This window comes from Pollicipes pollicipes, unplaced genomic scaffold (genome assembly GCF_011947565.3).
Source record: "Pollicipes pollicipes isolate AB1234 unplaced genomic scaffold, Ppol_2.1 Scaffold_4295;HRSCAF=5057_pilon_pilon_pilon, whole genome shotgun sequence".
Lineage (NCBI taxonomy): Eukaryota > Metazoa > Arthropoda > Thecostraca > Pollicipedomorpha > Pollicipedidae > Pollicipes > Pollicipes pollicipes.
This window is the reverse complement of record NW_023596461.1, coordinates 24,369,828-24,489,529: the sequence shown is the minus strand read 5'-3', so window position 1 is coordinate 24,489,529 and position 119,702 is coordinate 24,369,828. Positions and strand designations below refer to the sequence as shown.

The 119,702-nt window shown below is 52.6% G+C and overlaps 6 protein-coding genes and 1 pseudogene across 6 annotated transcripts; 4 read left to right on the top strand and 3 right to left on the bottom strand.

Moving 5' to 3' along the window:
* The first annotated feature begins 1,889 nt into the window (after positions 1-1,889).
* LOC119097331 (endochitinase-like) lies at positions 1,890-19,384 on the top strand (annotated as a pseudogene).
* Positions 19,385-29,639: 10,255 nt separating this feature from the next.
* On the top strand, positions 29,640-33,489 carry LOC119097330 (integrin alpha-V). Its single transcript, XM_037220379.1, has 4 exons — positions 29,640-30,389; positions 30,498-31,676; positions 31,776-32,303; positions 32,589-33,489. The coding sequence occupies exons 1-4, from the start codon at positions 29,640-29,642 to the stop codon at positions 32,958-32,960; spliced, it is 2,829 nt and encodes a 942-aa protein (XP_037076274.1). The 3' UTR covers positions 32,961-33,489.
* A 19,745-nt stretch (positions 33,490-53,234) lies between these two features.
* On the top strand, positions 53,235-64,971 carry LOC119097329 (DNA (cytosine-5)-methyltransferase 3B). The gene is made up of 17 exons (XM_037220378.1): positions 53,235-53,412; positions 53,751-53,858; positions 54,282-54,370; positions 55,714-55,818; positions 56,405-56,504; positions 57,327-57,365; positions 57,814-57,986; positions 58,340-58,404; positions 58,749-58,953; positions 59,357-59,468; positions 59,737-59,879; positions 60,396-60,486; positions 61,254-61,395; positions 62,224-62,309; positions 62,730-62,824; positions 63,252-63,362; positions 63,932-64,971. The coding sequence occupies exons 1-17, from the start codon at positions 53,235-53,237 to the stop codon at positions 64,094-64,096; spliced, it is 2,007 nt and encodes a 668-aa protein (XP_037076273.1). The 3' UTR covers positions 64,097-64,971.
* Positions 64,972-75,967: 10,996 nt separating this feature from the next.
* LOC119097328 (zinc finger protein ZIC 4-like) lies at positions 75,968-92,566 on the bottom strand. Its single transcript, XM_037220377.1, has 4 exons — positions 92,360-92,566; positions 91,999-92,158; positions 76,231-76,416; positions 75,968-76,095 (listed from the first exon to the last, which is right to left on the bottom strand). The coding sequence occupies exons 1-4, from the start codon at positions 92,564-92,566 to the stop codon at positions 75,968-75,970; spliced, it is 681 nt and encodes a 226-aa protein (XP_037076272.1).
* An 8,248-nt stretch (positions 92,567-100,814) lies between these two features.
* LOC119097327 (zinc finger protein 135) lies at positions 100,815-106,298 on the top strand. The gene is made up of 8 exons (XM_037220376.1): positions 100,815-100,944; positions 101,314-101,421; positions 101,696-101,815; positions 102,393-102,512; positions 102,917-103,036; positions 103,471-103,788; positions 103,927-104,479; positions 106,272-106,298. Exons 1-8 carry the CDS (start codon positions 100,859-100,861, stop codon positions 106,296-106,298), a joined length of 1,452 nt encoding a protein of 483 aa, XP_037076271.1. The 5' UTR covers positions 100,815-100,858.
* A 2,159-nt stretch (positions 106,299-108,457) lies between these two features.
* Positions 108,458-110,250, bottom strand: LOC119096909 (zinc finger protein 569). The gene is made up of 2 exons (XM_037219913.1): positions 110,065-110,250; positions 108,458-109,698 (listed from the first exon to the last, which is right to left on the bottom strand). Exon 2 carries the CDS (start codon positions 109,671-109,673, stop codon positions 108,609-108,611), a length of 1,065 nt encoding a protein of 354 aa, XP_037075808.1. The 5' UTR covers positions 109,674-109,698; positions 110,065-110,250; the 3' UTR covers positions 108,458-108,608.
* Positions 109,684-113,814, bottom strand: LOC119097326 (actin cytoskeleton-regulatory complex protein pan1). The gene is made up of 6 exons (XM_037220375.1): positions 113,649-113,814; positions 112,340-112,550; positions 111,789-111,973; positions 111,241-111,327; positions 110,259-110,439; positions 109,684-109,698 (listed from the first exon to the last, which is right to left on the bottom strand). The coding sequence occupies exons 2-6, from the start codon at positions 112,520-112,522 to the stop codon at positions 109,684-109,686; spliced, it is 651 nt and encodes a 216-aa protein (XP_037076270.1). The 5' UTR covers positions 112,523-112,550; positions 113,649-113,814.
* Positions 113,815-119,702: the final 5,888 nt, after the last annotated feature.

The following is a 119,702-nucleotide window of genomic DNA, read 5'->3' as shown; positions in this document are numbered from 1 at the left end:
GCGTCGCTACCACTGTCGCACGGCTCTCCTCTCTCTCCTCTCTCTCTCTCTCTCCTCTCTCTCTCTCTCTCTCTCTCTCGCTCTCCTCTCTCACTCCTCCTCTCTCTCTCTCTCTCTCGCTCTCTCTCTCTCTCTCCCTCTCTCTCTCTCTCTCTCTCCTCGCTCTCCCCTCTCCTCTCTCTCCTCTCTCACTCTCTCTCCCTCTCTCTCCCTCTCTCCTCTCCCTCTCTCCTCTCTCTCCTCTCCTCTCTCTCCTCTCTCCTCCTCTCTCTCTCTCTCTCTCCTCTCTCTCCTCTCTCCTCTCTCTCCCTCTCTCCTCTCCTCTCTCCGTCTCTCTCTCCTCTCTCTCTCTCTCTCTCTCCTCCTTCCTCTCTCTCTCTCTCTCTCATCTCCTCTCTCTCTCTCCTCTCTCTCTCCTCTCTCTCTCTCTCTCTTCTATCTCTCCTCTCCCTCTCCCTCTCCCTCTCCCTCTCCCTCCCCTCTCCCTCTCCCTCTCCCTCCCCTCTCCCTCTCCCTCTCCCTCTCCCTCTCCCTCTCCCTCTCTTCTGGTTTTAGCACTCGCGGGTCTGTATATTGCCCCTACGCGCTAGCGACTGGGGTTCTGGGACATGTCGATATTCAAAGGCCATGCCCGATCCTCGCTGCCAGTCAGGGCGTCACCCGGCCGACTATCTGCTACAAGCTGGGTGGGATGCAGTGGTGCGGCCTCCGCCGAACCTCGCTGCCGGTCAGGACGCCTCCTGGCCGACCATCTGTTACATGCTGGTGGGTTGCAGTGATGCTGCCTCCGCCTGACCCCGGTGCCGGTCAGGCGTTTCCTGGCCGACCATCTGTTACATGCTGGGCGAGGTTCAATACGGCGGCCGCGTCAACCGACGACTTTGACAAGCGGCTGCTGGTCACTTCACGCACTGTGGTTCTCGGAGCGGCTGGTGCGGCCCAACTTCGCCTTCTACCAGGACTACCGGGTGCCGAGCGGGCGGGCCTGCACCAGTACCAGGAGTACATCGCCGGCCTGCCAGACTCCGACACGCCGCAGCTGTTTGGTCTGCCGCCAACGCCGACATCACGTCAGTGCCCGGCGCCGGACGGACGCCCCCCCCCCCCCCCCCTCTTCCCTCCCCCTGCGTTTCCAACGCCCAGTCCCCTCGCCCAAGGCCCAGGCTGGGCCGCGAGGGAGGGGAGTGACACTTATCACCACTTGTGGTCACTAGCAATGACCACGGTGTTCTAAAGGATGAGGCTCCCAGCGTCAGCACTGCACCAAAGCATCGGCAGAGTACCTAGCCGCGATCTACGCCACCAAGGCATGAAGCTGGAGCCTGCACCGCACCAAAGCGACCGAAGAATGGCGCAGAGTACTGCATTGAATTGAGAAGTTTCAAGTTATGTGCACTGCAACGCCTGATCAAGTTTCCGACGCCTTCCAGCATGCCGTCACCGAGCACTGCACCGAGCACTGCACTGAGCTTGCCCGACGCGGGCAATGGTCAATGAGGAATGTGGGTCACGCAAGACGAGCGAGGTTCCTCAATTGGTACGGCATGCTTCCTCTCGTTTGATTATATCAACCCCTCTCTCCGCACTCCATTCAAAAGGGGTACAGCGCTAGCATTACCATTGTCAGTTCAAGGAATTCCCCTTGTAAATGGTGTGAAGTTTCAATGTTTGTCTACAATGTGAGCGAATCCACTAAATAGAAACGTTTGCATTGGAACAAGTTAGGACGCATTTAGAAAGAAACGACATGTGATCGGTGTGCTCTATTGTCACATTACCAGATCAACACAGCTAAGAGTATTCTGGACCGATTCTGAGCATCCAGCGAAGGAGGGCGGTAGCATGGGCGGTGAGACCAGGAGGCCGTGGTCAACCGGCTCTGCCAGGACATGCTGGCCAAGCTGCCAGCCGACTACGTCAGCTTCGAGGTCAGTGTTGTCTCAGACTGTCGGCGTGGGCTCAAGCCTTCCGGGGTTCAGATAGACTGGGATTGGGCGATCAAATCTCGCAGGGTCAGACAGATGGGGGTAGGGGCCAAACCTCGGAGGTCAGACAGGCTGGAGGTGGGCGGCCAAACCTCGGAGGTTAGACAGACTGGAGGTGGGCGGCCAAACCTCGGAGGTCAGACAGACTGGGGGTGGGCGATCAAACCTCGCAGGGTCAGATAGACTGGAAGTGGGCGGCCAAACGTCGGAGGTCAGACAGGCTGGGGGTGGGCGGCCAAACTTCGGAGGTCAGACAGGCTGGGGTGGGCAATCAAACCTCGCAGGGTCAGACAGACTGGAGGTGGGCGGCCAAACCTCGGAGGTCAGACAGGCTGGGGGTGGGCGGCCAAACCTTGGAGGTCAACGGACTGGAGGTGGGTGGCAAAACCTCGGGAGGGGTCAGATAGCTGGGGAGGGCGCCAAACAAAATAAATGTGGTTACTCGAGTTGAAGGCATCCATAAGGGTAACACATCACGGACGCTTGTAACGGGTGAGTGTCTATGTTTTTAGACAAGTTTGACCTACCAAGGCAAAGTTGTAAACTGTATGCACTGTGAGATGAGGATTTTTGCCATATGTGACTGCGAATAAATTTTAGACAAGTTGTGTGAGAGCAAGACTCTGTCATCTCTTTGCCCTCTTGCTATGAAGAACAGTACGCCTGCCCGCTGCTTGCGTATGCCAGCACAAGCATTTTCACGTATTGCGGTGATTTGTCAAGAAAATACTAGTAAAGAGGGATTCAAGTACAGAAAGCGAGCAAAGACAACACCAGTTTCTGTAGATCAAAGAAGTTGTCAGAAGACCCGTATCCGTAACTTGTTCCGACGGTCGATGTCCAAGTAGACAAACCAAAGACATCGTGATGGACGGCGAGCTTTACTTCACCTCTCCTGGCTCTCAAATGTGTGGGCAGGGATTTTGCACACTCTGGAAGAGATATCCTCCTTGGTGTAGGACCCAATGGAGGAAGCACGTACCCACGCAAGCCGCCATTGAGGCGCGCCATCAGCCCACGTGGATGATAGCGATGATGGTGATCACGTGGACGAGCACCCAGCCGGTGATCACCCAGCAGAAGTAATGTGGATGGGCCAATGTACTGTCAAAAGGATATGGGTGGTTTTTGTACCTTTTGTTACCCATTACGGTGATGGGCGATGTATCTTCCGGTCATATCTCGCCAGTACATTACATGCGTGGGAACGCTGCACCTGTTGAGGAGACCAGCGCGCAGTTTGTACCCCAAGAGATGATCCCACCCTGCACTCCCTAGTTCCGACCAACAGAGGACATACGGGTCTGATCAAACAGATACTTCATGTAAATGGCTGGTAAGAAGGATCGGACATGCAGTTAAAGGTCCAGACCCGAAAAGTCATCCATGAACTTAACCCGGAGGTGCTGTGCAGGATTATGGAGAAGATAGCCGCACACGTGCGCCTTACAGGCAAATTCGGAGTCCTAGCTATGCAAAACTTGTCTCGCCGCACTACCCATACAATGCAGTTTATTTTGGATCATTCTCATTTCTGTCAGAAATAAATTCTGCGTTCCATAAGTACTTGAACATTACCAAAGACATAGTGCTCACCGGTTATGTCGTGTGTTACCAGCGAGGTTGCAGATCGAGCTGGCTGTACTTCTCCTAACGGACCAGAATGGCTCGCGGTGCCGATGTTCGCTGGGCGGGCGGCGCCACCGCCCGGTCTGGCCTGAACGGCTTCACAGTCTAGCCTCGCTGCAGGTCCGAGAGAGACTGCAGGCGCTGGGAGCGCTCCTGCCCATGACCATTCTTCCTGCGCCAGGAAATCGATCGAATACAGCAGGTGAGTCGGGCGCAGCAGCGTGATAATGGGGGAGCTTGCTGATCACGTGGAGGGGAGGGCTCGCGCCGCGTGCACTTGCACTGATGGTCTGCGCTCTGTGGACTGTAAGCATGTCATCTAACTCATCTGAAATTAACATCCTTGCATAAACAGCACATGCGACATGACCAGACCAGTGTTATATCAAGGCAGTTCGGTTCGAATGTACTACTTTGGGCAGAGTATATCGGCATCTAGATACGTGATATCAGAGTCCACTCTGCAACGAGAGTCATCTGTGGCGCATTTACCGGGGCGCCCGTCCGCTTCGAAGTGGCTGTTTGGTCACGCCAGTCATGTGGTACGTGTTTGCAGTGGTAAAGTCCGAGGCCGGCTTGTGTAGCCGAGACCGTCGGCGCTTCTTAACCGCCCACCAGTTCCGGGACGTACGCCACTGAGCTCCGGACGCGAGGACACAGTCCCGGGACGCGCGACACGGAGCTCCGGGACGGCGGCACAGTTTCAGGACGCGCGACACGGAGCTCCGGGACGCGCGGCACAGTTTCAGGACGCGCGACACAGTCCCGGGACGCGCGACACGGAGCTCCGGGACGCCCGACACCGAGCTCTGAGACGCGCGACGCTGAGCTCCGGGACGCGCGACAATGAGCTGTGGGACGCACGACGCTGAACTCCGGGATGCGTGACACTGAGTCCCGGGGCGTTCACACTGAGTTCCGGGGCGTTCGACACTGAGTTCCGGGACGTTCGACACTGAGCTCCGGAACGCCGCGACACTGAGTTCCGGGACGCGCGACAGTCAGCTCCGGGACGCGCGACAGTCAGCTCCGGGGGCGTGTGAGACTGAATTCCGGGACGCGCCACACTGAGCCCCGGGATGCGCGACACTGAGCTCCGGGACATGCGCGACACCGAGCTTCCGCGACAGCGCTGCGGCATGTCACACAATATGTACCCAGTATTGTCGTGTGATGGCGCGTCAATAGTAAGGTACCTGGCGCGTCGTGCATGAGTGAGGTGATTCTCGGCGCGGGAGGTGTCCCTTGTCGCCATGTGAAGGATGTCAAAACATGGGCTGACGTACCCAGACACTGGCCAGACCCGCTGGTCACTGACACCAGATGGTTTGATCAATCAGTCAACAGGCTTAAGTTCACAGATCCACGCATTGATTCATCAGTGTTATTGCTTGAAGAATGGTGGGCTAAGAGTCAGATTAGGTCCGATAAACTTTAATCGGCGAAACCGACGAATTACAAAATGACGAACAATGATTTACGAATTACAAAATTGAGAACAGGAACTATTTTTAAAAACAAATTTTGGACTTGAAACCAAAGTATTACGACAATATGCAAGTAGTCTCAGTGCACATCTGTCACTTTAGACAGCATTGCGTGCTCTCGTAAAAGGTGGAAAATTTTCCGGATTTTACTGTTCGTAGCTTTAAAGCGACTGGTCACGTTAGCGAAGGCATGGATTCGAAAGGGTCACCACACAAAGCAGAGTTGTGTTATGTGCCGGTTACACTTGGCCACCATTCAAGGAACTCTTTGTGGCACCTACTCCAGGACGGGATGGCGCTACGGATTTTAAGGTAGGGGCAAGATTTTTCAGGGGGCCTCCGGGGCAAAATGGGGTCTCCCAAAGGGAGTGCAATTTCCAATGTACGCAACATGATACAGACCCGACCCGACCCATGAATTAGGGTTTTCGATGAGCTGACAGAGCGCGGCCTTTGTCACCTTCGAGAAGGGTCGCCTGCAGCTAGGAGCGGCGCAGCAGGGGGGGGGGGGGGGGGGCAGCGGGGGCACTTACCTCCTTGGCGGCAAGCTGGGGGCTAAGAGTATGTTTTTGCCCTCGAATTTTGTTAGACTCTTTTTCTCCCAAAACTACAGGCATTGTGGATATTCATAGATTATCAAAGTCTAGGTCAGAAGGCCCCATAAGTGAACTAGAGAGCAATAAATTGGACTCAGAAAACCCTTTTCTACATTAAGAGGTCCGTTTTCGGTATCCAGAGGCCACCTTTACGAATGAGATAGCCCATGCTCTAGATAAGTAGACCTTGTTTTCAAGAAAAAGGGCCCTTCGCTGGCTCGAGAGGCCGCCCGTCACAAGCTGGGAGGCTCCTGCTTTGGGTTAGGAGGCACCTGCTCTATTCAGAGGCCCCATTATGGACGAGAAGGCCACTTTCATCGAGCCTCGCTGGTGATTGTTCACAACTCATTGGGACTAAGCTCTTGTGACTACGTTCCACTGACCCTGCACCATTCGCCAGGTGATATCGGCAGTGCGCCGGACCGTCCTGGACCTGCGCCTGGCCATCGAGGGCACCATCATCATGTCCCAGTCGCTGAGGGAGGCTCTGGACGCCATGTATGATGCCAGGGTGCCCTCCAAGTGGCATAAGGTGACGTCCGCCAGCCGCCGGTGGTCCAGGTCACGAGCGATGGCTCCTGAGGGCTGAGTTGGGGCTTTCATTTGATGTTTTCGTGATGTTCGTGTGGTTATAATCCCTGTCAGTAGGCCCCCTTTTGTTGTGTTTAGTTGCGTACCGTCAGAGATGATGCATTGTTATTTTGACATCTGACGCGGTCGCCTGACATGCTGACACGTATTCGCACAGCTTTCCGTCTTTCACCCCCAACGAATTCCGTTTCAGATCTCGTGGGACTCCAGCACCCTGGGCTTCTGGTTCACCGAGCTGCTGGAGAGAGACAGCCAGTTCAAGGTCTGGCTGTTCGGTGACAGGCCCAAGGCGTTCTGGATGACGGGCTTCTTCAACCCGCAGGGTTTCCTGACGGCTATGAGACAGGTTGGTGGCAGCCATGTGACAGGTCGGTGGCGGCCATGAGACAGGTCGGTGACGACCCTGGGACAGGTCGGTGACAGCCATGTGACAGGTCGGTGACGTCCATGTGACAGGTCGGTGACAGCCATGTGACAGGTCGGTGACTGCCATGGGGCAGGTCGGTGAGGGCCATGTGACAGGTCGGTGACAGCCATGTGACAGGTCGGTTGCGGCTGTATGACAGGTCGGTGACGGCGATGAGACAGCTAGGTGACGGCCATGAGACAGGTCGGTGACGGCCATATGACAGGTCGGTGACGGCCATATGACAGGTCGGTGACGGCCATGTGACATGTCGGTGACGGCCATGTGACAGGTCGGTGACGGTCATATGACAGGTCGGTGACGGCCTTGTGACAGGTCGGTGACGGCCATGAGACAGGTCGGTGACGGCCATGTGACAGGTCGGTGACGGCCATGTGACAGGTCGGTGACGGCCATGAGACAGGTCGGTGACGGCCATGTGACAGGTCGGTGACACCCAGCGTGGCGTGCCGTGGCAGCCACACTGGGGACCAGCGTGGATACCATTCAGCTGTGGGCCAAATCTCTGGAGAGGATTTTGGCCTTTTTGCGTGACGTCACCCCCCGTGACGTTGTTCTGACGTCTTATGTGGGGTGCAACGTGCTCCCTGTGCCGCGTCCCTCCTCGGCACACCTGACTCATGCCTGCCCGGTAGCTCAGTGGGGGTAGCGCGGGACTCGTTATTTCTACCGTGTGGCAAGCGTGCGGCTCGCATCCCACAAACAACACGGACGCGATTCACGTCTGATGTCAGTTGGCATTTGGCCGCGAGAGTCAGGCTGACACACGGGAGAAGCTGTGTTGTGACAATGCGCTGTCCCATAAAATGTCCCATGAAATTGTCCGCCGACATGGGATTGCTGTATTGCAGCAGCTGGGTCAATGTCCACGCCACGAGTTATACTCGGCGTGACTCTGCTTCCAACACTCCTCCAAGCAAAATCCCAGCTCAGAGTTGTCCCTCAAAGGTAAATGTAAATCTAACAACTACGAAATGTCTCCGCATCCCGATCAACGAGCCTGGGAAGATCACCCTGTTTAAGCTCCAGATCTTTGATCATCACCACCCGTGACCTGTTGGCCGCAGGAGATCACCAGGGCGCACCGCGGCTGGGCGCTGGACTCGGTGGTCATGCAGAACACGGTGACGAGCTTCACGTACGAGGAGATTGACGAGCCGCCGCCGGAGGGCGTCTACGTGTACGGCCTCTTCCTGGAGGGGGCCGCGTTCGACCGCAAGACGGCAAACTGGTTGAGTCAAGCCCAAGGTGGGTCCGTTGCCGGGTTTGCAGTGGTAATCTGTAATGCGGGCTACGTGTGCTGGGTGTGTGCTGACGCAGCGGCCAGGAGCGATTTTTTTTTCACGAGTTCACGGAGTTTCAAACAATTCACGGAGCAAAGTGTGTCGTGACTCGCCCTTCCAATTAAAGATGTGCCGCTGCCGCAAACGCGTCGTTCTCCGGCTGCCGCCTGCTTGCTGTTCGCTCTCATCGTGACTGGGGAATTTTCCCGTGTCGTGGGTCACGGATCACGTGGGACCTGGGTCACGCGGGTCATGGGTCACGCGGGTCATGAGTTACGGGCCACCCTGGTCCTGGGTCACGGGTCACGCGGGTCCTGGGTCATGGGCCGCGCGGGCCCTTGGCCAGTGGTCACGGGTCACGTGGCCCTGTGTCGCGGTTCAAGCAGGCTCTGGGTCATGGACCACGCAGGTCCTAGGTCACGGTGTCGCATTAGACTAGCGCAGCGGCGCTGGTTTTCTTGAGTTCGATCCCCTTTTGAACTGGTAACTTCGGTAAGGATCTAAGCTACCATTGCGGGATGAATAGAATAAGATATCTATCCTCACAGCCGCCCTGGGTTCCGTGCGTAGATAGAGTACCTTTTCATGATATCCTGAAACTAAAATGACAGTATTTATCATGGGTATGGTGCAGAATTGCATGCACTCTGATGGCTGGTCCCCAGAAACGATCCTGAAAATTGAGCTCCGTCAATTCATGCGTTTCCACGTGAAGCTTCTGGTGACGCAATGCTTCTTGAGTATGTTGTTTGTCCGTGTCTGGATAGCTTGATCTGCCAGCTAGGCTGCTCATTGTACTTTTTGCGATAGCTGGCGACTCCGACCTAAGTACGAGATGAGATCAGACTGACCGTCGCCACCACATCCTCTTGATCCCAACCCTATCGGGTATCAAGCACCCAGCGCAGGTGCAAGTGCCGCCATAAGGGCACGCTGGTATGCTGCCAAGAGAGCGATAGCGAGGAGCATCTCTGGTTCAGTGTGGAAATCCATCCTCTCAGACCGAGTGGGCACTGACGCCGCTCAGACGCCGCGGCAGTACAGCCAGTTGGATTACAGTCATTCGTCCCTCCACTTATGATAGGAAATTTGCGGTTGATGCTCTCGAAGCTGATATGGGGGCAATGGTTTTTCATGACCGTGTTTGAGTGCATTCTCCGATGTCTTCCTTACAAGTGCTGGAACTCATCTACGACGTCATCATAGGTAATCGCTGATTTCGGCCTGGAAGGCCTTTCTGGGGCTGTGTTTCCCAAAATGGATTACACTTGCCTTTACGACCGACACGTGACGCCTCATGCTGTGCGATCTTGAATAAACAGGCCATCAAGCAAAGAACATTAATATACGATACAGATAGGCCATGCTCAGCGGCTTCCTAGATAACTGTCTGTGTCACTACTACACATCGCCCCGTAGCTGGACGCGTAGTGTTCGGCTATGTTGAACCTTCTGGACATTCCGACTCACCTCACCATACCCACAGCTTGATGTTTACACGTAATCCTTCGGACTCGGCTGCGCGATTCCTTTGGCACGGGCTCACAGTGCGGCTCTGGTCACGTGTGCTCGTCGAGAGCTCACAAACACTTCACATTGTCTGGGATCACAAGGCCTGCTTGATATGCGGGCACGTATCGGAGTGCTCTATCGACTTATGTATGTGCATGTTATTTGTACAGCTTTCTCTGCGTGCGGCTTATTTGTGCGAAACAATCTGTTGGCAAGCACCTCAGGTGGTCACCAGGGCCGCAGAAAATGACTGAGTATCGGGACCACTTCTGCCTTTAAAACGATGAAGCTGTCCTGTCAATCCGTCCTGATCTGCCAAACTTAGTCCGCCACTAAAAACCTAGCTGTATCTGGTTGGTATTTGCATATATCTCTCACTTACCCCTGCTGCAGCCGCTAAGCTTTGCCGGGTCCCGGTCCGTGCTGAGAGCCGGCTGCCGGGCTTCGGTGACGGGCTCAGCTGCGGTCAGGCCTCAGCTCCGCCGCCCCGTCCGCCGGCAGGTGCTGTACGAGCCCATGCCGACCGTCTACATCTACGCCATCTCGTCGACGGGCGGCAAGGACCCGCGCCTCTACGAGTGCCCCGGTGTACCGCAAGCCGTGCCGCACCCGACCGCACCTACATCGGTAGCATCGACTTCGAGACGGACCTGAACGCCACCCACTGGACCGCTGCGCGGCGTGGCGCTGCTCTGCGACATCAAGTAGACGCCGGACTGGGCGGCACGCGCTGAGCTATGTTGCGCTGTGTGAAAGCATGGGCTATCGTTGGGACTAGAGAGAAATCGTGCAATAATCAGGCGGAGCTGATGATGTGTGACCGAAACCCATTGCTTAGACAGCGAAACTATGCGCCCATGGTAGCGATTAACTGTTTATATTTTCAGCCAACTACTGCATTGCCTGGCTGCTATTTGCGTATAGAGAAGCCACGTTGAGTACGTTGATAGCCACGGCTAGGCAGCCAGCGTATGCTTCGTTATGTGTATTCCTGTCGGTTCACTAGCGAGCTGGCAATAGTTAAGCTTTGTCCGTTCTGAACGGCTTGAAGCTTTCTCGTATCAAAGCATAGACGTGCGGTGATCTACTTGTGTGGTTGTTGGCCACACTGTGGTGGTTTGTTGAAAAGCCGTACTAGTGGTCAAGATGCAATGCCTTCCATGTAGGTGCTTGCAATTTTCTAGTTTAAACATAGCTACCTACTTGAAGAAAGGGGAAGTCGTCAGAAAGCCAGTATTGTGGAAGTAGCTTGCAGTCATGTAGTCGCATTTCTCGTCTTCGAATAAATAGTCTGTGCTTAACACGCACATCATGTCTTCGGCATGATAGCACAAGCAGCTGGTCGAGGCAGCCGTAATGGCCGTATCTGCCCGTCGTCATGCGTTGTTTGCTCGCAACCCCGATGAGCTGGTGAGCAGGGAAATACAGGTTCAAGGTATGTGCGTTTTTGGAGGGAGAGGGTGGTGACTAAGAGACAGGTCTGAGGACGCGGTGTCCTGGATCGGTCCTGCTCGGTCACAAAGTGAAGATGCGTTTATCGCAGCGGTCTAATCCCCGTGCAGATAGCCGCTGGCACTCGGGTGATAAGGCGACCCGGCTCAGGCCATTATCGGATGTCTTTTTAAAGCCTCGCACCCGATGAAGCTCATACAGTGCCAGGACCGCAGGTAAGACAATGTGGACGCGTCCTCAGATCAGCAAGGCCGGTCAGCGCTGCCATGGGGCCGCACGTGTAGCTGAGTGGCCCGTCTGTGCGTACCCGCAAGTAATCATGTAAGTATATTGGTAACGCTGCCGCTGATGAGATGGGGTGATAAATTTCATTCGTACTTCACAATTCAGTCGCACTCATTGTAGTGAGCGATCATTGCGTGCTGTCATCCACGGCAAACGTAGTCTTGTACTCTCAGCAGGATCACAGGAATAATTGAAAGGGCTCGATGAGGATAGTGTGTGACGAGTGGGTCGTTCTGTACTGCAGAACATGCTTGACACAACTAATCCGCTCTTCCCGCCAAATCTTGCGTCGCACATTGCGCTTTTCCTGCCATGAATTTCGAGGCCAAAGTGCCAAGTGTTTCCAGTGCTGAGCTTGAGGACGTTCACGGACTGTCGGTGGCCAGCTGCTGTGCCTCGGGTCCGTGCCGCTCCGCCCCCGTCCCCGTTCCGGTAGTGCTGCGGGCCGTGTCGGCCTCCCCCCTCCCCCCTCCTCGGGACCGCTCGTAAGTGGTGTGCCGACCGGCCGAACAGGCACGACTCCGGCCAGCCAGTCTCTGTGGCGCTGCTGCTGCTGTTGCTGCTGGGAAGTGTGGCGCCGCCCTGGCTGCCCAGCCCAGGGTGCAGAACACCGGGGGGAGGTAAGCGATCGGCCTCGCTGGGTGGGCACGGGGATCCGTCTGAGAAAGCCACCCTGACCCTCCCTGAAGAAGCGTTACTGCAGGAAGTGAGATTGAGCTGTCTGAGTGTCATCGATGCCAGCCCCGGACACTACCCCCCCGCATGAATTGCGCTCAGTGGAAGCGGCGGGAGGGCTGTGGATGACCGCCGGAAAGACCAGGGCGTTCGGCTCATGCCAGACAGTTCGGGCTCAGTTTCCACCGTGGGAGACTTCACTGGGCCTGGTTTTGTTTGGATGTGGAGACGCTTACGACTATCATGGCACCGGGGCATGTGTGACCACATCTGGCATGATGTGCTGGAGACCTATCCTCATGCCTCTTTCCAACACCCAGGAACGCACCAAACTCTGACAGGTCCGATCCATCTTCCTCCGTGTGTGACTATGTAACAGTTGAACGAAATGTTCCACATCTGAGGATGTTGAAGCAGATGTCACCTATGACGAAACAAGCCCGTTTATAATCATCGGTATACTCTTACTTGGAAAAGACTGCGTGTGGCCCGGCTCACTGACCCTGCACGCCAGTGTGGCCGATAAAGACCGCGTGTGACCCGGCTCCCTGACCATGCACGCCAGTGTGGCCAATAAAGGCCGCGTGTGACCCGGCTCCTGACCCACAGTGATAAAGACCGCGTGTGAGGCTCACTGACCCTGCACGCCAGTGTGGCCAATAAAGACCGCGTGTGACCCGGCTCCCTGACCCTGCACGCCAGTGTGGCCAATAAAGACCGCGTGTGACCCGGCTCCCTGACCCTGCACGCCAGTGTGGCCAATAAAGACCGCGTGTGACCCGGTTCCCTGACCTGCACGCCAGTGGCCAATAAAGACCGCGTGTGACCCGGCTCCCTGACCCTGCACGCCAGTGTGGCCAATAAAGACCGCGTGTGACCCGGCTCCCTGACCCTGCACGCCAGTGTGGCCGATCCGGACCGCGGACCGCCAGGGACGGCGCACCTGCTACTTCGCCAGCTGGGCGTACTCGCGGGTGGGCGCCGGCAGCTATGACGTGGAGGACATCCCGGCCGACCTCTGCACCCACCTCATCTACGCCTTCGTCGGCGTCAGTAACGTCACGTGGGAGGTGCTCATCCTGGATCCGGACGTGAGTGCACCACGACGTCGGCTGGCTTCGCGGGTCCGGCCACGCCCAGTCATGAAGGCAGTTCCGCCAATCAGTTCCGCCCATCACGCGCCGGGCTGCGTGCTGCAGCTGTAGTATGCTCCGACTGTCCAGGGTGGCGAATGGGTACATCTTAAGGGAACTGACGATGGAGGTGTCATGAAAGACAACCGGTCCAGTTTGAATCAAAGTCCCAGTCTGGTCCGGGTGGCTCCATCTCTAAGGTAGTCGGGTAGCTGTTCTAGTGCCCGAGAGTTGCTGTGGCAGTGTTCAAACGATATGACCGCTGCCAATGGTTGCTGAGACGACCTCACTGTTCACCTCGAGCCCGGCTAGCGGTCAGTGTGCCTCTCCTGCTGCCCTTCTGGCGGTGGCAGTCCCCTGGCCCTCCCTGGGCTCGGACCAGTCCAGCCCCGACCGAGCCGCGTCTCTGGCGGTGGCAGTCCCCTAGCCTGCCCTGGGCTCGGACCAGTCCAGCCCCGACCGAGCCGCGTCTCTGGCGGTGGCAGTCCCCTGGCCTGCCCTGGTCTGGGTTCAGCTCAGCCCTGACCGAGCCGCGTCTTCTGGCCGGCAGCAGCGACACGGGCGAGGACGGCGCGTTCCGGCGGTTCACCGACCTGAAGAAGCGCTACCGGGCCTGGTCACCACGGTGGCCATGGGCGGCTGGGGCGAGGGCGGCAAGAAGTACTCGGAGCTCGTGGTCTGGACCCCGGCCGCCGCCAGTCCTACATCAAGAGCATGGTCGGTACGTATGAATGGCCTGTGTCGCGCTAGCGACTGGGCTGGTCCAGGGAGAAGGCCCAAGCCACTCAGGTCAGTCGTAAAAATTGGACGCGGTTGAGCGACGGAAGAACTGCGACACACTTGTGCACGTCAGAAAAAGGCTTATGCCAGCAAAATCCAGTTCAGTTAAACACGTCAAAGTTTTTAAACACGTTAAATTTTTTAAAACACGTTAAGTTTTTAGATAAACACTTTGTTCAGTAATTTTCCTAATGATGTGATCGTTGTGTCGCAGCGTTCATCAAGAAGTACAACTTTGACGGCCTGGACGTGGACTGGGGAGTACCCGGGGAGCGGCCGATCGAGCGGCGCATACGCGGACAAGGTCAACTTTCGTCAAATTTGGTAAGTTGCCGCGCGCGGAGAAGGAATCCTCTCCCCCATCTTGATGCATTGTATGCTCCACAGACCATCGGGGAATTCAGTAATCTCTGCAACACAAAACAAATCCTAACGTACAAAAAGTTTTGCGCTCGTGTTTTTGTGGCGCGTATCACTGGTAAACCTTAACTGCTCCATTATTTTCGGGCGCAGTGATCGCTTCACTGCTCGGTACGGCACTTCAGTGTACGGCGTATTCTTCAGCGTACTTCAGCGCAAGCATAGTGTGCACAGCTGTACGTTTTTCTACACCGGACCCCTAAGCGCCTACGTTCGGCGCGTCGCGTTCCCTAAAACAAACGGGGATGTCACCTTGTGCAGCGCTGTAGCCGACGCCGCGCTCCGACAGATGCAAGAATGCGGGCGGCGTTCGACGCCGAGAACCCCGCCTGGGAGCTGACCATGGCCGTGGGCGTGGTGGAGTTCCGCATCGGCGACGGCTACGACGTGCCGGCGCTGGTGCTCGGTCATCACGGCCGTGCACGGCATGGACGTACGACCTGCGCGGCAACTGGGTGGGCTACGCCGACGTGCACAACGCCGCTGCACAAGCGGCCCGGGCTCGACCAGTGGAGCTACGAGAAACTCACGTGGTGAGTCGGCGGCGGGCCGGCCGCGAGCCGCTGAGGTCTGGGGGGGGGGGGGGGGGGGGAGGGAGGCGTGTGGGCTCCTGTGCTCCAACAGTGCCGCACGTGTATCTGGTGTGTAGTCCGGGGCGTGGGCGTTGGTGCCCTGACATCGAACAGCTGGGGATGAAAGGGGCAGCCACCTCACCGCAAACACCTGGCTGCTTTCTGGCCGTGGCCTGTGACCTTGCTGTGGTCTGGCCGTGACCTGTGACCTGGTTGTTATCTGATCATGACCTGTGACCTGACTGCGGCCCCGTCATTTCAGTGCGCCGTAACCGGGGCCTGACGTGGTTCTCCGGATGTTCGCAGGAGGACGGCATGAAGGTGTGGGTGCGCCACGGCTGCCCGCAAGACAAGCTCCTGGTCGGCCTGGCCGTCTACCGGCCGCACCTACACACTCACCGACCCCAAGAGCCACGACGAGGGCGCCTACATCAAGAAATGGATCGGCGGCGGAGCGCCAGGACCCTACACTAACGCCACCGGCACGCTCGCCTACTACGAGGTAACCAGGAGCGGCTTCTGTGTCGACGGTTGCAGCATCGGAACCAATGCCCTTTTGCGCGCTGTTCCCAGTTGGCGATGTTCGCTAGCGTTCAGAAAGTTGTTTACGAGGCTGCTGCGAACCTGTGCCAAGCCTGCTGAACCATGCTGTATTTGCTGGACGCACTGGAGTCTTCGTAACCCTTTTTCTGATGCGGGGACTAACCGAATGACGGTTGCGTATTCACCAGATCTGCTCCATCGTGGACAGCTGGGGACAGGAGTTCGATGACATCGGCAAGTGTCCGTACGCCTACAAGGTAAGAAGACTTGGTCTTTTTTTACTTGGGGCGTTGAAGTGATTCGTATGGCCACAGAAATGTCCATGTCTTCGGTGGCGATGGCATAATGCGTGATAGAGGGGTAATGCGATTTACGACATCCACATTACACACAATGTTTTCACATTTGCTTTACATTGGCCTAAACAGTGATGTCTACTCGTTATCTGCACTTGCTCCGAGTAAAGCTGCCAAGAAGTCAATCTCGTGGCAGCAATCTTTTGCTTAAACAAACAGCTTGAGTGATATGGTCAACTTCAGCTCCACCCTCAAGAGGATTCAAGCCCCACGACCGAACAAACATCGCGCTCGTACTGTATTCGAACTTAAGTTTTATGACTGATGAGCTTCCTTATCGCCGCTGTTCAATATCTATGCTGGCTATGGCTTGGCACAGATGTCAGCTTATATTACTTCTTATGCTGAGTGTCCCATAACATTTTCAGTTTTTGTACCGATGTGATGATGTTGCAATGTTCATGGCATCTTGTTGGGCTAGCTTGGGAAGCATCTTGTTTGGATAATTTGGGAAGCGCCTTGGTGGGCTCCCGGGCTCGAGTCGAAACTCGACCTTGATTCATTTCAAGGCTGAATCGGACTACATTTCCACGAATGAACACGTGTTAGCCTGGTCTGGAACTCACGCTTAAGCATTAATGAATGTGAAGCAGACTTGGACCAAACTCCGTCACTCGGACTCTAATCGAAAGTTCCTATCCAAACAAAATGGATATCATAAACACAACGCGCAGTATTTCCTATGGGAAGATTCACCACCGAAGACATTGCTTGACAACTCTCGTGAGGAATAAAAAACGCGACCTTGACCTAGCGAAAAAAACGTGGTCAGCCGTAAAACGGTGCATGGAATGCATAACGATTGCATGACAAAGGGTCGCTGAGATCGGATGGATGACGATCGTATCAACGGTGAGCTGTGTCCTGTCCCGGATGATTTGCTGTCCTGTCCGATCGCATACACAGTTGTTGGACTCGGGGACCCTGACTTATCTCTTGCGGAACTGACGGACAGGTATCCTGAGCCAAAAGGCCATGGCTTGAACCTGAACCCGTGCGCTATAGAGCTTACGGACTTTAGCTAATACAGCGTGGCAGGCGTGGACTCGGACTTGTACTGAAGGCTCCAGACCTCAGACGACTACGGCGAGGAGATAGATGATTTAAGCCAATATACGTTTGCAGGTGCTTTGTGTAGATACAGCGTAAGTCTCTCACTCGATATGCGCCCTTTATTCGCATACCTGCACGACCGATTGAGCCCAAATCGCAGACGAACACCACCATACCGAAATTACTGATCTAGTTGCACCGTGAATATTGGCCTTGACCTTGACTAGAAAAGTCGTAATTTTCAAACAAGTCAGAACTTTTTCGCCACCAAAAATGTGGCGAAAGTGTGACGCACCGCAATGCTCGACACGGTCCGCCCAGCCCTCGGACGTCACCTGACCTTCAGCGCGGCCGTTGCTCCCGATCGCAAGCTATCCCAGTCAAGAGCAAATAGCGAACGCGATAGCGAGCGCAAAAAGAAGCGACTCGAACCACACCTGGCAACGAACGGCAGGATCAGAGGGCAGGCACTTCAACCACCCGAGTGATCGGGACGGCAGCTGGCGGGTAGGACGGCTGTCGGGCATACTGTATACAGCTTCAGTAATTATTTCACCGTATGCTGCATTCGACAATCTTACAACCGGCATGAGCTGTTCTATTGTCACAACAGCCCACTCGTCACTTACAAGCCACGCATGCGTATGGCCGGATCACCCCACAACTATCCTCGAAGGAGGAGCCATGGTCAACCCTGACTTCCACCCGATGGTCAAACTCTGACCTCCAGCCGATGTCAACCCTGACTTCCACCCGATGGTTAAGCCTGACCTCCAGCCGATGGCCAACCCTGACTTTCCACCCGATGGTTAAGCCTGACCTCCAGCCGATGGTCAACCCTGGCTTCCACCCGATGGTTAAGCCTGACCTCCAGCCGATGGCCAACCCTGACTTCCAACCCGATGGTCAACCCTGACCTCCAGCCGATGCTCGCGTGCTGGGTCGGTCGATCCTCAATCGTTGAGTGCATTGCTCCGTGCCGTAGATGACCAGTGGGGGGCTACGAGGACCCGCACAGCATCAAGTTCAAGACCGACTTCATCAAGGCCAACGGGTATGGCGGCGGCATGGTCTGGTCGACCGACATGGACGACTTCGGGAACATGTGCGGTCACGGTGCCAACCCTGTGATGCGCGTCATCCACGACGAGCTCAAGGACTACATTGTACCACCGACGCCGACCACGCCTCCCACCACCAAGGTAGGCCCCCAGTGCGAGCACTGATCGGTGCCTCAAACAGGCATAGGGATATTGTTCCTCGTGCAGGTAACACTGGTAGGCATGTACCGTGAAACGTTGCTTATTTTTTCGTCGCCATGCTAAATGGCCCTCTGTATGCTGTACCTTTAAACAGGCATTTTGAGCCCCCTGGTCATACCCTCTGTTCCATAATGTCACACCCTTCGTCCAGGTGACCTCGTACTACTGTACCTCCGACAGCACAAGTGTTACCCCTACCGACACCCCGTCCCAGTGACCTCGAACTCCGTACCTCCGACAGCACAAGTGATACCACTGGCGACACCCCGTCCCAGTGATCTCGTTGCTCCGTACCTCCGACAGCACACACGTGGTACACCTGGCGACCACCCCGTCCCAGTGATATCGTACTACCGTACCTCCGACAGCACACGTGGTACACCTGGCGACACCCCGTCCCAGTGATATCGTACTCCGTACCTCCGACAGCACACGTGGTACACCTGGCGACACCCCGTCCCAATGATCTTGTACTCCGTACCTCCGACAGCACACGTGGTACCTCTGGCGACAGCCCGTCCCAGTGACCTCGTACTCCGTACCTCCGACAGCACACTTGGTTACCCTCCCCACACCACCCGTCCGACGCCGACGCTGCCACCCGCCGCCGCCGGGCGCCAACTGTTCGATGGGCTACGACTACCTGCCGGCGGCGCGCTGTGACCAGTACTACTGGTGCGTGGCGGGGCGTGCCGGAGCTGAAGACGTGCCCCGAAGGGCCTGATCTGGGACCAGAAGCGCATCGAGTGTAACTGGCCGGCAGAGGTGCACCCGGCCAACTGCACCATGCCCTCTAATCAGGTCAGAATCCGCGGCCCCATGGCAGAGGCCGTTGTGGGTTGCGGGTTGGGGCGGTGTGGGAGAATCGCCGCACCCAACCCGATGCCCTCTGTCACTGCGGCATTGGAAGGCGAGGCCGAGGAGCTAGTTATTATGTTTCTTGCTCCAGGATACATATGTTTAAAAAGCACAAATCGCTGGAGCAGATTTCTCTGAGTCGCATTTCCAGCCAGGTAGTGTTTGTCCGTTCAAAAATGTGTCACTCATGGCTCAGTTCACATAAAATTTATTCCCTGTCACGGTAGAAAATGCTCCCTTCCGGCAACTTCCATTTGAATTATCACCAACAAATAATGTCACCGTTGTTCATGTGACCAGCGCGTCCACACGTGATCCAGTTCTCCGAGTGTACCCGTTCTCCCCGTCACATCTCTCGCGCCCCTTTGCAGGCGTGGACGGCGTCGCCGAAGGTGGTGTCACCTGCAGCGACCCCCGAGGCCAAAACGGCGGCCCCCGAGGCGAAGCGGCGGCCTCAGCGCAGCCTACTGAGCAGCCCAAGGTGAAGCCCGAGGAGGTGAGGCGCCTGCAGCAGATCCTCAGCCAACACCCTGAAGCAGGCCAAGGACAAGAAGAAGCAGTGAGAACAGTGTCCGTGCCACCCAAGGCCAGTGAGAGTCGGACAGGGGTCGTCTGTGCTTTTGTGCAAGTGAGATATGCTCCCATCAAAATGGCTGTGTAAATACTTTGATCTCGATATGTTGTGTACATTAGTGGTGAAAAACTGATCAAATTTTCCAGAGATGGAAGACTCGGTGCTGCTGTGGAAAACCTGATGATGTCCGATGCTTAAGTATTCACTAATTTTCTTAGTCCAATTACAGCTCTCGTCAGAGTTAAAAGGATCAGACCGTTATTCAAAACCCACAATGCAATGCCGTTCGGTGAAAAGTACGACTCCAATACATAAAAGGCAATGGCCCATATTTATTCAGCGATTTAATCTCCGTCGGAGCTGATGAGTTCGACGAGGTTTCAACAGCGACAGCAGTTTCTTTCCGACCACTCTCAAGAACAGGACCATTTTAGTGCACCTTAGGCAGACTAACACGAGCATGTATGCAGGTTGCACTTGCCTGGCTTCTCATCGCTGACGCCGATGTGACGTCACAGGAGGGTAGCAAGGCACCGTGAGACCCAACGTCGCTTTGGGTTTCCAGGAAAGGAGGGACAGCAGCCACAGTCTTTTTTCCTTTTTTTTGTTGCACAAACTGCATTCCTTATCGTGCTGGGATGATCTGCGACTGCGTTGCTTCCACTTTTTAACGTCTGGATTTGACCACAAGTATTCACCGTTTCCCATAATGAGGAAGGACTGGGCCGATGCGACCCACTGCCATTTCCAAGCTGATAAAAACGGATTTTACGGTTGATAATTATGGTTTATGCGCTGCTAGGTGAATAATTGATCCCACTGGGTCAGGTCTAAGGCGCTTTTCTCAAAAATGGCATTTTTAAGGGAGTGTTTCACTTTTGAAGATATTAAGCAAGTATCAGATTTGATTAACTTAGCTGACTTATAACTATTGACATACCTTTAACTGGAAATGGCGGCTCTAGACAATGCGCTTTTTCTGTTCAGTAAATATGCTCTTCAATATGTTATTATTTGATTGCGTCATCATCCCTTGCACAACATTGATCGAGAGCCATTTGACGGCCGTGGTATCTGGAAATCGAGCTCACGAACACCAGATAGGAACAACTCGGCAATTATATCTTTCTTGGCATTGGTCGCCGCATGGCCAATGGAATGGCAGAATATGAATAACGCTACTGCAGCGTCATAGATGCCTTGGAAACCTTGACATAGTGTTCCCAAAATACTCAACACACATTCGCCAGAAGATGTGTTGAGTGTGTAGCTCAGAAGCTAGAGGGACTGAGGTCTTAAGAGGAACAGAGCTGTGACGAGCACCGAATGAGCTCAGAAGCTAGAGGGACGGAGTTCTTAAGAAGAACAGAGCTAGACCAGCACCGAATGAGCTCAGAAAGTAGAGGGACTGAGTTCTTAAGAAGAACAGAGCTGTGACCAGCACCGAATGAGCTCAGCAGCTAGAGGGACTGAGGTCTTAAGAAGAGCAGAGCTGTGACCAGCACCAAATGAGCTCAGCAGCTAGAGGGGCTGTTGTCTTAAGAGGAACAGAGCTGTGACCAGCACCGAAGGATTTTCAAGATGGCTACATAGCTCAAATCCTCACATAGAGGTGGAGCGCTTTCCTTAGGCCTGCTGTTTACGACGCCATGCGATGCATCAGAAGGAGTTTTCTTCATCTGGGTTCCCTGTTTGAAATAAGGAATATTGGTATGCATTTTTGTGTTTTGAGTAAATATTTATGATGTAAGGGCTCAATAAACGTAGCGTTGTCCTGCCCGCCGCACGTGGTCAGCTGGTCCGTCGGCTGCCGACCACCGCTTAGCTGCGGGGCCGCGTGCGATCCTGGATGGCCAGGCCACAAACAGGAAATAATTCGCCTGATTTATGTGTGATGTCATCATGGCAGTCTCCTCAATTCTGAAACATTACACCATTTCCCTTTCGTTTTCGCTTCCAACTGACGTTGTCACATGTGATGTGTAATAAGTGCAGTGGGATGCTCTTTGAGACTGAACAGTGTTGAAAAGGGTGATCAAATCCCAAAATTGAAATCACATACAAATGCGAATTTCACTTAACAAAGCTACTATCTATTGGACATAAGACGAGGAAAGCTACTTTCAATCGGTTCGTCTGTTCCTACAACGTTATATTGAAATGTGGCATGCGACTCCGCCCTACCACCCTCACCACCAGAGGATTTACCATGCATTGTTCCAGGAAGTGCGGTACTACCGGAAAGCAGAACAGCTAGAGACATTTTGTATTGTCAAACCACCCAGTGGATGTCCCGGAGGCTGCTGAAAGTTTCGGTGCGTTTCCGCGACATGCCAGGAATGCATTACTCCAAAGCTTTATAGGCAGGGTTAATGCGTGCACTGATTGCGTTGGTTAATGCGTGCACTGAAACTGGTGACTTCTAACATTCTGGCCTCCCTCCCCCCCAATCATTTTGAGAAATAGACACCAATGGAGAAAAGAGTAAGTAAAGAGCAAGTAATGGGTGAGGAGAAATCGAGACAAGGTTAAGAGTCCTCGCCATTTGGCTTTCAAATGAACTAGAGCTTCGAATGAAGAGCCAGTAATGCCATTAGCCGGATATGCACAGAATGTAACAAAACCTGATTTGACGCACTAGGACCCACCTGTTCAGCCTTAAGTCTTGGAATGCAGCATTTAACCCTTGTCCGGCGACAGTTTTATGTACGGCTCAAAGCCCCAGCAAGATATCGAAAACTAGAAAAGTCAGAGGTATGGTGGACACGAGGATGGAAAGACCTCGTCACAGTGCCTCGTACAGATGTGATAAAAGGATGGTAAATGTGACCATTGACAGGTCGAGGCAGGTCATAGTAATCAAAATAGCACTTAACTGACTGCCCTGTAGCACATACACTGACACAATATTAGCGCTATACAACGCATTGCTGGTTAAAGCCTTTCCATCATTTCAAAAGCTAAGCGTGCTGTGACATGCGGACGGCAGTATCAAACAACTCTTGGAGGGCTTTAAGATGGGCATTAATGGACATCGACACACCTGACCTGCGATACGACATGTCAGGTCAACTGAGGGAAGGCTATTACTGCATTGACAGGCCGAACTATGTCAAGAACTACACAAGCCGTATCAATGGTGAAAACAGCCCTGTAAGGCCGCTCAAAAGCTGTAAGGTATATGCCATTTAAGTTTTAACCTATGATCTTCAAGGGGTTAAATTTAATCACAGAGCAGAAATTTTTACCTTTTTGACCTTGATGACCTGTCATTGCGAAAGCTGCCATAGTATGCACTTCAGAATGATTTATAGATATTTATTTACATATATGACACTCTTGGAAACCTCTTTAGGGTGTATTTCCGGCGATTGATAAACATCATGCCACTTTTGAGCAAAATGTTGCCAAACTTTCGAAATCTGTCATAGATCACGAATCTTCAAGGCCAAAAATGTCAAGCTCTTACACGTATAAAAATAATAAAAACTCAGTAATGAAAAAGTGCCTTACCATACCCAAACCCGTTCAGAAGCTATTCTGGAAAAACGCGAGCCGATTTGTGACAATCTCTGAGACCCCCTTGTGGGGCATGGGTTCAGGTGTTAAGTCTTGTTATGGCACAAAGCCGTCAAAGCTGTCGGGACGATATGAACGCGCAAGTAAAGTCGGCGTCGTGCCTGCGCCGGCCAGCAACAGCGCTGCCGCGACGCTGCGTGCCGCCGCGTGCGCCGGCCGCAGCCGGCCGACGCCCGACGCTCCACACACGTGCCGGCCGTGCGCGCAGGTGGTCATTACACGGCGCGTTGAACCGCACCTCGTGAGCGGGGGCGGCGCGGGCTTCCAGTAGCGGCTTTCTAATCACGTGACGCCGCGCCCGAAGCTCGGCACGCGGATCAAGAGCACGCCATTCATCGGTGCGAGGAGGAAGGCTGTCTGTGGCTTGTGGCCCGCAACGGCTGATTCATCTGATCGCCTTTGTCCCATGCACGTGCGCTGTGTGTGCGCTGCATTTCGCGGATCGGTCATTACACAAAAGAACATCAGTGGACGATTTCATGTCGCTGTGGCATCGCTTCGTTCACTGCCTGCTTGCTTCAGTGCGCGCGCGCCTAGATATACACGCTTGTGTCGTTTTTGTGCGCGGGCACGAGCACTTTGCACCCACATATGTGTATGTGTGGTATGCCGCTCACCTTCACAGCTTGGTATGTAGCATGCGTCACACCTGCCAGAATAGCGCATGCCATTGGTGACAATCTTCAAAGGGGATCTTTGGCGTGGTGATGCATCACACGCGTGGGTGTCGGCCACGAGTGTCTGAATGCTGCGGAAAACATTCATAGCATTGCACATACTACCACAACCGCAGCGTGTGTCGTGAGTTACTGGTTCCTTTTGGGCACTTCAACGCTGCATTAAGCTGACAGCCGTGACAAAAACTTTAACGCTATGGGAGACTTACCGTTGGATTTGGGTTGAACTACACTGAATCACTCACAATTTTGTTATTTTTGTATGTCGATATTACAGCTGTAATCATATATATATATATATATATATATATATATATATATATATATATATATAGGCCGCTAATGCTATTCCTGATCCGAGGGCCGTAATCGCACCACGCTGCCAGGCGGCGGCTGACTTGAAACAGGGGGCGGGCCAGCTGCGGTCGCGGAAAGCCTGCCAGCACGCCGACCGTTCAGGAGTGGTATGCACTTTTAATCACGCGATCAATCATAGCCTGATTTGCGTGGTGAACTGAATGACATTGCTAGAATGAGGGGCGCGGACTTATATCCGTGCTGGATACATAAATTGGTTGCAACTCTGCAGCGCTGGCGACGAACGCGTTGACGTCTCACAAGTGTTAACAAAATTTGGGGCTTAGCCATCGTCTGACACCGGCGCTAAGCAGTCAAAAAGCGTTCTAAGAGGTGAGTGTGCAAGCCCCTGTTTCGTTGCCACATATTTTCATGCGTTATCGCAGGATTAATGTAAACATTGTCGAAAAGCTGGTGAACCATGGCCCATCCGGCTCTTCTTTCTATACGCATGATCACCTCAGTCACGCCGGCTGGAAACAAAGGTACATCACACTGAGTGCAAGGATTGGGACTCCCCACGCATGGTGCTACAGCAACACCACGTGTGGCGACACAACCCCTGCCCCCGCTCATTTCATGCCCACTAAGCACTCTTCGCGTCCATGTGTAAATGCAGGAAGTCTGTAGATACTGCACGGCGTGAGGCCCGGAAATTTCCGCTAGCTGACGCTGTATCGTCCAGAGTAGGCCAGCGCTGTTGGTCCAGCATATCACAGCTTTCAAACGTGTGCGCTGTGCAAGGCACGAAACCCATTCATGCGTCAGCTACAGGGAGTCTGTCCTTGTGTCGTCGATAAGGCTGAGCGTCGGGTCCGACATATTCGAACTTTTGACCAAATCTGCTGACAAATCACGAATGAGCTCTTGCATTGACAATTATCGACCTTAAGTATACCAACAGGTACTCGTTTGAGAACATTACCAATTGTTGGCATACCAACATAAGTTATGTTGTCAAGGCTCAGCACTTCAAGCTTTGCTTATGGCCATGGTTGAGCACAGCACAGCACACACAGATCGGTTGAAGCGTCGAGTATAGTGACAACATGACCAATATTAACTTAATAGTGTCTTTAAACCTGTGCCTCCTTGCCTATTGTAGTTCGATACCTGTCAGCATAAATACTCGGAAATTATATGATCGAAAAACCAGCAGCTCAAGGTCTTTTGCGCTCACAAGCCTCATAAAATGCCAACTTTTACATCTCTGTGCGTGAGAGGACAAAATGCAGCGGTAGAACAGGATTTCGCTGAGGGAGGGGATTTTAAGGTGACGGGCCCCCTCAGTTGGCTGATAGTGCCTACTGGATCCTGGGGGCCATATGCCCAGCATGTGTTATATTGTCGAAATTCGAGTCGCAAGTCATGAAAATGTTCAAGAGAAAAATGTTAGGTCGCATGTTAGAAAACCAAGCTGTTTGGTCCTTTGCACGCATCTAGAAAGGTTCTAGATCTCGTGGACCCAGGACCTTGCTGGGGCACAATCCACTTTGCGCGTCCCGTAATTGTCCCTTCTTGTGGGATTCTCATGTGGATCGTAACGGATTGCGTCCTCACGCCCTTTCCCTTGGATCTCCCGATAAGGTAGAGCGGTTATGGCCATTGCCACCGGTTGATCTGGGGAGAGCGAACTGTATCGCAATGTCGACAAGCCACTGGTGTACCCGCTTAGTGACTGCTGTAAGGTTCATGTGGAGCGCAAGATTCACTGAGAATATGAGTCACGTCTGTTGTCAACGCTGGTGCTGCTAAGGATTGGTAGCCCCATGCCGGTCGAGAGAAGACTTCTTAGAATATGATGATTAGGATGGACCGAACTGGTCCGAGCCTGTCCACCAGTGCGGTATATATAGCCGAACTGGTCTGAGCCTGTCCACTGGTGCGGTATCTATAGCCGAACTGGTTCGAACCTTCCCACCGGTGCGGTATATATAGCCGAACTGGTTCGAACCTTCCCACCGGTGCGGTAATATAGCCGCACTGGTTCGAGCCTGTTCCAACGGTGCGGTATCTTTGGCCGAACTGGTTTGAGCCTGTTCACCGGTGCGGTATATATAGCCGAACTGGTTTCGAACCTTCCCACCGGTGCGGTAATATAGCCGCACTGGTTCGAGCCTGTCCAACGGTGCGGTATCTTTGGCCGAACTGGTTTGAGCTGTTCACCGGTGCGGTATATATAGCCGAACTGGTTTCGAGCCTGTCCACCGAGGCGGTATATATAGCCAAACTGGTTCGAGCCTGCCCATCGGTGCGGTATACATAGCCGAACTGGTTCGAGCCTGTCCACCGGGGCGGTTATACGTAGCCCAAACTGGTTCGAGCCGGCCCATCGGTGCGGTATATTATAGCCAAACTGGTTCGAGCCTGCCCACCGAGTGCGGTATACATAGCCAAACTGGTTCGAACCTGCCCATCGGTGCGGTTATACATAGCTAAACTGGTTTGAGCCTGTCCACCGAGGCGGTATATATAGCCAAAACTGGTTCGAGCCTGTCCACCGAGGCGGTATATATAGCCAAAACTGGTTCGAGCCTGTCCACCGAGGCGGTATATATAGCCAAACTGGTTCGAACCTGCCCACGGTGCGGTATATATAGCCAAACTGGTTCGAGCCTGTCCACCGGGGCGGTATATATAGCCAAACTGGTTCGAGCATGTCCACCGAGGCGGTATATATAGCCAAACTGGTTCGAGCCTGTCCACCGAGGCGGTATATATAGCCAAACTGGTTCGAACCTGCCCAACGGTGCGGTATATATATAGCCAAACTGGTTCGAGGCCTGCCCATCGGTGCGGTATACATAGCCAAACTGGTTCGAGCCTGTCCACCGGGGCGGTATATATAGCCAAACTGGTTCGAGCCTGTCCACCGAGGCGGTATATATAGCCAAACTGGTTCGAGCCTGCCCAACGGTGCGGTATATATAGCCAAACTGGTTCGAGCCTGTCCACCGGGGCGGTATATATAGCCAAACTGGTTCGAGCCTGTCCACCGGGGCGGTATATATAGCCGAACTAGTCGGAACCCTCCACCATTGCGATGCATATGACCGAACCACAGCCGGCCACGACCTGACTGCGACTGCTGAATCGGTACAAGCCGCACGTTAGCACATGCGCGCCCATAATCTGACGGCTGTAAGCGGGCGGTAGGCATTGAGCAGCAAGCACAGATCACACTCAACGCCAGATAGTATCCCAGGCAGGGTGGTGGCCAATGGCTGAGCCTTGCAACGGTCAAGTCCGGGTCGGACGGACAAACAACCATCGAAATAACTGTTCCCTCCTCAACACAGTTCATTGGATACGAATTTCAGTCGCACAGGATGGGAACATCTGCATGCGCGCACAACCCGTGTGAAGGGTATTCGCACGAGGCAAAATGTGATACGAAGATTCGCGCATGCCTTCAAAAGAATGCGAGACGTACGTAATCCTCCGTATGGTAATTTTATCCTCCGTACTTTCTGTATCCTCCGTACGCAATTATTCGTTTCACGTATCTCTAAATGCACGTGGAGACACGCGAGATGAATAGTTGCGTACGACAAAAGACAACTCGCTGCGTGCGTAGATTCACGAGTGCAGCGTTGTATGCTTCAGTGCTTCCACGAACATGCTTTCACTCATTCTGATAGCCAGTGCGAAGGTTTTGAGAGACCAGACAACAAAGCGTAGCGACACGTCATCGTAACACAGACGTGGCTTTCGGAAGGACGCTCCCTGTTCGGAACAACTTCCAGAGCTTTGGCGCAAGCGGATAGACGTAACGTTGCGTCACCAAAAACTAGTTCGAAATTTTCTCTCCTTGAATCCCTCCCCTGAGCCACTCCCTGAATTGCTCCCTGTTCCAATGCTCGTCCAGGCCATACCAGCCCACCTTATCCGAGAGTCGACAACGCTGGACACCGTCAAAGGCTTCGGACGTGTCAGCTGCCGGTGCGACAGCTGTTCGACAGCGGCGGTGTGGGTCCGACCGTCGCGAAAGGACGGCTTAACCGATGGCCCACTCCTTGGTGCCCTCACTTGCTACCATATCTACCTTCCAGGCAGACCAAAAACCGCCGAACGTCCTTTCGTGTTGTTATCGCGAATGGGTGAATAACCCTTCAGATTCCGTGACATCGATCGCCAAGGGAACGGGACGCCGGGCCGAGAGCGGGACACTGATACTGGGTTGATGTTTCGCACGTGAGTGAGGAATTTATGGCAGAGGAGCACTAAAAGTGGAGAAAACTATTGCTTCGAGTCAGAACTCACCACAGGTATGTTCCGGACTGTGTACGTCTTACAGTTTACCTTCATTTTTGCCAGTTGAATCACCTACGTACTTACGTCCGTTCCTGTGGCCCTTTCTCTAAAAATCCGTTTTCAGCGCACTTAAAAATATGTGGTGATGATTATCGTCACTATGATGAGTGCAAAAAGATGCGGTACAAAGTAATGTGCTAATAATTTCGAACGTCACTCAATGCACGCTCGAAGTTCTGTGCAAATGACCATGACCAATGAACAAACGAGTTTTGCGAATACCGTGCACTGGGAACATGAGCATTTGCTTCCTAAGGAATTTTGATTTGCCATGTAAATATTTGCGAACACATCAATGTGATACCGATATTTGCAATAAGAGAAACGCAACCTATGAGTATTTTTGACATATGCCGAGCACATGAAGACACGCCACATGCAGTCGCGTCCGGTGTCCGCAACCCACCATTCCAGGTGCCGTCCCACCATGGGAGTCCTGCACTAACGACCTCAAAAATGAGCTTGCACAGCTGACCTCAGCATTCTTGGCGTCTTTGTCCTAGTCAGCTGTTGCAGCTTTTTCTTGCTTGCAAAGCTTCGCCGTGCAATCCGAAGAAGTCTATCACTGTCACTGACAGCGCTGTGTTGCCCTACTTGTGTATGAACGGGCTCAGCAGGTGCGGACACTGCGGACATCCAGACTCTGGATGTCAACAGGAGTATCTGTGTATTGAGCGGGTCCTTACTGTCCCAACAACACCAAAAAAAAAAAAACGTCTGCGAGGCCTTTCACCGATCTGGGCCGCAGACTCGCTTGGAACACACGGCACGGGACGGCGCCGTACCTGCCCCACCTCCGGCCAGGTCAGACAAGGTGACGTCACGGGGCAGAGAGAGGTAACCGGTCCAGCCCGCGGTGATCGGAGAAATGCGTGACTCACCCGGGCACGTTGGTGACGTCACACCTCGAACTGACAGCCGGCGTGACGTCACGACACGCACTGGCTGAGAACGAACGGCGCTAGCTAGATGGCCGTCACGCTAAAGGGCTGACGTGGCGCGGCTTACCTACCAGCCATGCCGAAACCAAACACTGTGGGCGACAGCGGAACGCTGGGCGCGGCTGGTTCCGAGCACACACCGCCGCCGCCGGCCCGAGCTGTGACGTCAGCGGCCGGCCTTCCGGCCGCTCAGGTGTGCCGAGACGGCGGCGTTTCCAGCGATCGGCGGGCGGGCCGTGCGCCGCGCGCCGCCCGCCGCCGCCGCCAGTCGTCACGGCGCGGGCGGCGGCGGCACACCATGCACGCGCTCCTCCAGGCGGCCGCGCTCGCGGCGGCGCTCGGTCTCGTGTTCCCCTTCAACGTGGACACGCGCCACCCGGTGATCTTCGGCGGCCCGGCGGCCGACGCCGACGCCTACTTCGGCTATACGGTGGCGTTGGTGGCCGGCACCCAGCCCTGGGTGCTGGTGGGGGCGCCGCGCGCAAACTCGACGCTCGGCGTGCACCCCGAGGTGCGCGAGCCGGGTGCGCTGTTCCGGTGTCCGGCGCTGGCGGCCGGCCCCTGTCAGGAGGTCCTGGTGGATGCGGACGGCAACGAGCCGGCACCGGACCGCTCCTACACCAGCCTGCGCGACGCCGGCTGGCTGGGCGGCTCGCTGGACGTGCAGAACGGTGCCGGCGGCCGGCTGGTGGTGTGCGCGCCGCGCTGGCGCAACCAGCGCTATGGCGGCCACCGGCTCGGCAACGGCGCCTGCTACGTGGGCAGCAACGATGCGGTCGACGACAGCTTCGAGCGGCTGGTGCCGCTGGCCGCCAAGGACAAGCAGTACACGCACCTGGTGGGCATCAACGCCTACCTGTATTCGTACGGTCAGGCGGGCGTGTCGGCGCACCTGGCGCAAGACAGCGGTGCTCTGCTGCTCGGCGCGCCGGGTGTCTTCGACTGGACAGGAACGGTGGCGCGCTACAGCCCGGCCGGCGACCTGCTCGTGCCCGACCCGTCCGCCTTCCCGGACAGGATGCGCCGCTACGACTACTTCGGCTACGCAGTGAGTTCGGGCCGTTTCCTGGCCGACGGCGCAGCGGAGCTGGTGGGCGCGCCGCGCGCCGCCGCCGGCCGCGGCAGCGTCTACCTGCTGCGCCTGCCCGCTACTGAGGACCGGTCCTACGACGTCCTCTCCGAGCGCGTCGGCGACCAGCTGGGCGAGTACTTCGGCGCCGCCGTGCTGGCGGTCGACGTGAACGCGGACGGTCTCAGCGACGCGCTGGTCGGCGCGCCGCTGGCCAGTCCCGCCGGCGGGGGCGGCGACGAGGGCCGCGTGTACGTCTACATCAACGACGGCGGCGGTCGGCTGGGCGAGCCGACCCGCCTGGAGGGCGGCGCCGTCGGCGGCCGGCTCGGCACCGCGCTGGCGCCGCTCGGCGACCTTGACCGCGACGGCTACGAGGACGTGGCCGTCGCGGCGCCGTACGAGGACGAGGGGCGCGGCGCTGTGTACGTGTTCCGGGGCGGCCCCGGCCGCTTCGCTGCCACGGCCTCCCAGCGGATCGCCGCCCGCGACCTGGGTGACGCGCTGCGGGGCTTCGGCGTCAGCGTCTCCCGCGGGGTCGACATCGACGGCAACTCTCACCCGGACCTGGCGGTGGGCGCCTACGGCAGCGGCCACGTGGTGCTGCTGCGCGCCAGCCCCGTCATCGAGTTCGTGAGCTCGCTGACCTCCAGTCCCGAGCGGCTGGACATGACGCGTGACCGGTTCCAGGTGCGCGCCTGCCTGGCCTTCGGCGGCGAGGCTGTGGACTCGGTCACAGTCGACGTCGCGCTCCGTATCGAGTCTTTCCACGCACAGGGCGTCTTCAGCGTCGACGGCAGCCAGCAGCGGGAGGCAAACTTCACGCTGGAGATCAGCCGCGACGAGCCCTCCTGCCGCGTGCTGGACGTGGCGCTGCTCGCGTCCAAGCGGATCGACTACACCAAGCCGATGCAGATCAACATGCGGTACGCGGTGGCCGGCTCGGGCGCCGAGGAGGTGCGCCGCACGTTCGTTGACACGGACACGGAGAAGAAACGTCTGGTTGATTACGAGTTCAGCACCCGGCGACGGCGGCAGATCGAGTTCCCGCAGGCGCCGCCACGCGCTGACTCCTTCTGCCCGCTCTGCCCCGTGCCGAACGTGAACCTGCCGAACCAGCGGGTGACCACGCTGAGCGTGCCGTTCTCGGTGGGCTGCGGCGCGGACGCCACCTGCCAGACGGACCTGCGCCTCTCGCACCGCTTCCTCGGCCTGTCCGGCGGCGCGTACGTGGTCGGCAGCACGGGCACGCTGGAGCTGGAGCTGGCGCTGACGAACAGCGCCGAGCCGGCCTCGCTGCCCGTGCTGACCATCGCCCTGCCGGCGGTGGTCAGCCTGCGGCGCCTGCCGTCCGACTGTCGCGAGCGCGCCGCCGGCCCGGAGGGCGTCACGCTCATCTGTAACGTACTGCCGCACCCCTTCTTCGACAACTCCGAGTACCGGCTGCCGCTGGTGTTCGACATGAAGGCGGTGACTGGCCGCACTGGTCGCCTCACCTTCAACGCATCGGTGGAGTCGGCAGGCGAGGAGCTGACGCCCGCCGACAACGTGGCCAACATCTCACTGCCTCTGGTCAGCCAGGCCGACCTGGAGATCCGCGGCCGCGCACGCGAACCTTCGCTCGTCTTTGAGAACGCGCCCGTGGAGGACGAGGAGGACGGAGGCGCGAAGTTTGAGTTCGTCCAGCATACGTACCAGGTGCTGAAGTACCTGCCGACACCGGTGCCGGCGGTCAACATCTCGTTCCTGGTGCCGGTGGACGTGCTGGCAGCGGACGGCACGGTGGTGAACATCGCCCGAGTCTACCCGCCGGCGGCGTTCGTCGATAGCCAGCCGCTGACCTGCGTTGTCGAGGACGACGCGTACCTGTTGTCGGGCCGACAGCCGACTGCCGCCGGCGGCGGGAGCCGGCCAGCGGACAGCTCAGAGCCGGTGTACAGCCTGGACTCGGACCTGCAGGCTCAGGAGTCGGTGCGGTCCGGCCAGGTTGCCGCACGGAGCAGGCGTGAGGCGCCCGAGCCGCTGCCGGCGCCGGCCGCCGCCGCAGACAACTCCTCCGCGCTGCTGGTCGGCTGCGAGCCCGGCTCGAGCGCGCGGTGCGCGCGCGTCACTTGCCAGACGGTCGCCCTGCTGGAGACGAGCACGCGCGTCACCGTGGCGCTGGAGCTGCGGCTGGACGTGGCGGCGCTCTCCTCGCTCGGCGTCGGCCGCCTGCTGCTCACCTCCAGCGGAAGGGTGCGCATGCTGGGCGACTCGCTGATCCCAGCCGAGCTGAACCAGCGGCCGGACGAGGCGCGCGTCACCACCGAGCTGCTCGCCGCCACACTCACCCCCGAAGAGGTGCCCACCTGGATCGTGGTGGTGGCCGTGCTGGGGGCGCTGCTGCTACTGGCGCTCATCACGCAGGGCCTGCACCTGGCAGGCTTCTTCCGGCGCACGCGGCGCGAGCAGCTGGAGCAACAGCAGGAGCAGCAACAGGAGCAAGAGGTGAAGGAGAACTTTGGCCACATGTTCATCGTGCCGGGGCCGCCGGCCGCGGCGGTCAAGTGAGCGTCGCCGGCGACATCGAGGGCGGTGCGGCCATCACCAGGGCTGTGATCAGGGACATCAGCGGAGGTGTACTCTGGCGTGCGGTGCTGTGGGACGGGAAGAGACGGGTTTGATGTCAGCGTGGGCATGCGTCTCACAAACACTTCGTTTATCATGCTTTACATTTTGTACTCGCCTTGTGCATAGCGCGAGCGGAGCGGCCCTGGACCGCGAGCGGATTCTATTGTGGCGCGTGTGTGATTCAAACGTGGTACGCGTCGCTGCGGTGAATGCCTGAGAACAGGGCGTGGTGGTCAAATCACAAGTTCTCACGTTGATTTACCATGTTATCTCCCGGTGACCGGCCGAGGCTCGCAGTCAGTCGCGCCCGAAGCCTCAGTGCGGGCCTCTGCTTGTGTTAATTGTTAAGAGCGTTTGTGTGTCCTTGAAGTGCTTCCGCATGTCGTCGCGTGATATTGCTCAATCGCATGTGCCTGCATCGTCAGCCTATGAACACGCTAGTCTATGATACCGTGTAAAATGCATTACCTGTTCAACGCGTGCGTTTGCAAGTAAGACAGTGAAGGACGAGTTCCGATAATCCCGCCAGACCGAAGGCATTTAGTTTTGATTCATTCCCGCAGCTATTCACGTTTGGTGGCAAATGAATCAGCTGTGGGAACCGACAAATAACGCTTTCCGGTCATTGTCCGCAGGCATGCTTGCTTACAGACAATGACGTTATAGGACATGGAGGCCTGCTAAAAGTGCGTTAGGTCCTGGATTCTGCATCCCAGGGTTGTGCTGGGGCCCGGCGCCTTTCACTGAAAAACAGGCACACATCAATACGCTTTCGACGAGAGTGCAGACGGGAGCATGTTGCGCGCTCCACTATGGTATACAGCACGTATAGAAGTAAACAGCTGGCACAGGTGCGACACGTGGGTGTATTCCACATCCGCTCGCCACTGCGCCGCGCATGGTGCCGGTTCCTGTTTGCGACCCGTCCAGCTGTGTCGCGTGACCGTCGTCATGGCGCCCCGTCACCGATCAAACTCCAGGTCCTGGAACTGGGCCTCGCAGCGGGCCGCGGCTAACGCGCCGGAATGGCGCTGATTCAGCGCTGCGGTCGGGCGGTCTCGTGGGCTGCCGGGGCGCCGCTGCGGTCGGAGCGGGCTCGCGGTCTCGTGGGCTGCCGCACCTCGTGCCGTGTCAGACCGCGGTCGTTCAGCGGCGGATCTGCCGCCTCGCTCACCGCGCCGCATCAGCCAGCCGCTGTCGTATGTAGAGCGCGTCGCAACATTAGACGCTGGAGTCGGGTGAAGCCAGCGCCGACCAGTCTCATTGACACTGGCCGGCTAGTCAGGCGTAGGGTCGCTCCGCATGGCAGGCCGGCGGTCGTCACGACCTGACAGGCGTCACCAGTCCCGGTGACCTAGCCGGGCAGCGCGGCACTGCACCACAGGAGCGGAGTCTGATGACATCACCAGTCCCAGTGACCCAGCCAGGCAGCGCATCACAGGAGCGGAGTTTGATGATGTCACCAGTCCCGGTGACCTAGCCAGACAGCGCAGCTCTGCACCATAGCAGCGGAGTCTGATGACGTCACCAGTCCCGGTGATCTAGCCAGGCAGCGCAGCTCTGCACCACAGCAGCGGAGTCTGATGACGTCACATCCCGTCAGGCCTTTTGTTTGCCTGTTTTTAGGGTTTGATTTATACACCAGACGGCGGAATTTACGTCGGAGGAAATGGCCGGTTCCGCGACGAATGTTTAAGACGGCTTGGCGGCTTACCTTGGTAACACGGTGAGATCGACGAAGATCAAGGACAAGAAGTGGCGCAGCCAAGGGGAAATGCCTCAAGAGCCATACCCCCCCCCCCCCCCCACCCCCCACCCCCAACACAAACACAGGTGGTGGGGCTCTCCAGGGCTGAAGGACACAGTGCGTTCTGGCAGTTCAAGACGCCCGTGGGGCTTCCAAACATTCAGAATCAGTCCCTGCTGCATCAATGAGATGTTAAGACTAACACGTCTCCTGATTTTAAAAAAACTCGGCGATTATGACGACAATGAGCAGCCCCTTGACTGAAAGCTCCCTGTTGCCCGATTTGCCCAGCTTCTGATCGAAATTCTGGCCACGCCACTGATGATGAGCACGCAGTGAGTGTGCAAGAGCCACTCGCTGGTGCCCACTTTTTCCCGGCCTGTTCTCTCTGGAGCCGAATGACTCAGACCATTACCTGCCGTGAGACGGCAAGGCCCGCTCTAGGCGGCCTTTGCTCCTAGTGATTGTCATGACCGCCGAAGTAGCCAATGCTTCTCTTAAAGCTGGTAGTCGTGCAAGGCGTGCGGAAACAGCATGTTATGGGGGCGAGCCAGTGTACGTTCGGAATAAACTGGGCTAATGTACACAGAGTAAATTGTGGCCTGACCCGTGGATTTGCGGTACCGCGGAAGTTGGCGCCTTCCGCACAGACAGGTGGTCCGTCTACTTCTCGGCCGGCTGAAGTACCGGTCAGCGGGCCAAAACGCCAAACTGTCTGCAGTCTCGAGCGAACTCTGCTGTGCGTTTCATGCGATACATGACGTCGGTGAAAGCCCCGTGGTGCTATTTGACACGGTACCTCACCGGGCTACTTGCCCCGCGTGAGCAGCCAGGCCGCGCCGGCGAGTGGAGGCAAAACCACGAAACTGATGCAAAAATATGGGAACCGGATCTGGCGAAGCGTTTTTAAAGAATGGGAACTGCGACTGAGAACTATTCACATTCAATGCAGCTCAGTCAGATCACGCTGAAATAAATCTCAGCGACACTTGCTCTCGTCAGGGCGGCAGATTCCTCTCATTTCTTACTTCTTTTTCTTAAAGTGTGTTTTCCAGCTCCAAACCATTTAGGAAATCATCATGACATCCGGACAACTAATTTTGTAACATTTTGCACCCAGCCAATGAACTTCAACTTTCGATGGCAGTCTACCAGCGAGCTTTGATGTGTTTCTCAGGAGCGTCGCGGAGGAAATACAAAAAATCCCGTTCGTCTTGGTATCATGCACGCTGTTTCTTCTTGTGGTGTGGTTCTGAATCTGCATGTGTTCACATTTGCAGAACGATGGTGGGAAGTGAATATTTGCGGTTCAGGTGCTGTCGAAGTTACTGCACGATCACGACAAGTGCAGCAAGTTTGAAAACACCGTTACCACGGTTACTCGATCCAAGGCCCTGTTTTCCAGGAACGGTAATCCGGTGACTCGACCGCGAAGTCCCGTGGTCCCGTGACGTCATCGTTTGCCTGTAGGGTTGGCTTGGGAGGTGCGGCGCGAGGTGTGCAGGAGCCGTCTGATTCGACAGGAATTGATGACGTCTTTGTATTAGTGTGACCCCATGGCCACTGAATGGATGACAGGGCGTCACCGTCACATCAATCCTCGTGACCCCATGAACTAAATGGACAATCAATGTGACATATCAGACATGAACAAGTAAAAGCTAAAAGGCTTGTTTTGCTGTTTTCTTATCAATGATAAAAAGCAGGACAGAGACAGTTGTTTATTGTTTGTTTAGTTAGGCAGTAAGCAATCCACAGGTATAAGCCCATTGCGGGCGCAGTGCAGTTTTAAAAACAATAAATGCACGATGCACACACAAACAAAACACCTAATCACACGCATCCACATTACACACATTCACACATACACCTTGCACACTCGGACACAACGGTCATCAAAAGAACGCGCCATCAGTGCCGTCAAACGAACAAATCAGACCAGAATGATTTTGTTGGGTGGAAAAAGTCGGCTGAGGGGAACACGGTAGAAAACGTTTGCGGGCAATGGATAGACGTGTGCCAAATCTGTTTTAAACAATGTTGGCCCTTGCAAATGGCTCGTGGAAAGGCCCGGTTTGCCGAGACTGCCGGACGGGTGTAGCCAGACCAAACAATGATGGCACGTGAGCGCATTCAGGCCTGAGGTGATACTCATTGTATGAAAATGTTGTGTCGGCCAGAGTAATGCGTGCCTTGATAGATACTGTTATGCTAGATATTTTACTGAAACACTTGATAGATGCTGTTGCACTGTTGATATACTGTTATACTTGATATATACTGAAATAAGCGGGAAGCTGCTCTTAATACAGTGGAGGACACCGGTACTAGGTACTCGAATCTAACCACTTGAGAAACCTGAGATGCCTTTCAAACCGGGGAGGTGTGAAACGGCAGCGCAGTTCCAAATAACGCCGCCGTACTCATCAACGATCTTACATGAGCGTTGAAGGCACACAGCAAAGTCTTATGACTGATCGCGCTTGACGAGGGCACGACGGCATTTGCACACTCCGCACGAGAAGACCCAGCGTCATGTTTGTCTTTGAGACAGTCGCATCTATGGAATTGGCAAAGGTGAGTTTGGTATCCAGGAGGACGCCAAGATCACGAATCTGCTACTGGCAGGTATCCAAGCAGTGACCATCTAGCGCATATGAGTAGTGTGAACAGGTGACGCACGGAGGGTGAATGAGATGGTTTTGCACTTAGCTTGGTCCATTTTCAGTCCCTAGTTTTTGGACCATTCACAGAGGCGATCCAAATCCGCCTGAAGTGTGAGACAATCTGCTGCGTTGTCCATTCGGTGATGCAATTTCACATCATCAGCATACACAAGGCACTCGATTTAAATCTGGTCAGGAACATCAGCCAGCAAGCAGACGGACAACATCGGTCGCAGAATGCTGCCTTCCAGGACACCAGATCGCGCTGGAATCCAGTCAGACTGGTTGCCGTTCAGCATTACGTGCTTGAACGATTGCTCAAGTACGACTCCAGTCAGTTGTACGCGCGGCCAGCGATGCAAAGAAAATGGCGAAACATTCTTTAGCGTCTAACGGACGTCATGGAACGTGCACCATAAGCAATTTCGTGGGTGTGGTGAGCTGCTTCACTTAAGACAACGTTGGAGACACAGAAAGCTTCCAATTTTTAGAGAACGCAAGAGGTGAAGCGTGCTGAACTGAAAGTTTTGAATGCGGTGCGAACGGTAAAGACATAAGTGAAATCACTCCACGCCAATTACCAAACAAGAAGACCCCAAATTACATCAAACCAGACAGCTTGGTTGTCGAAATCCGATGTCTCCGCTGAGAGCGTCCTGGTTGTTAACCATGAAGCTGTTTAAGCGTACAGAAGGGCCAGAGGGCAGGCAAATGCTGTGGAGTGATATGAAGCCGCAGGCGGACGAAAATGGGACAGAGTGCTTTCATTCTGATGAGAGACTAAAACTAGAGACGACACTGAGACGAGCACAATGAATATATAAAATGTTCCTAGCGGAACCTTTTGCTCGAGCCCAGCGATCCATTCCTTTAAGCTGTGAGCCGCCAGAAATTATCTGTAGACCTGGTCTAGTTTCTGTGTGGCCCGCTGGACGCATGGTTCATCAGCACCATGCTGAAATGGGAGGTGTGCCAGCCGGCATTTCAAGCCGTAAAACCAACCACTCGGTGCGAAACACCACTGTGAAACGAGCGCTGGCTGTCACCTGCCGTCGTGAGTACGTGGACCAGGTCAATGGCCACAAGAGCGTCAGGAGCCTCGAACGCTGTGCAAGAGCAGATATTGCCATCTTGCGGGCCATATCCTCTAGTGCTGTGCCTGGGATTACGCCCACGTCTTCTATTAATGGGCGGTGCTTCTCCGTTCACCAGCATCAAACAACCAGCAGCAGCGCCTCCTTTCATCTTATCTTTACGGGTTGCAGCTTTGTCACAGTCATGAGCAACAAGTTTATGAGGTTACGATATATGTTTCACACTTCACCGTTCTCAGCTTAGCTACATTGATTGGCAAATATAGTGTACCTGAGGTGGCTTTTGTTTGGCTATGATATTTTTTATTTAGAAATGAACGGAAATTTGCGTATAAAAGTTAAAACAAAAGTGATGAAATATAAGATATGCACATCAGCGCTGTTTAAATGCATATATATATATATATATGTATGTATGTATATATAAATATAATTCACAACATTTCTCACTTTATGGCTGTGACCGTGAACTCATGACTAATCGAGACACCATGCGGTATTCCGTTAGTTAGTTTACTCTAGGCGATTAACGCATTCCACTTGGGAAGGTATTTCCTTACTTCGGAATATTGTGAACAATGGTTACGTAGCAAACGTCATGTGATACTGTGCTTGACTTTCCAAATGGCATCTGTGTCAAAGCTGCTGATTAAAGCATCACTGACATCAAATCAGCCCACTCGGCTGAAAATGAGCCCAAAGACTGGCATCTGCTGCCGCTGACGCTCGGGTCATTTCGGATCAGACCACGTCAGGCTGTGACGTAGCAAACGTCCCAAAGCACAACATGGGTAGACCTGGCATGGTGCACCTGTACCCCATCATACAATAAACCAATCATGGAGCATAAGGATCCAAGCAAACTGCATGTTTGGTGGCAATTAAATTCAATGTCATAATAAACGAAGAAAGGGTCTATGATAACATCACTCTATGGCCTGGAAGTAGCTGCTGGAATGCTGTGATGGATGCCGGCTGAGTATGACTCCAGAGATGTACCAACAGCTTCTGCTTGGAAGCAGCCAAACAGTTGACTTGAGCATGCCGCATCGCGGCGCCCGTACCGTCGGAAGGCTGTGTTTATCAGATGTTGTAGGACATTATCATGACAGCACGCCTACGACACACGGCGCACGGTTGTCCTGGTCATCATGACAGCACGCCTACGACAACGGTGCACGGTTGTCCTGGTCATCATGACAGCACGCCTACGACACACGGTGCACGGTTGTCCTGGTCATCATGACAGCACGCCTACGACACACGGCGCACGGTTGTCCCGATCATCTTGCGCTGGCGGAAACGGCGAAAAATACAAACCCACTACAATTAAGACGAAGAGACATTCGAAGTCATCATCTCGCCCCCCATTTCGAATACCCACTTTCACTTCGAAATTCGAAAAGGCAAGGCGGCACTTGCACGCTGCGGTCTCAACTCCCAACTCTTGGTAAATCTGCGGAGGCTTAGTTGCGGTTCTGTGATGTTTGCTAAGCCACAAGTCTTGCACGTGCATAAGCCACCAGAATTCGTTTCAATGTTTCGCCAACGCGGTTGCACACAGCCGTGTCCAGCCTGCAAAGCCATCTTGCCCCAATAGTACACACGGTCTTTGTTACGTGCTCGGTAGGTCACGAATGACATGCAGGCCTGTCAAGTACGGATTCGTTTGCATGGGCATTTTGCGGATTTACCAGATAGCGCAGCGAAAGAGCAGCGACCGCAGAGCTGGTAGGATTTCAGCGCAGCAAGACAAAACGGACCAGCACTCAATCCCAGCATGAAGGTTCAGCCCTGCGCTGTGCCTGCCGTGACGTGTCCGAGGTCGCGCGGCCATGCCTCTGACCGGGTGCACGTGAAGCGTGGTAGATGACAGTGATGCGACCTGTCACCACCATCACGTAAGCAAGGCAGAGAAGCCACTGGTGTCAGCTTGCAGTCGTCCAAGGTGTCCGCTGCTTATTGTGGTCCAGATGTACCTGGTTCACTGCTGTTTAAGGCGTTTGCGCGGTTTGCTCTGAGCTACAAGCCTGCGAAAATGGGGAAGAGTATGTTGGGGAGAGTATTCCGAAGACATTTGGGCGTTCATGGCGCCATAATAACGTCATTCAAATTCTGACATTCCAAAAGCCAAGCGGCAATCAATGCCAAGAAAAATACAGTTATCAAGCTGTTCATATCTGGTGCTCGTGAGCACGATTTCTAGATGTAACCGCCGGCGACTGACTCTCAATGTTGTGCAAGGCAAGATGACGCAATTAAACCATGACGCATTGAGGGCCATATCTACTAAATAGAGAGTTGCATTGTCTTGGACAGTCTTTTCCACTTCAAAAGTATACCGATAGGCATAGATGAGCTTGTTTCATCATACATGATGCTCGCTTCAACATCTTCAAATGTGAAACATTCCCCTGCATGCAGGGACCTGGCGCCGCTCGCTCCGAGCAGAGTAGGCTACACCGTCGGACGGCAATGCTGCGGTACCCTTTGACAAGCGTTGCAGCCGCGCAGAAAAACGTGCTGGTCGGACGTGCAGAGTGCCCAGGCCCGCTCAAGGCCGTTAGCGCAACACACCAAGGGCTGCTACTTTGTCCTGTTGTCGCTCGAAGCCAACGGACCGAGGACTGTATGCGTGGGAGACCTCTGGCAGCCGCGTGCTTGTACAATACTGCATCAGATACAGTTACTTCCATGCACACTGAATTTCTGACAAGCCGCCTTTCCAGCACGCACCTGCCGCACTTGAGGGCATTGGTTGTCTTTTAGACAAGCGTACTGACCTCGAGATGAGCCCGTTTGTCTTCGGCTCCTCGCTGTTCACTGTGTGCTCTGTCCATCCAGATGCGGATCGATGTGTCTGTGTGCCCTGTTCATCCGGGTACGGATAAGTGTGTCTTTGTGCCCCGTCCATCTGGGGATGGATCGGTGTGTCTGTGTGCCCCGTCCATCTTGGGATGGATCGATGTGTCTGTGTGCCCTGTCCATCTGGGGATGGATCGGTGAGTCTGTGTGCCCCGTCCATCTGGGGATGGATCGGTGTGTCTGTGTGCCCCGTCCATCTGGGGATGGATCGGTGAGTCTGTGTGCCCCGTCCATCTGGGGATGGATCGGTGAGTCTGTGTGCCCTGTCCATCTGGGGATGGATCGATGTGTCTGTGTGCCCCGTCCATCTGGGGATGGATCGGTGTGTCTGTGTGCCCCGTCCATCTGGGGATGGATCGGTGTGTCTGTGTGCCCCGTCCATCTGGGGATGGATCGGTGTGTCTGTGTGCCCCGTCCATCTGGGGATGGATCGGTGTGTCTGTGTGCCCCGTCCATCTGGGGATGGATCGGTGAGTCTGTGTGCCCCGTCCATCTGGGGATGGATCGGTGAGTCTGTGTGCCCCGTCCATCTGGGGATGATCGGTGTGTCTGTGTGCCCGTCCATCTGGGGATGGATCGGTGAGTCTGTGTGCCCCGTCCATCTGGGGATGGATCGGTGTGTCTGTGTGCCCCGTCCATCTGGGGATGGATCGGTGAGTCTGTGTGCCCCGTCCATCTGGGGATGGATCGGTGAGTCTGTGTGCCCCGTCCATCTGGGGATGGATCGGTGTGTCTGTGTGCCTTGTCCATCCGGGATGGATCGGTGTGTCTGTGTGCCCCGTCCATCTGGGGATGGATCGGTGTGTCTGTGTGCCCCGTCCATCTGGGGATGGATCGGTGTGTCTGTGTGCCTTGCTCCCCCGGGGACGGATCGGTGTGACGTAACAGACCGGGCCGTCTGTGTGCTCGGCTCGGTCAGCCTCAGCGAAAGTAAATACCGCGTCCCGGGCTCGGCGTCCGGTGATGGCTGCACGCAGCGAAAGTGAAATCCTAGCGCCGCCGTTTTTACCCGTGGGTCCGGTCCATTTGTTTGATCGGCGCCCCAGGACACGACCGTGGCCATGGCGGGTCCGGCCCCACACCCCAGTTCGGCGAGGGCCAACAGGATGCTGGGGCCGGCGCCGGGACACGCGCCCATTAACTCGCCGCAGCCGAGACGGCAGCGCCTTGACCCGCCTCCTCGTCAACGAACGGCGGAAAAACAATCGGGGCATAAACTGTTGCGCAGTGTGTGGGGAGGAGCGCCTGCCAAACGCTCAGCCAGACCCGGATGTTCCCCGAGCGGTGGTGAGTGCCGCGGCAGCGATCACAGCTTCATGCGCTCGGTGTAGTGCAAATCATGCACTATCGTAAATTCCTCCGAAGTGTTTGAGCGCAGTTTAAGTTGCTCGCGCTATGCGAGGTCATTGACCCGCCCAGTGGGGTGTTGATTGTTAGCGGCACAGTCGGCTGAGTCAGTGGTTTTCACAAAGCGACAGGCCTGCTTAAATCAGGCCTTTACCTAGCTGCGTCAAGGCTTAATCACTGGAATGACGTGGGCAGTATCACACTGTGGCACTGCCGTTCACGTTCTTTCAACGTTTTTCTCGCTGTGTGACATGCACTGTGCTTGCATGCTACCCATAATGCAACAAATTTGCAGCAACCTTGTGACACATTCAGGAACTTAAATCGTTTCAGAATTTCTAACCCATGTTTTTCGAATAAGGACGCGAAAATCGGCACCAAGTTGGTAGGATACCGATCAAAGAATAGACACTGGATGGGACCAGATTTCTTAACCGAAATGGTGCTCGTATCCGGTGTAATGTACCTAGCATTTTATTGGTTACAGGACAAGTACAAAAATGGACACACAAAGACCATGAATGATGACTGCTCGTTGTTCTGTGCTGCTGACAGCTGATTGTTCGCTGTTCTGCGCTGCTGAGAGGTGACTACTCGCTGTTTTGCGCTGCTGAGGGATGACTGCTCGCTGTTTTGTGCTGCTGAGAAATGACTGCTCGCTGTTCTGCGCTTCTGAGAGATGACTCTTCGCTGTTCTGTGCTGCTGAGATATGACTGTTCGCTGTTCTGCGCTGCTGAGAGATGACTGCTCGCTGTTCTGCGCTGCTGAGATATGACCGTTTGCTGTTCTGCGCTGCTGACGGGTGACTCCTCGCTGTTCTGCACTGCCGTCTGTGGCAAAATACAGACTGCGTACGCTCCAGAGCGAGGCGCCAAATGCACAATCCCCACCACCACGTGATCGGCAATGCTCGGTTCGCACGTGTCCAGTCAACACTTCATACGTGAGCCCACACCTTGCACGTCCCACCTCTGCACATGTCATGCCATCATATGGGCTGTAACGCCATAATATGGGCTGCACGTCGCCTGACGCGTCACTTCCCGCCTGGAGTTACCACGTGTTTACACATACCAAAGCACATTTCACATTTGCCCTTGCGCCGTCGCCACAGCGTACGTACAAACCGCGACACACTTCACACGTACCCCCCAGCCGCGGTCTGTACACACAGGCCATAGCAGCGGCCTCGGGCCGCAGTTCACGCGTGAGTGTACCCGCAGCTCGCGGGGGCCACACAGCGCGCCCCGAGCGTGACGCCGCAGCCCGTTCTCCTGTCCATTGATGCCGGCGTGGCCAGTGTGGGTGCATGTCGATGACGGCCGGCTCAGGTCGGGCGGGGTTTTCACACGGCATTGTGGCTGGAGCAGGGGCTGCGCGAGTGGGCCGGTCCGCACCAGGGGCGCAACCAGATCCTTCGTAGGGGGGACAGAGTTGACAGAGGGCATTTAGACGGTGAAAGGCCCCCCCCTCCCCCGAAAATTTTCCGGATTTGGTTCTCTTGATTTAAAATGGGGAAGATTTTGTCCCCTTCCTTGGTTTTACTTCTTCAACTGGAACAGAAGCCAGGGAAGCTACTGGAAGCTACAATTCTGTCTGCATTTTGAAATAAGTAAACTGACAGAAGCGGGTCTAAATGACTGCATCGAATAAGCGGCCGACGTAATTCTCTTAACATTGGCTAAGTGGTCTTTTTCTAAACTAATAGAACTCAGAGGCTTTGCCAGAATTTTGGTGGTACCTACAGTGATGTGGAGGACCACGCGAGCATTGGCTGTGGATCAAGATGAGATATCAATAAAATTGTATAAATATGGCCTAACCATGTTTGCATTCGGTCAGAATCGATCAGCGACAAAATGATGCGAAAGGTCTGAACATGCGCGCTCGCTTGTCTTAGAAACAATACCATGATACCCGATGTTATCAGCAGCGGCCAACCCCGTTCGGTTTTACGAAACTGCAACAGCAGCGATAGCTGGGGCTGCAGTTCAAGATTGTTAGCGTACTAGCTCAAAGCTTATGACGCACTTTGTTTCACAAGTCTATTCTGCAGAGGGATGGACGTTCTCAGGTAACCGTCAGCTGGCCTTTTCTTAATTGCTGGCCTCAACTTGACTCAATCTTTTGGACAGTGATGAGACTCATCTTTTTTTCGAAGCAAGGGGCCCCATGGGTAAAGCACTAGGGGTCACATTATTGCTGCCTGCGACGGGCTGAGTGGCCATTCCGCCCCATCGCGGGGTACCCACCGTTTTTCATTCTGGCGACACGTGAACGTGGCCCAATGGTCCTTAAAAAATCGTCATAACTTAGTCCCTTTCCTGACGCGGGAGACCCTCTGACCCGTAGAGTTGGCACCAGATTGGTGCAGAAGCCCCCATTGTTGCACATGGTCTCTTGTCGTCGCAGGGGGTCGAGAAGTTGGCACTGAGACCTCAATATGGCTAAACGGGCCCCTGGCTGAAATGGGATGGAGGGCCATCCATTCCACACTGGAGGCCGCAACTGACACAAGGCTCTAAGATCGTCTCACTGTGTGGTCTCGACATAGGCTCTGATATTTCCTTTCTTTCAACGTCAGAGGGCTCCGACCAACGCAAGGGCCCTCTGGCATTCTCGGTCCAGTCCCTGTTCAGCAAATGTTCTCCTGGTCGATTCAGGACCTCCTTCCAGCACAGGACCCCCTCCTCCCTGTTAAGCACCGTAGGTTTCTGGCTGACACAGGGCCCCTTATTGTTGTAGGGGCCCGACCAATGCAACTCACGGGCTTCAGCCTCGTCTCTGCTTGGGAAATGTGCTTCCCAGAGCTCGGGAGATGTGCTCCCCAGAGTCCAGACTGCCATAGAGCCAACTGCTCTGTGTTGGTGGTCTCTGGTCGAAACAGAGGCCTACATTGTTCCCGTAGTCTCCTTTCGGTGTAAAAGAACCCCTGCCCGACGTCTGAGATCACTGCCCAGCGGGCGGGAGTTTTTAATGTAACCCATAGCCAGCCGTTTGGGTCCTTAACCTTTGGTCCCGAGGGGCCCTTCGGATCCCTCTTTGCCCCTCCCCGTCGGGCCCCCTCGAATACGGGGCCCAGGCGAATCAGACCCACTTGCCGACCTGCAGCCAGCTCCCGAGTACTTAAGCCTTCCATCGGGCCCTTAATTGTCGGTCCCGCGGGGCACATCGGGCTTCTCTTTTGGCCCCTTCGAATGCTGCCCCTAATCGATCCGGGCTATATACCAACACAGGACCATCTGTTAGGCATTGTGGGCCCCTAACCGACACAGGTGCCCTTCATTGACTCAGGGGCCCCGACCAACGGAAAGCGCGGGCTCCAGCCTTGTCCCACCTTGGGAAATGGGCCCTCGGGGCTAGACCGATACGGATCTGACTGTGCGGTACTGGTGGTGTCTGACCGACGTAGAGACTTTCATCGTCTCATGGCAATCGGCACGAATGGCTCCCTGATTGGCATCTGAGTGCGCCGCCCGCGGGGTCTGGACTCCTAACACGGTCTCAGGCCAGCCCTTCGGACACTTCGGACCCTCAAATGTAGCCCTTCATTGTCGGGAGCACGTGCCCCTGCGCCACACTCCCCCCCCCCCTGCCTGCGCCACTGGTCTGCACGCCGCAATATTCCCGACGCTGAGTCGAATTAAAGCGCGGTGAAGTCACGGCTCGCGTGTGCGGTGTCAGGTTTGCTCGGTATTTCCTATCGAGCCTGTGCACCAAGGGTGTGACACCCCACAGTATGACGTCATCCGAGCTGTCCACCGACGTCGTGACCGGACTTTGCGGCAGGTATCAGATAAAGGTATATTTCACATGAACCCTCACATGTCGGTCAGAAGGTCTCCTTCACCGATTGGGGACACCCTGGGGCAACGCGGGACTCTTTTTTCGGCCAGAGACCAGTAATATACCGAACAGTTAATTCCGTGTCGACCTGAGCCATCCTGGCCCACTTCCCAGGCAAGGACAGGGCCGACAGCCGAGCTTTGCATTGGTCGGTTCCCTGAAACAATAAGGGTCTCTATGACTGTCAAATGCCAGCAGTGCCAGAAAGGCCAACAGAGGATTCTGTGTCGGCAAGGGGCTCCGAGTCGGCCAGGGGAACATACGCTAAACAGGGACAGGGACGAGACCCCGAATGCCGGAGGGCCTCTTGCGTTGATCAGGACCCTGATAATGAAAGTGGATATGAGAGTTACGATGACAGACTACAATGAGACCCTGCCACATGAAGTGTGCACAATTCGAGAGCCCTGCGCTGTGGCTGGTGTCTATATTACATAACGCGCCGAGGCACGCCATGCTCAGGGACCTTCTACATTTAGGCCCCGCAAACGAAATCGTAGGGCTCCTTCCCTATGAGTTCATTCGAGGATTGCATTCTTTTCGGCGCCCGTTATGTTGACCTGCTTGGGCACTCTTGGTCGCACAAGGGTCCGCTTCAATGGTCTTGGGTACTTGCTATTTGGTTGGAGGACCTTACGCTGTTATCTGGGGCCCTATACGTTCATCTGCCAAGGTGCTCGCGACAGCTCAAGGGCATTTATTTATGTACACTGGCCTTAGGTCCCTTCAGTTTTCTCGAAGGGCCCTGCGCTCTGGTCAGGGCCCTATATGTCGGTTCCGGGGCACTCCCGATCGTTCGGAGGCCCGCAACATTTGTCTTCGTTTCTTCTCGCCTGCTCTCAGGACTCACCGTCGTCGGAGCCCTCTCTGTTGGTCTGCCGCAGCACCCTCGACCGCTCAGGTGCTGCTGCAATTGGCCTTGGGTTTTCTCATTTTATCGGAGGCTCGACGCCGTTTGTGGGGGCCTAAATGTTGATCGACCGGGGCACTCTTCATTGCTCCAAGGTTCCCCACATTGGTCGTGAGGTCTTCCGATGAAGTCAAGAGAATCTTGCTCTGTTGCTCGAGGCCCCACATGTGCTAGCGAGCGCCAGGACGTTTCGCTCGCTCGTGTGCATGGGCCTGGCTAAATTATAAGTTCGTAGAAGTAAACTTTATGCACACATGTCCCGAGATCTAAGCGACGACGATTTCCCTTGGCGCCTTAACCTTAAATCAGTCGCCCGATATGCTCTGGTGAATTTTACTGCGCAATTGCCGAACGTATTTTTGCGCGCCGCCGACGTTGTATGTCATTTCCGTTGGTTATTGAATTTAGACACTTGTTATATATCAGCATCACGTCCTTAGCAATTTTGAATGCTAGGTTTTTTTAGAAGCAAGCAGCCAACAGTTAAAAAAACTCTGCATTAGTAATCAGCCATTAGCTGCTGATCACATCAACTAGCCGGCTAACCGCCGGAAGCTAGCTAGCCGCAAATAATCTTGGAATCAAGTGTGGTGCTTGATTGTGATGGTATTCAGCAGCCAACTTTAGCCCATTTTGTCATATATTCTTCAAAATGCTTAGTCCCAAAATGGCAGGATCCATCGTGATATGGAGAAAACGAACGCGCTCTATTTACGTACATACGTACCATCTTTAGTTTTCTAGGGCTGCGCGCAGCGGGATGGGTTCCCACATAAAAGGCCTACATAAGAGTCTCAAATGGCCGGAGTACGAGGGTTTCTCATATTGCAGAGGCTCCGATTTCCAGAGGAGGCTCCACAATGTTGCGTTCCCCCCTTGAACAAGTTCTGAATCCGCCACTGGGTGTGGTAGATAATGGGCCAAGCATCACATGAGCCACCTCATAATCACTTGCAATTCGCGGTCAACGCAGACTCTTGGCGTCCTACATTTCGGTCGCGAGCTTTTAGCTGTCAGGATTATGAAAGAGAATGGCATGGGTCAGACGTGCAGCTGCCACTGGTTGAGATTCGGAACACTCTCAGCCATGAAGACATGGATCGTACGGTACGTTTATGTGTCTGATTTCCACCGTCATCATAAACAACTAAGTAAATGTGATCACAACACGCATGTATAAACAGTATCATACACTTAGTGCGAAAATATTCTGCCCAAAGGAAAATAGATCTGGCGGTATTGGTTACAGTTGACCTCATCCGCGGGAATGCGGTGACGTCGCTGAAAACGTTCGATAATGCGAGTCACCTTTTGCATCATGCCTAAGAAGAATATAGTGTCTGAAATCTGGGGAGAAAGATGGGAAGTGGGTCGACAAGTCATTTTTTGCATCCCCTCCCCCTCTCGTAATTTTGAAATCGTTTCCGGGGCCCCCGGCTGCCTAGCAAGGAGGCACAGATGAATTCCTTGTGCCTCCTAGGTGATTCGTGTGCCAGGAGGCACACGAATCAGGGCCATCACAGTTCAAGGAGTAGGTTATGGAAAAGTATGAGCACGGTTAATAGGGATGGCGCCATTATTGACTCATGCATGAACGCACTATGTGCAAAGACTTCGTGCACGCATGAGCCAATAATGACGTCATGACGTCAGGTGAAATCAGGTGAAAAACATATCTATTATATGCGCCCTTGTCTGTAAATGGAATGTGGCGTGCAGGCGTATACATCCATGTAAGTGTAAAAGCGCCACACGTGACAAAATGTGCTACGAAGCTGCCGAATTAAAAAAGCTTCATAACTGTACTTCCCGGTAATTGCTGCTTTGAACACAAGATTGGCATGCACAATAAATGCGCTTTGTATACGGAAGAGGCAAGCGGGAAGAAGTAGGCGCTGTCGACACATCAGCAAAACGGAGCAGGACCAGAACGAGTCAGGGCGTCACAGAGCGGATTATCACTTGCGCGGTTTTCCCAAGTAAACGGTCATTTTGATATGCACCGTGTACGCACGCAATACATAATGATCTCAGGTTTGAGTCGAGTCGCATCAAAGCCATCGAGGCGTCAGGTGGTGTCAAAAATGTTATGACGTCTCGTGGCGCGTACTAGGCACACTCAAACGCAAACGCAAATGTCCCACACATGAGGTTTATTGTGCGCTGAACAACGGGGATTTCATGGGCTCCGATGGATTCACAAAAAGCGCCAGGTCGTTGACCTACAGCAGTCGCGAGGCAGGAGGTGCAGCGTGCACCCGGCGATCGCAATGTCATAACGCCCTCCCCCCCAACGTTGAAAGGGGAGCGGGTGAAATCCGTGGAGAAATCTATTTGTTGACGCAAGTAGGGGGGGGGGGATTTTTCACTGTTCATCCCTCCTCCCCCAACTTATTTTGTGAAGCCATTCAACCCTAGACTGTGCGGGCTTTTATTTGATGGGTCATTTAAGAGGCAATGTATGCTATTTTGTCTCTACTGTCCCCACTATACCTCACTATTACGACCATGATAGGCCAGAAAGAATGCCTTAATGTCAAACACCAAACACTTCGTTTGAGAAGGTCCGGTGGTGGTAACTTGACCACAGCCACACACTAATACGCGCCCGGGTGGCCGGTTGAATACTCTTCGCTCGGGTGGCGGTCAATTTCACCCCCTGAGATCTCAGAAACTAAGAGGGCTAGAGAGACCAAATTTATGGGGTGTGTTGGCCTATACGTGAACTCACTTGTGATAAAGTTCAAGGTTCCTATGTCATGACCTCAAGGTCAAACAACGTCAAAATCCAGATCGGTATCCAAAGTGGCCCAGACTCTCTCATGCAGCCACCGTAAACCTATATATCTATTAAACCTAAGCAAAAAGGCACTGGTGCTCATTTAAGTTCAGTGACCTTTTTTGACATAGAGAAGGTCGTGGTGATCAAAATCATATAGCACTGCTTTGATTTTTGCGTTCAACTAGCGTCAAAGAATCACGCTAAGTGGTATGCTCCTAATAACAAAATGTGGACCTGGATTATCTTAGGTCAGTGACCAAATCTCAACTCTCAAAATTCATATAAAATGTATCTTGCGGTTTCCATTATCAGTAAGTCCAGAATGAGTATCAGACACTATCGCGTAGGAACTAGAGGCTCTAGAGACAAATCACCTTGGTTTTCACCTTGTTCTGACCTCCAGGCGCGACACTAGGTCAATGAAATTTGTTGATTCAGCTGTTGTGTTGCCTGAGGAATTATCACAGAAGTGAATGGTTTCATCTGACATCGTTGACACACATTGTTGCACCGGATTGAACAACTTAAAATTGTCTTCTCTGAGTCCATGGCCTGACATTGACCTGTCGTAGGTCAGTGACCGTACAAGGTACATCTAAAAGATCCACTTCTCAATCGACATTGAGCAATGCGCTTAGCTCCGCTTCGCTTGAATCCGTCCGGTCCCGTCCGGTTCTTTCCGGCTCCATCCGGCCCCGTCCGGTTCGGCCAGGTCCCTCCGTCCGTTGCCGTCTGGTCTAGTTATGTTCCGCCCGTTTTCATCCGGTCACGTGCGATGCCATCCGATTCCATTTGGCCCTGTCCGGCTCCATCCGGATCCGTCGAATCCCATCTGGTTCCCTAATGTCTCACCCGATTTAATCCGATCCCGTCCGATCTGGTCTCGCCCAGTCCTGTCTGATTTGGTTTAGTGCTGTCCGCTTTGGTCTCGTCCCGTCTGGTTCCATCGCTTGGTTCCGAGGTCCCGCCCGTTTCCGTCCGGTTCCCGGTGGTCCCGTTTTGTCATAACTGGTCGCTTTAAGTCCACTTTCGCGCTATTCAATCCTGTCATGTTCTGCTGTGTCTCTTATGGTTTTGTCCGGTACCGCTGGTCCATTCTGCTACGTTCGGTTCCGTCCAGTCACGTCCGGTGTCTTCTGATTCCGTCTGATCCCGTCTGGTCCTGTCCGCTTCCGTCCGGTCCCATTTCCATCAGATCTTGTCCGGCTCTGTCCGGTCCCGTCTGGTCTGGTCCCGCCCGGTCTGGTTTGGAGTGGTGCCATCCGGTCCCGTCTTGCTTCATGACGTTCTGCCTAGTTCCGGCCGGTCCGGTTCTGTGCCGAACGGTTCTTTTCGGTCCTCGCCTGCGTGCTGGTGCGCACTCCCATGACCAGAAAGCGCCCAGATGCCATTATGGAATTTCCGGGCTTGTGTCAGCATGGGACTGTCGCAGGTTGGCAACGACCTGTGGTCATATGTAACAAAGTCATAATATTGTGGTTGTTGTGGTTATAATATTCTTAGCCATAATACGATGACATCATGCTGGCGTTATCACACAATCAGCTGGGAGACTGTCGGCAAGACTTCCAGCTTCGGTTGATACTGAATGGGCGGGTTGTAGGGTGGGGAGAACGCAATTTAGTGCGACTTGTACGACGTTGAACTAGCTGGGCGTGCTGGCGGTATGCAGAAGGTTTATCTCGTCGACTGATGCCATCGTTAAATGATTTGCCTAACATATTTAAGTTGATTCAGTTCATTTAGGAAGTACGAGGTGCCCACACCGTCGATGTAGTCCGTCTGGCTGTAGTTATGACTTTGGTTTGCATAGATCACAAGTTAATTTACATAGATGAAAAATAAACATTCAGCCCAAAGGCAAAATTTCTGATCGGATCGTGAAAACACTGATGTTATGCTTAGGGAGGTGTCCTAGTATGGAATACCTGGTATTAAGTCATTGTTTTTAGCATTTGTTATTTGTGCATTTTCCATCACATCAGCTGTTGATGTGTTTTCAATGAGGGAACAATGTGTAATAAACTTCATCATAGTGTAAATTGAGAAAATGGATTGTATGTCTTTGTATGAGGCTACTCCTATAACTATCTGATAGTCCTTTGAGCAGGATGTAATGTATGGTTATGTGTTGATATCAAGGAGTGGGACAAGCAATGTTGATATTGAGCCAAGACTGACTAATTATTCCTGTTTTTACATAAACTGGTAAGATGAAAAATGTAGTGCTGCAAAAGCTTCTTGTATAGTTGGGATAAAACTTGGTTTTTTAATGTGTTCTGCTAGAGTTGCACAATTACTGGAAATTAATTCAGAGAAATGTGATATTCATAACTTATACCAGCTGGAATGGTCTGAGTTGATGTGAATACATTCACGTATCATATGATCCTGCCATTGATAGTTGGTTTGCAATTTTGCATGTTAACCAAAATTAGGTAAATCCTGCATGAGATATTGTTTTCATGACAGATCATGACTCATCTACTCTAGTAAGTGCAGCTGTCATTTGTGCTGATTTCATCCTCTGATTCTCTGATCTTTTGTACTGATTTCATTCCCTCACCCTGAAGATGCCCTTGTGACAGACAACTGACTTCAGAGATGGAATGCATGGAGAGTGGTATAAATACTTCAAACATGGAAGATGGAGATGAATATATGTCATTCAACACACCCTGTGACTTTGCTGACAATGAAGATAAGTATGAAGAACTGGAAGTGCACCTGACAGAGGTGGCACTTAGACTACAGCTTATGAAAGGTTTGGTTTTGCAAATTTTCATGGCTGTCTCATTGTGGTGTGCTTGGTGCATGGTTTGCGTGTGAGTTGCTCATTTATAATTTTGTTGGCATACAAATGGAATAAGGATAAAATGCTGCCTGTGCTTCTGTTGCATGCTTGCGTAGCACAGCAGCAGGTGTCCCAAACTTCCTTCGGGCAGACCGCGTGGAGATGGAGGAGCGAACAGTGCAGCTTCGGCAGGAGCTGGCACTGACCCACCTCGCGACGACGTCGCTGCCGCCGCTCCGGCACGATCTCTTCCTCATCCGGATGGGCGGCGGGCGCGAGCGCAGCCCGGAGCCGGCGGCGGACGCTCCAATGCAGCGGGCCCCGAGCTCCCGCTGTGCCGGTCCGGTACAGCGGACCCGGAGCTCCCGCTGCGCCGGTCCGGTGCAGCGGGCCCCGAGCTCCGCGGCGTCGGCCCGGTACAGCGGGCCCCGGGCTCCCGCGGCGCCGGTACGGCTCGGGGACGGCCGGCCCGCGCTCGCCGCGGGCTGCGGACCGCCCGTCGGCCCGCGCGGCGGCGCGGGCGGCGACCCGAGGCGGGACCGGCGCTCGTCCCGCGGCTGAGGAGCCGACACAGCCGGCGGCCCCGACCGCGGTCACCGGCGACGCCCGTGCCGCGGCCGCGTCGGCCGGAGCACGCCGACAGGGACGCCACACCGCCACCGCCGAACGCAAGCACAGGCCTCGAGGATCAGGCCTGCGAGGCCGGCCTCGACCCCAGCGTCTGGGGGGCGCTCACAGAGGGCTCCCTGGTCTGGGCCAAGCTGGGCGCGTCCAAGTGGTGGCCAGGTATGTAACAGCGCAACGCAGTGCTGCAAAGTCTTCCTGAAAACTTTTGAGAAGTGCCGTTATCAATGTGCTACGTGCATCGTTTGTCTAGATGTTTGGAGTGTAAAACATCCCACGAACCATAGAGGCGATCCTTAAGTTTGCCCCAATGAAATCTGATTGTAGACACAATCGCTCATCGCTAAAAAATCAGATACGGCCTCGGGACGTCGTTATTGTAACAACATGGTGCCACGGTTTCTACTAAAATGTGTTCTACTCTTCTATCAACTGCATATTCAGGTTAATTATCTAGCCAAAACATGGTCTGTCGGGGAAAGTTCCTCCACCGACTGCTGCTGCGAGCAAAAGGCTTCGGCGTCACAGAATGTTTCCTTCCCTGTGCTGAAAACACGACCAGTGTGGTTCTGTGCTGGCCGCCAGGGATGCTCGTCAAAGGCGAGCGGGGTGGTATGCTGGCCTCCAGGGACCGGCCCTGGGTCTACTGGTTTGGCGATCACCGAATCTCAGAGGTGGGAAGTCACGGCACCTCCACGGCGAGGCAGTTAATATATTGTCTGTACGGAATTAGAGTGCTAAGATGAGATCGTTCCGTTCAAGGTTGAAAACTACCTGAGCTACCCATGCTTTGGTGTAGTGTTAAGATCGAGACATATCAGTCATGCGGCTCATGGCGTAATGTCCTGCGGGATATTTTGATTCCAATTTCAGGTCTATCCCATGCAACTCTTCCCAGAATGTCCGTCGGTATTGCTACGGGCAATTATAGTTTTTACTGTAGTAGCAGTGTGAGACCCCTAAACTCACTGGATAGAAAAAATTGCTCTCGGTGCAGAAATATACCGGTCGCGCTTGTTGGCTGCTGAGCTGCTATATTTCGTCCTTGCAGACTTTCGACGATGAGGCCAGAGCTCGATAGCCTGCCGTGGTTATGCTTCGGACCGATCATTCATGCTTAGAAAGATTGTCCGCCCTAACAAAAAGCTCCGAAAAAATCAGCTGGGTTCTTGTCAAGCCGGCAAGAAGGTTAACCTGTTGCCCGGTCAGGTCGGGCCCGCCGCACCAACTTCGCACGGCATTGTGGGAGTAGAGAGAGAGGGGGGGGGGGGGGGCTGAGTGAGCCTTCGTGTCTTCCAGTTTGTCCGTTTGACTTCACCTCTATGAAAATTGGCACGTTGGTTAGTGTGCAAGGTGTGGAAACGGCCGTAGTTGGGATTATTATATATTCGGGCTTGGCAGGAAGCTCGGGCAGGATACTGCCCATGTCCTCATGCAGTGCAGTTCTCCCTAGGTGGTGTAATGGTTTGCCCGTCCCTAGAAGCATCGGTTGGTCGACGGTCCGGCCGTCTTTGTTCACGGCTCTGTTTGAACGGTTAGGAGGTGTCGTTGCTTATAGCCCGACCTGGTCTAGCTCGAAGTCCGGCACCCCGGACCGCTCGGCTGGTAACATCCGGGCCGTTCTATGTCTTCTCGCCGGCAAAGGAGGAATATGATGTGGTTAAATCAATCATTCTTGTCAGACTGTCAGCAAATATCGGAATGTCTGGTAGGAAACGTTGCTGCGCCCTTAACCGCCTGCGTAGGTTGATTTAGACATCCACATTTGCGACGGGAGTCACGCGTGCGTCATATCCCTCCTGTATCATAAATTGTGACAGAATATGAGCATCAATTCGGTCGTGAGGTTTGCGCGGTTGGGCGTAGAATGCTTAACAAAAATCTGGTTGAACTGATTGGCACAGGCCGAGCACTGAGCTGTCCGCGCCGTGAGCTATGGGACAAACCACCTAGGACAAACTAGTGCGCACCTGTCCTCGTACTGTCACCGACGGAGTGCTGCCCGCGATGGCGACAGGTGGCGCGGGACCGCGTGGTCGAGTTCGCCGCCGGCTTCCGCTCGCTGGTGCAGCCCGCCTACCGGCTGCAGGCGTACCAGCTGGGCCTGGTCGAGGCACTCCGGGTGAGGGACTGGCGTCAGCGGCGCCGGGTTATGCTGGCCCGCTGGCTGATGGCGGAGCGGTGTGCGTGGTGTTCGATCCTGTGCACCCCGGCCCCATGAGGCGGTCTTGCGGGGATTGGCTTCTGCCGGCAGAGTTACTCATCGCGTGTCATGCATGGTGTCCTTGGCTTGTATTCGCCCGTGAGTAGAGGATTTAAAAGGAACGGATGTTAGTGCTGTGAGTTTCTGACATTCATGACCATGTGCTAATGCCGTGATGGTAGGCGTGGGCTTTGTTTGCCAGCCAATTTAAAAAATAACATCGAAATGGTGTCCGGTTTGAAGTCGAGACCGGCCAAATGACTGAATGTCAACGACGCAACAGCGATTCGGAACTCCACCATTCATTATTAGATCAGTTCCATTGTCACAGCGCGTCTGCTGGTGTCTTAATGTTACATGAGCTGAGTGTTGTCCGTCGGTTTATTTCTCTCCCGGGCCTGAGAATGCTCCCTTGTGGTAGATTAGACCGGTCCTGTGGCTGTACTCGAAATCGTGAGAGGACCGCTGATCGCACACACGATCGACATGGAGCGCCGTGTTTCAGGAGTGCCGCCGGCGCCTGGGGCTGGATCCGGTGGCCGGCTCCACTCACCAGGTCATCAGCTGGGGCCAGTCGGCCATCGACGACGGGCTCACGTTCGAAGGTCGGTCCAGGTGGTCGGCGCACCGGCTGCTGGTGGTCGGCGCGGCTGCTGCAGGCAGACGCTGTATAGTCGGGACTGAATTTACTTCTTGCAAACAGGCCTTGGGATGGAATGGGCTACCGTTTATGTCACGCTGCTGCAGTCGCTCATTTGGAGAATGCATGACTTCGTGTCGTTACTCGAGTTAGTTGTCGATTTGTGCAGCATTCCGTAATTAATCTGTCTCGGAGTATTCACCTCATTGGACACATTAAACGAGAACAGTTTCCTGTGTGAATAGGAGCACTTGCATTTAGCGGGTTACTTGTGAATCTAGTATGGGGGGTCGTCTGTACCTTACGTTACGCGTGGACGGAGACGGAGGTTAATGAAACGTTGCCGGGACGGAACAGGGGAACAACAAAATATTATGCTCAGATGTGGTCTCAAATCATGCCTGTCTTTTTAAAATGTCTTAAACACCAATGTCGGATATTGTTGGCTTCCTCTCATGGCAAGCAGCACTCGTGTTTGTTTGTCTCAAGGGCCATTGCTCAACTAGGGGCCAAAAGAATGCTGTCTTTAATCGGTGCGTGTCCAGTGGGAAACCTGGGGAGGGGGGCCTGAAGGTGATAAACAATGCGGGATGGAGCTTATGGACGGGCCATGTTATGCATGTGATTAAAATTTAGGCACAAATTGCTGTGACTTCTAATTTAATGTACATAAGTGGTGTCCGATCATGCCCATGAAGTCGCATTGGCATGTGAAAAGAGCCAATGAACGGATGGCTCCGGATGCTGCAGATGGCGTTGGGGAGGCTGACGCCCTCGCCGCCGCCAGATGTCAGCATACCGGCCCGCGTGCTGTCCCCCCTGGCGGGTATCGCGGCGAGCCAGCGGCGGGCCCGGGACGAGCCGGGCCCGGGGGAGCGGCCGGCGCCGGCCAGGAGTCACTCGCCGCCCCCCGACCGCAGAGGTCAGTATCAGGCGGGCCTCTGACGACGGAGACCACAGGACGGAAGCGGGACGGGGTGGTACAGTCAGCCGCCGTGAATGCTGGCACCAGTAACTATGCCAGATGATGTCTACGAGACGGGGTTTCGTGTGGTTCACTGGGTACAAATACACATCAGATGATTCAAACGGCATCTGGCCTTTGCAATGTATCGACAGCTGGAAGGAGCCGTCATCCCATGACCAAACGTCGCTTGGGGGCCGTCATTCCGTGACCAAACGTCGCCTGACGGTCGTTATCCTGTGACCAAACGTCACCTGACGGCCGTCATCCTGTGGCCTAAGGTCGCCTGACGCTCACGCCCTCCCCTCAGCCGAGTGGCTGCGTCGCACGGCCGACCCGTCCGCCGGCCTGGAGGCGGTGTGTGTGGCTTGCGGCTCACCGGAGGTCGCCGATGGCCACCCGCTGGTGGTGGGCGGCCTCTGCGCGCCCTGCCAGGACGCAATCCGCGACACCATGTTCGCCATCGCCGAGGACGGCATCAGCGTGAGTGTCGTTGGTCGCAGCACTGTGAGCACGCTGACCTTAACAGCGTGAGTGTTGCTGGTCGCAGCACTGTTAGCACGCTGACCTAGACAGCGTGAAGGTCGTTGGTCGCAACACTGTGAGTACGCCGACCTTAACAGCGTGAGTGGCGCTGGTCGCAGCACTGTGAGTGTGTCTGGACTGGGTACTGGGAAGCCGTCACCGCCGTCCGTCTTTTCCGGTAGATCTTTCCTACATCCTGCACTGTCATATGCACTTCGGGCTGTGTTTTGATATTGGGCTGTTGTACGACAATGACAATGTGACAAAAAGGCGGCGGGCTTTATCCTCAACCATTCTGGTTATTTTTGCAGCCCTACTGCGTGGTGTGTTCTCGTCTGGGCCAGCTGTTGATTTGCGACGAGATGTCCTGCAATAGGTCAGTGACCCATTTGGACTCCGCTCGCCTCCGATGACGTCACGGAAGTTGGCCCCACCACATGCAAACGTGCTGATCGGACGGTAGTTATTTTCACGAGTTTTTTCACCACTTGGTGCATTAGGAAGGATGTCAACGAGTAAAATCACTGGGCTGACTGTTCGTAGCCCACGCCAAGTTTGTGTTCTTTAAGGTTGCAAATATGTGTTTTTTACACAAAGCTTCTCATGAAGTACGTGACTACGCAATATGGAACGCATTGCGCGCTGATGAGTTAGGCCGCCCTACTTCTGATGTATCACTTGTGCTCACGCGACTGAGGAATGAACCTGGACAGCCGCCAGCGGCCTGAGAGCCTGTCGCTGTGACGGAGGACTGGTGTACGCTCTGCTCCGGTGCCACAGGGGCTTCTGCTCGGTGTGTCTGAGCGTGCTGATTGATGCGGGCGCGCCGGAGCGGCTGGCCGCGCTCCCCACCTGGCGCTGCCCCTTGTGTCACGTGTCCGGTGACGCCAGCCCGCTGCGGGGTCGCGCCGACTGGAAACACCGGGTACGTCCGAAGCGGGTCCGCCGGGAGACGCGACGCGCCTGCTGCCAGCCCGCCCGGGCCGCGCAGCACAACTGGGCTTGACACGCCGCCATTGAGATAAGGCTGAAATACCGGATCGCCTCGCCACGCTGGGAGTTTAAGCAGATTGCGTGTAGTGTCGAAAACCTACGGGTAAACTGTAGCAAACTATGTATCATATCTCACAATATTCCTCTCTTGCTGTCACTGCCTCCCCCCCCCCCCCACACACACGCACACGCGCACACACACTCGGTGCGCTCCACCGTGGTCGTGCTCCCTGGCGCGCCCGTCCTTGTGTCAGGGCTGCCAGGTGACGTTTTTTTTTAGTGCGGACGCTGCTCCCCTGTCGGTGATGCCGCCACTGCCGCACTCTGCTCACCAGGTGGCGCGTCTCTTCACCCCGCGCTCCTGCCCGACCCTGCGGCTGCCGGTGGAGCAGTTCAAGAATAGGCGGCCCATCCGTGTACTGTCGCTCTTCGACGGAATCGCCACAGGTTAGCCGCTCACCGTCGGCTCCGGACTCTCCGATCTTCCGCCTGTCGCTTGATCCGAGTGTGTACCCCTGCGTTTCAACGCGGGGGGTACACAATGGAGGTCTCTGATATTTTGCTTAAGTATACTGATTTTGCAGTTTACTACGACTGATCCGACGCAGTAGTATAGATTTGGCTTCATCTTTCAATGCACGTTGATGAAAGCCAATTGTGGCGGGCTGGGAAAGTGTCGCCGAGCTTGAGTCCCCAGGACCGTTGTTTGCGGCAGGGATGCAGGTGCTGAGCCAGCTGGGGGTCGCCGTGGAGGTGTACCTGGCCGCCGAGACGGACCCGGACGCCATCCACGTGACCGCCATGAACCATCCCCGCGTCACCCAGCTGGGTGCGGTGGAGACGCTCACCGATGTCAAGGTCAGGTCCCGTCCGTGCGGCCGCGGCCGTGCGGGCTGGAGGGGTTCAACCCTTCTTGGTTAGCTCTTCATAAGACGATGACAGTGTAGTAAGTGTTGTCAAGTGTCGGGCTAAATGATGAATTCGTAGAGGCTCAGAGCTTTAGCTACGTTGCATGATGCGTGGTCTCTGGTTCATGTTGACGTATATGTGAACTGTGTTGTTTTTTTTAACTTGAATATCCTTGTCCATTGTGAGTGCAGTCCTGAGCGGACGGGCGCGATCAGACCGCACTGCCAGCGAGTGTGTCCGCTCAGACCGCACCGCCAGCTGGGTGTGTCCGCTCAGACCGCACCGTCAGCGGGATGTGTCCGCTCAGACCGCACTGCCAGCGAGTGTGTCCGCTCAGACCGCACCGCCAGCTGGGTGTGTCCGCTCAGACCGCACCGTCAGCGGGATGTGTCCGCTCAGACCGCACCGTCAGCGGGATGTGTCCGCTCAGACCGCACCGCCAGCGGGTGTGTCCTCTGTGTGCAGATCTCTGAGCTGGCACCGGTCGATCTCGTGCTGGCCGGCTCGCCCTGCACCGACCTCAGCGTGGTGAACCCGGCCCGGCGCGGCCTCTACGGTCAGTGAAGGGATGCGTTAAGCTCAATTCTGGCTCTGGCGACTATGCTGGTGCAGCCACTTATATGGCATGTTCCTGTCTCAGTGTTATACAGCGCGCTTTCGAGATGTATACGTGGTGTTGCTGGAAAGCCTCAACAACAGATTCTGGAGGCGTTTTCGTCTGGGTTTTCGTACGTATATTTTTGTACTATGTTTGTCATAGTTACGGAAGGTAGGATGATGTTTTAAAAAAAAGCGCGGAAAAAGTCACTTCGTGGTAAACACATTTGAATACGTTAAGTCGCACAAATGATTTGCTACAATGAAGAGCCCTACGTACAATATTCTGACCACAGACCTGCATGTGTGCATATGCTTAATCTTGCGCAAATGTACTTGTGTGTGATACAAATAGGTCAAGTGCGGCCTTGTCACCAGTCTTCACGAGCCTTGGCGCCTCACGTCAACACTGGCCCCGGCTACTGTCACCCTAAGAATCCAGCACCAGCCGCCTGCTAACCGTACAGTGGCTACTGAGAATGTGTAAGGTGCCATGCAAGGTCGTGACGATGCTGCCCGCCGTAGCCGTTTCCCCTGTGGGGAAGCTGTAAGCGTTTGTTCAGATGGGCATCCATGCGATCATGTGCGCCCGATCCAGAGACCGTTCTTCCACAACGTCAGCTGCCCAACCATGATGCTTCAACTATAAGCAACATGGCCAGGGAGGTGTTACGTGCTGTCAGGTGTGTTGTGTCTTACCACTAATGGTGATATTTCATTTTCCAGATCCCGAGGGCACTGGCATTCTGTTTTTCGATTTCTACCGGATTCTCCGTAGCGTGGAAGTGTGCAACGAGGGCCGACACGTGTTCTGGCTCTTTGAAAATGTGGCCTCCATGCCTCTGGAGTACCGGAAGGTGATATCCAGGTGACTACTCTTCCCGCAAGGCATTATTGTGAACTGTTGGACGATTGCATTTCTGTAGAGCCTCGAAAAGCCTTTCTCCGTTGAAGGGCGCGTGTGTGTGTGTCATCAGCTATTTTTGGTGGCTTATGTGCGATACTTTTTTAGACAAATGTAGTTGGAAACAGATTTTTAATACAAGTTTTAGCATGCATGCATGATACTGAGCGGTCTTAAGTAGACAGGGAAATACCTGTAATAACAGACAGACAACAAAAACGTGGAGTGCTCGTCCTAACGAGCTCAGTGCGCACCTCATGACTATGATAGAAGTAGACGATGGAAAAGTGTAGAAAAAAAGAAGAACAACGTTAGAAATAATTATCTCATTGTATCACATTTTGATTATATTGCTGAACACCGCGAGATATCTAAGGCGTCATTGAATCCCAAACTTCCGTTATATCTGGTAAAAAGAACCGAGTCTCATTGCTATAGCAAGTGTGGATGTCTTGCCTATTCCAAGTATTGCCCGGTTTATTGAAGAACGTTTATTGTCTGTGTGTCTAGTCTTTCCTCGCCATCATTACGCGTGCAAAACGGCAGAAGCCTTAGTTTTTTTCTGAATTACCTCAAGTATAAGTGCATGCTGTGTTTGTGTGCACTGAGGTGAAGAGTCCTGTGGAATCACCCGTCACTACTGAGAAACTTCCTGTCACTCGTGCCTCAACAGATAGCCGTTGGCTAATGTCATAAAGGGTCCTTAAGGGTCCCGATCCCGGTAAAGGGTCGTCCTTCCAGTGGCTCTGGTGTGCTGTGCGTGGCCTGTTCAGTGCGGCCCCTGCCCTGCAGGTTCCTGCAAATGGAGCCGGCGCTGATCGACGCCAAGCACTTCTCGCCGCAGAGTCGGCCCCGCTTCTTCTGGGGAAACATACCAGGTGGGGCCGGTCGGCGGCAGGCACCGACAGCGCCCACAGCGTCCGCCGCGTTCGAGCCAGGTCGCGCTACCTTACCTGATGATGACGTTTAATCGTCTTTGTGGCTTAAGAGAACACAGCCTGTTTAGCTCCGGTTGGATGGTCGTTGGCACCACTGTCCTCGTCTGTGGTAGTTGTTCACACAACGTTCCGACCTGTTTTGTCTCCGGCTGTCGTCTGTTGTTGGCCGGTCCTGAGAAGAGGCTGAGGATACTTGACTTGCAGCCGTGCAGTATCGCTCGCATGGTCTTTTCAGCCAATCTTGAACTGGTCCAATGCCTGCTCATACCCTGAAGCTCATCAGTGCAGTACGGGCCGCCGTTCGTCCTCTATGTCCTCTGTGTGACCTGTCCGTGTTGTTCAGATTGGCTCTGTCTCCAGGCCTGTTCACACCGCTGCCGCCTCATCTGCTGAACTCAGAGCACAGCATAGCGCCATGTCTGGTGCTGCCCAGCCGCCAGCCGGCCACTGATCAGGTCAGTCTGAACTTAGAGGTCGGTGTGTGGTGACGGCCCTGCCGCCGGCGGGCCGCCGGCCAGGTTAGTCTGGACTGAGAGCTCGGTATTTGGTGCTGCCCTGCCGCCAGCCGGCTACCGACCAGGTCAGTCTGGGCTCAGAGCTCGGCCCTGCCTTGGTCCAGTGTGCAGACTCTCAGCTGGCTCTGAATGGGGCATGGTACTGCAGAGCCACGGTCTTTGGCCGCGTCAAACGGAGATGGAGATAATGTTTTCAACCACAGCAGAGAACAGGGTAGGCTTGCGTCGTAGATTGTTCTAAACGCAAGCTCATCTGTGAAAGCCATTCAAAGGCACTAAATTGGAAAAGAGCATGGGGGCATCTTGGCAATGAGACAAGTATCTGTTGTCTCTCGTCTCGCTCACGAGATGGCGCTGGTGTCACCAGGTGGGCTGCGTCACCACCAGCCGCAACTCGCTGCGCCAGGGTCGGCTCAGCCTCAGCCCGGTCGTCATGGACGGGCAGGGTGACGTCATGTGGATCACCGAGATAGAACAGGTGACGTCACGTGTGCTGGCGGCAGGAAGAAGACAGGATTCGACCCGCCCTGGATGTTCCGAAGACCGGATTTATTTCGGCCTGCCTCAATCGGTTGCTTAGTAGACAATTGGGAACATTGGAACTGAACTGTCAGTGCCATGACAATGATAGCGGAAGACCAGCCGACCCCTTGCATGCCCTCCCACCGTACCGGGTTATTGCTACGGTTATCCGCCGGCGGGGACCGGTGCCGAGTGGTTAGTTACCAGCCTCGTCCTAGCACCCGCAGGGTCCATCTACAACACGGCGGGCTTCCTTCCTGTGTTGAACCACCTACAGGTGATTTTTTCTGACCCGATGACGGCGTTTGCATGCCAGAGAGCTCGAACTCATGCGGGGTTCCATAACTGTGACTTCGAGAGGTTGAGCAGCAAGTTCTTTGCAGTAGTGTCATGACATTTACACGGCTTGACGTTAATGCTCCAGATTTGAGCTCAGTCCTCAGATGTGTGAGAGTTATTGCCGGTCACACTGTCATTGTTTTGTGATTATGGCCTGCTCTGACCGGGCTGCGTGTGGCTTCTCAGATGTTTGGCCTACCCCGCCACTACACCGACCTCGGCAGCCTGGGCCCTCAGAGGCGCCAGCAGCTGCTGGGCCGAGCCTGGAGCGCGCCCGTCGTCCGACACATTCTCAGCAGCCTGACGCCGTTCTTCAGCGGGGCGTCTTCCGACACATCCTCAGCAGCCTGACGCCGTTCTTCAGCAGGGCGTCGTCCGACGCGTCCTCAGCAGCCTGACGCTCTTCTTCAGCATGGCGTCGTCCGACACATCCTCAGCAGCCCGACGCCCTTCTTCAGCAGGACGTCGTCCGACACATCCTCAGCAGTCTGACGCCCTTCTTCAGCAGGGCGTCGGCCGATACATCCTCAATAGCATGACGCCCTTTAGCAGAGCATTTCACACATTCCCTGCAGTCTGACCAGTCTAACTAAGCTGCGGTCTGACAAGTCCTTCTTTGTAGCGACTTGATTTTCAGAAGAGATTTACATATCATGTCATGCAATGTTGCATGGCCTGCTCGCAATATGCAAAGAACCAGATGAAGATACATATATCTCTGCACATCAATACAGTATGCTGCACAACAATCAAAAGCTGATGTGTATAATTACATGTCACACTCTGGTTTTGTACACTTGTTTAGAATGAGGATGTGATGCATACAGGCTAACAAGGACAGGAAAGCCTCGAATGTCTACTGCTTTGCGAGTTGATATAGAACTAGATAATGCCCTCTTGTTGATCATGAAGCTCATAGAACATCACTAATTTTGATGGGTGTGGTATCTTATTGTCCATCGTTTACGTCGGCATTGGCGTATTTTGCTGGCATTTGAGCAGATATCTGTGTTATCCTTGGCGCAATTAAGTCCTTCAAAGTTGTGCTAATCTGGTGATTATATTCCGTGAGATATTGTGGATCACTAATATTGGTGTTAGCTGCTGAAGCAACTGGTGCAACTGAATGAAAGCCAAGTGGTTGATTGCTCAATTCTCAGCAACTAATTGACTGAATCGTGCAAGGGCGTTTCGTGTATTTTCGTGCATCTTTACATTATAATAAACCAATGTATGCAACAGTTTCAATTATGCAAGGATGACGAACTGCAGCTCTGCTGCGGTTTAGACGGCGTGTCAATATGTTGAATGTGACTGGGGCCTCGGGCGCATAGCATACCTCTTCTTTCACCACGGAGACGGTCATGACCCGACTTGGGAAAGGTCGAATCAGACTGTACCCCAGACCTACAACATTGTTTTACGAACAGAAAACTTGTTGGACGGCTAAATTAGGACTACGCCACGTCCCCCGTACTGGTCACATTCGTACGTGCCGACCGCAGGGCTGTGACGACGCAGCATTCTTGGGCTGTGGTGAGGGCCAGAGAGTGGCCGAGGGAAGGGAGGGAGGGAGAAATCCGGAGACCCTCTGCGACTACGAGAATTGGAAAATGTCGGAGGACATCACGGGATGTCATGGCTCCTGGGAGCGATCAATGGACGTATGGATGGGCGCGGCCACGGGGAAACAGCCGGGGTGGGAGGGGTCATACTGGGGACAATCTGGTTGCGAAATAATATCTGTTATAGGGAAAATAAGCGTGGCACAGACAGTATTGTGATGTTAGAGAAAATCGTTGAAAATAATTGGAAGGAATCTATTCCCCGTCCCCAGTGATGACAAGCATGGCCACACATAAAAATTTCAAGAAAACCTACAAAATTTGCCAGTCGACCACGCTCGTGCTGCAGATAACGTATTCTGGCTACTACCAATGCCGTCATCGGTGTGTTCTCGCGGAAATACAATTATACATTCAGACCATTCAGACATCAAAGACATCCTTGGCTAGCAGAAATGGCGTCGGGAGCGGTGGCAAGGTTTGGGCCTCATTTGAAGGAATTAAGGCTTCACTTGTGTCAGAAGTCCGCTGCGAGTCAAGGAGTCCGGTAAGGATATATGTTCTAGGGGTTGCGCGGTCATTGTCATCTCCGATAATTTTTAATTGCCGTGGCTGCTTATAGCTGGTGCGCAAGAAACGTCTACTGAGTTAATGCCTGTAATATTGAGGGGTGTCTCAAAATCTCAGGTTAGGTTATGTTTCATTTCCAAATTCATTCTCATTTATTCTGATAAATACTTGGGTTAATGTGCCTGTTTGGCTTCGTTGCCATTATCACACATGATGTGAGGAGTGGTAACCTAAATGCACATGTTTTGCTTCCTACATTTTTAAAATGAAGCTGCAATTAGTTGGGACTACACAACCCAAAATTGTAAATCAACTGAATTAGGGTGAAGTGAAGTAGCTTTAGCTGTGCCAGTATTTGGTTAGTTTAGTTGACATGGATTAGAAACAAAGGGAGATTATGGGCAAGAGGCTGTCATCTTGAGTGTTTTGAAAATAATCCTTGTCCTTGGCTGGGTTTAAAAGTTCCTCAGGGCTGGAAATGCTCTTCAAAGGTCCATGTCTCTGTGCATTACACAACCAAAGTTTGCAAGCAATATGGAAGCATGATTGTGATACTTGGAGCCACAGGCTGGACCAGTCCATGTCTGGCTGCCTAAAATTTTGTATTTTCTGTGCTGGCCTAGCCTATTTCTTCATCCTTTTTGGAGGGTAATATTGTGGCTATCATTGATTGTATGTTATTCTGACAACAAGCAGTACAGTTCTTAAAAGCTGGTCTGTAATGTTGTCAGACTTCATGCAAACTCTCAGGTGTGGTTCTCTTTCCAAAATGGCAGACCATTTCTGGTACAGTTCAGTTCACTACAGTTCTGATACTCCTGTTCTGTTTCTGACCCTTTTCAGTACAGGTAAATCATGCTGTACAGCTTACTTGCCTGTCTGGTCTCAAAACATTGGTCTAGGACAAAGATGGGTAACAAAGTGACACTCTGGTCACTTTTGTGATGCTCTCATTGTTGTTCCACCTCAAAATAACTGAGGAAGCTTAAATTTGAATGATGTGTTCTTGCTCAGGTATATATGCTTGAAACAGCCTTTGCTCTTGCTATATGTACCAATGGAGTGATGTTGGGCCCGCAGGTTCAGTAACATGTGACTTCCATTTTAAGGTTATGAGATTACATTGTACAAAGGTTGTTATTTCAGGGATTTGGATATTGTGAAGTGCATATGTGCTTTTGTTTTTATCGTCTTGCTGGTCACACTGCAAATCTGTCATTCAGGTTATTAACCGGGACAAAAGGTGTGATGAACTGAAGTTGTGATTGTGGAAATTTGATGTGCCATGTACGATATGTTTACTGTCATGACATATCCTGCATTATATACCCACAAAATTGCCTGTGTGTAGTGAAAAGTTGTGTGTGTCTAAAGCAATGATGTGGGTTGTTTAGGTAAAATCAAATCAAGTGTAGTGTGATACATTTATCTGGCCCGGTACATGCCTCATCAGCTATTTCATCAGTTTTATTGGCTCCATTTATTGCATAACTATTCATTTTTCAGGGATTTCATCGAGAGCAGCTATGTTCCACTGAAGAAAGCCAATCCTGACTTCCCTATTCTAATTCGGGAATGCAGTGGGATTCACCCTAAACTTTACGCGAGATATGGTAAGCACAATATGTCTTGTGTTGTATTACACATAGGCAACCCATTTTATGAAATAATTTAACTCCAAATGTCCACAGCGAGCGAGCAGGAAGACCAAAGTTGGACTTAGACCTCCTCAAACCAGCATAAAGTTAGCAATTTCACTGACAGATGGGGATATAAAGCCACACATATCAAGGCAAACTTCATGGCTCAAACCAGCATAAAGTTAGCAATTTCACTGATGGATAGGGGTATAAAATTACACGTCTCAGGGCTGCGGCGGCCGCACCCATGATGCTGTTTTATCTCCACCCATGGCTTGTATTGCATCTCTCGGCACGAGTGAAAACCCTTGGCAGCCAGTGAACGTCACGGCGTGATTCAGCCAACGTGATCATGTGAGCATGTGACAACATGTGAAAGAGAACATCATCGAACTTGTTTTATTTCAGCATTTGGCAAGGAGAGTAGTGTGCCGCTCACCAACATGAACAAGGAGCAGGTGATGAAAACACTACAAACGCTCGTGAAGCAATAGCGTAAACACGTCTTACGAGACGGTCAGTGTGCGTTCGGTGATGCGTGGTGAAGCTAGAAATCATGGTACGTTGTGATTGTTTCTGGTGTTAATACACAATGTGAGATGTGACGTCCATGTCTCTCCACACGTGAGCGTCGAGTAGCACGAACAACTGGTGCGTCCGGAGCAAGAGGCGATCACGTGACCAATCCTGCCGTGGGCACTTCCCTCCGGGCCGAAGGAGTTGTGACGGTCACTGGCGGAATTTGCAGAGCGTATCGTCATCATTTGGCCAACGCACACAAGTTTGCGTGTGCTTGTGCCAACGTCCTTGATCAGGGTGAAAAAGAGCGAGCGTACGGATGGAATCTGAGTCCGTTTATTGCAGGACCTTATGATTCAATGCTACTTCCACATGTGTAGAATGTCAACGTTACCCGCTGTCAACGGGGGCGACACCGCGAATTTTGAGTTGGGGACGGGATTTTCCAAGGGGCCTCCTGGACGAATTAGGGCTTCCTTACAGGGGGCGTACTGGGCAGTGTTGCATTCAATGTGGGAGGGCATCTGGGACCTTCGGCCTTGTGTCATTTTTAAAATGTGGTTTCGACTTCGGCTTTGAACAATGTTTGAATTGTGGGCCTGGCTTAAAAGGCCACTTTCTCCTTGCCTGCGCCCCTGTTGGCTTCGGCTCACGCGATCCTGAACTGCTCTCTTCAGCTTAGTCATGGTGAATTTCCTCTGCATATGCGACTCAGTTTTTAAAAAAACATGCGTGCCCGTCCTGTCACCCCAATTTACCCACAGCACAACTTGTCAAGGCTGTAACACACGCATGTCCGAAAGACAAACACCAGCCTCTGATCTCAGGATGAACTATTACATGGCGATGGCCGGGGCTATCTGGCCAAAACGTCGTGTACATACTAGGACTTAAGAGTAGGACTATATTTCGAACAACTTTCTCATCGGCAATGCTAACACCTCATCTCAACTACTCTGTAAAACCCTCATAATTTCGTTCGTTCCTATAGGGGTTTGGCAGACGTGAAAATAGCTTCATAAACGACGTTGCATGATAGATTCCGCTTCGGGTTGGGTGTCTTGATTTTTGTCTGACAGGCCAGCTTGGGCTTCGAGTTCGCTACGTTCGGAGCTGCTGACTTGCGTTCCGCTCAAAGATTGAGGCCATTAGCTTCGACTTTGGATTTACGTGTTAAAGCACGATGGTATTGAATGATCTGGCTATGCGTTAGTGCTGCCCACTTCGCTTAAAGTGGGACAGTTCGTAGATGAGGTGACGTCTCCCGTTATTTTGACCCTTTTGGGACTAACGTCACCAAAATCGACCAAAGAAGCAAGTCTAGTGCTCACGCAGTGAGCTAAAGTTTCTGTTTGCCTCGGAAAGTGTGGCTAAAACAGTACAAGTTTGGTTCTGAACGCGCGACCACTGGCTCTAGCAACATGTAGGTGCCGTCATCATGTGAATAAGTTAAGCTTTCATCTTATATATATTTTATTCATATGCACAAGCAAGTCGTCGTAGGACCAATAAAATATGGACTTCTGCAAATTTTCAGAAATGCATGTTTGCATGAAGCGCAAAGATGCCGGCACTCGGTTTCTTTAGCGCTGTGCCATTTGAGAGCCATGCGACGTTTGTTGTCCATGCGTACCCTTTGATACAATGAAGAGCTTACGGACTGTAAGATGAAAAACGGGTTGGCAACGTGCAGGAAGAACTGATAAGGAATGAGCAACAGGTGGGTGTGGGGTAAAGGGCTCCATCGGTCGGGTAAGCCCGTAGATGCCTATGTGATGTGGGTAACAGTGTGGGCTGGTGTAAATTTTGCGAAAAGCTTGATTCCTGGTATGTAGCCGTACTTTTTTAAAGGTGTGGTTACTAGTATTGGTAAAACGTTTGCGAATATCTGGAAAAGTCTCCCTGAAGTACTGCACAATGTTATTACTTGCACCTCGTTTAGAGATGATTAGTTCCAGTCGCACTATTCTTGCAATTATGCAGAGGCAAAGGTTTGGATGTAAACGTCATTGAAAGTCTACCACAGTTTATTGATTCAAAATCTGGAAAACTGGAAACGACGGGATAACGGGTGGGTATGACTGGTCAGGCCTAGCTAGTAACCAGGCAAAGCTCCATGGGTTACTAGTAGATTTGGTCAAAGAGATATTACCCGTGAATGCCTCCCATGTGGGCACAGCCCAGGGATAACCGATGGATTTGGTAAGGTAAATCTACCCGTGAAGTCCTATTTTCTACAACTGCGTGAGCAGTACCACCTTCCGCGGCGCGGCAGGGGGGAGGGGGGCAATTTCCCTCCCACGCCAGAAGAGAGGGCGAATGCCCCCCCCCCCCCCCATTTAGTAAGGGTGGCAACTGCCCCCCCCCCCTTCTGTCAGGCAGGAGGCAAGAGTATGTTTGCACGTCCCAAATTTTTTTGGGAGGCCCCTTTTTCCCAAACTAAATGCATTGTAACTACCCACAGAGTACCAAAATTAAGATCAAGGAACCCCCATAACTAAACTAAGGAGTTACAGATCTGGTCAGAAGACCTTTTCCACATCTAGAGAACCGTTTTCCGGATCATGAGGTCGCCTTTAGGAATAAATGTCAATACTCTAGGTCAGGATACCCAATGCTGTGTTAAGGAGGCCCCTTTCCTTGCTCGGTAGGTTCCCGTTATAAACTAGGATGACCCTGTTCTGGTTTAGGAGGCACCCTCTATGTTCAGAAGGCCCCATTTCTGGACCAGAAGGCTTCTTTTATGCAGTGGATGGCCACAGCCTCGGATCAGAAAGCCCGGTTTTGCGATAACGAAGTCCCTTGGCTAGATTTGGAGGTGTCGTTCGTGAATCGGGACTATCCTGTTCTGGATGAGGAGGCCCATCCGTGCATCGGGAGACCCTTGTCTGGAGCAGGAGGCTCTATTTAAGGTTAGCGAGATCCTTTTCTGCATAGCCTCTATGGTGGATTTATCAGCTGCCAGCATTTACTTAACTGGATATGATGCATACAACAGTTTGAGAAGGGGCACATGCCCTCGGTGCCCCCCTTCACCCCCTCCCCCTCTTGAATATGACACTGCGCAGGAGGAGAAAGTCCCATTTTGCCTACGGTACCCATAGAAAATTCTGCCCAAACGGTCCAATTCGTGATAGGATGCAAAACGGCGGAGCCGACAGTACCCCGTTGCAATTCCAAAAGTGAATGGGGTTAACACCATTGCCCCGTGATCTATTGTAGCCTGATATAACCTGACCTTGTAAAAATGTTAGTATAGCTACGTATGGGCACCGAAAATTGGATAACCGCCAAATCGCGTACCAGTAATGTAACCCAGTGTCACATAATCGCTTTTCATCTTCACACGCACGAAGGCGCTATTTCAGAAGATACATAAGATTTGATACTTCAGTTCGCCTAGGAGACCAAGTAGCCAGGGTATATCAATGAAACTGTGAAATGAAGGCCGAATAACTAGGTGTAATAAATATGTGTGCCACCATCGTATAGGTGGCGGCGCCCCCATATCTAAACTGGCAGTGTTCGCGTATTTAGAAACAAACTTGTCCGATTTTAGCCGCGGTTTTGGGGGGAGAAAAAAATGGCAAAGTTAAGATTGGTGCGCCACTTTTATTTTTGCATTTTTCGGATTTTGCACTTGACGATATTAGAAGGAAAGAGACACTGTGAAAAGTCACCACTCCTAACCTTACGCTTTGAGCAAAGTGAGTGCATTCTTACTACTCATGAATCGGAAGTCAACACGCTTTCCAGCACATAATTTTATCCGTACGAAGTGGTCCAAAAGTGAATATTTCACAATTTTCAACTTGTCATCGTTTGGTCTGTTCGTCGTTATGGTCCATCGTTTCCGTCTCATGTTCGCATCTAGCATACCTAGCGCAGCATTTGTAAGAAAAACATTTACAATGCTGTTATTACGTCTGTTAGCCCCGACTTTGTATCTCCGTGCCGCCAGAAGCCGCCAGAAAACGGACCGTGTTTACACCGGGCGTCCCCCTTTTTGTCGGTTTAGTGGTTCATCCCCTGAGGGTTTGGTCGGGCTACGGGACTGCTGATGCTTAAAAGGGGCCTCCTATACTCGAAAATATGCGTCTGGTTTATAAAAGGGGATTCCAAATTCAGAACGGTGGCCTCCTAGTTCATAACGGTGCCACCTAGTTCATAACGGAGCCGTCCTAGTTTATGAATGAGCCTTCTAGTTTAAAACGGGGCCTCCTAGTTCATAACGGAGCCGTCCTAGTTTATGAAGGAGTTTCCTAGTCCATAACGGGGCCTCCTAGTTCATAACGAAGCATCCTTTTGAATAACGCGGGGCCTCCTTTTTACAACGTGGCCTCCTATTTCATAAGGGGTCTCCAAGGGCGTACTGGTGCCAAACGGTGGCTTTTTATTTCATAGTGGGGCCTCATTGTTCATGATGGGGGCCTTCTTGTTTACAATGGGGCCTCCTAGTTTATTAAGGGCGCCTCCTAGTTCATAATCGTAGCCTCCGAGCCAGCGAAGGGCCTACTTGGCATAACATTGGCCTCCTGGTGTAGTGCGTGGGCTGCCTAGATTACAAAGGCTGTCCACGATCCAGACTACGGGTTTCCTGATGCAGAAAAGTCTGTTGAAGCCCGATTTAGTACTGTCTGGCCCAGCTTTGTGAGCCTCCTTGCTCTGCATTTTGGCAACCCCGTGAGCTAAAACCGTTTGCTTTGGACAAAAGGGGCATCACAATTTATGGTAAAACATGGTTTTGTCCCTTCACCCCCCCCCCCCCCTCCCTTACCGCACCGTCATTGGCTGTAAGTAACGATAGAAGTGTACGTTTGTAAAACTCTGGCCAATCGCCGGGACTGGTCACTCATCCCTAAGATGACTCACCACGAATATTCAGAATAAATGCATTATGTAGCGAAGTTTTGCCAGTCACGGTTTCTAACACGAGAACGAATGGCCTTATGACGTGTGTTGCCTCCAGACGAGCGTGCATCGCGAAGCGGGTCATGCGAGCGAAGCCGGCAGGAATCGCCCCGCCGTCCGCAGTCTTCGGTACAGCCGTCCTCCACCCCCTCGCGCCAGCCGGACAATGTCCGGCGGGGTTCCTGGCTGCCGGAATTCAAACCTGGCAGCTGACAAACCTGACAGCTCATCTGCGTGCTCACAGTCACGGCCGCCTCGGGGCCCCAGAACGGACCTCGAGCTCCGAGACGTTCCGCGTTATCGCTGAACCCGGACACTCGGGTCGGACGACCACTGGGCTGGAGCAGGCCATCTGCCCGACCTGTGATGTTTTTGGCGCCTGCCTGCACCGGTAGAGAGTGTTGCCCCAGTGTTGTCTGGTATTTGGTTGTATTCCAGGCCTCTGGCGGAATATTTCAATGCCTCTACGGGGAAAATGGGGCTGTAGTTCTACCGACGCCAGCTGGCGCGTTCACGGTCCGCGGGAGAGGAGCGGGGGCGGCCGCGACGGCCGGCGTCGGAGCGACGTCTGCTTCGGCGGCCACATTGGCATTCAGCGCGCCGCTCTCGTCGACCAGCTGTGTGGGAAGAATGCGGTGCATGGTGCCGGTGCAAGCGCGGCTTTGACGTATGTCTGCTGTCCGGCGCGCTAATGGGTCTGTCATGTTGGCTGAGGCCGGCAGGTCCATGCGGCTCGGAACAGACAGGTGAACACCCTCCGTGCTACTTACTGCCTTGGGAAACAAGTTGGCACTTCATATACTTCTGCGGACAGACGTGATCGCAGACTCCATGTTAATATCGGGAGGAAGGGTGTGTATATCTAGCGTTAATAACGAGAGAGGCATTTGGTTGCATTCCAGGCTACTGGCGGATTATTTCAGCGCCTCTTCTGGGAAAAACATTGCCGCGGTTCATGTTCCTACTGGAGGCAAAAGAGAGCCGTAACAGCCCACTGCATGCCGCTGTCGGCAGGAGTAAGAGAATATATTCAATAATCCTGATGGGAGAGAAAGGTGGATGCCTTCCATGTTCTAGGTATATGTTCTATGTTTTGAGGAAAAAAGCGGCCATATTCCTTGCCGCGTGAAGTGGACGGGTGGGTACGCTTTGAGCTATATTATATCTCAGTTTATTGACGTATCAATGAACATCCTGCTCTAGAAAACTCTGCTCCAGATCAGGACGCCCCAATTACGAATCAAAAATGGCCTGGTCGGGATTAGGGGGCAACTACTCGGGAGGTCCCTGTTTCGAATCAGGAGGACCTGTGTTGGGATAAGGAGGCTTTTCGAACTAGAATGGGAGTCCCCTAATTCGTAAAAGAGCTCGCGATTGTTGTTTTTTTCTTTTTGCCAGAACCTTTGACGGAGGCACATATTTTTATACCTGCATTGTGATGCACAGGTTTGTCTCCACTCCCTAAATACCATAGGCACAATGACCGCACCATGCATACTCGAGCCGGAACCGCTTGGGTTGGAAAACAAAATGGTGACTGCCGGACTGCCACGTGCTGTTTGTCTTTCTGGGAAGCTGTCATTTAAGCAATCTTAATGTCTGACATGAGCAAGGAACAGCCTTGTCGTGATTATTGTTGCGTGCTTATTTGGTTTTGCTTAATACACGCTGCCCGGATTGAGCCGGCACGTTAGTGGGCTCGTCCCTCTCCAAGAGACATGGCTGGTGTGCGGCAGGTGGCGCAATCCTCCAGGTCGTTAGAAAACAAACTGAGGCCACTACTGTGTCTTCTTACAGAGTCTATGACAGGCAACACAACTAATTTCAAAGCAATCCCTGCACATGCTTATAAAACGTTTGGCTTCTCAGCGACTTAAGACAAACCTGAACACTTTAAACAGTAACTCAACTGTTTTCACTAGGCAAACGTGCAAAATGACTGCCCAACAACGCAACACTTGCAAATGTTAAACTTGTTAGTGTCTTTTAGGTCAGCTAAATGATTATGAGATGCCTCCTGCCAATGGCATGATTTTGTTTTGCTGAGCCTGGCCGCTGTTAATACTGAAACTGACAACTGAAATAGCTGGGCCAAAAAGGTCGCCAGTGAACCGCGCGTTGCCCACACCAGCCATAGCTTGCCCTGGCCTGTCTTTATCATGTTACGCAATTACGAATGGGGCTCGTGGCAAGTTACCCATTTCATTTTGCTTCGACCACCACCACCCTGAAACATAGCACATTCAGCCGAAGCAGACAACTGCCACTTTCACTGATAACCCCATGATATTCAGAGCGAAATTGAACAATCTTGCTATGGCAAAATCACAGATCCCTTTTCCATGGCGGTTTGTAGCGCTGATCTGGAGGCTCCGTAGTGGCTTAAATGCATTCCTCTGTGCCATTATGCAAGGCATTTCGCATAATACGGCTGCCAAAGTACAATATAAGTTAACATTTATTGAGTCATTCATTACAGAGCATCACTCATTACAAATCTCCAGCTGTTGGTGTAACCGCAAATCGCCATATTAAAGTTATATTCCAATTCGCTTAGGAAACATGATTGCCAACCACGTAGATCCCATCAATGAACTAGAATTAGCATAGATAGTAGATACAGCAGTTTAGAGCACATGAATCGTCCTTTTTACGGGAAGCTTGCCTCGCTCGTTTCGTCACATTTGCGCACGCTTCCTTGTGCATGTATTTGAGTCGATACAATGCAATCACGAACCTGGACGTGCAACATATGGAGAAGATTGTTCAACATCCTTGCATATTGCCAAGCAGAACGACAGCAGTGAGCATTTCCAAGCCGAACAAATGCCGACGGTGCTCAATGCTGCATATCCATGGTTGAGGTCTGACAGGAGCCAGACACTTCATTTAGCGGCAATCATAAACCATACGAAATCCTTTATCGCCACCGAAGTAAGGCAAGCGGCGAGACACATGAGCACTTTATTTACGCTTCACCTGTCGGCACTCATCCATTATTGATGAGGCGCGGTCGGTCAGTACACCGCCTCGGCCGCCCGCCAGCTGTGCAGGGTGTGCGCGCCGAGGTACGCCGGCTGACCGTACCGGGGCGACGACGCCGCTCTCCACTCGGCCGCGATGTCCCACTGGTTCACGCCGGGGGCTGCACGGGTCGCCGCCGCCAGGGGAGAGGTCGCTGGGGTCACGGCCACCGGAGACGAGGTCAGCGAGGGGGGTGACCCTGCGGCGGCGCCGCCGGGGACGGCGGGCGAGCTTGCGTCGCCGGGCGCCGCCTCGCCAGGTCTGCAGTGCGCTTTGGCGTGCTTGCGGAGCGAGCTGGGGTGCGTGTAGCTCTTGTGGCAGCCCTGGGCCCTGCACCGGTACGGCTTATCGGTGGTGTGCACGTGCGCGTGCTTCTTGCGGTCGGAGCTGTTGGCGAAGCGTCGCTGGCAGCCCTCGAACTCGCACACAAACGGCTTCTCCCCTGTAATGAGGGAGGGATGGCCGTTACTGTCAGCCGACCTGAAAATACTGCTTCGGCGACCACTGGCAATGCAGGCTTAGTCCATGCTGAATGAACCGGAAAAGCATGGGGATCTTATAGAGGATTAGTGCAGCTGGCTGGAGGACAGCATGAGAAGCTGGCAGTACAATGAAGGGTAGTAATATTATAAGGCGAAGGAGTTGCGCAGGAGTTGTTTAACCTGATCTTTTATGACAGGCGCTAGGCTGAGAGAAGTGTAGTTGGTTTTGCAACTACGTGGCATATACGTCCCATGATTGCCTAGTATCTCCTAAGAGCTTAAAACTCAGAGGGTCCTAACATTAAAATCCTTAGATACACGCGGAAATCACACTGCAATAGCACGCTACTCATCGACTGGAAATGCCGCACTCAGTCAAATCCGCGCCCTCACAGTCTGGAACAGCTCCCAGCTGCGCCCACCACTCTCGGCGTCTTCCACAGGCACGCCGTACACCCAGCCAGTTTTTACATTCGGAGGCATTCCTGCAGATCACCATAAGACGGGATTTATTTGGAATGTCGGCCGCCTCCAGTGGCCAGCGGGCCGGCCCAAACATTTAGCGGCTTTGATCCAAACGATAGCGCCAAGTTATGGCATCCATAAAGTCAGGGGCGGTGGCCGGCGTTGGTTTGGCCGCTGCCGGCGCTGCGCAGGCGTCCAATCCCACAGCAGGATGTTCAGCCAGGTGTCACTGCTCCCTTCCCAGGCATTGTCCATCGCCGGCGTAATGCAGCTCGTTTGCATACAGATGACGCGTCTCGATCACAGTTCCATCAGGCGCGAATTCCGCTGTAGCCAGGTGCGCGCCCTGGGCACAATGGGTTCGTGCTGATCACGTGGGTGAACAAGGAGCGGGAACACTATGTCAGTCAACGTCCCGTGCCTCGGCCAACCAGCACAGGCTGGTTCGGCGAGAACCGGAGAGTCAACGCTGGACCAGGCGTTGGTTCAACATTGCAAACCGGTGTTCGTGAATTTTAGGGACATGAGGCCATTGCAGGTCAGTTTACTGGTAGGAGCTTTTACCTAACGTATGTACAAGGTAGGCTAATTTGTACTAAATCATATCAACACGCATTAGACAAACTGTGTTTTCATGCTGCAGATTTTCAACGTACGCGTCCAATTCAGTGCATTGGCTGCCATTGGCTGTCATTAGTGGCAAGTCAGATTACCGCGTGCAGTTAACATTACTCTTTCGCATAGCATGCCAATAGGCGCACCTGGCATAGAGCAAAGTGCGCCGGCCCGTCCTGCGCTTTCGCTCGCCGTCAAATAAACGCCCATGTTTGTAGCGGAATCTTGGTTCTTTGATGTTGCTAAGCAGCTTTTTAGTTAAACTGTAAACTGGAACACCACGGGAGACTGGCCGGTCTGGTGGTAAGGCGTAGTCCTCACACCGGCTTCGTGGCACAGCGAGTGGTACATGCAGCGAGTCCGAGGCGCAACCCACATCAGGCGCCAGTTTGCTGATAAGGTCCACCATGGCTTCGTATGGTACATTGCAAATTTTAAACGCTGCCAGGCTAACATGCTACCCATCCCGTGGCGTACACTTAGTTGGTGGGGTTGGCGTCTACGCAACAAGCGCACGTCATGAATGCTGCAAAAATAAAGCACGGCCTTTACGCGAAAATTCATGCTTACTAGTCTCATGCATACCTTAAACCTTTTCTGCCAGTCTCATTGCCGGGGTATGGTCGCCTCCGTCGCGCCGTTTCACTCCTGGCCTAAGGTTTAAATTCAATACTGGTAACATTGATAAACAAACCCGGTCAACTGCGATGCATTGGTTGCTGTTGGGTGTTATGCTAACACTGGTGGCCGACGTGGGCAGTCGCTCTCGGGTGGCACTTTAGATGCCCCAAAGTATGCAGATTGTGCACGCTCAGGACTCGAGTGGGACGCTCGCCCTGACGAGTATCACGCAGTGACTCAACGTAATGTCCCAAACGGGCCGGTGCGCAGGTATGAGAACAATGTGCGAAAGTGAACCTACAGCTGTCACGGCGCTTGTACCACTGCTCCGTTTGCGCTGTAACGGCATGTAATGACGCAATGAGATGTTGCATTTCATGAATTAATACCTGCGCTTCAGCCGCGACAAATCACCGAAAAATGCGTTCAACCACCAAGCTGCATTTCAGCGGAAATTGTTATCTCAACACTAGTAGAGTTATCAGTTTACGTGGATAAATGTATGTGAACAAGCCTACGATCCTAGCAAGCATTTCTACTAATTTGAACAACAGATCGGCCTGGGCGGTCTGGTCCACCCCAGCTGTCACGCTGTCTAGAGCCGGCAGCTACGCGACTACTGCTCACAGCCTCATGGAGCTTTCAATAACAAGTAGGGCACTTAGAAAAATAAGCTGCACAAGTTTGAAGTTAATTGCACACAAGCTGTGTACTCAGGCTCGAATTTTCTGCAACATTGCAACGCGGAAAAATGGTAGACTTTTCCGTCTGATTAGCATGAGAAACGTAAAGTTGATTGGTTTTGAAAATGTCGCACAAGACCGTTCAGATCTTGACGGCTCTGCATCGCAGCGACAAGAGAACAACACCGTTGAACGGAGCAGAGCACGGACAAGCGTGCAAACAAAACTGTTGTTTGGTGTTTGGTCATGCGCGCTCAGCGCATATGATGAGTCCGCCTGTGTTTATCCACGCTTTTAAGGACTTGTGCCAGCCCTCAACAAACAAAATGTGTTAAGAGACATCTTCAGCCACACGCTGTCGGTGAATTTATCGTGTACAAGCCAATGAGCGATTGTATTACCGCTCGACATATAAGAGCGCCAGTATACCTCTTTTAGGAAGCGTCACCGCGGAAACTAATGTGTTTGTCGATGATTTTGATGCTTCAAAATCCATGTAATTTAACTGACAGCCTGAATGGCTTAATGTGAGGACTTGTCGAGTACTCTTCCAGGTCTTGTGAGTGCGTACCGTACAGGTTGTGTTTACTGTCACGTCTTTTTAATCTACCGATTTGGTATGTAAGCAAGGTGGACTCTGTAGGCGATGATCTTAGTAAGCCAGCCTAAAGCTTAACTAATCCACCAGATGTAGGTCAATGTAGCCTTTTTTCGAAATCGGCCACGAATACAAAACGCTATGGTCTAAACAGATGAAGATCGGACATTGATAACTGCGCGGGCATGCAGTAGCGCTTACTTTCATCATTATACACGCGACGTATGCGTGTTTACCAAAATAATTTGGTTCCCACCCACTACAAACGTAATGCATTACCAAGCTACCAAACTCATGGTCTGAAACGGCTGGACCTGGCCGACCCCGAGCAACTGAAGCCATGTACAAACGGCTGTGACGTAGGTCAAGTGTTAAGTCGGATCCACGTCACCCACGTTAAGAAGTGTACGAATGATACACCAGTCAAGCTCTGGCCGTTAAACTGTCGTGAACGAGACAGACTTCGCAATTCATAGACCATATCCACTTGTATAGATTCACAGGTGTCAGGCTTCATTTGTTTGGGCTTGGTACCGACATGCTATGATATCATCTACGCCAAACGCATTGATGAGCACCAATCTTGTTATCACCACGCTCGCCCGACGCCGCACAAAGGTAATAAATAACATAAATGAAATTCGGCCCTAATTTATAAAGAAGAGAGGGCAAAACACCTCAAAACACCCTCAAAAGCAATAGTGGCATTCACTCGCCTTTCGCTTCAACCCAAGGTAAACCTGCGTGAAAACACGACCCGGCGCGTGGTGAGGCGCCGGGTGCGCGGCGCGCCTGACCCCGCATGCCTGCCCCCTGCCGGGGCGAGCGGCGTGAGAAGGGTGGGACGCGGCCCAGCCGGGCGCAGCGGGGGCGGGCGGCTCGCCCGCTCCGGCCACGCCGGTCCATACCTCACGGAAAATGCCAACGTCAGCACGGAATGCGGGCCGGGGGCGGTCGGGGGAGGGCCCAGCCGCGGCACCTGTAGCCGGAGCGTTAGCGAGCCGGCGCGCGCGCGCCTCCGCTCTCGCTAATTAGTTCAGGTATTTATGACCGGATCCTGATCTGTTCGCGGGTCGTCGTGGGGCGTGCGGTCCGTGGTGCACGTGTGAGTACTGATTGGAGCGGGGCACCAGTGAGCTCATTTGGGAGGCGCAGGCCTGGATTCCGCGACAATATGAAACGAATATATCAAGACGCATGTGCCTGGTGTGGTAACTGATGTCGCGTTTTCCCACGCCGATGTGTCGCAGATAGACGCAACAGCAGCCGGTGTTGGTCCCGAGGTTTGGATTGCGCCTGTGGCGCACCACCGCTAAACGTCAGCTGATATGATCGGCTGCAGCGTCATGCTCAAGATGCATCAGACATATCGTGAGTAAAGTTACGACCATGACAGCCACACTCCTCCCAGCCCTCCCGCCACTGACCCCGACGCCACCGATGTGCGCCGGTGGTACGTCGCTCAGGGCGGAGGTCAGCTCTTTCCATGGCCGGCGCTGCAGATGGCTGAGCTATCTCCGGAACGATCCGCAGCGTCCTAAGTGGGTGGACTGCAGTGCGTTCCGCGCCGGGCCCGCCACCCGCCAGTCGGGCGCCGCTGTCCCACTCAGATCTGGATCGGCCAGTGCGCTGGGTGGTCGCGTCGTCACGACCGCAGCGACGGAGCGCCGCCCCCCAGCCGCGTCCGCCCAGCGGCGGGCGAGACGGCACCGGTGGGCTCCACTTCGGGGCGAACGGACGCGGGACTGAGAATGCCAGCGCGAGTTGCGCGTTCATTCTTTTCATTACCTCCATGGACGTCCTGCGGTTGTAACACTGATAATACAGTTGCATTTGCAACATTAGGACACAACATAAAGATAAAAGTCCCACCCACGCGAGCGACGATCTGGGTCAGCTCTCGTCTTTGGCTGAGATACTTACTGAGCGGACGGTTACGGTCAGGGTCAGCCACGGTCACGGTCAGCCATGTTTTCCTTGGGGGAGGGGAGCTGAACACAAGTGAGGACGCATCACGCTTATTTTTATGTGCCTGTCAGGAGCCATCTATGGTGAGAACATAAACAAAATGCGAGTCTAAGAGGGGGCGGGAGCACCCCTCCTATTGCCTGCGCTTGCGGTTACCGCAGTAATGGAGGAAGTCTGTTGTTAATGGGTGCAGGGTGACAGCTGGAGTACCGTGTATGTTACCCATGCCTCTGAAAATGCCACTCACGGTGGGCTTGGCGTGCATTTAAGAAGCTCTCACGTCTTGCGATTGATGTTACCGGTCGCGAGTAGGCAGGAGTGAATGCAGACCGTTGCATACGGTCCCTGCCCTTTTACCAGGGCAGTCGTGAGTGACGGAGACAGGCTGAGAGGCTGCTGTCGACACATGACAGGCGCGACTTCAACCTGCGGGGCATGGACTTCAACGCTCTGCATTTAACGCACTGCACTCCACGCACTTAGGACGCTGCGGATTGTTCTGGAGACACCTTCGGTCATCCGCAGCGATGCATGGCCTCAGCTCGGCCCGAGTCCCCGAGCGGCCGGCGGTCGTGTGGCCCGCGACATGACCTCAGCTTGGCCTGAGTCTCTGAATGACCGGCGGTCGTGAGGCCCGCGACATGACCTCAGCTCGGCTCGAGCCCCTGAGCAGCCGGCGGTCTTGTGGCCCGCGACACGACCTCAGCTCGGCCTGAGTCTCTGAATGGCCGGCGTTCGTATGGCCCACGAGGACCTTCAGCCTCGGCCCGAGTCTCTGGGCAGACAGCGGTCGTGTGGCCCGCGCCCAGTCCAGCCAACCGGCCGGCGGCCGCCCGCTCGGGCCGGCCTCCGGTCGCTGCCGCCGTCGCCGCCGCGGCCGCCGCGTCCCCGCATGCCTGACCGTGCCGTTGCTTGCCGGCCGGCGTGGCCCCGCCGCCGACGAGATATATCGGTGTAATGTATGCACAGTATGCGGGAGGCGGCCGGGCGGCGACGCCGGACGCCGGGCGGCGCGCGCCCCGGGCCGAGAGGGTGCGCCCCCGCACGTCGCCGGGGCGGGCCGGGGCGGGACGGGGCGGGCCGGTCCAGCCGTCGGCCGCCGCTGGGCTGGTCGGTCAGCGGTGCAGTCCGCCTACCAGCGCTGCGCACGCTCCCCAGGGAAGCCGCGCGCCGGAGCCACCCTTCCTTTTATTACCCTTCTGACCAGATCCGTGAATGGCCGTGGTGTTTATTGCACATCACATTTTGTTACTGCTTTCTCAGCTAATTACGACAGTGAATATGGGAACAGCTCCTATGCAAAATGCTTTCTCGTAAATATTTCACTGTGTTGAAGCGCTTTCGTGTACATGCATTATACAAACATTATGATAATTAAAAAGTAGTCCCAGCCCGCCATATTCAGATGCAGCGAATTCATCCGTCTGCAATCAGAAATGCAGAAGCCTGGGCCGAGTTTTGTAACATGAAACCATGGAAATAGTGTGGAGTGGGGTGCTCCTTGGCTTTTCCTGTCCGTGATTTACGGGCGAATTCGAAAAAAAAGAATACGTTTAACCTGTTTCAGTCTTCGATATGTGAACGACTAATGGCTAAGACTTGCTCATGAAGCAAAGTCTGTTAATATTTTTTTGCGGTGGGATTTAAGGATGCGTAAGTGCGTAGCGCGAATTTTTGGAGCTGGGTGCTGATCTGCGTTGGATTAGCCTTGTGCCTGCGTTGACTTATGGGCGCAGTGCGATTTCGTAGTTATGGGGAATGTTCACAAATTTCAGTGTGTATATGTTCGCTTTACATATATGAAAAACCTATATGTCGCACGTATTTTATAAAACATTAGGTAAATGACTGTCAATACGCGCCCTGTTGGTCGGTTGAACGCGTCGCGTTCGGAGGTGGGAGGTGAAAGTAATTTGACTCCCGGGAACGGAGATTTTAAAGTCAAGAGAGCTAGAGTTATCAAATATGCAGGGTATGTAGGACTCCATGTAACTTCATCTGGAAAAATTGTGATCCCCAGGTCGTGATCTTCGGGCCAGATGAGGTCAAACATAGTCAAATTCAGAGGTAGGGATGGATCGGTTAAAAGGAACATTCCGCATTTGAAGATATTAAAGCAGGCATCAGCAGGGGCGAATGCAAGGGGAGGGAGCACAAGGTCCATGCCCCCGCCCCCTTGGGCCCAGAAGGAGCTCAATGGCCCTGAGGGGGCTCCATAGCCGGCCGAACAGGTTTTAACACAAAACGCAAATAAAACTGAACTGGAAAAACATCAAACTGGATATCCCTGGACTTCCAGGCGACCAGGAACAGTTGTAAGCAAAAGTGAAGGGCCTATGAAATGTTAAAAAATTATTCAATGATTGAAAAAAGTTGTTCACTGCAAATCTTAAGCCTTATTACACTGTCTGGGGCCCCATTGTGTTTCCGGGGGACCTATATGCTCACTTGCAGGATCATCTCGATCGTTAAGAAGCATTCCACGTTGCCCTTCATTTCTTTTCCCTTTTCCGATTTGCCCAGTGGACTGCTTTGAAGACCCTGCGCTGTTGTTTGGGCCCCTCCTGGCAGTGTACTGGTACGTTCTTGTCAATCACGGGCCCTTCCACGGATTCTTTCCATTCGCCAGAAAGGCTCTGTGGGCTATAGCCGTGATCTCATATTTTAACCTGCCGGGGTATTCTCGGTTGCTCAAGGACCCTTTACACGTGTCTCGGTTAACGTACCCACACACTTGCGATATGCTCGTGTGCCCTCTCCATTGGTCTATGGCGCTTCCAATTCTCTGTTACTTGCTTAGGGCCTACATTCTTGTCGGGGGCCCATCTGATGGCCTGCTTGGGCACACTCAGTCGTTCGGGGACCCCCCACACTGGGTCCTGGGTACTTCTTTTCTGAATGGGGGGGGGGCTACGCTCTTTTCGGGGGCCCTGTCTGCACTAGCCTGCTTTAGCGTACTCGGTTATTCGGGGCCCTCCACATTATGTCTTGGGTGCTTCCTATCTGAATGGAGGGCCCTACGCACTTGTCGGGGACCCCATCTGTTTGCTGCTTCGGCCATACTGGATTGTTCTGGGGCCCGATATATTGGGTCTTGGTGTTTAAATTTAAGACCCTACACTCCTGTCTGCCCCACCTGATAACCTGCTCGGGTATACCCCGCCTTTCGGGGGCTCTCCGCACTGGTTTTTGGGTACTTCTTATTTGAATGGATGGCTCTACGCTCTTGTCGGGCCCCTTCTGATAATCTGATTGGACAGATCCCAATCATTCTGGGGCCATTTACATAGGGTCTTCGGTGTTTCCCATTCGAATGGAAGTTCCTGCGCCCTTGTTGGGAGCCCTATTTGTTAACCCGCTCGGGCACGCTCGATCATTTGGGGATTCTCTACATGGGTTGAATAGAGCTACGCTCTTGATGGGGGCCCTATATGTCAACTTGCCCGGACCACTCGATCGTTCGGAACCCTGCAAATTGTGTCGTATGTCTTATTTGAATGGATGGCCCTATGTTCTTGGCGGGCCCCATCTATTAAGCTGTTCGGGCCAGTGGCGGACGCAGACAGGGGGGGGGGGGGGAGAAGGGAGGCACTAAAGCATACTCCATGGACCATGCCGGGGGGACCTAAAGGCATCGAAGGGGTCCATAACCGGAACCGGACCAACGCAGTTTTCTTACAACAAAAACACGACAAAGTGCATGCCTTTGGGCATACAGACGACCAAGAACAATTGTTAACAAAAGTAAAAGTTCATGAGCAGACGAAGTTCATTCTTCGATGCTTGAGAAACTGTTGCTTGGGTAAACTTGGGGCTCATTACGATGTCTAGAGGCATTACGATGTTGGCTGCCTGGCCCTGTATGCTCATTTGCCGGGTCAATCTGATCGCTAAGGAGCTTTCCACATTGCCTTTGATCTCTTTGCATTTTATCATAGGGCCCAATGTGTTGTTGGGACGCTACCCAACTCCATGTCTGAGCACTGTTGACCGACTAGGTTTTCCTCCACGGATTCTTTCCATTCGCCCAAAGGGCTCTGTGCGCCTTTCCCGGGGCATCATATGCCAGGGTACACTCAGGTGCTCAGGGGCCCTTCATATAAGTCTCGGGTTCTTTCCACTTGCTTGGAGGGCCATGTGCTGCTGCTGCTAGGGCTCTTACAATGTAAGGTACGGAGACACTCATGCTTAGGGGATCTCCACTTTGCTCCATGGATGTCTCCCTTTGGTCTCGTTTGCGGAGAATTCTTCACACCTATCGAGGCTCGTGTTTTCAGCCTGCCCGCGGATTCTTGATCGCACAGGGGTACATATAGCGGTCCTAGATAATTTCTGTTTGCTCGGAAGGTCCCGTGCTCTGGCCGGGGATTTATATGTCAGCCTGGCGAAGCACTACCGATCATTTAGGGCCCACCACGTTGGTCTCGGGCTCTTTTTGCTTGCTCTGAAGACCCTATGCTTGTTGACGGGGGACACTTTGCTGGCCTCCGCGGCACCAACGACCACTCAGGTTCCGTCCCTATTGACCTTGGTGTCTTTGCCTTAGAGCAGCACTCGGATATGCGCCGATGAATTTTTACGCGCAATTGTCGAACGTTATTTTACATGCCGCCTACGTCGTATGTGCCATTTCCATTGACTACTGAGTGTGTGGCACATATTATACTACTGCATCACGTTCTTAACATGTTTTGAATGTTAGGTTATGTTGTGCTTCTTTACAGCAAAGGGAAATTCTGCACTAGTCATCAGCCATCAGCTGATTACATCGCCCAGCCGGCTAGCCGTAAATACATAAGCCAGGAATCAAGTCCGTGCTTGGTTTTGATGGTTGTTAGCAGCTAACTCAAAATTATCTTGCCCGCTGTGCCGAAAGCACGTAGCCTCAAAATCACAGCATTTAACACGCTCTTTAGAAAATGAGTAAGCTCTAGGTGTAGCATGCGTAGCACGCCTAGATTTACGGGGCTGTGCACAGTAAGGTAAGTTTCCGTATTTATTAAATAATAAATAAGTCAATACGAACATACATATATATACCTATATCTATATACATATACATATACGCATATACACATATACCTATATATACCTATATATGCAACATATATATATATATATATATATATATATATATATATATATATATACATATGCGTGTGTGCGTGTTGCATATTTTTCTTAAAATGTAATGACCGAAATGTAGGGATGTCTTTTTGGAGGGGCCCCAAACTCTAGGGGGCTCCACAATGTTGCGTGCCCGCCCCGCCCCCCCCCCCCCCCGCCCCCCTGACGAAATTCTGGATCCGCCCCTGGGCATCAGATATGATGAAATATGCTCACTTACAACTATTGGTATACTTTAAGTGGAAGAGGTTGCTTCAGAGAACACAATTTTTCTGTTTAGTGAATATGCTCTTCAATACATCATTGCTTGCTTTCGTCATTGTACCTTGTACGACATTGATTGAGAGCCAATCGACGTTTGTTTTCTTTGGGAAATAATGCTCACGAACGCCAGCTATGAACGACTCAACACTTATATTTTTCTTGGCATTGATCGCCTCATGACAAAGGGAATGGCAAGATTTGAATTACGTGTTCAAGACGTCATGGATGCCTAGGTGACTTTGAAACAAACTCCCCGGAATAATCTGCACGTCTTCGCGGGCGTGTAGCTCAGAAACTAGAACAGTTTAGATTTTAAGAAGGGCAGGGCTGTGAACTGCACGTCATGATCGTCCTAATGGCTAGTCCAGTTGAAAACCCCATGCAAATGTGAAACACTACCTTTGAACAGCTAATCCGTCAATCTACCACTTAATCACTTCTTTAACGGATCAAAGTTTTCGTGAGCGTCGAAGTTTTAGCGGAATTACTAATCTACATCAAGTTTCTGCCTGTTAATTTTGAAACCATTACCTTCATCAGCAAATTTTTTAATGAGTTTGAGGGTTAATCTGTGCACAATTGGCGGTGGGGCTTCTAAGCATGTAAAGGATTCGAGGAAAGGGGGTTTGTTAGTAAGGGTTTAGGAAGGGGGTTTAGGGATGTAAGTTATGTGCAAACGGTGGTGGACGCTGACAAGCTTCATGTTGGCACGCGTAGGAATGAGACATTGGCATCAGCAATCGGGAAACACCTTGAAATAGAACCCCATCAGATGCTGAACTTTCTGGGCACTAACCGGCTGCAGGGCATATATTTTTAGCGGTTAACGCTCAGCAAACGGCACAATCCAGCGCCAAATGGCCTCAGTAGACAATGTCCTCATAAACCTCCAAATAAAAAAAGATAATTGTCACTAGCTTTCACAGTCGCTAACGCTCTAAATGGAAGTTGGTGGATTGACACCTCTGTACCCATCTAACGCGTTCTACGTAAAGAGCTCGTCGAATACCGACGTGTTAAGGCCCAGCCCTATAGAGTGTAAGATGGCTAATGGGACCAGCCTCTACCGGATTAAGCCTGTACCCCCTTATTGAAGTATCGCCTTGCAAGGGTTTCATGTCCGGCATGGCTTTGAGCTCATTTTTATGCTGTGTGAAAATTTACATGTAGGGGAAAGGAGACCATGCTTGCCTTGCCACACTTTCCCTAAAGACTTCTTCACTACGTATGGCACAGGGAAGTCTATGGCTTTGGCACAAAAAGATCCCGAAAGGCTAAAACTGCGGATTGTACTCGTACACAACGGGGTATTGGCTGGTGTTAATGCGTCGTTCTATTAGTTTGGCGAATTTAGAAATGTATAGTGTTTGCGTACCATTAACAGGAGCGTTAAACTTAACTAGCCAGAAGCCAGCGACATTCAGTTTAGATGTGGAGATTCTACAGCATTATAGCTTAGAGGTTTCTATGGAATAATTCGAATATATTCTAATATATTCCAGTCTATTCTAATAGAGAATCGGAATCGAAATCCCTATACTCGAATCCTAAACTGCAGCTAATCATCGATTCTAGTTCATAACCCGCCAGGACAATGGTACGAAAGCAAAATGCAAGCACTCTCTTTGTTTAACAGAGAGTCCGAATACAATGCTTGGACAACAAACGGTATAATTCAGCTATTTTGCCTATCTAATTGGGTCAAAGAGGCCTAAATCGGGCATCGGAAAACATCTATAAGAATTAACGGAGGCTTTAATTTCCGTTGGCTCCTTTGACGATATAACGGGTTGACTTCAAATGTAGTTCAATTTCGCGTTAATTTTGCCCACCGCTGGTCGAACATCAGATCGGTGTGAGAAGTACCTTTGAAATTTCCCCACGTAACCAGCTTTAAGCTAGACAAGTTCTCCTAGAAAAAGGTCACACGTGTTCATATCAGGTCACCGACCTGGCTTTACCTTTAGAAGGTGAAAATGGCCAAACACCTTCGAGACGTTATGAATGGTGACGAACCTCACCACGGGTTTGACCTACTCCCCTTCGAAGTTGGCGGGTTGCGAAGGTACGTGTTGACGGTAAAGATGGATAAGGAGGGGGTGGTGCCCACCCAACTACACGCGATGATACAATGAAGCATGCATTGTTTTGGTAAGACGAGGCTCAATGTGTCACACAAATATCAAAATGGGATCGAAATACCGTGTTCTCGTGGGTGTTCATTAATCAGTAAGCAGACGCTGAACAGCACAGTTGTTTGTGGGGTGCCTTCAGTAAGCAGACGCTGAACAGCACAGTTGTTTGTGGGGTGCCTTCAGTAAGCAAACGCTGAACAGCACAGTCGTTTGTGGGGTGCCTTCAGTAAGCAGACGCTGAACAGCACAGTTGATTGTTGGGTGCTTTCAGTAAGCAGACGCTAAACAGCACAGTTGATTGTTGGGTGCCTTCAGTAAGCAGACGCTAAACAGCACAGTTGATTGTTGGGTGCCTTCAGTAAGCAGACGCTAAACAGTACAGTCGTTTGTGGGGTGCCTATCTGCTCGGGAGACAAAAAGCAACCACGGATGCAGAACCGAAACGTGCCAGTATACTTAAAGACGTGTTAATGCGCTAGTAAGGCTCCGCGCGTGACATGTGAGAGTGAGCAGATGGCTGATGTAAGAGTTGTCAGTTGTAATTAGGTAGACTATGCGGAAACTAAGCTCACTGAACCAATCACCTTCGTAACCGATGCCTATTGGCTAAACAAATGTGTCTAAATGCATCACACAAATTTACCAGCCGGAAGCACACCGATGTAGTGGTAGTCGCGCGCGGAACTCAGAAATAACGTTTCTGAACATTGGCAGGCTATGGGCGGGCCAGGTATTCTTATCCATGACAACCATTAATTTGCAATGATCTACGGTTTGAACGATTGTGACTGAAGACTGCAAACACTGCCATTGTTTTGAATCGAACTTTGGCACGATGAGCAAGGTATTCGAATACTTACAACTCATCCCTGCAGAGTATGTATTTTGCACACTGTACAACACCTATATGCCTGCCTAATTGTTAGGGCCTAGTTTCTCGGTTTGAGCGACTGCATCTCGTATTTGAGGTCGGTTTTGCAGATGGCGTCGTTGATCGCTTTCCGGTCAATGATTGGCGCACCTGTGGGTCGGACAGCTTTGGTATCCATCAACTGTCTGTAGCCGGTACATTCCCCTGCAACGTGGAAAAACAGATGGATTCAAGGTTGTTGCATTATACTGCGTGCTGGTTTGCACACAGACGGTAAACGCACAGTTTTTCCAATACCATTGCTAATTCTCCTCCGTTCGTATCAGTTTCGTGCCGCAGCGCCGTCGTGTCGTTGAGACCCAGGCCCGGCCCTTGTTATCACTTATCTTGTTTCACTTATCGGTTTCCTTTCACTTGTCTCACTTATCTTGTTGTCACTCATGCAAAGTAATTGTACATAAGAATACATGAGATGCGAAGAATCTCATATAAAAAGTTTTCCGCCAGCGAACTTCTGTGGATACAAAAATGGAAGCATGCGAATATTTCTGTACGAAAATTTGCTTACGCAAAATTCGATAACATTCTGCTAACGAAGAAATGCGATGCTAAGCTGACAGGCAATTTAATTGCTCTAGAATGTCTGCATCCTTAATGCAGCTTGCCAAACCCACGGCAGAGATGTCCCCGAACATATCTGCAGTCACCGCCTATGACAGATGTCCCAAACATATATGCGGCACGTATTGAACGAGAAAACGAAGCCACATCACAATGTCTATATGATATTGCATTATGATTTCGGGGTTGCCCTGATTTTGTTATGTTTATATTACGCAGTTGGATCTTGAATAAGTGGCAGTAGTGATTAACTGTGCAAACGGATATTAATACTTTAGCAAACAGCTTGCACCCAGCAATAAGTTTGGTTTGGCAGCCTTACGCCCTGCCAAAATGGGTAACATGGGACAAAAAGTCAATGGATGGAAAACAAAGCAGCAAGAAATCAAACGGGATGAAATTAAAAAAGGTAAAAAGTCGAGCTGACAAGAGGCAGATGCCAGAAAGGCAAAAAGACAAAAAGACAATGTAAAAAATCAAGTAAGCAAAAAGTCAAAGCAAGTAGGAATCAAATGGAAAAAGCAGAACAGGTTATCAGTCAAAATACACCTGTGCTGGTCAAACGCTTTGGCTTTCATGAGATTTACACATGCACTTAAGGCACTTGGTCAATTGTTCGTCCAGGAGACGGGGCTGGGAGAGGGGGGGGGGGGAGTCCCACCTCCGCTTAGCTCGTGGGGCCCAGCCAATTGGCGGCCTCGTGACTGCACTGAAGGCGCAGAAGTGTCCCGGGTCGGAAGATCGGGACATGCTTGGATCGGAATCTAAAGGCCCCCGATAAGAATCGATTAGATAAACTAATAAAGCCCCGACAGCATCGGAAGGCCCCCGTGCGAGGTCAGATGTCTTGGCGCGCGATGATTCAGGCGGAAGGCGGAGAGTTTCTCTGATTCTTGCGTGGAATGAGTCCAGCACGGTCTTCTGCTCCGGGAACCACCTGCGTCATTTTAAAGCACCTTGACGTTCCGCTGAGATAAATTTTTCAGGCTGCCTGTTTCCTCCGGGATCTTCTTTGTTTTGCTCTTTTTTCATTTGGACATCTGCCTTTCCAGCTGGATTCATGTAACTTTTATCAATTTTGACATCTTCCTTAGTTGAGTTATCGCCTTTGAACCCTCTCGTTTTTATTGTTTTCCGCTGAGTTTTCATTATTTTGGCTTACTGCCTTTTTACAGCCATGCATTTGTTTTTTCTGTTAAGAGTTTTTGCTTATTTGATTTATATATAAGTGACCTAATAACGCACTTCTAAATGATCTGTTCACACAGCCGTTTTTTTTAGCGCATCGGACGCGTGTCGGGCACGCTTCAAAAACGTTACGTCATAAAAAGTGCAATGCGTGATGCTTATCAGAAGGTGCTCAAACTGAAATCCCAGAGGGGCTACTTGTCTCAGACGACGTATATAACGATAACGGACGTATTCACCGAACACACTAGAGCCCTAAAGTCCTGAGCCCTGAAGCCCTGAGCCATGAAGTCCTGAGCTCTGAGAAGCCCTGAAGCCCTGGTTTCCGCCAGAACCCTGGATATACCACCAGCGCCGGTCTGGTCTCCGTCGGAGCTGTCACTGACCTGTGTGCGTCCGTTTATGGATCTTGAGGTTCTCGGAGCGGGCGAACACACGGCCGCAGCCAGGCGCCGGGCACGCGAACGGCCGCTCCCCGGTGTGCACGCGCAGGTGGTTTACCAGCTTGTACTTGGCCTGGAATGGCTGGCCGGCGCGCGGGCAGCCGCGCCAGTGGCAGCGCGGCTGGCCCGCTCCCGCCGCGCCCACGTGCAGCTCGGCCAGGTGCGCGGCCGCCTCGCGCCCGCTGCGCAGCACACGGCCGCACACGGCCTCCTGGTGCCGCCACAGGCAGGTGATGGGCTGCCGCCACCGGCATCGCTCGGGAGGGTCGGGAGCCGCAGCTGCCGCGCCGCCGCCCCAGCCGGCCCCGTACGCCGCGTACGACGACGGGTACGGCGCGCCGCCGCCGTAGCCGGCGTAGCTGAAGTCACCGAGCGCGGCTGGCGCGCACCGCAGGAGGCCGTGTGTGGCGTGGGCGCCGTAGCCAGCGCCGTAGCCGGCGTGGTACGGCGTGTCGGCGGGGCCCCAGCCGGAGCCGAACGCTAAACCTGCTGGCGTGTAGCAAGCAGCCATGAGAGTGGACTCGAACTCCGCGCTTAGCAGCACCTTCTGACTGATGCGCTGGAAGCTGGACCGCGCAGTCCTCCGTCACGAACGCAGCAGAAGGCGGGAAGCACTGATGCCGCACAGACGGACGCCATCCGTGCGCTACAGCCGCCGGGGCAGTGCAACGAACCCAAGTGGCACCGACCGCCGATTTTGCCTCTGCTCTGATTGGCTGGCGGAGCGAGCGGTCCGCTATTGAGACCAATCAAGGGCGTTGCTCGCGGGAGGGCGGGGCTTGCCGCAGGCATGGTAATAGCGAAATCGCGGGAAATAGGCGGTGCTTTAACTAAAATCATACAGCGATGCACGGCTATTCTTACATGTGCGAGGGGGCGAGAAGTAATCCCCACTGGTGTACGTATTTCATATAAAATAATTTCATGATTTGACTTACGGACTCGAGTCGCAGGCAAGAAACAGCTAGAGAAGTCAATAAAGTTAGCTACAAGTTAAGTCTAAGATACCTTAAATTGTATAGCATGTCATTTCTAAATTGCGAAGACCGTAGTTCATGAACCAAAGAGCCTACGTTACACTCCTTGTGACCTTCTATTGACCGGTAAGGTAGCTTCCTGGGAAAGCTACTGCGTAAAAGGACTATACGCGACGCCAAAATAAAGGTCTTTGCTGTTTCGCAGCACCATTTGGCTCTCGATGGCTACGCGGCGGCGAGCAGCTTCGGTATTGCCGGCGTTTTACATTGGGGAAGGGGAGTGACAGTGTACAAAGGGCGGCCGCAGGACAGCAGACGGCGTCTGTTGAGCGACTGTTGTGTCGACAGCGAGCCTGCGCGTGCGTTATGAAACCCTAAACCATCCACATCGTGTGGACTCGTTCCACGCAGCAAACTATGGTGCTTGACTTCAGCCAGGATGGCCTTTAAAGGGTTCTGATAATTCGGGGAAGGACGTATTCTCGGAAAATTAGTCGGAGGAGGTGGGAAAGGGCGCGGAGTAGGAGGGAAAATGGATCACTCACCACAGCTTTAAAATGCCAAGAAATGGATTTCCCCTCAGATTCGACACACTTTCTTTCCAAAGTTGAGCAGGGGACTCCAGCTCTCTGAACCCGGTGCCTCTCCTGGATTCGCCTGTGTCCACGATCTGGTCGCTTCAGTGAGCAATCTATCTCAATATTCGATGAGTCGCTGCCGCGATCGATCATTGCGTCCAATTCCTATTCGTGTGAACGCGAGTTTTTTTTTCGTGCTTGCTGAGAAGACAGCATTAGCCGTGGCACAGTCTTGTAGCATGTGCAATGACATAACGCAGGCTAGAGGGTGCGTTGTTGCGTCCATGCTGCGAGTGAGAGGGAGAGCTGTAGAGGACAGATGGAGCGTGAGTTCTTTTAAGAACTAAAAGAACTCTCAGGTGTTGGTGTCTTGACCGATAGAATGCAGCAGCATAGCAGAGTATTGAGCGTGAGCGAGCAGGCCATTCCGTTCGTGCTGATCAAACCCCTCTTTTGACGCATACTCTGAGGCGGCACACTAACGCTTAATTAGCAAGCAGCCGTGATAGTGAAGCATGACAAACTCTGCATGCATACATTTCCACAAAACGCCCGTCGGCCCATCCCTGTGCGCATTCTGTCATAAATGAGGATACATCATGCGACCACATGGAGCGACAAACGCCCGCCACCTGACCTACATGCTGAATGAAATGCATCGTCATATGCTAAAAAGGAACGCACAAATCATCAGCGTTGAATGCTTCGATGCACATCGCGGTTTTTGCCAGACAATATGGAACGTCTTTACTCGATGCTGCACTGCCCTATATGCATATGCCACATAGGCACGCAGTGCAATTTCGGGACAGGCTGCTGACAGATGCCTGCGCCGGACGCACACACACGATGAGGATGACGTACCAGAAGTGCTCGGCTTCATTCACCCTATATGATGCGAAACCATTGCAAGGGTGACCTGTTCATGCTCAGCAGCAATTTTAATTCTACAGCCGGTCAGATATGACCGAAAGACGTTGATCTCCTAGCTCGATGCAGTTAACGCGAACAGGTAACTGGCTTCGTTCAATCTGCGCCCGGAATGTCAGAATCTTCAATGGGATTTGATGAACAGGGCTGTATCCTGTCGGGAACTGAATGGGTTCAGTGGAGGATCCTTGGATGGATCTTTGACGCTGAAAATGAGAGGAGCATAATATGATTCGGGTCCGTATTTTGTGTAAAAAAAAAACTTGCGGAAGGGAAGTGCAAATCATAGTATCAAAACAATAGTAGTACGAAGTTCTTTTGCCCATTACACTATAACGAGACTACTTTTACGTATTACGTGTCGGTGTAATAATCCAAAATATGAGAAAACAAAAGCACTTTTTGTCATGTTCATGATATCACTCCCATAAGGTGTTAAATGCATTTGCGAGGAACATTATGCACATCGATAGACAGCGCTGATAGCCTTATCACTTGTAGAATAGGAGAATGAAGAGATAGATGCATTGATGTTTCGGCTTCATCCCTTTAACGAAATGAATTTCAGAAGGACCAACTATACCGACAATATCAGTATCATATCGACTATCGGAGAAAATTCACCACAAAAAGACCATCAGGAGTGAAAAATTCACTTCACGAAAGCTCTACCTTATGATATTCGACTTTCCATTTGACTTTTGTCCGGACACCGTGCTGTTATGGCTTTGTTGTTGCTATATATTGTCATGCCTGGACACCGAGTTGTGTTGTCATGATTGGTCGACTTGTTTGCTATATTCAATCTATTCTGTCCTGATATTGGTTTCAATAAAGGCATGTAGCCGAAATACCAATGCATCTATCTCTCCATTCTCATGATTATTATACGAGGAATAATGCTATTGACACTGCCTAAGCTAGACTGCTTCCATGTCTAATTAAAATACGTCTCTTTGGTAACCAGCTCATCTCTCTCTGACTCACGAGATACAGCTTCTGTGAATTTAATGTTTTACTCCTGCGTGCTATTTTTACGGTGAAATCTCTCAATCCCCACCTCAGATCAAAAACGATTCGAGCTCACTATTTTTACTTTGTCCCGATGCCATTTTTATCACATTCTACTTTTATCCCTGTCGACCATTTGTCGTTCGGCCTTTTCTGTTTGACTTTCCCAGTTGACTTTTCATCCGGGCACCGTGTTGTCATGGCTATACGCCAGTTGTGACTGGTCGATGTAAAATGGGTTTTACCCTGCTCGTGTCCGTACCCGTGCATGCCCCACCAGTGTTCGGTAACTAGAGAAGCATTTTGAAGCATCGCTGCTCAAGAGCCTCCCCTGTCTTCAAAGTCTCCTGACATTCGCTCCCACTACCAGTGCCCCCAATTGGTGCAGTTTTGAAAAAATTGTTTGGGGCCGAGCAGGGATAGTTGGCTAAATATATTTCCCAGTTGAAAAAGCCAAAAGCAGATATGCCCACGGATTTGACTTATTTTCCTCTCAAAGTGTATAGGGGTGGAGGTTTTTTTGGGTAGGGAGCTGGAGTTCCCTAAATGAATATCAAATAACATCCTTGAGCGTCACAGAAGTAGTGAACACTTGGATGGTATGAAAAAGGACACACACACTTGCACTTTTCCTCCGCGATAGAAGTATTTTTCCCAGTCGCTATATTATATCCCTTATCTCACGGGCACATCCGGGCGCAGCTAACAATGCACTATCAAAGGCAATTTGACCAAAGTAGGTTCCATCGACCAAAGAGCAATTTACTGCTTCTTTCCGGCCCATAGTGTCCCGTCAATGAAATGGTGTGCGCATGGTTACACCCTTCGTGCACGAGTAAGAGCATTGTAAAGAGGACATCATATCTTTGCAAATCTTCGCTGTAGCCGGCCGGCCAGCATTGAGTGACATTGTGGTGGGTGGACCGAATAAAATGTGTTTCATAACCTAAAAAATGTGTTGAACTTGCAGGTGGCAAACCCATACAAGGGTATGTCATGCACATGACACTCTTCGCTCACCCCGCGCCGTGTTTTTCCCAGTCGTCGTATTTTGGCCTCCACGGGGCGGGCGGGTTGACCGCAGTTAGCATGGGCCTTTTTTAAAGGAGTGATTTCAACAAAAAAACCATGTCGGCCGATGGGCGATTACGTTGTCGGCGGATAGTGCTCATACGCTGACATCTTGTGCTCGTGGCCCCACCCGACCCGCAAGACTAAAAGCATCTTAAATTGGTCACCATGCCCTCCACGCAGTAGGAACGGTCGCTGTGCTGCGCAACCAGCGTAGCCTCTTTCCATGTCTGTCCCGTGGCCGGTGAAGGGGCCACGCGAACGCCCTGGCTGGGCTGCAGAGGAGGAAGATCTCTCGGCTGTCGGTCGCAATGTCTCGCCTGCTGCGCCCTGTGGCATGCTCTCTCAGTGGGATGAGAAATTTGCTTTCCCAGCAAACAGCGCTCCCACAGTTACATCATGTGCGCATTGTTGCACCCTCCGCACACAAGCAAAAGCATTTTACATCAGACACTGTAGCTTTGCAAAGCGCTGCTGCGGACAACCCACGAGCATTGGGTGATGATCTGTAGGCAGGAGGGGGGGAGGGGGGACCGAATAAAAAAGATTCGCTAACCTGAGAAGTATGTTGTTCTGGCAGATGACAGCACTGCCAGATCCATCAAATGCACAATGTCGCGCCCTTCGCGCGCGATTGCAACTTTTTTCTCCCGGGCCGCCGTGTTCTGGTAGTCACGCTACGGGAGAGCCGGCAGTAGTCAGCAATGCGCCGTGGCGGGTGATTTGAGCCGAAAAGGTCATATAGCCCGCGAGCGACCTACATTGTCGTCCGATAATGCTTACACAATGATATCACGTGCGCATGGTTACATCCTACGCGCAAAAGTAAAAGTATTTTGAATCGGAATTTGTGTGTGCAAATCGTATCTGCAAATCACCGCTGCGGCCGGCCCACCAACTTTGAGTGAAGTGCTTTCGGGGGTTCCATGACATAAGTGCTACAAAAAAGCTCTAGCGACAGAAGTACTCCGGCATTACTTCTACCGCCAACACTTATAAACGACATGGGTCTATGCGACAAAACTTATACTGCAAAGATGTATAGTTATCATTAATTCTACTGCAAAACGTGTGCAGTCATTACTTATGCACGCCATTACTTCCAATGCAAAGACTTAAACGTGACATGAGTGCTACAAGGCAAAATGTGTCCATAAAAAGCTAACTTCCATAACTCCTACTGCAAAAACAGGCATTACATATACGACATTACTTCATACAGGCATTACTGATATACGACATTACTTCTACTGCAAAGACTCATACGCGACATAAAGTGCTACACGATAACGCTTATGTTTCGAAAAGCTAAACCGTCATTACTCCTAATTTAAACACTTAACAGTCATTGTTTACACACCCTTTACCCCCAATGCAAAAACTTATAGGTGACATTAGTGCCACACAACACTTGTATTTCAAAGTGAATGGCAGTCATACTTCTAATGAAAAAATGTATCCCACGCATGCTGCATCATGATTTCCACTCCTAATGCTCGCCGTGAAGTGCAAAATGCGCGCACGTGTAGCAGGAATGTAGGAACATGCTGCAGGTAAGGAGGTAAGCCCAAAAGGCTAATACTGTGATTAAAGGTTCGTGGTGCTGCTACGAAAAAATGCATTGATTTTGTTAAAGGAAATGCTATTCATGACTGTGCTCACTGATATCAACAATTCAACGATTACACTTGTCTCGGCCTTCATCGTCGCATAGCCAATGTAATGGATGGATTTGAATGAAGTTGTAATGACGTCAGGGGTGTCTGAGTGACCTTGACATAGTCTCCCCGATATAATCTGCACATCTCTGCGGGCGTCTAGCTCAGGAAGTAGGGTGGTTTAGGTTTTAAGAGGGGGAGGGCTGTTAACTGCACCGAATGATCTTCAAGGTGGTCATTTCAGTTCAAAAGCCCATACAAATGTGTAGCACTCTCAACAGATCCCCTAAGCGAACAAGCAGGCCATACTGGAAGCTGACAACCTTTTAGAAAGGTATCGCATGCACATAATCTTATTCTTCGCGCACTTCGCGCCCATTTTTACGGCTGCCGTATTTTGGCGATCGCGGCAAGAAGAGGACCGGGCGCAGCTAACGAAGGACCTTAAAGAGGTAATTTGAACAAAAAGGTCATAGCTAAAAAGAACTGATGTCGGCCGACGACCAATTAATATTGCCGACCGATTTGACCTGACCTAGGGTCACCACATTTGTAACAGCACAGGGAATCATGTATCACGATTCGAGCAGGGGAAGGTTTCGTGGCGATCGGCGCACTAGGTTCTCATACCTGAGTTGGTTCAGTTTTCTGAAGGTATGAATTTTGGAACTTACAACCATTTCTGAATTTTGAACTCACACAGCCTCACAGATTGCACAACTACCAGAGGAAGCAAACTGTCGTGCATTGAATGTTTAATGTCTGGAGGTAGCCGAAACACGTTACGTTTCGGGATTAGGCTATAATATTCGAGTATCTTTTTTGTACGAATAGCTCTTTCATTGCTTTTTAGGCATTTGACCGTATTTCGGGTTAAAATACTACTATCATCGTGTTCAATTGCTCATGTTTAATGGGTTAATCATGACTTTAAAGTGGTTAAATGAGAAATATTTGTGAACGATAGGTCTTTTGGGTATGTCGATCTTTTAGTCCCTGGCTATGCATTTCTGCCGCCGATGCGCTGCAATTGTCTGACTTGTGTTTACATGTTTTGCGTCGGTGAGGTTCTTTCAGGTGCTTGTACAACTTTCGTGCTAAATGCGTTGGGGTATTAAATGTGCGTGAGCATTTCTGCTCCTGAAATCGCTTATTACATATTTTAAAGGATAACAAATATCGTTGACTGGTGCCATTGCAAAACTATGCACAGTTATGCTTGGCCCCTCATGTTATAAATACAGCAAATTATTCCTTTGTACGCCCATTGCCGTAATGGACGCATCCTAGGGTTAATTATGTGCTCACCTTATTCGTGTTTTCTTCACCTACTGACAATTACACCAGATAATGGTGCTGTCCATGGGAATTTGGTCTTAATTCATGCTTGCAGAAAAAGTACTATGTTAGCCCACCCTGACAATTTTTGGCCACATGTCTGGTAGTACTGTCATCCAGATGGTGGCTAAGTGCTGTTCCGAGCTCTAATGACAAAGTAGCATATAATGGGGCAGTGTACACATGTGGCAGGGAAAAAAGTTTGCTTATTTCCTTTCAGTGTAAACAAACATTTGTATAAGTTGTGCATACCCAGACAATTATGTCTTGCATGATATGTGTATATGAGCAAGCCTTCCCATGGCCTCACAAACAGGCACCATATGACCTCTGCAGGCAATGCACCAAAAAACCATAATCTACAACAAAATGATCTCACAAATCTAAAAGAAAGTGTTCCACATTTGTATGTGGTGTCGAGCTGAAACAACCATATTGGAGACCCTCTGATACAGCTTACAGCCATGGCCTTCCAAAGACCTCAGATGTCTGGTTTGCAACCTAGGGGCCGTGAAGGTGTGGGAGAGTAGTTGTGGAGAGTATTTTTAGGCTGCCTTTACATCCATGACATAATAACATTATTGAAATCCTGCCATTCCATAATCCATGCAGTGATCAAGGCCAATACAAAATGGTTAAGTCACTCATATCTAGTGTTTATGAGCATGATTTCCAGATATAGTGGCTGCCAATTGGCTCTCAATCAATATGTTGCAAAGTACAATGACAATCAAATATTGACACCCTGAGGAGCATGTTAACAACATAGAAATTGTGTAGTGTGGAGCAGTCTTTTCCATTTAAAAGTCTACCAATAGCTGTAAGTAAGCTTGTGGTATCATCTGATGCTTGCTTCAATATCTTCAAATGTAAAACATACCCTGAAAATCCTGAATTTCAAGCCCTTTCATTATAGAGCAATGCACATTCGTGGTTTTAAGAAAAGTCACACTGACAGCCTAGTCAAGAAGTAGTAATGGATTGATAGCATAACAAAGGCACAGTACAGTTATCATTGTTTGATGTGTGCCCATCAGCCCACTGCACCATATGAGACTGTGGATGAAATATAAAAAAATGGCCATGATTATGTATCATGATATACATATATACATATATACATATATATATATATATATATATATATATATATATATATATATATATATATGCTGGATGTGCAGACTTCTTGGCTGTTCAGCAGGTCCAGATGTGAGAACAAGTTCTACCTCCAGGGGCCATGTCTGGGGCCACCTCTGTAGCTGCCACTAACACATCTCAGGTCCAGGCAGAACAGGAGCAGGACAGCAGGAGGTGGATGAAAAGGTGGGGAAATGTGCTTGAAGACCAGTACATGCAGTGCATCTTAAGACAGACCATGCCAAACACAGCTGCCTAGCTTTGAAGGCAGACAATGTTTTGCCCTCTGCATTCTTGTGAAAGATGATGAGGTGCCAGGTAGGCAATGTCTGCTTATTCTGTAGTGAGGCCCATGTGATTATTCAGACAGTATCAAGGTGTAGTGCTGTGGATGACATTTGAATGATGGTGAGCTGGTTTGGTTAGGTTTAACTGCCAACAGTGTGCAAGTCAAGTTTATTGAATGGTTTAGGAAGTTGGAGATAGTCTAAGGTTAGGTTATTTGTTCTTATCATCAAATGTACAAAACATTAATGGTATGATGTCCCATTACAGATTTTTTAATGGAGAGCATGATCGCTTCTATGCAGTGAAGAAATTTCTAAATGTGCAAGAAGATCACATTGTTGTCAAGGTTTTGCTTGACTTCTTCCAGTCACATGGGTATGTTTATGTTTAGAGAAAACCTTCCATTCACTTTCCTTTGTCTTTAAATATTTCTGAGAATGGATTGCCACCTTGACAAACTCTGCATAACTCACAGTATCCTATACAGACTACATAGTATGAGGTATGTCTGCCATTCACGCTCTTCACCGTCCCCTGCCAGGACACTGTTACACTTGGGTCTGTGTTCCCTACAACCCCGACCGTCACCTGTGTTGCTGGGCTCGGTGACTCCGCCTGACTCGGCCCCCTTCATCGGCCGCCCTTGCAGCGGGTTCGACGCTCTCCGCCCTGGCAGCGGCACCGACCCCAGTGCCGTGGCCAGCTGTCGCCCAGTCAAAGACGAGACGCCGCCGCACGTCGCCGACCTGCCCCGACACAACGGTCCAGGGTAGGTTACAGTATGCGCTCTGCGCCGCTCAGTGACAGTGGGAGCATGCGTCGCGGACAGAGATGTATCGGTCATTTTAGTTTGCAGGAATCTGGGTATGTTTGCAGCAATTGTTACCACACTTGTAAGGGGATTGTTTGCATCGAGACTGGCGGTCTTTTCGACCGTGGTTGATTGGAATGGAATGCTTTGCGCGTCTGAATTGTCAAATAGCAATGCTCTTGCCAGGAATGTAAATGTACATGCAACATGTAGCAATCTTGTGCAAAAAGCATAACCCCATGGACCATGGACCCATAAAATATTACTATAACGCTATATATCTGTAATTTCTCTTCGATTTTACTCGAGTAAGATGGAACACGCAAAATCTTAAATGGCGAAAAAGCTGAAGAACATTGGGCAAACAGGTGCAGATCTCGAGGACGATATCGAGCCATATCAGCATGGCCGCCCAATTGTGGCGCCAAAATCATGCTCGTGTCAGTCGCGATCATCGCTGAATGCTTGCGGCGCTGGCTGGCTGCCAGCGGTATACTTAAGTCCGCATCTCTGGTCTGACCCGTCGGCCTTGCAGCGAGCTCGCCGCTCCGTGCCCCGATGACCGGACTGACCCGAGCGCCGTGGTCAGCTGCCACCTGGTCAAGGACGAGCTGTTGACGCCCGGAGCCGAGTTGCGCCGGCACAACGGTGCAGGGTAGGTCGGGATCTGACTGCCCGCTCGGCTCGGCTCGCCGCTGTGACCATACTGCTGAGTAACGGCGCCTCACTGCTGGCAGTCGGCCTGGCTCCACTGTGTTGTCCATGACTGTCAGCGCGGTTTGGGGATGGAGACAGCCAACGCCATCATTTCTGATTATACATCGTATTTTCCTTCGCGTGTGTTATCTCCGATCGCTTGAAGTGAGCATGTTTCTAAGGCAGCTCGATCGGCGCTGTATTGTGTTACTATTGGTTGGCGCTGTCAGGAGCTAACAGTTGATGAGCCTCGTGCTTATTCTCCCTACGCCCGGACAGTGGCGCCGCTCCCACCCCCGAGCCGCTCCCCTCTCGGACTGCGGCTCTTCTCCGGACGGGGTCATGACGCTCCGGCCGTTCCAGGCCGCTCACCCCGGGCGTGGCAGCTGCGGAGAACGGCGGCGGTGCGCAGAGGAGCCTCCGCGGCTCCCGCAAGAGGCCGCCACGTCAGAACGGCGCCGGCACCACGCTGAGGAAGACCAGGTAAAACCGGACACGTCTGAACTATGGCCTTGTGCACAACACAGAGCCGTCAGTCAGAGGCGGCGACTGACGGTGACCACAGCCGCTGGCTGCCAGAGATCGCCGAACGAAGCGGGACTGCCCGCTACACGCGCTGCTGCCAGGTCGTTCAGTGTGCTGATTGGATGGGCAGGCTAGCAGCTGTGGGTGGGCAGGCTAGCCGCTGCTCACCAGTCCGGCCGCGAGCAGCTGATCTGGCTGAAGCATGCTGCAGGGATGGCGTGGGCCTGCTGATGCGCGTCGATCGTCCTGCGCCCCTCTGTCTATGTTAATGTATGCGGACTACTGATACGTAGTGCGCCCTGCGTTGGTGTGTTCTGTGGCCCTTCTGATGTATGCTGTGGCCTTGCTGATGTGTGCAGTGGCCTTGCTGATGTGTGTCGTGTCTACCGCAGGGTGCACCCGTCAGTCGCCGTCGCCGGCCGCTCGCCGGTGCTTCTGCCGGCCGTCGACCCGCTGCTGATGCCGTTCTTCGCCTGCGGCCTGTGCGGCGCCACCGACTTCGCCGACCTGGCGGCTCACTTCGCACACCTCTGGGCGCAGCACACGGAACTGCGCATGCTGGGCAGCGCGCAGCGGCGCCGCGTGCCGCTCAAGCTGCGGCCGCACATGTTCGTCACGTGCGCGCTGTGCGGCCTCAACAACAGGAGCACGGCCACAGCGGGGGTGTCAGACCGGCACCTGACGCGCGCTCACATGCCGGCCCGCCACCGGCGCGTGCTGCAGGCGGCCGGCGGCGCGCCGCTGACGTTCGCCTGCGACGATTGCGAGATGCGCTGCGCCAGCCGCGCCGAACTGGCGCTGCACGCGCTGGACGCGGCGCACGGCTGCCCGCCGTATCGGTGCGAAAGCTGCGGCCTGGAGGGCGAGGGCCGCGCCAACGCGCGCTACCACCGGCTCTGGCATCGCGTCCGCCTGCCATTCCAGTGCTACCTGTGCGCCGAGCGGTTCGCCACCGAGCCGGCGTGCGTGGCGCACGTGCGCGCCGAGCATGAGGCCGCCTTTAACGTGCACCGCTGCGCACGCTGCCCGTACGCCACGTCGCTGGTCAGCCAGTTCATCCAGCACGCGCGCACGCACGTGGGCCTGAACGCGTGCGTGTGCCACCAGTGCGGCGTCATGTTCCAGACGGGACAGTCTCTACGCCGCCACCTGGAGACGCACAGTGGCACCGAATTTCGCTGCCCGCACTGCGCCAAGGCGTTCCGGCACCCGCTGCCGCTGGAACGCCACGTCAAGAGCCAGCACATCAGCCCCGACGACCACAAGTGCGCGGCGTGCGGCAAGCTCTTCTCGACGCGCTACCACCTGGAGCGGCACGCCATGATCCACTCGGGCCGGCGGCCGCACCAGTGCGAGCTGTGCGGCCGCGCCTTCGTCCAGAAGGGGGACCTGGCGCGCCACGCGCGCCGCTGCCGCGCGCCCGAGGGTCCGGCGGCCACGGCCGCGCCGCCGCTCGCCAGGCTGGAGCGCCAGGCGCCGCCGCTGCTCGGCTAGGGGCCGCGGGGTGAGCGGCGGGCGGCGGACCTCCTGCTGAGCGGTCGGCCTCGGCCGGCCGCTGATGCGATGAGGTCTGTGTGGCTGCTTAACGCGCTGGGAGTCAGATCTTGCCGCCTACAGGGGACAGATGTGCATGGCTTTTGATCTCAGACCCAGATCTATATGATTTAATAGGCTCGCCCGGCGAGGGTAAGGTAACCTCTCCGCCGGCCTTGCCCTAGCGCAGAAGAGCGTCGTTCGTGCTGCATAGCAGCTGAGGACTTGAAGACTGTCGATGATGTTCCCTCACGTAATCAGACTCCATAAATATGTCAGGCGGCGGTGACATCCGATAGCTATTTATACCAGTCGCCTGGTAGGCCTTTTTCGAGGAGGCGTTCCTTTCTCGGTGTACTTGTTGAGCGGGGTCGTAGGGCGCTCCGACCGGCGGGGCCGCTCCGCGCCACTTGTCAGTGTTTGAGTGTTCGCTTAGCAGGTCTGCGCACCCCGCATGTATCGCAACGTGCTGTGTCATGGTGCTCGCGAGACGTGGGCATGCCGGGTGATTTAGTGGCGGTACCTCGGAGCGGGCCGCCGCCTCGCCGCGGGCCGGGTGCGCCCCAGTGAAGCCGCTCCGGCCCAAACCTCCGCACAGTCAACAGTGCTCCATACAGGGCTCCATACGTAACTAGTGCAGTCAGCTCAGTCAGGTGGTCGTGAAGGCCGCCACGCTGTCGGCGATGCTCCATACAGCGTTGGCGAGGCGGTAGTCCTCTGTGCCGACGCCTGACCCGCCGCGTTTGTTCTGTGGGTGGGCGCCCGGATGTCGCGCTTGGCGTGTGCCATCGTCCCGTCCCCGCCGGGCGGCGCCCGCTGCTCCGCTTCGGTGCTGCCATCCCGCGGGCGCCATCGGAAGCGCTGTGTTCGCTCCGACGCCGCTACGGCAGCCCGAGTCATCTTAGTGTCATGGAAATGTTATGAGCAGCTGTTACGTTTTTGTGGGTGTTGTATCGTATCAGTTGAGAAATGGTAGCTTCTTTGCACTTGTTATTGACGCGGCGTGCCAGCTGTTCAGTTTTTCGTTGCGTCATTGCTTTGCCCTTGGCGCAAGTAAGCGTATATGGTTCGTGTCAGAGTCTACATCGCAAATTGTGTTCTGCTTTTCTCTTAACATTGACTGCACAACCATGGCAACTGAACAAACTCATAATAATGTGGAGCATTATCAGGTGTCACTAGACTCCATAGGCGCTCCATAAACGTGCTGTACAATCCGGCAGCGGTAACAACGATGAAAACGGGATGCCGTCTTGCAGCATGACATTGACACCGAGGCAAGTGTCATTCCTGGCCACATTTCTGTTGGGATGTGAGCGTCTCCAGTCTCCATAGTGTCTGCTCTCTTTTCTCAGCGATTGTGCGCGACTTGCCAACAGCCATTTCACAATACAGTAGTTTAAACAACCAATAAAACATGTTTTTTCGATAAGTCACCTCATGTTAAAAAACGTTAGAATCGAATTATGTATCGGCGGCGGCCGCAAATCGTCGATCGGAACAAGCCCTGCCCGAAGTCACGGAAAGCTGGGTAAGTCGTCCATTTGGCGTTTGGTGGAAATGGACGTGGATGGTCGTGCGCGTTCGGAGCGTGCATTCCAGGAACTGATCACCTCTTCTCGCCGCCCTGTGACCCTGAGACGCCGTTGGCCATTCTTAGCTGACGGTGGGCATCGGACACAACTGAGCCGTCCGACACGGGCGCTGAGTCAGCACGAGCTGAGTTATCTCACACTGGCGACCCATGGGGTGAGGTGACGTATCTCACACTGGCGACCCGTGCGGTGAGCTGACGTATCTCACACTGGCGACCCTTGGGGTGAGCTGACGTATCTCGCGCTGGCGGCCCATGGGGTGAGATGACGTGTCTCACACTGGCGACCCCTGGGTGAGCTGACGTATCTAACACTGGCTACTCATGAGGTGAGCTGACGTCTCACACTGGCGACCCATGAGGTGAGCTGACATATCTCACACTGGCGACCCATGAGGTGAGCTGACCTATCTCACACTGGCGACCCATGAGGTGAGCTGACGTATCTCACACTGGCGACCCATAAGGTGAGCTGACGTTTCCATATATACTATATGGACAGTGGCATATGAGCTGCTGTATAACACGTGCGAGATGAAATGAAGTGAAAAACACTTTCTGGTCAGGCAACTGGTCAACTGGTTTTCTGGTCACACACGGCGCTTTGTGTCCCGCTACCCAGTATCGAAGATGCTATCATTTTGACGGCGTATTTCATACAATATGTTACGATATTTGGTTCCATAGTGTCAAAAAAAGCTTTCATGTTTTGCAGATTCACATGCGGAAAGGCGCGCAGTATCTTCTTAAAATCGATTTCGTGAACGATCTTTTTACTGGCTTGGTGTAATCAACATCTTGTCAGCCGTCATTTATGGCTTGCGGAACAAACCGCAATGGGGAGACATAAATTATTATAAAACATCTTGAAAGCGTCGGGCGCTAGATAAATCAAGTGTAGAGCCAGTTGAGGGACGACGCTGAAAGTAACGACGAGGTTCGAGTGGATAAGTAACCCTTGTGGCCCAGACGCATGACATAAATTACTTCTGTAATGTGGCTGTACTTTCGCATGGCAGCTTGCAAAAGCGATGTCACCGGCAGATGATTTGAGTGATGGGGATGAGTCGGAGTGGTGGACGGAATGTGCGGGCATCGTCGATCATTTGCAAAACTGCGGTCATAATACCCAATTTATGCATTTATGCATCCTTATTTTTGGTGATTCGATCCTGCTGGGAGTCTTGGCCCGGTGTCTTACAGGACTGCGACCGTTGATACAGCACACTGCGAACCATTGCATATGCGACGGCTCGGTATTCAAAGCATCCAGCAATCTTCAGCTTTAACATTTGGGGCAGCCAGCTCCACCAAATACTGAGCATGCAAAATACCTCGAGTAAAAGTAAACAGACTTCAGTATTCGGGGGCGGCAATAGCAGAGCACTTAAGTTTGCTACTCAGAGGGCCCAGGCTCGGTATGTCGCCAAACCCGGTAGATCCACGGCGCATCACAGCCCATAAGGTGCCATCTCCTTTCATTTCGTCAAGTGCTGATGACTCTGGCCTTAAATACTTTTGACTACCTCATTGTTTACATTGCCCTCAATTCGCTTCTGTTCATGCAGACTGTCCGTTGAACCGTTTTATAATATAGCTGTTATACCGCAGGCCTTTATCCCCATCGCCACTGTCTCTGGACTGTTCCCGATTTGAATTATCTCTTCTACATTTACTCCTGTTGGGGTTAAACCCTTTCGACACTTTTGCCATTCAACCATTCCGACTAAACTGTTATCTGTTGACTTTAAGCCTTTTGCCTTTTGCCGTTTGATTACTTGCGGTATACCTTCCGTCCGGAAACCATACAGAGATGAGCGCGGCGCTCAGGCGGGATCCCCATCAGGGGGCTTCAGCACACTCCTGGCTGATGGCTGTAACATCCCCAGGATAGATGGGTCGTTGTGAGGACGCAAGATCAAGCGGGAATGAGAAAAGAAGGGGAATGTTACTTCCATCAATTTTGGCACTGAACAAGACGCCGCATTAGGGGCGTACGAGCCACGGTGCAACATTTGCCGTTTCCCTCCCTTGAACCGTGTGAAAATCGATGGCGGGGGGGGGGGGGGGGGCAGCAGCAGACTGGTGGCCGGGCTCCGTAATCCTCAACTAAAGCCCCATCTAAGGGATCCGCAAACTGGTCCGAAAGCTCCGGAGAAAGGCATGCTTCCCTCCTAATCCCACGTGACAACATGCTAAAAACATAACTTCTTAATAATACTATACATAACTGTATTGAAAACAGACGTACCCAAATTGATCAGACACTGGTCACACATAATAAAACGCACCTCAAGTCCAGTAGATAAAATGCCGACAATTGCATTGCTAACGCATCTAAATCATCAACACTAGCTCGTCCCCTGCCCACGTCCGTGCCGAGCAGTCCAGCAGCGCGCCACCCTATATCGTCACGAACACGCCCGTCACCTCCGTGAACTTGCAGCGCTTGTAGTGCGCTTGCAGGTCGCCTTTCTGCACGAAGCCGCGGCCGCACTTGTCACACTGGTACGGCCGTTCGCCCGTGTGAATCATGTAGTGGCGCTTCATCGAGTAGGCCGAGCCGAACTGGCGGCCGCACTCGGGACACGTGCACTTCTCGGGGTTGTTGTGGGCGTTGATGACGTGCCGGCGCCGCGTCTGCGGGTGCGAGAAGATCTTGTTGCACTGTTCGCACGGGAAATGCGAGTCCGTGTGCGTCGGGATGTGGTGCTTGAGCGACATCTTGGAGACGAACATGACGCCGCACACGTGGCACACGTGCCGGTTCAGCTGCGAGTGCGACCGGATGTGCAGCAGGAAGTCGTGAAACAGCGCCGTGGCGTAGCCGCAGCTGCTGCACTTGTGTACGCTGTAATCCTCCGCGTGGTGTTTCTTGATGTGCGCGATGCAGCCCGTCTCCGTCGCGAACAGCGTCATGCAGAAGTAGCACTGGAAGAGGCGGCTCATGTAGTGAGCGCGCAGGTGCGCGATGTAGTTCAGGTCGCCCTCCACCTCGTCGGCGCAGACCGGGCACCGGTGCGCCGCGTTGCCGTGCTCGGCGTCCAGCGCGTGCAGCGCCAGCTCCGCGCGGTCGGCGAACTCGGCGCGGCAGGTGTCGCAGCGGAGTGGCGCGCGAGGTGGCCGCAGCAGCGCCGCGTGGTGCGGCAGGTGCGCCGTCGTCAGGTACGTGTTGCTGAAGCCGGTGCTTCCCTTGTTGTTGAGGCCGCACAGCGCGCATATGACGAACAGCTGCGGCCGCAGGCGAATTGGAATGCGCTGGATGCGGCCGCCCACCATGTGAAACTCGGTGTGCGTGCGCCACAGGTGCGCGAAGTACGTCTCGACGTCGTCGAAGCCGGCCGCGTCGCACAGGTTGCAGCTGAAGTAATGCAGCAGCTCGGGCTCCACTGGCGGGAAGGTGAACAGCTTGGGCGATGTCTCGGCGTCGGCGCCGTCCTCGGCCGCTGAGTCGTCCGCCTCGTCCATGTACGTCAGCTCACGGCCCCGGAACCTGCCGCCAGTCCAGCATCAGTGTCAGGTAAGTCAGCTCACCGCAGGGGTCACCAGTGTGAGATACGTCAGCTCACCGCAGGGGTCACCAGCGTGAGATACGTCAGCTCACCGCAGGGGTCACCAGTGTGAGATACGTCGGCTCACCGCAGGGGTCACCAGCGTGAGATAGGTCAGCTCGTGCAGACTCAGCGCACGTGTCGGACGGTTCAGTTGTGCCCGATGCCCGCCCGTCAGCCACGAATGACGAACGGCGTTTCAAGGACACAGGGCGGCGAAAAGCGGTAATCGATACCTGAAATGCACGCTTTCGACGCACACGACCATCCAAAGCCCGTTTCCATCGAACGCCCAGGCGACGACTTACCCGGCTTTCCTTGACTTCGGGCAGGGCTTGTTCCGATCGACGGGTCGCGGCCGCCGCCGGGGACGGGCCAGGGCCGGAGCTGGAGCCGAGACCGTGACCGGGACCGGAACTGGGGACGTGGCCGGACCCCGGACCACGGCCGGGGCCGGGGCCGGGGCCGAAACCGGAGCCGGTGTCGGTGCCGGATCCGGCGCCGGAGCCGGAGTCGGCGCCAGGACGGGAGCTAGAGCCGAGGCCGGAGCCAGAGCCGGAGCCGGGACTGAACCCGGAGCTGGAAGCGAAGCCGGCCCCGGCCCTGGTGCGGGAACCGAGCCCGCTACGGCCATGCTGACGGTCCCCTCCGGTGACGGACTGCCGGTGACGGCGGCGGCGTCGCTGCAACGGAGCGGTGAACGGTGACTGGACTGCAGGTAAGCTGGTCGGGAGAGGGGACTGGCGCTTTCGCCCACACGCTGAATCCACTCAGTGACCCGGGTCAGCCGCAACCAGGCTTGGGTTTCGTGACGTCATAATTCCGTCCCGCGTTGTATGCAAGCTGTCAAATACAGTGTGCGAGAGCGAGGAGGACAGCACAGGACATCGGAGACGTCACGTCTGTACACAACAAGAAGGTAAAAAGCATGCAGAAAAATGAAATCGGGAAATTTGGAAATATCTGAAATTCCATATCTTTGCGACCTAGACTGCCCCTTGCCATTCCGGTCGTAACCAGGCTTATGCTCAGTGATATAATTAGACCGTGTTCGTCCCGTTCCTGTTAAGTCCTGGTCGCAAGTTTCGCCATAACGGTCGCCATGCTCAGCATCCAAGGCAAGTCGCCTTGTCAGCGCAAGACAACGCTTGTCCTTATGGAGCAAGACTGTCAAAAGCCATGAATGCACGGAACAAAACGAAAGCGTCGGCCACAGAGGAAGGAGGTGAAATGAATTACTGGTGCCTGAGAACATAGCATCGTTGGGGTGGAAATCTCGGTGGTGTTTATCGCGCACAGCCGAAATAATTCCCCGTAATCTTACCAGCTGCGAGCGTTATAGATGTACTGGCAGTACTGCTGTAGTTGGATGGGGGGTTATAAACACTGCCACCATACTGTAATGCAACACGGTCGCATATGGTTACCCAAGTGTCAGTAAGGTCAGTTACTGCACGTCATAGGACCGTGGTACGGTGGCCCACCTCTCCAGCTGAGCCTCCCTGGACGGCTCCTTCATCTCGCAGTGAAGCACGGAGCTGACATCATGTAGGTCCTCGGACTTGACGAGCCTGCCAAAGCACGGGCACCTCTGTAGCGGCTGGTAGACGCCACAACCCAGTGTGTCGGTCCATACCACTGCTGTCAGATACAGGGTGCAACACGGGCTATGTTTCAATCGCTCCTTATTCTTTAGGTTAAAAGCATGGTTTTAGAAACCAAGTTTTCTGCTCACTAGAAGAAAGGTGCCGTAAGAAGACACTTTTATTGATGCTAATCCCTTCCATTTTGTGCTGAAAGGGAAAATCCAATGGATGCGAAACCCATAAATGTTGCAGACAAACTGCAAAAATACATTGTAGCACTACGAGCGAGGACACAGCAAAATAATATACAGCCATCTGGATGTTGCAGACATACTGCGAAGAAATCCTACAGCATTACGAGCGAACGCAAAACACACGTCAGAACAGTCACAAGACCGCCTCGCACCTCTGGCACACATGCAATCAAATGCAGCATATGCTCTTACTGGGCGGAGGCGAGACTGCTCTCCAGCAGGTCGAGCAGGACGCGCGCCAGCTGGTGGTCGTCGCTGAGGTTGAGCCGCTGCTTGGCCGCCTGCCAGCGCGGGAACTCGTGCTGCAGCGACACCCGGTCCGCGCCCGTCTCCCGGGCCGCTGGCACGGGCTCCACCACCAGGCCGGGCAAGTGCGCCTGTCCGACAGCGCGCCAGGCTCAGGAGCACGCGGCGAACGGGGTGGGCACTGCTGCTCGCAGAAGATCATTTGACACTGCGACGAAACCTTCCTCTAACTGGAATGATGACAATGATGCTCAAGATTTTAGGGCTTGTCAGCATCAAAGGTAAAATCTGATTGGAGTGTATTGTTTCAGTGCTCTGTATGCATATAAGACAGCTTTTATCGTAATCGAATTCATAGGCAGCTATGCCTAGCGTCCACCCGCGAAAAGTGGCTCCAAGTTTCCATGTAACCAGGCCAGACGAGGGTTGGCTCTGCTTCACCGCTGGCCGGAGCGGCGCGGCCGCTCGGTCCTGGCCTCGTCCGCCGCCACGCCCACCTTGCTGAGGTCGATGTACTCGGTGATGGTCTGCGCCTCGGCCGCCAGCCGGTCGTACACCGAGCCGGCCGCCGCGCTGGCGCCGGCCGGCTCCGGCTGGCGCGGCAGCATGTACACCGTGTGCGCCGTCAGGCCGGCCAGCTCAGCCGACCCCAGCAGCGTGCTCGGCAGCTGGCCCTCCATCTTGGGCCACGCTCACCACACGTTCACCCTGGAAGCGGAAGTGGGGGCTGTGGGTGCGAATCACACAGCAGTCTGCTGAGCAGAGTACCCAGTAGCCAGTAATCCATCACATATCATCCCAGCTGTGCCTCAGCTTGTGCTAGCTGAGACAAGGATGATGGTAGAACTTGCAAAATGGTTGTCTGAGCAGTGGATCTGGTTATGGAATCACCATCATGCATTGCAATTATCCAGTGCCAGATGTGGACAGCATTAAGGAGCATTATCCTGAGTATCATGGCATCATACACAGCCATTAGATTTCATGAGGTACTTCTAACACAGTCTTGCATATGTAAGCACAGTGCACAAAGTGATAATTCATGACTGGAAAATATGGGCAACTACAAATAATGCAGAAAATTAACAGAACAGCATTTAATCTTCCCAAACATCACATATCTAGCCTTGGTGAAATAGTTCCACTGGTTAATGGAATGTCACCAATGGAAATGCTGCTGATAGACCCACAATAATTATCATCTGAAATTGCAGCATATAATTTTTATGGATGTGAGCAACTGAGCAAATTGGTTTCAAAACCTACCAGCTATGCTTTCTAATGATACCCATTACATAATTTGCCAGTAGTCATGCTTACATACAGCATGAGCCAGGGGTAAAGCTTCCCATTCAGTTGTGGGTGGGCCAGGGCTTCCAGTCCAACTTTGAGAAGACAGTACACCACATCCCAGGAAAAATATGTTTTGGTACATAAGAGTTGAAGGTGTATCTGCTTTCTATGCTAAGTCCACACCACATGCGTGCCATAGCTCTGAGGTCCTGAGTTTGATGCATCAATCACCACTGGTTTCAGCGCATTAAGTGCCTGTGTGTAACATAATAATGAATGTTTCTAAATAAATTTTAAGCAGAAATACTGCTCAAAACATCTTTCGAGGAAAAATAACTTGCACATTGAAAACAATCTGCACAGGCCTCACTTTAGAGACAAAAGCTCCAGCACCACTGTCATTTAAGCACTTGGAGTAGTGGATTGATTCTCCCAGACTTATGCTCAACCCCCCCCCCCCCCCCACCTCAAGCCTTGCGAAACTACGCCCCTGGCCAACAAACTTCAACTTACACAGCAGTACTCAGATTACTAGCTGGATCTGTAGAGTTTGGTATGATACAGCATGTCCAATCCTCAGGAATACAGGTCGTGTCTAAACTAACAGTTCACAAGGCGTTGACCTGAAAAATATCGATATGAATCCATACCACCAACTGTAAACATAACATCCAAACATACACACAACTGGTCCCACCAGTCTCAAACGCTGCGAATCCGTGGCGAAGACAGCGCATTCAGATGATCGGGTACCAAATCGCTACCAAATAAGGACTTCTCTTTACAGACTGCTCATTTAACGGTAATTTCCGTCATGCGTTTTTCTGTCTGTATCATTTTGCTTGCCTGGGTAGTTGTAGGCACGGATGGCCCACGGATTGCAGTGAAATTTGGGTACACGTGGGCTTCAACCTTCATGACGATCTATGGTACAAATTATAACCCGTCCGACGCCCAAAAGATACATGTTTTGACACGTAGCAGCCTGCTGGGTATGCGAGAAGCCTCTCTTCTAGCAGATGGTTTTGTATCTGGGATCAGTGTTATTGCTGGACTTTAGTGACTCTACGATGCTCGCATTTAGCATATTTGGATGACAAATGCGGCGCCACGGCCCACGGGCTTTGAGTTGGGGAGAGACAGTAGCCAGGATTTTCCAGATGGCTTCCTGGACAAAATGCCCCCTCCCCCCACACACAGGGAAGCCTCCTGCGCAGTGTCGTATTCAAGAGGGAGGAGCACCTAGAGTATGTGGCCCTTATTAAACTATTACACTCATGATATTCAGGTAAATAAATGTCGGCAGTCAAAGATTCAAAATAGGGGCCTTCTGATCATCCAGCAAAGGGTCTAGCTACGGTAAAACGGGGCCTCCTGTTCCATAAAAGGGCCTCCGACGCATAGAGTGGCTTCCTAATCCAGAAAACGATGCATACGATTCACGAAGGGCCTCCAAATCTAGACTTGGGGCTCGTCATCGCCAAGGATTCTTGATCCAGAACCGCGGCAATCTCATGCATAAAAAGGCCACCTGTTCCAGAAATGGGGCCTCCTGAATATAGAGGGTGCCTGCTAAACCAGACCAAGGGCCTCCTGTCTCGTAACAGGGCCTTCCTAACCAACAAAACGGCCTCCTTAACACAACATTAGGCCCCCTGATCTAGGTCATTGGCATTCATTCACAAAGGTATCCTCAGAACCTAAAAAAGGGTCTCTTGATTTTGCAATAAGCATTCTGAGCCCGGTTTATTATTCTTTAGATTAGTTATGTGGAGCTGCTTGATTTGAATTTGTGTTCTCTACGTGTAACAACAGCCTTTAGTTAATGAAGATGGGTGTCCTAAAAAATGAGGGGGGGGGGGGGCGGGCACAAACTCTTGCCCCCTGCCTGTGGGCAGAGGGGGGTAACTTTCCCTTTGACCCCCCCCCCCCCCCCTGTGCGGAGCCGCCCCTGAAAGAGGATATGTGTCGTGCAATTCTCTCATGAAAAGAATGGCACATCTGCCGTGGCTGGGGTTGAACGATATGCATTCATCTGGCAGCACACAGGTATTTACTTCTAAGATTTATCGTATCCTCCCACGGATAAAGTAGCGCTCTACGGCATGAATCAATAATAGAACATGGATGATGCATTATTCTTCTGACCGTTGTACTATAGACGCAACATAAAAGCCTGCTACCACGCAGGTGTTAAGTCGTACTCAATTGCCATTGATGTCATCACCGGAAGCAAAATAAGATAAAGTTATTCCGTGCCAGAGTCATTCTGGAATTTGACGTCAAAAGATTCGCACTCAATCAAAATATCCACCCAGCGCTAAACTCAGTCCAGGCTGCGTCGCCAAGCGATTCTTCGCCCGGAAGTGCATTTAGAATCGAACAACAATTGTGGTCACGAGCGAGAAGTTTACGAGGGACGGACTTAACGACCGACCAAACCCATGCTCTATTGACAGCCCCATGCTCCGATCCGATTTCACCGATCGGCACCCAAACGTTCACCATTCGATGCCCCTTGGTCGATAACATATTCTTTCCAAGACACGGTGACCTTAAGTCAGGTGGAAGATCACCAAAAATTAAAATAACGGCAAATGGGCTGTGGACAACCCTATGCTCCGAGCTTGTGGGACTGATCAGCATTAAATATTCATCAATCGGTGCACCATGGTAGATATTCTATCCTTTCCACAATATAGTGAGCTTGAGTCGGGTCGAAGGTCACTAAAAATGCCCAAAGGTACCAACATTCGCTGCAGACATATCCATGCTCCGAGCCTATGGCACTGGTCAGCATGAAACCTTCACCAATCGACACACCGTAGTTGGTATGCTATCTTTTCCAGAACATGGTGACGTTCGGCATGGTTAAAGTTCACCAAAAACGGCCGAAATCACCTGAAATTGGGTTGCAAACAACCCCATGCTTCCAGCCTATGTGACCGATTGGTACTAAACGTTAACCAACCAATGCGCCATGGTCGATATACTATTCTTTCCGAAACATGGTGACCATGGGTCAGGTGAAAGGTCACCAAAAACGCTCAAACCAACCACGTTGGCCGCAGACAACTCCATGATCCGAGCCTTTGGCACCGATCATCATACAATTTTCATTAATCGATGCACCATAGCCGGTATCCTATCATTTTCAGAATATGGTGACCTTGGGTTAAGTCAAAGATTATCAAAACACAAAAAACACAAAAAAAGCAGATTGGCGCACAAACCCATGCTCCGAGCCTGCGGAACCAATCGCCATGAAATATTCCCTAATCGACGGTCCTCAGTCGATGCCTTGTCCTTTCCAGGACTTGGTGACCTTGTGTCTGGTAAAAGGTCACCAAAAAGGAAAATGCTACCAATTTTGGTTGTTTTGAACTTTCTTGGTGACCTTTGAGATGACCCAAGGTCACCGTATTCTGGCAGTCATAAGGTTCCGACTATCGCGCACCGATTGGTGAAACTTTCAAGCTAATTGCTGTCATATGCCCGGAGCATAGGGTTCACTGCAGTAAATATTTTGGTGGTTTTGGGCTTTTTTGGTATGCGTTGGACTGACTCAATGTCACAAAGAAAGAGTAGGCTATCAAATATGGCACATTGTTTCGTAAAAATTTCATGCTGATTGGCCCAATAGGCTCGGAGCATGCGGTCATCTGGAACCCTATTTCTTCGCTGATTTTTTCGCATTTTTAGTGACTTCTGACCTCACTCAAGGTCACCTTGTTTTGGCAAGGACAGGATGACTGTTCACAGGATATCCACAGATAACAGGATATCCACTTAAACACATCGATTGGCAAAGGTTGCTTGCCGATCCATTCCACACACACACACACACACACACACACACACACACACACACACACACACACACACACACACACACCACACACACACACACACACACACACACACACACACACACACACACACACACACACACACACACACACACACACACACACACACACACACACACACACACACACACACACACACACACACACACACACACACACACACACATATATATATATATATATATATATATATATATATATATATATATATATATTCGGAGCATGGGGTTGTCTATAAATTGACTTCAGGTGGTTTGGGCCATTTTTGGTGATCTTTGACCCGACCCGAGGTCACCATGTTCTGGAAAGCATAAGCTATCGACCATGGCACATCGCCTGGCAAAGGTCTGGTGCTGATCTGTACCATAGACTCGGAGATGGGGTTGTCTGGAAAATAGTTTCAGGTGGTTTTGGCCGTTTTTTGGTGACGTTTATCAGTTCCAAGTTCCCTTTGCTCTAGGAGGGGCATTTTATCAGCTATAACACATCGATTGGTAAAAATTGTGTACCGATAAGTCCCATAGGCTCGGAGGACAAGTTTGTCTGCAGCCAATTTTGGTGGCTTTGGATGTTTTTGGTGACCTTTGATTTGACTCCTCAGGATCGATGTGTTCTGAAAGATGTCGACCATGGCAAATCGATTGGTAAAAACTTCATGCTGAGCGGCTCCATAGGCTCAGAGCATTAGCCGTCTGCAGCCTTATTTTTCCAGGTTTTTTATATTTTTAGCAATCTCTAATCTGGCTCAAGGTCGCCATGTTCTAGGAAAGATAGGTCTTCGACTAAAGGGCATCAAATGGTAAAGATTTCATGTCCATCTGTGCCAATCCTCAGAGCATGGGGCTGTCAGCAGGTTTGGTCGGCCGTACAGTCCCCCCCCCCCCCCCCGCTTGCGAGCCCCAAGGAACAATCAGTGCTGACGCGAGAGCCGACGGGTGTTGTGAGTATGCCCGCTTCAATCAGTGAAGCCGAGTGTCGCGAAAGAGGTCATTGCGTTCTGACTGTGACGTGATGTTAGAACATGATGACATGATGCCATGATGTCGGAACATGATGACAGAAAGCTATCCGAACGTTGCTATGAAAAAAGTCAATGATTATTAGCTCCGAGGTGCATGTAACCACTGCTAATTAATGATCTAGGTGCATATAGCTCTGATAGCTCTGAGGTACATGCAGCCGTTATTGTCCTATACAAGGGCGCAAGTAGTGATGGAATGCTTCGAATAATAAAAAAAACACAAAATGAATTGCTTTATTTCCCTCCACTTGGTCGAAGTGCACATTCCACTCAGTCGCAAGTGCCTGCGCTAAAACTTAGGAACCGTTGCCATTGGCACCGAGACAACGGGATTGATCGAAACCAAACCCTCACCATTAGATGTGGCTTGGTCGAAAACCTAGCGTTTTCATGAAGTGGTAGCCTGGGGTTAGGTCAAATGTCAGCAAAAATAAAAACACAACGGAGAAAACAGTAGACATTCAATGTCATGCCACCAGCCTATGTAACAGATCACCACAAAACCTTTTGGTCCTTTTTTGAAAGGGTTTTTGCCTTTTCGGTGGCCTTTGACCTGACCCAAGGCCAGCATCTTCTGAACAGGACAATTAATCGACCACGGCGTATCCAATGGAAAAGATTTTGTGCAGATCAGGCTCATAGGCTCGGAGCAATAGAGTTGTCTCCAAATTAATTTCTGGTGGGTCGGGGCATTTTTAGTGACTTTTGACCTCACATGGTCATTACGTTCTAGAGAGGATAGATTACTGACCATGATATATCGACTGGTGAAGGTTGTGCGCCGATCTGTCTCATAGGCTGGACACATGGGGTTGTCTATGGCCAATCTCGGTGGCTTAGAGCGTTTTAGTGAGCTTGACCTGACTGAGGGTCATACGGTTCCAGAAAAAGATAGAAAATCGACCTTGGTGCATCGACTGACAAAGGTTTATGGTGGTCCATCCAGTGTGGATGGAGTATGTGACAAAGCCGGCGCCACGGATTCTGATTTGGGAGGGGCAAGATTTTCTAGGGGGTTTCCAGGACAGAATGGGACCTCCTCACACTCCTTCCGGTGTTGTCTTCAACAGGAGCGGCCCCAGACGCGCATGCTCCTCTATCGAAAGAAGCATCAATATATATATATATATATATATATATATATATATATATATATATATATATGTATATATATATACGTGAATAAGAGTCGACAGTTGAAGATCCGGAGCGGAAGTTTCTGGTTAATACAGGTGTCTTACTGATCCAGCAAAGACCATCGCAATCCGAAAACAGAGCTTGCTGTGCCAGAAAGGGGCTCCCTGCTGCAAATTAGGGACTCCCTGTTGAGAGCGGGATTCTTCCGATTCTCAAAGGGGGCCATCAAATATACCGAAGGGCCTCTTGTCCTTAAACAAGGGATTCTGATCAGGGAATGCGGCTATCTGATATGCAGGCCCGTAGCCAGACTGGTGCGCGGGGTGCTCGTGCATCCTCTGGGGCGTGGGTGCCCCCCTCCCCCTCCCCAGCCTCGTTTCGTGTGGCTCTGTACTTTAGATTTAGGGGTTTCACGACGATTGGATGAAACCTTTCCACGTGTTGAGATCTGTAACAATCGTAACGGAAAAGCGTTTGAGTCAGCACTTGGTTCATGCCAAGTTTGCTACCAATGGCAAACCTCTTATGATTTGTCGCTCG

Bases quoted from the DNA above. Each gene is read 5' to 3' on its own strand.
- LOC119097330 (XM_037220379.1), top strand. From the start codon at position 29,640: ATGCACGCGCTCCTCCAGGCGGCCGCGCTCGCGGCGGCGCTCGGTCTC. The intron at 30,390-30,497 runs GTGAGTTCGGGC...CCCGCTACTGAG, and splicing joins ACGACTACTTCGGCTACGCA to GACCGGTCCTACGACGTCCT. The intron at 32,304-32,588 runs GCCGGCGGCGGG...CTGCGGCTGGAC, and splicing joins CGGGCCGACAGCCGACTGCC to GTGGCGGCGCTCTCCTCGCT.
- LOC119097329 (XM_037220378.1), top strand. From the start codon at position 53,235: ATGGAGGAGCGAACAGTGCAGCTTCGGCAGGAGCTGGCACTGACCCAC. The intron at 56,505-57,326 runs GTCGGTCCAGGT...CGCCGCCGCCAG, and splicing joins CGACGGGCTCACGTTCGAAG to ATGTCAGCATACCGGCCCGC. The intron at 57,366-57,813 runs GTATCGCGGCGA...CCCTCCCCTCAG, and splicing joins CGTGCTGTCCCCCCTGGCGG to CCGAGTGGCTGCGTCGCACG.
- LOC119097328 (XM_037220377.1), bottom strand. From the start codon at position 92,566: ATGGCTGCTTGCTACACGCCAGCAGGTTTAGCGTTCGGCTCCGGCTGG. The intron at 92,159-92,359 runs GCCGGCTGGGGC...TGCCACTGGCGC, and splicing joins CGTCGTACGCGGCGTACGGG to GGCTGCCCGCGCGCCGGCCA. The intron at 76,096-76,230 runs GCGAGGCGGCGC...CGACCCGTGCAG, and splicing joins CAAAGCGCACTGCAGACCTG to CCCCCGGCGTGAACCAGTGG.
- LOC119097327 (XM_037220376.1), top strand. From the start codon at position 100,859: ATGTCTGGGGCCACCTCTGTAGCTGCCACTAACACATCTCAGGTCCAG. The intron at 100,945-101,313 runs GTGGGGAAATGT...GTCCCATTACAG, and splicing joins AGCAGGAGGTGGATGAAAAG to ATTTTTTAATGGAGAGCATG. The intron at 103,037-103,470 runs GTAAAACCGGAC...TGTCTACCGCAG, and splicing joins ACCACGCTGAGGAAGACCAG to GGTGCACCCGTCAGTCGCCG.
- LOC119096909 (XM_037219913.1), bottom strand. From the start codon at position 109,673: ATGGACGAGGCGGACGACTCAGCGGCCGAGGACGGCGCCGACGCCGAG.
- LOC119097326 (XM_037220375.1), bottom strand. From the start codon at position 112,522: ATGGAGGGCCAGCTGCCGAGCACGCTGCTGGGGTCGGCTGAGCTGGCC. The intron at 111,328-111,788 runs GTAAGAGCATAT...GTGCTTTGGCAG, and splicing joins AGCAGTCTCGCCTCCGCCCA to GCTCGTCAAGTCCGAGGACC. The intron at 110,440-111,240 runs GTGGGCCACCGT...GCTCCGTTGCAG, and splicing joins AGGGAGGCTCAGCTGGAGAG to CGACGCCGCCGCCGTCACCG.